General features: G+C 44.9%; 3 protein-coding genes, 1 long non-coding RNA gene, 1 other non-coding gene and 2 pseudogenes across 6 annotated transcripts; 1 reads left to right on the top strand and 6 right to left on the bottom strand.

The window, feature by feature from the left end:
* Positions 1–21461: 21461 nt before the first annotated feature.
* LOC121582165 (divergent protein kinase domain 1B) lies at positions 21462–38827 on the top strand. The gene is made up of 7 exons (XM_041897788.2): positions 21462–22171; positions 22819–22953; positions 26525–26632; positions 26875–27051; positions 36291–36517; positions 36706–36847; positions 37342–38827. The coding sequence occupies exons 1-7, from the start codon at positions 22103–22105 to the stop codon at positions 37783–37785; spliced, it is 1302 nt and encodes a 433-aa protein (XP_041753722.1). The 5' UTR covers positions 21462–22102; the 3' UTR covers positions 37786–38827.
* A 3000-nt stretch (positions 38828–41827) lies between these two features.
* On the bottom strand, positions 41828–51289 carry LOC121583218. Its single transcript, XR_006003461.2, has 3 exons — positions 51154–51289; positions 44345–44416; positions 41828–42177 (listed from the first exon to the last, which is right to left on the bottom strand). It is a non-coding gene; the product is annotated as an uncharacterized LOC121583218 (long non-coding RNA).
* LOC121583729 lies at positions 44155–44286 on the bottom strand. The gene has a single exon (XR_006003587.1). It is a non-coding gene; the product is annotated as a small nucleolar RNA SNORA17 (small nucleolar RNA).
* A 1587-nt stretch (positions 51290–52876) lies between the features above and the next one.
* On the bottom strand, positions 52877–52972 carry LOC121583730 (annotated as a pseudogene).
* Positions 52973–69191: 16219 nt separating this feature from the next.
* LOC121583219 (28S ribosomal protein S2, mitochondrial-like) lies at positions 69192–71075 on the bottom strand. The gene is made up of 4 exons (XM_041899411.1): positions 70997–71075; positions 70566–70679; positions 70303–70432; positions 69192–70032 (listed from the first exon to the last, which is right to left on the bottom strand). The coding sequence occupies exons 1-4, from the start codon at positions 71019–71021 to the stop codon at positions 69480–69482; spliced, it is 822 nt and encodes a 273-aa protein (XP_041755345.1). The 5' UTR covers positions 71022–71075; the 3' UTR covers positions 69192–69479.
* On the bottom strand, positions 69203–69367 carry LOC121583699 (annotated as a pseudogene).
* An 86-nt stretch (positions 71076–71161) lies between the features above and the next one.
* Positions 71162–81834, bottom strand: LOC121582166 (protein phosphatase 1 regulatory subunit 26). 2 transcript variants are annotated; one of them, XM_041897790.2, is made up of 5 exons: positions 81619–81833; positions 76206–80097; positions 72712–72832; positions 71908–71963; positions 71162–71757 (listed from the first exon to the last, which is right to left on the bottom strand). In XM_041897790.2, the coding sequence occupies exons 2-5, from the start codon at positions 80021–80023 to the stop codon at positions 71733–71735; spliced, it is 4020 nt and encodes a 1339-aa protein (XP_041753724.2). In that variant the 5' UTR covers positions 80024–80097; positions 81619–81833; the 3' UTR covers positions 71162–71732. The 2 variants fall into 2 exon arrangements, with proteins under 2 accessions (XP_041753724.2, XP_041753723.2); XM_041897789.2 differs by having other exon boundaries at positions 71162–71963; positions 81619–81834.
* Between the last annotated feature and the right edge of the window lie 30895 nt (positions 81835–112729).

Here is a 112729-nt window from a genome sequence, read left to right as displayed (position 1 = left end):
TGAACGAAGTCAAGCGCAGGACACCGAGCTACTGGCAGACGTACTTTACTAGCACAGTAAAGGAACATACAAAACAAACCTCCTAACAGGGAGGAACAAAACGCGCATACAAACAGCAACTGCCGACCTCAGGGAAAACAATCACACACAACAAACAATGAGAGACAGGGGTACTTAAAGGGAATACAATGTAACATAATGGGAAACAGGTGTAAACAATAAAGACCAAACAAGACAAACACTGAAACATCGATCGGTAGTAGCTAGTACTCCGGGGACGACGAACGCCGAAGCCTGCCCGAGCAAGGAGGAGGAGCAGCCTCGGCTGAATCCATTACAGTACCCCCCCCCCCTTGACGCGCGGCCCCAGCCGTGCGCTGACCCCGGCCTCGGGGACGGCCAGGAGGACGCGGAGCAGGGCGAGTCGGATGACTCCGGTGGAAATCCCTCAACATGGAGGGATCTAGGATGTCCCTCCTAGGGACCCAGCACCGTTCCTCCGGACCGTAGCCCTCCCACCACGAGATACTGCAGGCCCCCCATCCGACGCCTCGAATCCAAGATGGACCGGACTGAGTACGCCGGAGCCCCCTCGATGTCCAGTGGGGGTGGAGGAGCCTCTCATACCTCACTCTCCTGGAGTGGACCAGCTACTACCGGCCTGAGGAGAGACACATGGAACGAGGGGTTAATGCGGTAATTAATGGGCAGTTGTGACCTATAACATACCTCGTTCAATCTCCTCAGGACTTTAAATGGCCCCACAAACCGCCGACCCAGCTTCCGGCAGGGCAGGCGGAGGGGCAGGTTTCGGGTCGAGAGCCAGACCCGATCTCCCGGTGCATACACCGGAGCCTCACTGCGGTGGCGGTCGGCGCTCGCCTTTTGCCACCTGATAGCCCGTTGCAGATGGACATGCGCAGTGTTCCAGGTTTCTTCCGAGCGCCGAAACCACTCGTCCACCGCAGGGGCTTCGATCTGGCTCTGATGCCAAGGTGCCAGGACCGGCTGATACCCTAGCACACACTGAAAAGGCGTAAGGTTAGTGGAGGAGTGGCGGAGTGAGTTTTGGGCTATCTCTGCCCAGGGGATATATCCCGACCACTCCCCCTGCCGGTCCTGGCAATAGGACCTCAGAAACCTACCCACATCCTGGTTCACTCTCTCCACCTGCCCATTACTCTCGGGGTGAAAACCTGATGTAAGGCTAATCGAGACCCCCAGACGTTCCATAAACGCCCTCCAGACTCTAGAGGTGAACTGGGGACCCCGATCAGACACTATATCCTCAGGTACCCCGTAGTGCCGGAAGACGTGTGTAAACAGGGCGTCAGCAGTTTGTAGGGCTGTAGGGAGACCTGGCATAGGACTGAGACGGCAGGCCTTCGAAAACCGATCCACAACGACCAAGATCGTCGTGTTCCCCTGGGAGGGGGGAAGGTCCGTGACAAAATCCACCGATAGGTGAGACCACGGCCGTTGTGGAACGGGTAGGGGTTGTAACTTCCCTCTGGGCAGGTGTCTAGGCGCCTTACACTGGGCACACACCGAGCAGGAGGAAACATAAACCCTCACGTCCTTAGCTAAAGTGGGCCACCAGTACTTCCCACTAAGGCAGTGCACTGTCCGACCAATACCGGGATGACCAGAGGAGGGTGACATGTGAGCCCAATATATTAATCGATCACGAACCTCGAGTGGCACGTACTTCCGACCCTCTGGACACTGTGGGGAAGTAGGATCGGTACGTAACGCCCGCTCAATGTCCGCATCAACCTACCACACCACCGGTGCCACCAGACAAGACTCCGGAAGTATGGGAGTGGGCTCAATGGACCTCTCCTCTGTGTCATATAGTCGGGACAGGGCGTCTGCCTTAGCGTTTTGTGACCCTGGTCTATAGGTGAGCTTAAATACAAATCGGGTAAAAAACATAGCCTGGCGAGGGTTCAGCCTCCTCGATGCCCGGATGTACTCCAGGTTACGATGGTCAGTCAGAATGAGAAAAGGGTGTTTAGGCCCCTCAAGCCAATGCCTCCACACCTTCAGGGCTTGAACCACAGCTAACAGCTCCCTGTCCTCCATGTCATAATTGCGCTCCGCCGGACTGAGCTTCTTAGAATAGAAAGCACAGGGGCAGAGTTTTGGTGGCGTACCCGAGCGCTGAGACAGTACAGCACCGATCCCAGCCTCGGACGCATCCACTTCCACTTGGAACGCCAAAGAGGGATCCGGATGTGCCAGCACTGGAGCCGAGGTAAACAGGTCCTTCAGATGTCTAAAAGCCCTGTCCGCCTCAGCCGACCACTGCAGACGCACCGGACCCCCCTTTAGCAGGGAGGTAATGGGAGCTGCTACCTGTCCAAAGCCCCGGATAAACCTCCGGTATTAATTGGCAAAACCCAAGAACCGCTGCACTTCCTTCACTGTGGTGGGAGTCTGCCAATTACGCACGGCGGAAACGCGGTCAATCTCCATCTCCACCCCTGACGCAGACAACCGATGTCCCAGGAAGGAGATGGACTCCTGGAAGAACAGACATTTCTCCGCCTTCGCATACAGGTCATGCTCCAACAGTCTACCAAGCACCCGACATACCAGGGACACATGCTCGGCTCGTGTAGCGGAGTATATTAGAATGTCATCAATATACACCACTACACCCTGTCCATGCAAGTCCCGGAAAATCTTGTCCACAAACGATTGGAAGACTGAAGGAGCATTCATTAAACCGTATGGCATGACGAGGTACTCATAGTGATCCGAGGTGGTACTGAATGCTGTCTTCCACTCATCTCCCTCCCTAATGCGCACCAGGTTGTAGGCGCTCCTGAGATCCAATTTTGTGAAAAATCGCGCCCCGTGTAATGACTCCGTCATACTAGCAATCAGAGGGAGAGGATAGCTGTATTTGATTGTGATCTGATTGAGACCACAGTAATCAATACACGGGCGTAAACCCCCATCCTTCTTCTTCACAAAAAATTAACTTGATGACGCAGGGGAAGTGGACGGCCGTATGTATCCCTGTCTCAGAGATTCGGTGACATATGTCTCCATAGCCGCCGTCTCCTCCTGAGACAGAGGATACACATGACTACGAGGAAGCGCAGCGCCTACTTGGAGGTGAGGTGGTAATTGAGTCACCTTCTTTTTACAGAAGGCGAGTGCCAAATCGGCATATTCAGGTGGAATGTGCATGGTGGGAACTTGGTTCGGGCTTTCCACTGTCGTTGCCCCTACGGAAACACCTACACACTGCCCGAAACACTGATCAGACCATCCCTTGAGAGCCCTCTGTTGCCATGAAATGTTGGGGTCATGAGATGTTAACCAGGGAAGCCCCAACACCACGGGAAACGCAGGAGAATCAATCAAATACAAACAAATTATCTCCTCATGGCCCTCCTGCGTTTTCATCCTGAGAGGCGCTGTGACTTCCCTAATCAATCCTGACCCCAAAGGGCGGCTATCTAGGGCATGGATGGGGAAGGGCACATCAACGGGTACAATAGGAATCCCTAACTTATAGGTGAACTGGCGATCGATAAAATTCCCAGCTGCGCCTGAATCTACTAGCGCCTTATGCTGGGAGTGAGGAGAAACCTCGGGAAACACAACTTTAATACACATATGCGCAAGAGAGAGCTCTGGGTGAGTTGGGTGCCTACTCACCTGGAATGACTCATCAGTGCGCTGCCTACTGCCTCGATTCCTAGGAGACCCTCCCCAGCACCGACCAGCAGTGTGTCCTCTGCGGCCACAGTTGGTGCAGGGGACGGCCTCTCTCCTGGTCTCTCTCCTGATCTCCCTAGCACCAGCACCTCCGAGCTCCATAGGGGTCGGCTCGGAAGTGATGGGGGATGGGGTCCGCGTGTGGCCAACAGGGTATCCAGGCGAATTGACATGTCCACCAGTTGGTCGAAGCTGAGGTTGGTGTCCCTGCAGGCCAATTCCCGATGCACGTCCTCCCTCAGGCTACATCTGTAGTGGTCGATGAGGGCCCTCTCATTCCATCCCGCGTTGGCAGCCAGCGTCCGGAAGTCCAGTGCAAACTCCTGTGCGCTCCTCTTCCCCTGTCTGAGGTGGAATAGACGCTCACCCGCCGCTTTACCCTCTGGTGGATGATCGAATACTGCCCTGAAGCGGCGGGTGAACTCCGCATAGTTGACAGTAGTGGCGTCTATTCCCCCCCACTTGGCGTTGGCCACTCCAGCGCCTTGCCGGACAGACAGGAGATGAGGGCGGACACGCTCTCGTATCCCGAGGGCACCGGGTGGATGGTTGCCAGGTAGAGTTCAACCTGGAGCAAGAAACCCTGACACCCGGCAGCTGTGCCATCATAAGCCCTCGGGAGCGAGAGCCGAATCCCACTGAACCCCGGAGGTGAAGCGATGGGCATCGCCGATGGTGGTGGTATCGTCGGAGGAGGTGTAGGCAGACCCCCTCTTTCCCATCGCTCCATAGTGCTCACCACCCTTTCCATGGCGGTGCTGAGAGCCTGGATCATGGCCGCTTGTTGTTCGACGCGTTCTTCCATTGATCCAGCTGGCACCGCCGCTCCTGCTGACTCCATGTGTGGTGTGTGATTCTGTCAAGGTGACGTGTATGCGGTGAACGAAGTCAAGTGCAGGACACCGAGCTACTGGCAGACGTACTTTATTAGCACAGTAAAGGAACATACAAAACAAAACCTCCTAACAGGGAGGAACAAAATGCGCATACAAACAGCAACTGCCGACCTCACGGAAAACAATCACACACAACAAACAATGAGAGACAGGGGTACTTAAAGGGAATACAATGTAACATAATGGGAAACAGGTGTAAACAATAAAGACCAAACAAGACAAAACACTGAAACATCGATCGGTAGTAGCTAGTACTCCAGGGACGATGAACGCCGAAGCCTGCCCGAGCAAGGAGGAGGAGCAGCCTCGGCTGAATCCGTGACACACTGTCTGTGATTTATTTCAAATTCAAGGCACACTTAACCAGCATGGCTACCACAGCATTCTGCAGCGATATGCCATCCCATCTGGTTTGGGCTTAGTGGGACTATCATTTGTTTTTCAACAGGACAATGACCCAACACACCTCCAGGCTGTGTAAGGGCTGTTTTACCAAGAAGGAGAGTGATGGAGTGCTGCATCAGATGACCTGGCCTCCACAATCCCCCAACCTCAACCAAATTGAGATGGTTTGGTATGAGTCGGACCGCAGAGTGAAGGAAAAGCAGCCAACAAGTGCTCAGCATATTTACATTTTAGTCATTTAGCAGACACTCTTATCCAGAGCGACTTACAGTTAGTGAGTGCATACATTATTTTTATTGAATTTTTCATACTGCCCCCCTGGGAATCGAACCCACAACCCTGGCGTTGCAAATGCCATGCTCCACCAACTGAGCTACATCCCTGCCGGCCATTCCCTCCCCTACCCTGGACGACGCTCGGCCAATTGTGCCCTGCCCCATGGGTCTCCCGGTCGCGGCCGGCTACAACAGAGCCTGGATTCAAACCAGGATCTATAGTGGCACAGCTAGCACTGCGATGCAGTGCCTTAGACCACTGCGCCACTTATGTGGGAATGTAAAGTCCTTCAAGATTTGGAAAAGCATTCCAGGCAGAGGTGGGACAAAGTCATTGTTATGCAAGTCACAAGTAAGTCTCAAGTCTTTGCCCTCGAGTCCCGAGTCAAGTCGAGTCAAAGATGAGGCAAGTCCCAAGTCGAGTCAAAAGTCAAAGCCATCAAGTCTCAAGTCGAGTCCAAAGTCCTACATTTTAGTTTCGAGTCATTTCAAGTCCTCTTAGCAAGCCTTTGCAAGTCATTACAAGTCCTCGTAGCAAGTCTTCTCGAGTCATAAGGCGCAAGTCCAAGTCAAGTCACGAGTCATTGATGTTAAAGTCCAAGTCGAGTTGCAAGTCTTTGTACATTTTGTCGAGTCGAGTCTGAAGTCATCAAATTCATGACTCGAGTCTGACTCGAGTCCAAGTCACATGACTCGAGTCCACACCTCTGATTCCAGGTGAAGCTAGTTGAGAGAATGGCAAGAGTGTGCAAAGCTGTCTTCAAGGCAAAGGCTGGCTACTTTGAAGAATCTAAAATCTAAAATATATTTAGATTTTTTTAACACTTTTTTGGTTACTACATGATTCCATGTGTTATTTCATAGTTTTGATGTCTTCACTATTATTCTACAATGTAGAAAATAGTAAAAAAAAAAAAAAGAAAAACCCTTGAATGAGTAGGTGTTCTAAAACTTTTGACCGGTAGTGTACTGTATATGTGATCTAAATTCCTAGTTGGGTCATGGGGTGGGGGCTTTCCGATGAGTTGGATCTGCGGTTGTCGTGACGTTGTCGGGACCGAATGGTCTTATTTAAAAGGACCTTATCACGGTCTCTCACACAGTGCACAACCATGCACTGACTCGCACAACAACCCGTTTAAAATACACAATTTTACCATTCATCCCGTTCCCACAAGTTACGTTTGTTATATTTCCTATCAGTGACAAAGCAAGTAAACGTACAGAACTAGAACCACTGGAGTGAGTGAGTGGTGTTTTATTGTGCTTCTGTGTGTTTGACGTACAGGAGCCCTCGGACTGACCAGCCATCCTTCACGGTGGTGACTCAGGTGTTTGGTCCTGTCAGAAAGAATAATGACTCGGCGATGGTTTGAAAATGATCAGATTACACCCCCCCCAACTCCAATGAATTATAAATAGACCATAAAAGCATCTCCAATGAATTATAAATAGACCATTAAAGCATACCTCCAGGGGCTTATGGAACGACACATATTGAGCGACACATATTGTCAAAGATATAAACTAGTGCTACTAACTTGGTGCTAGTAGTTGTGGCTTTTAGACAGTCTTAGTGACTTAAGAACAATAGTCTGCTCATGCTATTACAGCTGCTAGGGGTGGATGGGGTGCGGTGAGGGTAGACAGCCCTATAGATTCACTGAGCACGATCTTCACAGACACACAGGAGATGTCAGTCTCTGTCTCTCTCTCTCTCTCTCACTCAATTTATTCATCTCATTTGATTATTTCAATAAAAGAAGAGGAATGTTCGAGAAAGAAAAGGAAAAGAGAGACAGAGAAAGATAGATAAAAAGATGTGTTCACTGTCATCTCTATGCAAGTCCCCTCTGACATGTGTGAGAGACAAAGTGCCACCATTAAACCAGTTTTACAATGTCTGTAGCAAATTGAGTTACAAATCCATGATGCATCTGCAAAAATCAACTATCATTCTGAGGACTAAGATGTCTAGCTTTTTGGCAAAGTGTATTATTTTAAAAACATTTGACATTTTAGCCAGAATTGTGTTCATTTGCACCACAAATTCTCATTACCGAAATGCGTCTGGATAAAATGTGCGGGTAATTTTATAAAATTGTACTTTAGAAAAACCTAACTTATTTGAATAAACACAAAATATGTTGCTGTAGTTTGTCCATGAATCATAAACATTTTATACCATTTATTCACCAATCCTGCATCATCTAGAGGAGTAGTAGAAGTGAAGTTAATTTACTCGCTTACATACCTTCAGAATGAGGTTCTTATTCTCAAACACCTCCTTTACCGCACTTTGCCTTCTCATTACCAAAACGGATAAAAAGCTCAAATTGGAAAATAAGTCTGATTGAATTTTATTATAATTGCATAATTTCATTAAAAATATTTTTACTTTCAGTTTTATGTTTAACTCAGGCCTTTTCATTAGGGGAGAAATGTTAAAAAATATTAGACATTTATTTGTTCATTACTTTTTGGGACTGTTACCGTAATGAGAATGTTGTGGAAATTGTGGTAGAATGCATAATATCTGATAAAAAAACATAATAATAATAATAATAATTATGAAATAGATAAGTACAGATCCTAATCTCAGTGTTTCAAGAGGACATTTAGTGAAAAATGATATTTGAAAAATGTTCGGTCAAATGTTCGCTCAAATGAGAATGACCCATATCCTATTTCACTGCAAGCCATCATAGGATATAAAAGCCCACAGCTGTCTGGCCCTAGTGTTTATTTACAGAGAGTGCATCAGGCTGTGGTGGTGAAGTGTGTGCAGTTAGACAGACCATGGACCATTACGACACATCTCAATTATACATGAAGACAGTGGGCCATGGGCCATTAGGACACATCTCAATTATACATGAAGACAGTGGGTCATTAGGACACATCTCAATTATACATGAAGACAGTGGGCCATGGGTCATTAGGACACATCTCAATTATACATGAAGACAGTGGGCCATGGGTCATTAGGACACATCTCAATTATACATGAAGACAGTGGGTCATTAGGACACATCTCAATTATACATGAAGACAGTGTGCCATGGGTCATTAGGACACATCTCAATTATATATGAAGACAGTGGGTCATTAGGACACATCTCAATTATACATGAAGACAGTGGGCAATGGGTCATTAGGACACATCTCAATTATACATGAAGACAGTGGGTCATTAGGACACATCTCAATTATACATGAAGACAGTGGGTCATTAGGACACATCTCAATTATATATGAAGACAGTGGGCCATTGGCCATTAGGACACATCTCAATTATACATGAAGACAGTGGGCCTTGGGCCATTAGGACACATCTCAATTATACATGAAGACAGTGGGTCATTAGGACACATTTCAATTATACATGAAGACAGTGGGCAATGGGTCATTAGGACACATCTCAATTATATATGAAGACAGTGGGCCATGGGCCATTAGGACACATCTCAATTATACATGAAGACAGTGGGCCATGGGCCATTAGGACACATCTCAATTATACATGAAGACAGTGGGTCATTAGGACACATCTCAATTATACATGAAGACAGTGGGCAATGGGTCATTAGGACACATCTCAATTATACATGAAGACAGCGGGTCATTAGGACACATCTCAATTATACATGAAGACAGTGGGTCATTAGGACACATCTCAATTATACATGAAGACAGTGGGCCATTGGCCATTAGGACACATCTCAATTATACATGAAGACAGTGGGCCATTCGGACACATCTCAATTATACATGAAGACAGTGGGCCATGGGCCATTCGGACACATCTCAATTATACATGAAGACAGTGGGCCATGGGCCATTAGGATAGATCTCAATAATAAATGAAGACAGTGGGCCATGGGCCATTAGGACACATTTCAATTATACATGAAGACAGTCAGAGGAAAAGGGGTATAATAAAGCGATATTAAGAGAGAGCGAGAGAGAGACAGGACCACAAATACAAATTCCACCTAGACACTGTTGCCCTAGAGCACACAAAAAAACGATACATACCTCGGCCTAAACATCAGCGCCAGAGGTAACTTCCACAAAGCTGTGAATGATCTGAGAGACAAGGCAAGAAGGGCCTTCTACTCCATTAAAAGGAACATCAAATTTGACATCCCAATTAGGATCTGCCTAAAAAATACTTGAATCAGTTATAGAACCCATTGCCCTTTATGGTTGTGAGGTCTGGGGTCCGCTCACCAACCAAGAATTCACTAAATGGGACAACACCAAATTGAGACTCTGCATGCAGAATTCTGCAAAAACATCCTCCATGTACAACGTAAAACACCAAATAATGCATGCAGAGCAGAATTAGACCGCTACCCGCTAATTATCAAAATCTAGAAAATAACCATTAAATTCTACAACCACCTAAAAGGAAGTGATTCCCAAACCTTCCATAACAAAATCATCACCTACAGAGAGATGAACCTAGAGAAGAGTCCCCTAAGCAAGCTGGTCCTGGGGACAGCAACGGCAACACAATTAAACCCAACCAAATCATGAGAAAACAAAAAGATAATTACTTGACACATTGGAAAGAATTTAAAAAAACAGAGCAAACTGGAATGCTATTTGGCCCTAAACATTGAGTACACAGTGGGAGAATACCTGACCACTCTGACTGACTCAAAATTAAAGGAAAGCTTTGACTATATACAGACTCAGTGAGCATGGCCTTACTATTGAGAGAGGCTGTCGTAGGCAGACCTGGCTCTCAAGAGAAAACAGGCTACGTGCACACTGCTCACAAAATGAGGTGGAAACTGAGCTGCACTTCCAAACCTCCTGCCAAATGTATGACCATATCAGAGACACATATTTCCCTCAGATAACACAGACCCACAAAGAATTCCAAAACAAATCCAATTTTGATAAATACCACGGTGCCATCACAGCAGCAATATGTGTATCCTGTTGCCACAAGAAAAGGGCAACCAGTGAAGAACAAACATCACTGTAAATACAACCCATATGTGTTTATTTATTTTCCTTTTTGTACTTTAACTATTTGCACAACATTATAACACTGTACATAGCCATAATATGACATTTGAAATGTCTCTATTCGTTTTAAACGTTTGTGAGTGTAATGTTTACTGTTCAGTTTTGTTTATTATCTATCTCACTTGCTTTGGCAATGTAAACATATGTTTCCCATGCCAATAAAGCCCTTTGAATTGAACTGAGAGAGAGAGAGAGACAGAGGGAGAGAGATAGATAGTTGAACCCAAATGACTATGTCTGTGTCTCACTCACTCACTCGCACACACACACATACACACACACACACAAAAACACATATACATTCATGCTGCACACACATCACAACTGCTGCTACGAGACTCTTATTATGATTGCTAAATACTGCACAATTTAAACACATGCCCCCCAATACCCCTTCCCCAAAACGTGTGTAAATATTGGACTTGTGGCTTCCTGTATTATACTTGCTAAAATGTTTATTATATTCTACTGAGCCATTTACTTTATGCTCGTATTCTTATCTTTTACAAATGTTTTATTGTTGTTGCATTATTGAGAAGTAACCTGCAAGTAAGCATTTTGTTGGACGTGTATACCATGTGTGTACTTATGACTAATAAAACTTGAAACTTGGTGTGTGTGTGTGTTAAATGTGAAGGAGCAATGATGTCAGATTTATGTTGGAAGTCTAAAAGCTGTGAAGCCAGCTGAGACCTAGTCTGGCTAACACAACTCCTGGAGTCGTCCTGACTTCAGGGTCTGGAATGGCTCTTTGATGTTGTCGGCACAATGTGTTGATAATGAATAATGTCTCTCTCACTCAAACACCCACATGAACAGCCACACACAGCCCCCCGAGCGCCGCACCGTTCCATTACAACAGTTGGATTTTCAAATCCAAACAACAAGAGGTCTCAACACCGGAGAAATACAAAAATATTTGAGAAAACCAATCAAAGCTGTCACACAATTTCTGAGCGAATATTGTATGAACAAACGGCCTCCTTTCCAGACCAGTGTGGTCACAGCTCTCCCTGGGTTTCCAATAGATTATATAGCCACAAAGTCAAAATTGGCTATATGGTAAAAATTCATGATTTCTGTTGTTGTTGCTTTTTGGTCTTAATTTAAGGTTAGGGTTAGGCTAGGCATAAGGTTAGCAGTGTGGTTAAGGTTAGGGTTATGGTTACGGTTAGGTTTAAAATCAATTTTTAAGAAGACAAATTGTAGAAATAGACAGGGTTTGGCCATAATTATGACTTTGTGGCTATAGAAGCTAGTGACGACCCTCCAGTGGTGTAAAGTACATAAGTAAAAAATACTTTATAAAGTACTACTTAAGTATTTTTAGGTGGTATCTGTACTCTACTATTAATATTTTTGAAAACGTACTTTTACTTCACTACATTCCTAAAGAAAATTATGTACTTTTTATTTCAACTACTTGTTAAATGTTTAATGCTTAGCAGGACAGGAAAATTGTCAAATTCAAGCACTAATTAAGAGAACATCCCTGGTTATCCCTACTGTCTCTGATCTGGCGGACTCACAAAACACAAATGCTTCTTTTGTAAATTATGTCTGAGTGATTAAGTGTGCCCCTGGCTATCCGTAAATTAAAAATATTTTCTTAATATAAGGAATTTGAAACGATTTATACTTTTACTTTTGATACTTAAGTATATTTTAGCAATTATATTTACTTTTTATACTTAAGTACACTGAAAAAAATATATAAAAGCAACATGTAACAATTTCAAAGATTTTACTGACTTACACAGTTCATGAGGAAATCAGTCAATTTAAATAAATTCATTAGGCCCTAATCTATGGATTTCACATGACTGGGAATACAGATATGCATCTGTTGGTCACAGATAACTTTTTTAAAAGGTAGGGGCGTGGCTCAGAAAACCATTCAGTATCTGGTGTGACCACCATTTGCCTCATGCAGCGTGACACATCTCCTTCGCACGGAGTTGATCAGGCTGTTGATTGTGGCCTGTGGAATGTTGTTCCATTCCTATTCAATGGCTGTGCGAAGTTGCTGGATATTGGCGGGAACTGGAACACGCTGTCGTACACGTCGATCCAGAGCATCCCAAACATGCTCAAATAATGGCATGTCTGGTCAGTATGCAGGCCATGGAAGAACTGGGACATTTTCAGCTTCCAAGAATTGTATACAGATCCTTGCGACATGGGGCAGTGCATTTTCATGCTGAAACATGAGGTGATGGAGGCGGATGAATGGCACGACAATGGTCCTCAGGATCTCGTCACGGTATTGCTGTGCATTCAAATTGCCATCGATAAACTGCAATTGTGTTTGTTGTCCTTCGCTTATGCATGCCCATACCATAACCCCACTGACACCATGGAGCACTCTGTTCACAACGTTGACATCAGTAAACCACTCGCCCACACAACGCCATACACGTGGTCTGCGGTTGTGAGGCCGGATGGATGTACTGCCAAATTCTCTAAAACAACGGAGGCAGCTTATGGTAGAGAAAATAACATTACATTCTCTGGCAACAGCTCTGGTGGACATTCCTGCATGCCAATTGCATGCTCCCTCAAACTTGAGACATCTGTGGCATTGTGTTGTGTGACAAAACTGCACATTTTAGAGTGGTCTTTTATTGTCCCCAGCACAAGGTGCACCTGTGTAATGATCATGCTGTTTAATCAGCTTCTTGATATGCCACACCTGTCAGGTGGATAGATTCTCTTGGCAAATTAGAAATGCTCACAGGGATGTAAACAAATTTGTGCACGAACTTTGAGAGAAAAACTTTATGTGTGTATGGAACATTTCTGGTATCTTTCATTTCAGCTCATGAAACATGGGACTAACACTTTACATGTTGCGTTTCTATTTTGTTCAGTGTATATTTCAAACCAAATACTTTTAGACTTTTACCCTCTCCCTGCGCTGTGAGTCACGTGGGTCGCGTCAGCCAGGCTATTTTAAATATTGTATTACTCATACTAGCATTTATTTTGAAAGTTTACACAAATACTAGTATGTTGATAGCTATAGTCTGGCACAGTTGATGCTTCATAATACCCATAAAACCTAGCGGTCAAACATGGAAATGGTTCCAATAATTATTTTACCATACATTTTTCACATAGTGAATGTTACAAACACTTCAAACTAAGTATGTGTTTGATGTAGGCTTGTAATTCTCTCTCTCTCGCACAAGGTGAGTTTTATCAATATATTTTCAATTTACTCCAAAAAAAATTGAAATGTTAATTAGCAACAGGGAAGACCTCAGCAACAAAACAAATTCCTGTAGGAAGCTCCGACACTGTCAGCTACTGTTCACCAGCGCGATCAGAGACCTGTGCCCAATCCATGATGAATCTATGTGCTGTATTGAAATTAATTGAATAAAGTGTTGAACTTCTTCCTTCCCCTTTCTCTATCTTAGCTAGCCACTGATTACACTTTAGCTAGCTAGTTAGCAGAGCAGCAGATCAAACAATTATTGTTGTATTACTTAGCCTAAATAATTTTTTGTACAGTATGTCGACTTTGGTGTCTATTTCAGAATTTATGGCATTTTTCAAGGATGAGCATAAGAGCATTACAAGGGAAGAAGACCACTATAAGACTGGCCATGTGGAGAAGTGCTGCTATAGTGAGGGGCAACTTACCAGATTTAGATGAGTGATAACTACACTATATATAAAAAAGTATGTGGACACCCATTCAAATTAGTGCATTCGGCTATTTCAGCCACACCCGTTGCTGACAGAAGTATAAAATCGAGTACACAGCCATGCAATCGCCAAAGACAAACATTGGCAGTAGAATGGCCTTCCTGCAGAACTCAGTGACTTTCAACGTGGCACCGTCATAGGATGCCACCTTTCCAACAAGTCAGTTAGTCAAATTTCTGCCCTGCTATAAATGCCCTGGTCAACTGTAAGTGCAGTTATTGTGAAATGGAAATGTCTAGGAGCAACAACGGCTCAGCCGCGAAGTGGTAGGCCACACAAGCTCACAAAACAGGACCACATAAAGCGTAAAAATCATCTGTCCTCGGTTGCAACACTCACTACCGAGTTCCAAACTGCCTCTGGAAGCAACGTCAGCACAAGAACTGTTAGTCGGGAGCTTCATGAAATGGGTTTCCATGGCCGAGCAGCTGCACACAAGCCTAAGATCACCATGCGCAATGCCAAGCGTCGGCTGGAGTGATGTAAAGCTCACCGCCATTAGACTCTGGAGCAGTGGAAACGCGTTCTCTGGAGTGATGAATCAAGCTTCACCATATGGCAGTCCGACAGACGAATCTGGGTTTGGCGGACCAGGAGAACGCTACCTGCCCGAATGCATAGTGCCAACTGTAGAGTTTAGTGGAGGAGGAATAATGGTCTGGGGCTGTTTTTCATGGTTCAGGCTAGGCCCCTTAGTTCCACTGAAGGGAAATCTTAATGCTACAGCATACAATGACATTCTAGACGATTCTGTGCTTCAAACTTTGTGGCAACAGTTTGGGGAAGGCCCTTTCCTGTTTCAGCATGACAATGCCTCCGTGCACAAAGCGTGGTCCATACAGAAATGGTTTGTCGAGATCGGTGCGGAAGAACTTGACTAGCCTGCACACAGCCCTGACCACAACCCCATCTAACACTTTTGGGATGAATTGGAATGCCGACTGCGAGCCAGGCCTAATCGCCCAACATCAGTGCCCGACCTCTTGTGGCTGAATGGAAGCAAGTCCCCGCAGAAATTGTTCAACATCTAGTGGAAAGCCTTCCCAGAAGAGTAGAGGCTGTTATAGCAGCAAAGGGGGGACCAACTCCATATTAATGCCCATGGTTTTGGAAGATGTTCAACGAGCAGGTATCCACATACTTTTAGTCATGTAGTGGAAGTTCCAGAATGTTGTCATTGATGAGAATAAATCTAAAAATCTATTGACGTTCAGAATTATTGACTTTGTTTACAGACATCCAGCCTGTATAGTAGTTGCATGACCTGATACAAATCACACAGTCTTGATTTACAGGATCCTTTCCACTGTATGATTGATATATCAAGTGATAAAATTCCAAGTTATCAATTAAAGTTTATGGAAAAACTGCACAGTTGATTAAATATTATTCAGCTGTAATGTCATCAATCAAATCAAACTTATTTTATATAGCACATTTCTTACAACAAATCCTTTTCAAGGTGTTCAAAGTCATGCATTGAAAGGCATGTGGCACTTAACATCCTTCCTCTTGGCAGGTCTCTATAGGTAACCAGGGGATTCTCTACCACAAGTGAATGCCTCTGTGGAGCTCATAAGTGTAGCCATGCAGCCTATTTTGGCGGTTCACAATATCGACTGTACAGATGTGGAATGCGAGTGGAGGAAGCCAGCCGTGCCCAACCAGGTGCAGTCAGTGGAGAACCTGTACCCGGCCGAAGACTACAACCCTCTGTCCCGAGAGCCCACAGAGGACTATCTTCAGTGGCTAAGGGCCAGCAATTATGGAGCAGGGGTTAGGGCCAAGCTCGTTACTCTGTCGCTGCTAAAAAGGGTCCTCGGATCACAGGGGGTGTTGTCTGTAAAGTGGGGCACAGATAACAAAGAGGAGGACATCAAGGCATTCAAAATGGCTACAGGAATGGATGTGCAGGAGTCAGGGCTTTGGTTCACGGGGTCTGGGATCCTGGGTGCCTCACCGGATGGTCTGGTGGGCACCACAGCAGTGGAGGTCAAGTGTCCCTATGGTGCATGGGACCTTACCATTGAAGAAGCAGTGAAGTCTAAGGATTTCTGTATCAAGGAGGGAGGGTCTTACCGCCTCTGTGAAGACCATCCTTACTAACACCAGGTCCAAGATCAGCGCCACATCACTGGAAGGGACACCTACTTCTTGGTTGTGTGGACCACCAAAGCCTCCATCACCATCCCCATCCAGCGTGATGACCTCTGGCAGACTCATATTGCTCCTCCTGTCAGTGCCTGTTTTCAGGGAAGCCAATGGTCCAAAAATATTCCACATAGTTCATCCACACACATTAGGGTCCCAGAATAGGTACAAGTTACATACAAGTTTTGCTCATAGCAGCCAACTAAAGTAATGTAGTTAACTTTATCATAGGCACAGTGGCAATTTATATCTGTGATGTTCAAATGATTTCTTACCCCCTGTGTCTTACTTGCTGAAGGCCCCAGTCATCCCTGCCTGTACCTGAGATTGTTGATAAACAAGTGAACAATGAATAAATATCATACACAAATAATAGGCTCCTAGAATAGATTACATTCATGTTTTGCACAAAGCAGCCAACTAAAATAATGTAATTAACGTAAGTTCAATCACAAAGTCTGGTCTGAGTGCATCTCTTCAGTTTCATTCAGTAGTACAACACAAATCAAAGCAGCCAACTAAAGTAATGTAGTTAGCTTTATCATGGCCACAGTGGGAATGTACATCTGTGATGTTTAAATTATGTCTTACCTCCAGAGTGAGAAGAGAAGACAGGCTAAGTGCACACTGCCCACAAAATGATGTGGAAACTGAGCTGCACTTCCTAACCTCCTGCCAAATGTACGACCATAGAGACACATATTTCCCTCAGATTACACAGACCTACAAAGAATTAGAAAACAAATCAAATTTTGATGAACTCCCATATCTATTGGGTGAAATACCACAGTGTGCAATCACAGCTGCAAGATGTGTGACCTGTTGCCACAAGAAAAGGGCAACCAGTGAAGAACAAACACCATTGTAAACACAACCCATATTTATGTACATTTATTTTTCCCTTTTTTACTTTAACTATTTGCACATCGTTATAACACTGTATATAGACATAATATGACATTTGAAATGTCTTTATTCTTTTGGAACTTTTGTGATTCTAATGTTTACTGTTCAGCAAGTGAAATAAACATTTTTACTGTTCAAAAAATGTTTATTTTTGTTTTGTTTATTATCTATTTCACTTGCTTTTGCAATGTAAACATATGTTTCCCATGCCAATAAAGCCCCTCGAATTGAGAGTACATGACTTCCAGCAGATCTCCTTGCTGAGGCTGATGTTGATCATGCACTACTTCTCGTTGAGTGAGCCTGATGTTCCGCATGTCACGCCTCATGTCTAAAACATTGGGAAAAGGGGACATAAAGTCAAAATGTCGATGCATCTACAAATTCATCATTTTTCACAATATTGTATCATATTTGATGAGTTACTGAACTGTCCGTACACAGGCTCGATGTGCTGTAGTCTCCACAACTGGACGCTCGCGCTCAGATCACACTGGCACAGGATGTCCATGCATTGGATGGTCTGAGGGATGCACTCATGTTGGACTGGTAAACAAAGACACATTTGGTCAGTGGTAGGTCTTTTTCAATGCTGTATCACCATCTTTATCCGTACAGAAAATGCATTGCTTATCATAACACAAACACACCTTGGACAATGTGACAAGTGGTACCTCAACACTCAATCCTCATGCCTCATTGTTGTTCTTCTTTCCCAATCAACAGTCTGGATTTTCCTCTTCTGTCATGGTGGATGAGCTACCTTTTCTGGTAAATACAGGGCCATTTCGCTTTCCCACCAGAAAATGGTGGTTGTAGACCAGAGTGTTGTCACTAGGTTTCTGATCCCCGCATCTGAAAGACAAAAAAAATATTTTATTTTACTAGCTAGCTAAATTGATTTCGAAAACGGTAACATCTACATTAAAATACCATAACCCACTGACTTGATTATAGTAACGATAAAATAGACTGGGCTTTGGTCTGTCTGCACATCTAAAATCCTACTATGTGGATGGGACATTTCTGCTGGGATGGAGGAATTATCTGGAATGCTCAACTAGATGATCAGGACAGTCTAGGGTACTATTTGCCTGAAGAGGTAAAGTATTGCGATGAACTGTACTTCTGATTCTAATTCTCAAGAGGAAAGTTAAAACCCTCAGCCGTGAGGTCACTGAGGAGGACCAACAGTGATAGGGGGATGTGAGGTCACTGAGGAGGACCAACAGTGATAGGGGGATAGTCTGAAAGGGACTGACATGCAGGGATGGAACATAAGGATTTTGGACATTGGCCAGCAGACCACGATTTCTACTAGCAACATTCAGGTCCTAAATCTGTGGCATGCAATGTTTGTAAAGGCAAAATGTCACTGCTGAGTCAGGCTAGTTTGGCACATTTTCTACTAGCCATTTACTGCTGTGTCAGGCTAGTTTGGCACATTGTCTACTAGCCCAATCTGAAAAGTACTAGCCTCGGGCTAGCTTAATTTCCATCCCTGCTGACATGTATAACTGACACAGTTCATTTGATTAGTCATGTACAACAGATGCATTCATGGAACAGAACCGTTCGTGTTTTGTATGGGAAAACATTGAGCCCACAAGTGTGAGGACAGACGCTGGGAGACGAGAAGCAAGTACAGGGAGTGAACATTTAATATAAACAGACATGAAACCAAACAGGGACAGGGTCTGGACAGGGGAAACAAAGACATTAATGCTGACACGGGGATCACAACTGAGGAACAGACAGATATAGGGGAGGTAACTCTCCCGAGTGGCGCAGTGGTCTAAGGCTGTGCCACTAGAGATCCTGGTTCGAATCCAGGCTCTGTCGTAGCCGGCCGCGACTGGGAGACCCATGGGGCGGCGCACAATTGGCCCAGTGTCGTCCAGGGTAGGGGAGGGAATGGCCGGCAGGGATGTAGCTCAGTTGGTAGAGCATGGCATTTGCAACACCAGGGTTGTGGGTTCGATTCGCATGGGGGGCCCGTATAAAAAATAATGTATGCACTCACTAACTGTAAGTCGCTCTGGATAAGAGCGTCTACGAAAATTACTGTAAATGTAATTAAACAGTGATTGAGTCCAATGAACGTAACGATGGCCCATAATAATGGGGGGAGGGTGAGCGGGAGCAGGCGTGACAACAAGTCCTTTGTGAGCTATTGTTGGCTCACTGTTCGTGTACACACTTTTCCACGTGGTGACATGCTAGCTAATCCCACCAGGGCAGGGATATTTAACTTTAGTTGTTAGCTCAGTGTTCGTGTAGTCAGACTTTTCCCCAGACCCCACGGCTGGTGACATGCTAGCTAGTCCACCAGGGCAGGGATATTTAATGTTAGCTAGTTAGCACTAATTGCTAAGGTTAGGCACAATCGCTAGCATTTCACCGCCTGTTGGGAAAGTCTGACTACACCATGGTGAGAGACGGTGCAACGTTAGCTAGCTTACGTTAGCTAATGTAGCCAACTAGCCAACCAAGGTGCCTAACTAGTTTGCGGCAGGATGTGTAGTTCTGTATGATAGCCACATTAGCGACCAATTAGCATTTCATTTTTGGGGGGTAATTACAGGTGAATATATTGATAAAAGTTACCTTGTCCGAGAGAGATTTGTGCGGTTATCAAAACGTCACGCCAGGGTAAGCCTACACGAAACACAGACCTTATGTGAAGAAGTTCTAAAATCCCCTACAGAAGAATGAATGGTGGAAAAACGATTGGAACCATTTCCGGGTTTTACCGCTAGGTTTTATGGGTATTATGACTCATTCTGTGGTACTAAATTGTGTAGGCTATATTTAAATAATAAATGCTAGTGACTCCTTACTCTGCCCACTTCATTCACTGCAATGTAATACACTGTTTATGGGATACTTTTTCTTAGCCAATTATCTACTCCACATTCAAAGTTTATGTTCTCAAAATTGCAGTCAGTGCAAGAAAGCCATGTATAGCCAGGGTAAAAAACTATTATAATATTTCAGTCAGGTAGAATTTTTATATCTCTACAAGCCAATATGTATCCCATGTACAGTCTATTACAGTGTATTGCATTGGGGGCTATGGAGGGGTGGAGGGAAAAGCCAGAAGCAGGCCGTGCGACATAGTCCCCATCTAAAACTAATCATATTTGGTTAGTACAGACCCTACTGAGTATTTCCCACCCCACTTTAGCTGAGAGGTAGAAAATATTTATCTCTACAAGCCTATATCAAATAAAATAAAATAAAAAATTGCCACATGCACCGAACACAACAGGTGTAGACCTTACCATGAAATGCTTACTTACAAGCCCTTAACCAACAATGCAGTTCAAGAAATAGAGTTAAGAAAATATTTACTAAATAAACTACAGTAAAAATGTTAAAGTAACACAATAAAATAACAAGGCTATATACAGGGGGTACCGGTACCGAGTCAATGTGCGGGGGTGGGGAGGAGTCAATGTAAATAGTCCGGGTGGCCATTTGATTAATTGTTCATCAGTCTTATGGCTTGGGGGTAGAAACTGTTAAGGAGCCTTTTGGAACTAGACTTGGCGCTCCAGTACCGCTTGCCGTGCGGTAGCAGAGAGAACAGTCTATGACTTGGGTGGCTGGAGTCTTTGACAATTTTTTGGGCCTTCCTCTGACACCGCCTAGTATACAGGTCCTGGATGTCAGGAAGCTTGGCCCAAGTGATATATCAGTGATGTTTCCAATGTACATTTTTCATTTAAGTCATTTAGCAGACGCTCTTATCCAGAGTGACTTACAGTTAGTGAGTGCATACATTTTTCATATACCATGTATAGTCTATTACAGTGTATTGCATTGGGGGCTATGGAGGGTGCTGCTGGATATGTAGTGCTGCTGGATATGTACTACACAGTCCACCTCCAAAACTACAAATATTTGGTTAGTAGAGACCCTACTGAGTATTTATTGTTGGCACAATAAAAGTGGCCATTGATAAAAATGCAATATCTTTTGAATGAGTTATCCACATTGCAATGTTTTGAAATATGGGCTTGCTGGCAGAATACTGTTAGCTTGAGACCTGCAACTTGCCCTTTTAAAATAGCACTCTCATGAGTCACTGCAAAACTGGCTGTTAAAGGCTACATGGTCAATCTGGAGTCTGCATTGGCCGTGCAGCATTTACGGTGATATGGCCTCTGCAGAAGTCAGGGCTGCACGGAGAAGCGCTGTTGTGAAGGAAGTTGTCAAGGAAGTGAGTTTGTGTTTATACAGGACCTCCCGCCCACACCTACCGTCAACCAATCATGTCAATACGGAGCTATTCAGAGCCCTCCACATTGTTACACAATTTGAGAAGCGCACAGCGATGCGGTACGGAGCTCAATTTGGCCTCTGCGTGCCTCGCGATTGCGTCACACTAGCCGTACAGCGGCTCCGACCACATTTTCAGATCAAGCATAAATTATCTTACTGTTACGAGAGTTCGTTCTTAGAGTCAGAAGGGGTAGCAGAGTAGCGTTTTCAATAAGATTTTTGTTGAATCGGAGGTTTTTTCAGTCGACATTGCTGTCCTAATCGATGGCGCCTAGGCAGCTGAAAACATGTGCTCAGAATGCCATTCTGCATGATGTGATGGGAATATCGCTCCACTTTGTATTTTTCCCCAAGGACGGCTGAAAGATTTGGATAGGCTATGATTTTCTGCTAAACGAATGGCGTTGCTTGTTGTGTAAAATTGGATTATGAAACGATGCCTCTTTCTTGCTGACCTGACTCACTGTCCCTCTGGACTGTTTAGATTTTGTCTTTCATTTTCACAAAAGGTCTTTGCTCCACATGCAAATCTCGAACGACAAATGTGCACAATACGGAATGATATAGGGCTGAACGGGTGACGTCAGTTTAGTGTGCTCAGACTGTAGATTCTGGTCCCATGGATGTGACTCGACGGGAATACTGTAGTGATTTGCCATTCCAGCCCGAGCGCGTCCTACTAACGGAATCATGATGCCCAGAGGTTTACGGAGACTCGTGCACCTGGTGCTGTTTTGCCCTATGTCGAAGGGGCTGCAGGTGGGACCACTACCTGAGATTTGGCTGCGTTTTTTTACCCTATATGCCATCAGATCGTCACAAATAAGAGTATTCTCTCTCTATTTACATGTACATCATTTAGCAGACTCTCTTATCCAGAGTGACTTACAAATTGGTGCATTCAACTTATGATAGCCAGTGGGACAACCACTTTTTTTTTACTTTATACTATTCCAGGTATTCCTTAAAGAGGTAGGGTTTCAAGTGTCTCCGGAAGGTGGTCAGTGACTCCGCTGTCCTGGTGTCGTGGGGGAGCTTGTTCCACCAGTTAAAAATTTTACTTTGTAGATGCCCGTCTCTGATATGTCACTACGGACAACAGTAAATACAGGTTCCAATGGCTCATTGAGTTAGAGCATGCTGCTGGCCAAATCAGGGTTGTGAGTTTTCTTCCCGCAATGGCCATGCTGTCAATGCTGATAGTTCTGTATTTCGCATTGGATAAAAATGTCTTCCACAAGACCATATTATATTATTATAATGATTGCTTAGATTTGTCAGTGTCTTTCTGGCCTAAAACCCCTCTCTTCCTTAGTATGTGTGTCTTGTTTGGGATAAACAAGAAGACACATTTTTGTAGGACTGTGGACTTTGGTCAATGAATAATCTTCTCCTCTCCTGTGTAGAGTCGTCTCCCGGCGTTAAAGGTGAAGTACCTGCTGCTGGCCTGGCTGGGGATCCTGGTGGCCAGCTGGGTCCTCTACATGCAGTACGCCTCCTACTCAGAGCTCTGCCGAGGACATGTCTGCCACATGGTCATCGTAAGTATGAAACAGCATGAACACCCTGACACCTCTCACGAAGGAAGGAGAAAGAGAGAGTGGGAGTAAGGGATCGGAAGAAAATATAAAGGGACTGGGAGGAAGGGGGCAGGTGTGCTTTAGCCCACAACACCTTGATGAAACACTAAGGTCTGACATGGAAATGGACAGATGGAAAGAGTGAATGAGAAAAAGGGGAGTCTGTATTTTATGTGTCAGTGGCTGCTGAGTGCAGGATGGTTCCTCTTATAATACAGTTGCAAATTGGAACCAGGAAAAAGTCATTAACAGAATACCTGATAAGAGTAATTAACACTGGATGAGAAATCAGTTATGTAACATTTACATTTACATTTTAGTCATTTAGCAGACGCTCTTATCCAGAGCGACTTACAGGAGCAATTAGGGTTAAGTGCCTTGCTCAAGGGCACATTTACATCATTTAGCAGACGCTCTTATCCAGAGCGACTACAAATTGGTGCATTCACCCTATAGCCAGTGGGATAACCACTTTACAATTATACTTTTTTTTTTTTTTTTTGGGGGGTAGAAGGATTACTTTATCCTATCCCAGGTGTTCCTTAAAGAGGTGGGGTTTCAAATGTCTCCGGAAGGTGGTGAGTGACTCCGCTGTCCTGGCGTCGTGAGGGAGCTTGTTCCACCATTGGGGTGCCAGAGCAGCGAACAGCTTTGACTGGGCTGAGCGGGAACTATGCTTCCGCAGAGGAAGGGGAGCCAGCAGGCCAGAGGTGGATGAACGCAATGCCCTCGCCTGGGTGTAGGGACTGATCAGAGCCTGAAGGTACGGAGGTGCCGTTCCCCTCACTGCTCCATAGGCAAGCACCATGGTCTTGTAACGGATGCGAGCTTCAACTGGAAGCCAGTGGAGTGTGCGGAGGAGGGGGTGACGTGAGAGAACTTGGGAAGGTTGAACACCAGACGGGCTGCGGCATTCTGGATGAGTTGTAGGGGTTTAATGGCACAGGCAGGGAGCCCAGCCAACAGCGGGTTGCAGTAATCCAGACGGGAGATGACAAGTGCCTGGATTAGGACCTGTGCCGCTTCCTGTGTAAGGCAGGGTCGTACTCTCCGAATGTTGTAGAGCATGAACCTGCAGGATCGGGTCACCGCCTTGATGTTGGCGGAGAACGACAGGGTGTTGTCCAGGGTCACGCCAAGGCTCTTCGCACTCTGGGAGGAGGACACAACGGAGTTGTCAACCGTGATGGCGAGATCATGGAACGGGCAGTCCTTCCCCGGGAGGAAGAGCAGCTCCGTCTTGCCAGGGTTCAGCTTGAGGTGGTGATCCGTCATCCATACTGATATGTTGGCCAGACATGCAGAGATGCGATTCGCCACCTGGTTATCAGAAGGGGGAAAGGAGAAGATTAGTTGTGTATCGTCAGCGTAGCAATGATAGGAGAGGCCATGTGAGGATATGACAGAGCCAAGTGACTTGGTGTATAGGGGAGAAAAGGAGAGGGCCTAGAACTGAGCCCTGGGGGACACCAGTGGTGAGAGCACGTGGTGCGGAGACAGCTTCTCGCCACGCCACTTGGTAGGAGCGACCGGTCAGGTAGGACGCAATCCAGGAGTGAGCCGCGCCGGAGATGCCCAGCTCGGAGAGGGTGGAGAGGAGGATCTGATGGTTCACTGTATCAAAGGCAGCAGACAGGTCTAGAAGGACAAGAGTAGAGGAGAGAGAGTTAGCTTTAGCAGTGCGGAGAGCCTCCGTGACACAGAGAAGAGCAGTCTCAGTTGAATGACCAGTCCTGAAACCTGACTGGTTTGGATCAAGAAGGTCATTCTGAGAGAGATAGCAAGAGAGTTGGCTAAAGACGGCACGCTCAATAGTTTTGGAAAGAAAAGAAAGAAGGGATACTGGTCTGTAGTTGTTGACATCAGTGGGATCGAGTGTTGGTTTTTTGAGAAGGGGTGCAACTCTCGCTCTCTTGAAGACGGAAGGGACATGGCCAGTAACAGAGTGGCTGCATCCAAAATGGCATCTTATTCCCTCAGGCTCTTTCCAAAAGTTGTGCATGAAACAGGGAATAGGATGCCATTTAATGATAGCCAAGCCACAGGGGAAGTGACTCTACTCTAGTTTCATTAAGCATTGTTCCCTGTAGCTCAATTGGTAGAGCATGGCGCTTGTAACGCCAGGGTAGTGGGTTCGATCCTGACTGTAAGTCGCTTTGGATAAAAGTGTCTGCGAAATGGCATATTATAAACAGTGATGACAAATAACCAATCATTCCCAGAACAACCACATCAGCATAGTTTCATTTCCCTCGTCACATACTTTACATTTCAGGTTGAATATAAGCAGCAAGGGTGAGATCCCTGTGAAATATTACATCTAGGGGAGTGTTTGTTTCTCAGCAGTCAGCACACACATATTCAGAAGTAAAGGATCGAGAGAGAGAGAGGTGAAGGGTAAAGATTATTGGCCAGCCTGAGGTGGTCCTGGTTTGGTGTCTTTATCTATGTATGGTGTTATTGTGATAAATAAGGCAGTACTATCGTGCCCTACTCTTCCTTATGCTGTGAGAGGGAGAGACAGGCTGTCTGTCTCAGGTCATACAAGACAGGGAAAACAGTGTCTGGAAAGGGGAAACATGGATAGAGGGAAGGAAAGAGTGAGAGAAAGAGAAGGAGGGACGAAGACGAAGAGTGTGTGTGAGAGAGAGAGAGAGAGAGAGAGAGGGGGCGAGTGTAAAAGAGAGGAGTGAGAGAAGAGTGTTGTCATTGTTGTGTGTGCCCCCCTAGGCTAATATGCACATTACTGCGACATTAAGGACGACTGGGCCTTTAATTGTTCGGCTCGCAACCAAAGTGGGCAAAATAAAGTTATATTACCATAGCAACTGTTATACATTGGAGAAAGAGGTCACAGCCTTTATTTGTCAATGTTGTTTAGCAAGAGTGAAACTGTTAGGGTGGATCTCTTCTTACTGTGGCGCTAGCTACTGGAGCAGTGGAGTTAGCTACAGGCTGACGTGCTGCCTGGATGTTTCCTAAGCAAGATAATCTCACACCCACACACACATGCCAATTTATGCGGTAACTTTACTTCTCCTTTGTGCTTCTGCAAACAGTCTTTTAGAGATATTTTTTTGGGGGTTGGGGTATATCGCTACACAGTGCCAACAATGGTTTCCAGCTCTGGGTGGACTAAATATAACCGATACATGTGTATGAACACATAAGCCATCTCACAGGGGGCAAAAATAAGTTGACATTGTGTGGAAACTGGAAAATCCTCACCATTGACATCTACAGTATTTAAAAAGCTATGGTTTGCGTGCGGGTGGGTATCTCCACCTGGGATTTTGGCCATAGTACATATGAGGGAGAGATGGTCATGGCTAGAAGGGATAAAGCATTTGTCAAATTGTCCCCCAATTTTTTGTGTGCATTTTAGCTAACCCTAACCCATTTCCTAACTTTTACCTAATTCACCTAACCTGCTACGTAAGTTCTCCTAACCTGCTAGATTGTAGGATCCTTGGATCCTCTTCCTGTTGATAATGTGATGATGCATTTCCTGTTTCCTGTCTGTCTGTCTCAGTGTGACCACTACAGGAGAGGCATTATCTCAGGGTCGTCCTGCAAGGCCCTGTGTGAGGAGAGGAGCCTGACCCTGCAGCGATGCAAGTCCACCTCCTCCACACACCAAGTAGGTAACACATACACACACACACCAGTGGAGGCTCATAATAATGGCTGGAATGGAGTTTAATGGATGGAATGGAGTCAAACCCATGAAAACCATGTTTTTGATACCATTCCAATACTCCATTCCAGACATTATTATGAGCTGTTTTCCACTCAGCAGCCTCCATTGTCACACACACATCAGGTAATAGGAATGCACACACACTCTATCTCTATGTAATGTGTATTTACCTGTGGTTCCAGATGTACAGTGGTCTGTGGAAGGACAGGCCTGTGGTGATAAAGTGTGGTCTGGAAGAGCCTCTGAAGGGGGACGGGGCTCCTGACTCTGTACTGAGACAGGAAATGACCCTGTTTGACAAGCCCACCCGCGGGACCTCCATGGATGAGTTCAGAGAGATGTTGCACAGCTTTCTCAAGGTCTGGCTGCCCATTTCACTTCCTCTCTGTCCTCACAGTTAGATTATATCTTTCCACAATATACATGTTGGTTGTTTAGCAACAAAACCTTGGCTTGCGCAACTATGGGGCAAAACAGACGGGGTTGGCTTAGATAGAAGCTATATTTCGTGACCAATGTTTATTGAAAACTTAAATAGATTTGTACAATGAGTACTTGTCTTTCAAATAAATCGTTACAGTTGGTGAGCTAGCTAGCGAATTTGAACCATATTAGCATTGACATGAAATCAGTCAAAACACCTCAAAACAAGACATGGTATCAATAACAAGATGAAACAAGCAATTTACGATTCCCCACATGGCAGTTTGTCATTTTTGCTAGCAATCTGGCCATCCAGAATCACAACAACAGGCTGACATCTGCCCCATGGAAGCGCGCACAAAATGTATGCACTCACTAACTGTAAGTCGCTCTGGATAAGAGAGTCTGCTAAATGACTAAAAATGTAAAAAGAAATGTATGGAACGCCGTTTGTGTCTCTGCGTGTCAAAAAAGATACACGTCAGATAACAATATTTGATGTGTCAAATAAGCTTGTTGACCAATCAGGACCTGAATATGACTGCACGTCACATAACAATTTAACACGTTCAAACAAATTTTACGTAGTTATTACACTATCACTCGTATTTCATATGTCACAACGACTCATCGATACGTATTCTATGACGCTGGTAAAGTTTTGTCTCGCGCACCTGCCCTTCCCAAGCTTTGGACAGTGCTGGTCATAAAAAAAGCTAGCTAACGTTAGCTGATGGATGCAAACAATGTTCTTCCCCAAAAACATAGCAAAACGACATAATCTGTTTCAGTAGCTATAGTTAGCTAGCTAACTATCTAGCTAGGTGTCAATATCTAAAATACCCCTAATTTATAAAACTTTTCTTATTTGATTAATGGTGGTTGGGACCCACCTATGTGAAGCTAGCCACAATAAGGATTAGCCACAATAGTGGAATTTGCAGTTAGCCTTCAAAATAAAAGTATGTCATTGACATTTAAGTCATTTAGCAGACGCTCTTATCCAGAGCGACTTACAGTTAAGTGAGTGCATACATTTTCATACTGACCCCCTGTGGGAATCAAACCCACAACCCTGGCGTTGCAAACGCCATGCTCTACCAACTGAGCTACATCCCTGCCGGCCATGCCCTCCCCTACCCTGGATTGTGCTAATTGTGCGCCGCCCCATGGGTCTCCCGGTCGCGGCCGGCTACGACAGAGTCTGGATTCGAACCAGGATCTCTAGTGGCACAGCTAGCACTGCGATGCAGTGCCTTAGACCACTGCGCCACTCGGGAGACTTACTCACATCGACGGTGATGCGAATGAATACAAATAGTGGAATTATGCCATGGATCATGCTAAACGATGTTGGATTGTTGCAATTAGAGAGAGAGAGAGAGAGAGAGAGACAGAGAAAGAGAGAGAGAGAGAGAGAGAGAGAGAGAGAGAGAGAGAGAGAGAGAGAGAGAGAGAGAGAGAGAGAGAGAGAGAGAGAGAGAGAGAGAGAGAGAGAGAGAGAGAGAGAGAGAGAGAGAGAGAGAGAGAGAGAGAGAGAGAAATAAAGGGAACACTTAAACAACACATCCTAGATCTCAATGAATGAACTAATCTTATTAAATACTTTTTTCTTTACATAGTTTAATGTGCTGACAACAAAATCACACAAAAATTATCAATGGAAATCAAATGTATCAACCCATGGAGGTCTGGATTTGGAGTCACCCTCAAAATTAAAGTGGAAAACCACACTACAGGCTGATCCAACTTTGATGTAATGTCCTTAAAACAAGTCAGAATAAGGCTCAGTAGTGTGTGTGGCCTCCACGTGCCTATGCTCCTGATGAGGTGGCGGATGGTCTCCTGAGGGATCTCCTCCCAGACCTGGACTAAAGCATCCGCCAACTCCTGGACAGTCTGTGGTGCAACGTGGCGTTGGTGGATGGAGCGAGACATGATGTCCCAGATGTGCTCAATTGGATTCAGGTCGGGGGAACGGGCGGTCCATAGCATCAATGCCTTACTCTTGCAGGAACTGCTGACACACTCCGGCCACATGAGGTCTAGCATTGTCTTGCATTAGGAGGAACCCAGGGCCAACCGCACCAGCATATGGTCTCACAAGGGGTCTGAGGATCTCATCTCGGTACCTAATGGCAGTCAGGCTACCTCTGGCGATCACATGGAGGGCTGTGCGGCCCCCCAAAGAAATGCCACCCCACACCATGACTGACCCACCGCCAAACCGGTCATGCTGGAGGATGTTGCAGGCAGCAGAACGTTCTCCACGGCGTCTCCAGACTCTGTCACGTCTGTCACATGTGCTCAGTGTGAACCTGCTTTCATCTGTGAAGAGCACAGGGCGCCAGTGGCGAATTTGCCAATCTTGGTGTTCTCTGGCAAATGCCAAACGTCCTGCACGGTGTTGGGCTGTAAGCACAACCCCCACCTGTGGATGTCGGGCCCTCATACCACCCTCATGGAGTCTGTTTCTGACCGTTTGAGCAGACACATGCACATTTGTGGCCTGCTGGAGGTCATTTTGCAGGGCTCTGGCAGTGCTCCTCCTGCTCCTCCTTGCACAAAGGCGGAGGGAGCGGTCCTGCTGCTGGGTTGTTGCCCTCCTACGGCCTCCTCCACGTCTCCTGATGTACTGGCCTGTCTCCTGGTAGCGCCTCCATGCTCTGGACACTACGCTGACAGACACAGCAAACCTTCTTGCCACAGCTCGCATTGATGTGCCATCCTGGATGAGCTGCACTACCTGAGCCACTTGTGTGGGTTGTAGACTCCGTCTCATGCTACCACTAGAGTGAAAGCACCGCCAGCATTCAAAAGTGACCAAAACATCAGCCAGGAAGCATAGGAACTGAGAAGTGGTTTGTGGTCACCACCTGCAGAACCACTTCTGTATTGGGGGTGTCTTGCTAATTGCCTATAATTTCCACCTGTTGTCTATTCCATTTGCACAACAGCATGTGACATTTATTGTCAATCAGTGTTGCTTCCTAAGTGGACAGTTTGATTTCACAGAAGTGTGATTGACTTGGAGTTACATTGTGTTGTTTAAGTATTCCCTTTATTTTTTTGAGCAGTGTATAACCCAACACGTCATTGTCAGTACAATGGCTCCACTCTCAGCCTAATAGAGATAGGCTGAGAGTGGGGAAGGGAATCATATTAGTGTCGCTCCCTGACAATTATCTAATGGAAGTTGTATGGAAGAAATCTAGCACATTTCAATCATGCCACACAGTCTTGTTTTTATTACAGTGTGTACGACTAACTGAACTGAACTGTTGAATTGTTTTTGTTTGTCTATTTGTGTTCTTTAAATAGCATTCAGTGGCCAGCTTATTAGGTACACCAAGTTTCACCATCCAATGGTTTCACGAAAATGGTTTGCCCCTACAGACCGTAGCTATGTTTCCATTAACTTGTCCAGTGATTTTTTTGTCAAGATGTAGAACATTTGAATAGAAAATAAATGTGACAATTGCCTGCTAGGTTGCGTTTCCATTTAACTATCTTCTGTCGATAAAAACAGCTGGATGTAATGACGTCACACCTAAACAAAACAAAAACCTAGTGTCGAATAAAAATGTAGTGGTTGAAGTGTTACCATTACCAATTTAGGCAAATTGCGCTTTAGTAAATTGGCGACAGTTGTATGCTCTCCCACCTATCTGTTTCATGTCTCAGGTAGCCTGCGAAAGCCAGCATGCAATAATTGACTAATATTTGCAACATTCTAATAATTCTCATGTGCCTAACGTATCGCCACGGATCGGCTGCCAAGGCTAGTCCGTGCCATGGTGAAACGTGCACTCCTGTAGAGTTGAAATAATTGGATGGTGAAACTTGCCAGCCAACCAGAAAAGCAAGGTGAAGCAATTCAGGCATTCTTGAAAGTCAGGACAATCTTTGTCCTGCAAAGAAACATTATTTTTATAGTTGAAAAAAATAGTTTTGCAAGCAGTAGGCATTTAGAATTAATTATGTAGTGGAGCTTATAGTGAAGTGATGACATAACGTGCCCCGCGTACCTTCAAAAGTATTCGGCAAGCATCATTTATTAGAGAAACAGTTTCCATCATCATTTGTCGCTATAAAGAAAGTTAGACAAAATAAAAATCCACCCGTCGAACGGATAAAAATGTTGTCGATCTTTAAAAAAAATCATCCTATATCTGCCGTTTCCATTATTAATTTTTTTGCGTCATTGCTTTTGTCGAATAAACCTGGGTCAATGGAAACTACCTATTGAGTCACGTGGCCGTGGCTTGCTATATAAACCAGGCAGACGGGCATCCATTCAAATTAGTGGATTTGGCTATTTCATCCACACCCGTTGCTGACAGGTGTATAAAATCAAGCATACCGCCATGCAATCTCCATAGACAAACACTGTCAGTAGATTGGCCTTACTGACGAGCTCAGTGACTTTCAACGTGGCACCGTCATAGGATGCCACCTTTCCAACAAGTCAGTTCGTCAAATTTCTGCCCAGCTAGAGCTGCCCCGGTCAACTGTAAGTGCTATTTTTTGTGAAGTGGAAACATCTAGGAGCAACAATGGCTCAACTGCGAAATGGTAGGCCACACAAGCTCACAGAACGGACCCGCCGAGTGCTGAAACGCGTAGCTCGTAAAAATCGCAACACTCACTACCGAGTTCCAAACTGCCTCTGGAAGCAACATCAGCACAATAACTGTTCGTCAGGAGTTTCCATGACCGAGCAGCCGCACACAAGCCTAAGATCGCCCTGCATAATGCCAAGTGTCGGCTGGAGTGGTGTAAAGCTCACCACCATTGGGCTCTGGAGCAGTGGAAACGCATTCTCTGGAGTGATGAATCACGCTTCACCATCTGGCAGTCCGATGGACGAATCTGGGTTTGGCGGAAGCCAGGAGAACGTTACCTGCCCCAATGCATAGTGCCAACAGTAATGTTTGGTGGAGGAGGAAACATTTTCTGGGGCTGTTTTTCATTGGTTCGGGCTAGGCCCCTTAGTTCCAGTGAAGGGAAATCTTAACGCAAAACCATACAATTACATTCTAGACGATTCTGTGCTTCCAACTTTGTGGCAACAGTTTGGGGAAGGCCCTTTCCTGTTTCAGCATGACAATGCCCCCGTGCACAAAGCGAGGCCCATACAGAAATGGTTTGTTGAGATGGGTGTGGAAGAACTTGACTGGCCTGCACAGAGCACTGACCTCAACCCCATCAAACACCTTTGGAATGAATTGGAAAGCCAACTGTGAGCCAGGCCTAATTACCCAACATCAGTGCCCGACCTCACTAATGCTCATGTGGCTGAATGGAAGCAAGTCCCCGTAGCAAATGTTCCAACATCTAGTGGAAAGCCTTTCCAGAAGAGTGGAGGCTGTTATAGCAGCAAAGGGGGGAATATTTAATGGCCATGATTTTGGAATGAGATGTTCGACGAGCAGGTGTCCATATATTTTTGGTCATGTAGTGTATATAGCCATATCTAGAAAAACAAAGTTCCAAAGACTGAACTAAAATTGTGTATAAACTATTATACCAGAGATTTTGCAATGATTCCTATGTCGAAGATGTGAAAAATATTTGTTGGTCTGATGTGTCTAATGAGGAACATCCGTACGCTGCACTTGAAGCATTTATGAAACCGCTTCTTCCGGTTACTGATAGTTTCTTGATGGGTGCATGCCTGACTGTTAGAACTGCCAAATCCCCATGGATAAATGATGAATTTAAAAACTGTATGGCTGAGAGGAATGAGGCAGTGGGAATAGCAGATAAGTCTGAAAACACAGCAGACTGGTAAACATACAGTAAATTGAGAAATCACGTAACTAAACAAAAAGAAGAAGAAACTATACTATGGAACAAAGATAAATTATATAAAGAATGATAGTAAAAATCTCTGGAGTACTGTAAATGAAATTCTAGGCAAAAAAGCGAACTCAGCTCCATCCTTCATTGAGGCAGATGGCTTGTTCATAACAAAACCCTTTGATATTGCCAACCACTTTAATAACTTTTTTGTTGACAAGATTAGCAAACTCAGGCATGACATGCAAACAACACATGCTGAGCCTTAATATTCATGCATAATGGACCATATAATGAAAGACAAGCACTGTCGTTTTGAGTTCCACCAAGGTAAATTGCTGAGGTTGGTAGCAGAATACATTGTGACTCCTGTTTGCCAAATCTTCAATTTAAGCCTAGAAGGTGTGTGCCCTCAGACATGGAGGGAGGCAAAGGTCAATCCGCTACCCAAGAATAGCAGAGCACCCTTTAATGGTTCAAACAGCCGACCTATCAGCCTGTTACAAGTGCTTAGCAAACTGGAAAAAATTGTGTTTTATCAAATACAATGTTATTTTACATTAAACAAATTAACAACAGACTTTTAGCGTGCTTATAGGGAAGGGCACTCAACATACTCGGCACTGACACAAATGACTGATGATTGGCTGAAAGAAATTGATAGTAAGATTGTGGGAGCTGTTTTGTTAGACTTCAGTGCAGCTTTTGACACTCATTGATCATAACCTATTGCTGAAAAAACGTATGTTTTATGGATTTGCATCCTCTGCTTATTATGGATTGAGAGTTACCTATCTAATAGAACACAGAGGGTTTCCTAGCAGCCTGCTAGGGCCATTATTGTTTTTTGTTTTTACAAATGACCTTCCACTGACCTTGAATAAAGCCTGTGTGTCTATGTACGCTGATGACTCAACAGTATACACGTCGGCTGCAACAGTAACATAGAGCTCCAGTCAGTTTTAGAATGGGTAACTAGCAAAAGGCCGGTGCTAAATTTCTCAAACTAAAAAGCATAATCTTTGGGACAAATCACTCGTGCAACGCTAAACCTCATTTAGATCTATTATTGAATAATGTGGCTATTGAGCATGTTGAGGAGACTAACCTGCTGGGTGTAACCCTAGATAGCAAGCTGTCATGGTCAAAACATATAGTCAATGGTTGCTAAAATGGGAAGAGGTCTGTCCATGATAGGGCGTTGCTCTGCCTTCTTCACATCTCTGTCGACCTACAGGCCCTAGTTTTTTCGCACCAGTACTACTGCCCAGTTGTGTGGTCATGTGCGGCAAATAAATATTTGTATATATCTTGTATTGTAATTTGCACTGTACTATGTATGAGACCTATATATTGTGTGTATGTACTGATATGTAGGCTGTGTGACGTTTTACATTTACAGTGCATTCGGAAAGTATTCAGATCCCTTCCATTTTTCCACATTTTGTTACATTAGCCTTATTCTAAAATGGATTTAATTAAAAAATGTCCTGATCAATCTACACACAATACCCCATAATGACAAAGCGAAAACAGGTTTTTAAACATTTTTGCAAATGTATTAAAAATAGAAACACAGATAGCTTATTTACGTAAGTATTCAGACCCTTTGCTATGAGACTCGAAATTGAGCTCAGGTGCAACCTGTTTCCATTGATCATCCTTGAGATGTTTCTACAACTTGATTGGAGTCCACCTGTGGTAAATTCAACTGATTGGACATTATTTGGAAAGGCACACACCTGTCTATATAAGGTCCCACAGTTGACAGTGCATGTCAGAGCAAAAATCAAGCCATGAGCTTGAAGGAATTGTCCGTAGAACTCCGAGACAGGATTGTGTCGAGGCAGAGATCAGGGGTACCAAAAAGATTTGGCAGCATTGAAGGTCCCCAAGAACACAGTGGCCTCCATCATTCTTAAATGGAACAAGTTTGGAACCACCGAGATTCTTCCTAGAGCTGGCCGGCCGGCCAAACTGAGCAATCTGGGGAGAAGGGCCTTGGCCAGGGAGGTGACCAAGAACCCAATGGTCACTCTGACAGAGCTCCAGAGTTCCTCTGTGGAGATGGGAGAACCTTCCAGAAGGACAACCATCTGTGCAGCACCACCAATCAGGCCTTTATGGTAGAGTGGCCAGACGGAAGCCACTCCTCAGTAAAAGGCACGACAGCCCGCTTGGAGTTTGCCGAAAGTCTCCTAAAGGACTCTCAGACCATGAGAAACAAGATTCTCTGGTCTGATGAAATCAAGATTGAACTCTTTGGCCTGAATGCCAAGCATCACTTCTGGAGGAAACCTAGCACCATCCTTACGGTGAAGCATGGTGGTGGCAGCATCATACTGTGGGGATGTTTTGCAGCAGCAGGGACTGAGAGACTAGTCAGTATCGAGGGAAATATAAACGGAGCAAAATACAGAGAGATCCTTGATGAATAACTGCTCTAGAGCGCTCAGGACCTCAGACTGGGGCAAAGGCTCACCTTCCAACACGACAACGACCCTAAGCACACAGCCAAGACAATGCAGGAGTGGCTTCGGGACAAGTCTCTGAATGTCCTTGAGTTGCCCAGCCAGAGCCCGGATTTGAACCCGATCGAACATCTCTGGAGAGATTTGAAAATAGCTGTGCAGCGACGCTCCCCATCCAACCTGACAGAGCTTGAGAGGATCTGCAGAGAAGAATTGGAGAAAATCCCCAAATACAGGTGTGCCAAGCTTGTAGCGTCATACCCAAGAAGACTTGAGGCTGTAATCGCTGCCAAAGGTGCTTCAACAAAGTACTGAGTAAAGGGTCTGAATACTTACAGTATGTAAATGTGATATTTCGGGGGGGGGGTTTAAATATAAATTGTGTGTAGCTTGATGAGAAGAAAAAAAGTTTATTCAATTTTAGAATAAGGCTGTAACGTAACAAAATTTGGAAAACGTCAAGGGGTTTGAATACTTTCCGAATGCACTGTATTTCAGTCCTTGACTAATAATGTTCTGTACTATGTATTATGTAATGTTTCATGTGGACCCCAGGAAGAGTAGCTGATACTTCTGCAGTGGCTAATGGGGATCCTAATAAATACAGAATACCAACGTATCTGTGACCGACAGATGCATATCTGTATTTCCAGTCATGTGAAATCCATAGATTTTTTTTCAATTGTCTGATATCTGTATATGAATTGAAACTCAGTAAAATCTTTGAAATTGTTGCATGTTGCATTTATATTTCAACTTTTCTTCTAGTCTTAGCTTGCTGATATTTACTCCGGTTGCTTAGTGGACAAAAACTGTAACATTAGCTTGCAAAGTTTGAACATCGCGGTCACCTGTACATATCAGTTCCTCACTTCATCATCTTCTCTCTGTCCTCCCTGCAGTCTAACCTGGGAGAGCAGCCTTCTCTCACCACCTTGGTGGGCCGTGTGATCATCCTGGCCGATGTCAACAAGGATGGCAAGGTGTCCCTGGCGGAAGCCAAGTCTGTGTGGGCTCTCCTCCAGATCAACGAGTTCCTTCTGATGGTAGCCCTGCAGGAGAAGGAGCATACCCCTAAACTGCTGGGCTTCTGCGGGGACCTGTACGTGACTGAGCACGTGGGCCACAGGTGAGGACCACTTTGGAAATGAGGGTTTTAATTAAAGAACGACTGTACTGGCTGATATTAATTGGTTTTGTCCTCGTAATTTTCAAGAAAAGCCACTGCAAACAAGACTATACTCTGGGCATAAATGCACATCTTGTTGGTGTATGTATTATTTTTTACCAAGAAATAACATTCCATTCAATCTACAGCTCCCTCTACAGACTGGAGGTGCCCAGCTACCTGCAGGCATTAGTCCCGGAGGCCCTGAGCTCCAGCCTGAACCAGTGGTTGGCCCCGGCGTGGCCCCGGAGGGCCCGCATCACCATCGGCCTGCTGGAGTTCGTAGAGGAGGTAAAGATAAGATTATGGGAAGAGCCATAGAGATAGATGACTCAACTTTGTACATGTGCCATTATAGCGCCTGTGACAGCATGGGCAACGCCATTGAGGCCATCTCCATTTTAAAGTAGTCAATTTTCTTCACGATTGGCTGATCCCTCCTGATGACCTGGTTGAACATGACTCCAACAGGGTCACCAGGAGGGATCAGCCAATGAAGTTGGAAGTCCCACCCAGTTGAGTACTTTAAAATGGTGGAAGCCCTCAATGGCGCTGCCCATGCTAATATGACCTTTTGGCCACTAGAGGCCTCTATCATTCTCTGATTATCCCCATTAGGACATTTTGGTTGCGGCTCTGTGAATACATAACACATATCAAGCATAGACAAAGGACAGACAATTACAGAATAAATACAATCATAGGGAATAGAAAAAGTGTAGTTGATGTCTGATTCATAATGATCTGTACACTAAACATCTGTACCCCATCAACTACAAAAACAGGTGTTCCACGGGGCCTACGGCAGCTTCCTGATGTGTGACGCCAGCCCGCGCCACGTGGGGTACAACTTCAAGTATGACTGCAAGATGGCAGACCTGCGCAGCGTGGCATCCGAGATGGCGGTCCGCGGGTTCCTGCGGGGGCGTCGCTGCGAGACCAACGCTGACTGCACCTTCGGGCGTGACTGCACTGCCACCTGCGATCGGTTGGTGAAGCAGTGTAACACAGAGGTGGTCCAGCCCAACCTGGCCAAGGTGTGTGTGCTGCTACAGGACTATCTGCTGTCCGGGGCACCCCAGGACCTCCGCATAGACCTGGAGAAGCAGCTCCGTACCTGTGTGACGCTCAGCGGCCTGGCCAGCCAAATGGAGGTGCACCACTCGCTGGTCCTCAACAACCTCAAGACCCTGCTATGGAAGACCATCTCCAACACACAGTACTCCTGAGGACCATCTGAGGACCACAGAAGAGATGCTGGGAGCCATAAGTAGGCCTGGCTTGTATTAATTTGGCACCAAATAGAGGAAAATGGATTGAAACGAATGGACAACCCAAAGTTGTCCAGTAAGAAATGCAAATGTTAACTGTTACAAAATAATTTTCTACGGTATGCCCTAATGAATACAACCGTCATTTTTCCTTAGTCCGAACTCAACCAGGAAAAGAACGCCAGGACCTACCCATAAGAGTGAAGCAGGTCCAAACTCTAACCTTTTCATTTACCCTAGAGGTACTTGTACTCACTGAATAGGTAATATGAGGGACTGACTGCCATTGCAGCTAAGGAAAATGTTACCTCTTCCCCTCCTACCCTACTTTTTTGGGGCCGTTACAAGACATGCCAAAAGCTTGAGTAAAACAGACTAGTAAATCACTGACTGAAAGTGAAACTGAATTGCGATCAGATGGATTATGATTTAAAAGTACAGGCAAGTTTATTTTTATGGAAGGATTCTTTATTTTGTGATGCAGGTGTATTCTCAGGGCCTTGCCTGTGTAATGGTAATTTATTAACTGTACAGTATTGTACTTTAAAGAGTAGTTATTCAGTGTATCACTTCTATCAGGGAATGTCAATGTAGAGGTGTAGTGCCATGAAAATATTGGAGTGATGTAACATTATGTGGAAAAATGACTATTTTATCTTTGTGTGAATGATCCATCAGACAAGGTCAAATGAGATGGAAACATGGAGAGCTCACTTTGGCGCTTTTGTGATAGATCGTAACCAATCTGTATTGCTCAGATAAATTAAAAAAAGAACTACAAACGATGGCAATTTTCTAGACTAAAGAAATCGAAGTATCAGTATTTTATGAATTATACAACGGGTGGGTCTAATCCTGAATGCTGATTGGTTAAAACCGCATTCCAGCCGGTGTCTATTCCACAAGATAACACTGGCTAAATTATTACGTTAAAATGCCTATTTACTCTGTTCCATCTGATTCCGCAATCCACTGTCACATCAGCCCAGCCAAGCAATTTATAAACTTCATCCACCATAAAAGGCATCTAGACATTATCTCACATTTCTTTTAGACTAACATTTAGTTAATACCGGAGACTTTTATAAACCTTGCTGTCTGTCTCTCCGACATTTGCAACATTGTTTCAATATTAAAATTCTATCTCCAGCTGTCCCATAGTAATGAACAGGTCAGGAGTCGCGACGAGACAGGCAGGGTTTCTCAGCCAGTCGAAATCATGAATCAGCTGGCATCATTTTTATGGATATATACACAAAGAAATGTCAATTGAAAAAAGGTAAAATGAAACGCAGCTAGTTTGCAGTCTTTCCAGCTTCAGTTTGAAGTGATTGTGTTAGCTAGCTCCTCGGAACAACAGTGTCCTGACAAGAGTGCATATTTTCTATGCCAGGCAAAATCACACCTCATTAGCTCATTGTTATGGATGCATCCTAATAAATGTCACTAGAAAACAGCTTAAACAAATGCAAATGCAGCTGTTATTCTGGCTGCACTGTTTGATGTGATTAAGTTAGCCATAGTAGGCTAGCTAGCAAGCAAGGGATAAGGACGTTACCAGCCAGCATGGCAATGGAACATTTAGAACGAACGACTGGGTCGCATCCATAGATGCAGAACAAAAAGACTGAACGACTGGGGCGCGTCTCTGGCAACCGAACCACCAGCCGGCTTGGGTAGCAACCCTAGATTTGTGTTGGAACTATATCTTGTGGAAGGATGAAATAGTATGAATAAATTCATCAAAATAATATTTTGAATATTACAATCATTATTTGAATATGTTGGTAACCCGTTGTATAAAAGTAATAATGCACTTAAAGCCGGTGTTTGGAGGATATATTGGCACGGTTTTCCGGCCCTCGACTTAGTCTCGGGCCTAACACCCATGCCAATATATCCTCCAAACACCGGGTTCCCGGGCATTATCACTTAAGGGTAACCTTAAAGCTGTCCGTTATCCATTATGTAGTCCGTCCCGCCAGTATTTCGCAATTCACATTCCAACTATCCATGTTCTCACCTCAATTTCCATCCATCTTACCATGGCACCATATATTCATTTTACAGTTGCACTGTGTCGGTAGTTACATTGTAATAGTGACGTCCCATGTTTGGGCATCTGAAGGGAAACGCTCATAAGAAGAAAAAAATCTAATCAACCAGTGAGATCAGCATTAGCTTGAAAGTTGCATCATGATAAAAGTGATACTAAAAACATAAACCATTAGGCATTTTTATTCTTCAAATCCAACAGGGTAAATTGGTTCCAAATACTAGACTAAAGAAATAAAGGGTACAGAGTCCAGAGGTTAACGTGATCAGATATAACACAGTGGGCCATGGTAAAACAGAACTCATCATCCATCTATCTAAATGCCCAGATACAGTGCCTATCATTTTCATTAAGATTCTACCAACTTTGCACAACTCTTTGGCAACATGCTCAGTGTACAAAAGAGTAGGAACACCTTCCTAATATCGCGTTGCACACCATTTTGCCCTCAGAACAGCCTCAATTTGTCGTGGCATGGACTCCACAAGGTCTCAAAAGCGTTCCACAGGGATGCTGGCCCATGTTGACGCCAACACGTCCCACAGTTGTGTCAAATTGGCTGGTAGTGGATCGCTATGACGAATAGATCATTCCATCTCATCCCACAAATGCTCAATTGGATTGAGATCTGGTGACTGGGCAGGCCACTGCAGTAAACTGAATGCAGTCATGTTTGTGGAACCATTCCCGGACATTTACATTTACATTTACGTCATTTAGCAGACGCTCTTATCCAGAGCGACTTACAAATTGGTGCATTCACCCTATAACCAGTGGGATAACCACTTTACAATATTTTTTTTTTTTAAGAGGGGGGGGGGGGGGTAGAAGGATTACTTTATCCGGACAATCCTAGCCTTGTGGCATTATCCTGCTGGAAAAAAATAATTCACAGATGGATACACTGCTGCCATGAAGGGTCCTCTGTAGCTTGGTAGAGCATGGCGCTTGTAACGCCAGGGTAGTGGGTTCGATCCCCGGGACCACCCATACGTAAATATGTATGCGCACATGACTGTAAGTCGCTTTGGATAAAAGCGTCTGCTAAATGGCATATTTAAGGGTTGCACCCGATTGGCAATGATGTTTATATATCCTGTGGCATTCAAACATTGCGCCACTTATCAATGGGCCCAATGTGTGCCATAAAAACAGCCCACAACACCAGCCTGCAATGTTGACACGCTGCATGATGGATGCATGTATTCATGTGATTGTCTCCATACCCTAGTCCTCCCATCAGCGTGAAACTGCAGAAACCGGGATTCATCAGACCAGGCAATGTTTTTCCAATTCTCTAGGGTTTGTTCCTTAGCCCACTGCTACCAGTTTATTTTTTTGTGCTGAAAGTGGAACTCCAAGGTCGTCGGCTGCCATACCGCATTCATGTCAAGGTACGACAAGTCGTGCATTCTTATGGGTCTTTGGGCACCAATGTTGTACTGGACTGTCAGTAGACTAACTGTAGCCCGTCTGTTGCGTTGCACAATTCAGGTCAGCCTCCTTTGCCCTCTTTCATCAATGACCCATTTTCAGCCACTGGCCGGATGTCCTTTGGGTGGTGGACCATTCTTGATACACGGGAAACTTGAGCGTGAAAAACCTAGCAGCATTGCAGTTCTTGACAAACCAATGCGCCTGGCAGCTACTACCATACCCCATTCAAAGGCACTTAAATATTGTCTTCTTGCACCCTCTGAATGGCACACAAACACAATCCATGTTTCTAAAGCCCTAAAAATACAATCCAAAATAAAATTGTATTGGTCACATTCACGTTTAGCACGTCTCCTCACCGTTATTTACACAGATTGAAGTGGATTTAACATGAGACATCAAGGGCTCAGCTTTCACCTGGTCAGGCCATGTCATGGAAAGAGCAGATGTTCTTAATGTTTTGTACACAGTGCATGTTGCCATAAGAGTTGTGCAAAGTTGGTAGAATCTTATTCCAAATGATTCACAACTAATGGCTGCCAAAGGTGCTTCCAAGTATTAACTCGGGGTGGAGACTTATCCAAATTATGATATTTCAGAGTTTTATTTTTGTAAAATTTTCCATAAACTTTCACTTTGAAAATGTGGATTAGGTTGTGTAGATCTGTAGGAATAAAATGAAATGTAATCCCTTTATATTTAACTTTAAGGCAGCAAAACAAAACAGGGCCCTATGCTATAGAAGATCCCACCGTAAACAGGCAAGGGTGTGGCCTGCTCAAACCTTTTTCTACTATCACCTTGAATCTTCAACTTTGAAACTGGACACATCTTGGCTTCTTCATCACATCTGTCATCTGTCAAAGAATCAGGGAATGTGTGAGAAAATGACTGCCAAAAGAACCCTGTCAATCCTCCAACATTTCCAAGAAAAGTAAACCTCAGATCAAAGTGAATCAAAACTCTTAAGTCTTGGACAAATGGCAATTACCGGTCAGTAAACAAATTAGCGTTGGCACAACAGAAGACACAAAACTGGTGAGGGATCTTAAAGGAAAATTCTACCCAAAAACTTTTGGTATTTGTTTCTTTAGTCCATTGTTGACATAGTCCCAAAATGTTTTACTTACAGTGGGGAGAACAAGTATTTGATACACTGCCGATTTTGCAGGTTTTCCTACTTACAAAGCATGTAGAGGTCTGTAATTTTTATCATAGGTACACTTCAACTGTGAGAGACGGAATCTAAAACAAAAATCCAGAAAATCACATTGTATGATTTTTAAGTAATTAATTTGCATTTTATTGCATGACATAAGTATTTGATCACCTACCAACCAGTAAGAATTCCGGCTCTCACAGACCTGTTAGTTTTTCTTTAAGAAGCCCTCCTGTTCTCCACTCATTACCTGTATTAACTGCACCTGTTTGAACTCGTTACCTGTATAAAAGACACCTGTCCACACACTCAATCAAACAGACTCCAACCTCTCCACAATGGCCAAGACCAGAGAGCTGTGTAAGGACATCAGGGATAAAATTGTAGACCTGCACAAGGCTGGGATGGGCTACAGGACAATAGGCAAGCAGCTTGGTGAGAAGGCAACAACTGTCGGCGCAATTATTAGAAAATGGAAGAAGTTCAAGATGACGGTCAATCATCCTCGGTCTGAGGCTCCATGCAAGATCTCACCTCGTGAGGGCATCAATGATCATGAGGAAGGTGAGGGATCAGCCCAGAACTACACGGCAGGACCTGGTCAATGACCTGAAGAGAGCTGGGACCACAGTCTCAAAGAAAACCATTAGTAACACACTACGCCGTCATGGATTAAAATCCTGCTGCGCACACAAGGTCCCCCTGCTCAAGCCAGCGCATGTCCAGGCCCGTCTGAAGTTTGCCAATGACCATCTGGATGATCCAGAGGAGGAATGGGAGAAGGTCACGTGGTCTGATGAGACAAAAATAGAGCTTTTTGGTCTAAACTCCACTCGCCGTGTTTGGAGGAAGAAGAAGGATGAGTACAACCCCAAGAACACCATCCCAACCGTGAAGCATGGAGGTGGAAACATCATTCTTTGAGGATGCTTTTCTGCAAAGGGGACAGGACGACTGCACCGTATTGAGGGGAGGATGGATGGGGCCATGTATCGCGAGATCTTGGCCAACAACCTCCTTCCCTCAGTAAGAGCATTGAAGATGGGTCATGGCTGGGTCTTCCAGCATGACAACGACCCGAAACACATAGCCAGGGCAACTAAGGAGTGACTCCGTAAGAAGCATCTCTAGGTCCTGGAGTGGCCTAGCCAGTCTCCAGAATTGAACCCAATAGAAAATCTTTGGAGGCTGAAAGTCCGTATTGCCCAGCAACAGCCCCGAAACCTGAAGGATCTGGAGAAGGTCTGTATGGAGGAGTGGGCCAAAATCCCTGCTGCAGTGTGTGCAAACCTGGTCAAGACCTACAGGAAACATATGATCTCTGTAATTGCAAACAAAGGTTTCTGTACCAAATATTAAGTTCTGCTTTTCTGATGTATCAAATACGTATGTCATGCAATAAAATACAAATGAATTACTTAAAAATCATACAATGTGATTTTCTGGATTTTCTCTCACAGTTGAAGTGTACCTATGATAAAAATTACAGAACTCTACATGCTTTGTAAGTAGGAAAACCTGCAAAATCGGCAGTGTATCAAATACTTGTTCTCCCCACTGTGTGTCAACAATGGACTAGGGACACATTTTCCTTTAAATAGCTCACTCCTGTTCAAACACTTCCTGTACCATAATAACATTTGTCCAAGGGTCTAAATGTGTCCCTAGGTGGCCAAATGTCAGAGCTATGATCATTTCAAGTACCCACCGTTCTGGGTCCTCGGCATAGACCTAACCCTTTCACTCTCCGCCCCTCATGACACAGGCTCAACACGTACAGTCGGACTGCAACGCCTCGAGGGGCAGATTGGTAGGAGATCAATATACACTTAGCCAGTACGTTACCCAGTGAGGAGAGGAATTACCATGGCTTGTGGCTCTGTCATCCCCCGCTACGACCACAGTCAGCACTGCTGCACCTCCAGACTTCTCTCCATCTGATATTAACATCCAAAAGACTGTATAGGTTAGGTTTGAAGAGCCACAAGGAAACAGATTAAGTAAAAGTCAAAAAGTAGCCAGAGTACATAAAGTAGTTAGTCAAGTACCTCTAGTTCTAGAGCATTCAATTTACACCAAGATCCACCATTCTTGATTAGACTGGATGGCTGACAACGTCACAAATGAAGCACGCATCGATGTGGCCGGAAGCGTTGCGTTGTCATGATTCTGAAAGGTCAGCTAGCAACATTGACAAGAAGCTGCCATGTGTGGAATCGTAGGTGACACGTTTCAGCTAGTTCTCTTGTTGAGACCATGTCTTGTTTTGAGGCATTTTCACAGATTTCATGTCAATGCTGATATGGCTCAAAATCTATCTGGCCCGGTTCCGTACCCACTCAATAGGGCAGTATAGCCATCATGTGTCAGTTTGTCTGCCCGCTCATTGCACAACCGTGGCATTGGCACCACAGTTACATCTGAAGGGCGGGGGGACCAGAGACGCTATTAGTTTTAGACCAGTTTCAGAAGAAACAGTTAGAACCCATGAACTGTTATTACTGTTTTTGTCATGTATCTGTAAATAGCCTGTAAATACCCTGTTTTTTTGTATTTTTCGTACATATTTCCCTATCAGACTTTTCATCCTTCTACAAAATATACTTTCCTGCAACCCGCCTCACTCAATGTGGAACGGATTCTATTATTGACTTACCTTTTATATAGAATCTCCAGTTGAAACTAGCTAGCCAGCTAACTAGCTACTTGCTATTAGCCACAGTAAGCGGTATTTCACCCAGAACATTGGATTTTTTTTCTGCGGGATTAATTTAATCACTGGATATTAATCACTGGATATTCGGCCAGTCTGCACAGCGCGTTATCGACCCAGAACATATCAGTTTTTCTGCCGGAATCACTGAATCACTGGACCTTTAACTCCGGATTCATCGCTACCAGCTAGCTTCAACTAAATGGACGCTGTGGTCTGGCTAATCATCCTGAGCTAGGCCCATCTCCCGGCTATCTACCTCTCTGTCAACCGGACGGGACCACCTAGTGTTGACACGGAGCCCCGCCGATCCTACACGACCGGTCTGCCGACGAAATCGTCTGATGTGGTTACGACGACGTCGACCACGAAGATTCCATCTGCTAGCCCCGGCCCGCTTAGCACACGCTAGCCGTGGCCTCTTACCTGCTAGTGCTTTAGCAGCCTCCGAACTATCCTATTGCTGTTCACCGGACCTTATGATAACTCAGCTATACAGCTGATGTCTGCTGGACTGTTCCTTTTTACGGTACTACATCCTGTTTATGTTTAGCCTCAGCCCAAACATGGTTAGCTTATTGTTGTTTCGGTTATTTCTAATTGTACTATTTCACTGTAGATCCCCCCAGCCCAGCTAAACCTGCCTTAGATAGCTCCTTTGTCCCACCCCCCATACACGCAGAGACCGACTCAATTGGTGCCTCTAGTGATACTATCTCTTTCATTGTTACCCAACGCTTAGGTTTACCCCCACTTTACTCATATCCTTCCATATCCTTGTCTGTACATAATGCCCTGAATCTTTTCTACAACACCCGGAAATCTGCCCCCTTTATTCTATGTACCCAACGCACTAGAAGACCAGTTCTTAAAGCCTTTAGCCGTATCCTTATTCTAGTCCTCCTCTGTTCCTCTGGTGATGTAGAGGCTAACCCAGGCCCTGCAGCCCTCAGTATCACTCCTACTCCCCAGGCGCTATCATTTGCTGACTTCTGTAATCGCAAAAGTCTTGGTTTCTTGCACGTAAACATCAGAAGTCTACTTCCTAAGTTTGAGTTATTCACTGCGTTAGCACACTCCGCCAACCCTGATGTTCTAGCAGTGTCTGAATCCTGGCTCAGGAAGGCCACCAAAAATTCTGAAATTTCCATCCCCAACTATAACATTTTCCGTCTAGATAGAACTGCCAAAGGGGGTGGAGTTGCAATCTACTGTAGAGATAGCCTGCAGAGCTCTATCATACTATCCAGGTCTGTGCCCAAACAGTTTGAGCTTCTACTTCTAAAAATCCACCTTTCCAGAAATAAGTCTCTCACTGTTGCCGCTTGCTACAGACCCCCCTCAGCCCCCAGATGTGCCCTGGACACCATATGTGAATTGATTGCCCCCCATTTATCCTCAGAGTTCGTACTGCTTGGTAACCTAAATTGGGATATGCTTAATACCCCGGCCATCCTACAATCCAAACTAGATGCCCTCAGCCTCACGCAAATTATCAACGAACCTACCAGGTACAACCCTAAATCCGTAAACATGGGTACCCTCATATATATCATCATGACTAACATACCCTCTAAATACACCTCAGCTGTCTTCAACCAGGATCTCAGCGATCACTGCCTTATTGCCTGCGTCCGTAACGGGTCCGCGGTCAAACGACCACCCCTCATCACTGTCAAACGCTCCCTAAAACACTTTAGCGAGCAGGCCTTCCTAATTGACCTGGCCCAGGTATCCTGGATGGATATAGATCTCATTCCGTCAGTAGAGGATACCTGGTTGTTCCTTAAAAGTAATTTCCTCTCAATCTTAAATAAACATGCTCCATTCAAAAATACAGAACTAAGAACCGATATAGCCCCTGGTTCTCCTCAGACTTGACTGCCCTTGACCAGCACAAAAACATCCTGTGGCGTACTGCATTAGCATCAAATAGCCCCCGCGATATGCAACTTTTCAGGGAAGTTAGGAACCATTATACACAAGCAGTCAGGAAAGCAAAGGCAAACTTTTTCAAACAGAAATTTGCATCCTGTAGCACTAACTCCAAAAAGTTTTGGGACACTGTAAAGTCCATGGAGAATAAGAGCACTTCCTCCCAGTTGCCCACTGCACTGAGGCTAGGAAACACTATCACCACAGATAAATCTACAATAATCGAGAATTTCAACAAGCATTTTGCTACAGCTGGCCATGCTTTCCATCTGGCTACCACTACCCCGGCCACCAACTCTGCACCCTCCGCTGAAACTTGCCCATGCCCCCCCCCCCGCTTCTCCTTCACACAAATTCAGACAGCTGACGTTTTGAAAGAGCTGCAAAATCTGGACCCCTACAAATCAGCTGGGCTAGACAATCTGGACCCTTTCTTTCTAAAACTAGCCGCGAAATTGTCGCAACCCCTATTACTAGTCTGTTCAACCTCTCTTTCATAACGTCTGAGATCCCCAGAGATTGGAAAGCTGCCGCGGTCATCCCCCTCTTCAAAGGGGGTGACACTCTAGATCCAAACTGCTACAGACCTATATCCATCCTGCCCTGCCTTTCGAAAGTATTTGAAAGCCAAGTTAACAAACAGATCACCGAACATTTCGAATACCACCGTACCTTCTCCGCTATGCAATCCGGTTTCCGAGCTGGTCATGGGTGCACTTCAGCCACGCTCAAGGTCCTAAACGATATTATAACTGCGATTGATAATAGACAGTACTGTGCAGCCGTCTTCATCGACCTGGCCAAGGCTTTCGACTCTGTCAACCACCGCATTCTTATTGGCAGACTAAATAGCCTTGGTTTCTCAAATGACTGCCTCGCCTGGTTCACCAACTACTTCTCAGATAGAGTTCAGTGTGTCAAATCGGAGGGCCTGTTGTCTGGACCTATGGCAGTCTCTATGGGGGTGCCACAGGGTTCAATTCTTGGGCCAACACTTTTCTCTGTGTATATCAATGATGTCGCTCTTGCTGCTGGTGACTCTCAGATCCACCTCTACGCAGACGACACCATTTTGTATACATCTGGCCCTTCATTGGACACTGTGTTAACAAACCTCCAAACGAGCTTCAATGCCATACAACACTCCTTCAGTAGCCTCCAACTGCTCTTAAACACTAGTAAAACTAAATGCATGCTTTTCAATCGAACGCTGCTGGCACCCGCCCACCCGACTAGAATCACCACTCTTGACGGGTCTGACCTAGAGTATGTGGACAACTACAAATACCTAGGTGTCTGGTTAGACTGTAAACTCTCCTTCCAGACTCACATAAAGAATCTCCAATCCAAGTTAAATCTAGAATCGGCTTCCTATTTCGCAACAAAGCCTCCTTCACTCATGCTGCCAAACATGCCCTCGTAAAACTGACTATCCTACCGATCCTTGACTTCGGCGATGTCATTTACAAAATAGCCTCCAACACTCTACTCAGCAAATTGGATGTAGTCTATCACAGTGCCATCCGTTTTGTCTCCAAAGCCCCATACGCTACCCACCACTGTGACCTGTACGCTCTTGTTGGCTGGTCCTCACTACATGTTCGTCGTCAAACCCACTGGCTCCAGGCCATCTATAAATCACTGCTAGGCAAATCCCCGCCTTATCTTAGCTCATTGGTCACCATAGCAGCACCCACCCGTAGTCTGCGCTCCAGCAGGTATATCTCACTGGTCATTCCCAAAGCCAACACCTCCTTTGGCCGCCATTCCTTCCAGTTCTCTGCTGCCAATGACTGGAACGAATTGCAAAAATCTCTGAAGCTGGAGACTCTTATCTCCCTCACTAACTTTAAGCATCAGTTGTCAGAGCACCTTACCGATCACTGCACCTGTACACAGCCCATCTGAAATTAGCCCACCCAACTACCTCATCCCTATATTGTTATTTATTTTGCTCTTTTGCACCCCAGTATCTCTATTTGCACATAATCTCTTGCACATCTAGCATTCCAGTGTTAATACTATTGTAATTATTTTGCACTATAGCCTATTTATTGCCTTACCTCCATAACTTGCTACATTTGCACACACTGTATATACACTGCTCAAAAAAATAAAGGGAACACTTAAACAACACAATGTAACTCCAAGTCAATCACACTTCTGTGAAATCAAACTGTCCACTTAGGAAGCAACACTGATTGACAATACATTTCACATGCTGTTGTGCAAATGGAATAGACAACAGGTGGAAATTATAGGCAATTAGCAAGACACCCCCAATAAAGGACTGGTTTTGCAGTTGGTGACCACAGACCACTTCTCAGTTCCTATGCTTCCTGGCTGATGTTTTGGTCACTTTTGAATGCTGGCGGTGCTTTCATGAGACGGAGTCTACAACCCACACAAGTGGCTCAGATAGTGCAGCTCATCCAGGATGGCACATCAATGCGAGCTGTGGCAAGAAGGTTTGCTGTGTCTGTCAGCGTAGTGTCCAGAGCATGGAGGCGCTACCAGGAGACAGGCCAGTACATCAGGAGATGTGGAGGAGGCCGTAGGAGGGCAACAACCCAGCAGCAGGACTGCTACCTCCGCCTTTGTGCAAGGAGGAGCAGGAGGAGCACTGCCAGAGCCCTGCAAAATGACCTCTAGCAGGCCACAAATGTGCATGTGTCTGCTCAAACGGTCAGAAACAGACTCCATGAGGGTGGTATGAGGGCCCAACGTCCACAGGTGGGGGTTGTGCTTACAGCCCAACACCGTGCAGGACGTTTGGCATTTGCCAGAGAACACCAAGATTGGCAAATTCGCCATTGGCGCACGGTGCTCTTCACAGATGAAAGCAGGTTCACACTGAGCACATGTGACAGACGTGACAGAGTCTGGAGACGCCGTGGAGAACGTTCTGCTGCCTGCAACATCCTCCAGCATGACCTGTTTGGCGGTGGGTCAGTCATGGTGTGGGGTGGCATTTCTTTGGGGGGCCGCACAGCCCTCCATGTGTTCGTCAGAGGTAGCCTGGCTGCCATTAGGTACCGAGATGAGATCCTCAGACCCCTTGTGAGACCATATGCTGGTGCGGTTGGCCCTGGGTTCCTCCTAATGCAAGACAATGCTAGACCTCATGTGGCTGGAGTGTGTCAGCAGTTCCTGCAAGAGGAAGGCATTGATGCTATGGACTGGCCCGCCCGTTCCCCCGACCTGAATCCAATTGAGCACATCTGGGACATCATGTCTCGCTCCATCCACCAACGCCACGTTGCACCACAGACTGTCCAGGAGTTGGCGGATGCTTTAGTCCAGGTCTGGGAGGAGATCCCTCAGGAGACCATCCGCCACCTCATCAGGAGCATGCCCAGGCGTTGTAGGGAGGTCATACAGGCACGTGGAGGCCACACACACTACTGAGCCTCATTTTGACTTGTTTTAAGGACATTACATCAAAGTTGGATCAGCCTGTAGTGTGGTTTTCCCCTTTAATTTTGAGGGTGACTCCAAATCCAGACCTCCATGGGTTGATACATTTGATTTTCATTGATAATTTCTGTGTGATTTTGTTGTCAGCACATTCAACTACGTAAAGAAAAAAGTATTTAATAAGATTATTTCATTCATTCAGATCTAGGATGTGTTATTTTAGTGTTCCCTTAATTTTTTTGAGCAGTGTATATTTTCTGTTGTATTTTTGACTTTATGTTTTTTACCCCATATGTAACTCTGTGTTGTTTTTATCGCACTGCTTTGCTTTATCTTGGCCAGGTCGCAGTTGTATATGAGAACTTGTTCTCAACTGGCTTACCTGGTTAAATAAAGGTGAAATAAAATAAATAAATAAATAAAAATAAACAGGCCGCAGACAAAGCATTCAAAACACAGCCTTGTGAGCATGCATTTGTAAGTGGCTGTGCAGGTCTCAGATAATGTGGTAGATGTTATCCATCACAAGTTCAGCGTGGTGCATGATTTCTCATCACAGACCTATATATTTCATGCAGACTTAATTAAAAAAGGCCACCCGTTGCTTACCATTAGGTGTGCACGCCATTCTTTCAGGGAGGAACGGCAGGCCTCACTGCTATTTTCATGTTTCATCAGCTTGGCCAGTGGGACACCAATCGATCATGATGGTATCCAATGTTCCTCATTGGACGCTTCCCAGCTGAGGGACTAGAGAAAATAGCATATTTGAGATATGACTGACATGAATACCAGTCATTATTTACACTCAACATTTCATACACACTGAACAAAAATATAAAAACGCGACGCGCAACAATTTCAAAGATTTTACTGAGTTAGTTTATAAAGAATCAGTCAATTTAAATAATTTAGGGCCTAATCTATAGATATCACATGACTTGGAATACAGATTAATCTGTTGGTCACAGATACAGTAAAAAAAAAAAAAGGAAAAAAGGGGGCGTGGATCAGAAAAACAGTCAGTAACTGGTGTGACCACCATTTGCCTGATGCAGCGTGACATCTCCTTCGCATGGAGTTGATCAGGCTGTTGATTGTGGCCTGTGCAATGTTCTCCCACTCTTCAATTGTTTTGTGAAGTTGATGGGTATTGGCGGGAACTGGAACACACAGTCGTACACGTTGATCCAGAGCATCCCAAACATGCTCAATGGGTGACATGTCTGGTGAGTATGCAGGCCATGGAAGACCTGGGACATGTTCAGCTTCCAGGAATTGTTTACAGATCCTTATCATGCTGAAACATGAGGTGATGGCGGCAGATGAATGGCACGACAATGGGCCTCAGGATCTCGTTAAGGTATCTCGGTGCATTCAAATTGCCATCGATAAAATGCATTTGAATGTTGTCCATAGCTTATGCCTGCCCATACCGTAACCCCACCGCCACCAAGGGGCACTCTGCTGATGTCAATGTTGTGACCAGCATGCTCGCCCACGATGCCATACACCGTCTGCCATCTGCCCTGTACAGTTGAAACCAGGATTTATCCATTAACAGCACACTTCTCCAGCGTGCCAGTGGCCATCAAAGGTGAACATTTGCCCACCGAAGTCTGTTAAAGCACAGAACTGCAGTCAGGTCAAGACCCTGGTGAGATCGACGAGCACGCAGATGAGCTTCCCTGAGACGGTTTCTGACAGTTTGCACAGAAATTCTTCAGTTGTGCAAACCCAGTTTCATCAGCTGTCCGAGTGGCTGGTCTCAGATGATCCTGCAGGTGAAGAAGCCAGCTGTGGAGGTCCTGAGCTGGCGTGGTTACACGTGGTCTACGGTTGTAAGGCTGGTTGGAGATACTGCCAAATTCTGCAAAACGACATTGGAGGCAGCTTATGGCAGAGAAATGAACATTCAGTTCACTGGCAATCACTCTGGTGGACATTCCTGCAGTCAGCATGCCAATTGCACGCTCACTCAACTTCAGACATCTGTGGCATTGTGTTGTGACGAAACTGCACATTTTTGAGAGGCCTATTGTCCCCAGCACATGGTGCACCTGTAATAATCATGCGGTTTAATCATCTTATTGATGCCACCACACCTGTCAGGTGGATGGATTATCTTGGCAAAGGAGAAATGCTCACTAACAGGGATGTAAACAAATTTGCGCAAATGATAGGAATAAGCTTTTTGTGTGTATGTAACATATCTGGGATCTTTTACTTCAGCTCATGAAACCAACACTTCACATGTTGCGTTTATATTTTTGTTCAGTATACACACATACACTTGCTGATGTCCGAGCAATGATCACTCCAAGTAGCCCCTTTTCTGGGTCATCTGCATAGACCTAACCCTGTCACTCTGCGCCCCTCATGACACAGGCTCAACACGTAGTCAGAATGCAACGCCTCGAGGGGCAGATTGGTAGCAGACCAATATACACAAAACAAAAATTTAAAATCGCAACATGTAAAGTGTTGGTCCCATGTTTAATGAGCTAAAATAAAAGAGCGCTGTAATTTCAGACGCACAAAAATATTATTTATCTCAAATTGTGCACGAATTTGTTTACATCCCTTGAGCATTTCTCCTTTGCCAAGATAATCTATCCACCTGACAGGTGTGGCATATCGAGAAGATTATTAAACAGCATTATCATTAAGGTGCACCTTGTGCTGGGGTCAATAAAAGGCCACTAAAATGTGCAGTTTTGTGAAAACGCCACAGATGTCTCAAGTTGAGGGAGCGTGCAATTGGCATGCTGACTGCAGGAATGTCCACCAGAGCTGTTCCCAGATAATTTCTCTACCATAAATCACCTTTAACTTAATTTTAGAGAATTTGGCAGTACATCCAACCGGCCTCACAACCGCAGACCGTGATGTGTGGGCGAACGGTTTGCTGATGTCAATGTTGTGAACAGAGTGCCCCATGGTGGAGGTGGGGGTTATGGTATGGGCAGGCATATGCTACAGCCAATGAACACAATTGCATTTTATTGATGAATGTACAGAGAAACCGTGACGAGATCCTGAGTCCCATTGTCTCAAGGATCTGTACACAATTCCTGGAAGCTGAACATTTCCCAGTTCTTCCATGACCTTCATACTCACCAGACATGACACCAATTGAGCATGTTTGGGATGGTCTGGATTAACGTGTATGACAGCATGTTCCAATTCCAGCCACTTCACACAGGCATTGAAGAGGAGTGGGACAACATTCCACAGGCCTCAATCAACAGCCTGATCAACTCTATGCAAAGGAATTGTGACGGGCTGCATGAGGCCAGTTGTGGTCACACCAGCTACTGACTGGTTTTCTGATCCACTAATTGTTATTTTGACCAATCAGATAAGCGCTTACGCCAATAATTGGGCAAAAGAGCAGAATTGTGATGTCTGTAAATGCAGCCTGTCTAGTAGTCAAAGTGCACATACACTGAACAAAAATATGAACGCAACATGTAGAAAGTGTTGGTCCGTGTTTCATGAGCTGAAATAAAAATAAAAATCCCAGAAATGTTCCATATGCACAAAAACATACTACGAGTTCACTGTGGCAGTCACTGAGCTACTCGTCATGTTTAACTTCCGCTAGCAGCAACTTCCAGCATCCATGGCTGACTACCACATGCTGCTTGCGCCAACAACATGTTGTAATTAATACTTCTGATAGGTCTATGAAACGCTCCTCATACATTATTGCCAAATGTATACGAAACAGTCTAAGTTGTGACAGTAGAAAGAAACCGCGTATATATGGTGTTTGTAGAGTGAAAATGACAACACTGATGCACCCAACACTTAACATACACATTTTTATCAATTAATACTCTAAAATGAATGTTTGACGGGTCTGCACAGTTCAACAGTATGTTGCAAGCCCTGAAGCTAAAACAAGTAAATACATTTACTCCTCACCATGATCGGATCGGTGTGAGAAGAGAGGACGAAAGAAGGGGGAGGTGACTATTTATAAAGACAACCTACGGAAACTTTGAAGGACAATTTAAGGCAAGCAAGTAGATCTTCACAGAGGTTTCATTCACTGTCCCATACTTTAAAAAAAATATATTTCACCTTTATTTAACCAGGTAAGCCAGTTGAGAACAAGTTCTCATTTACAACTGCGACCTGGCCAAGATAAAGCAAACCATTGCGGAAAAAACAACAACAACACAGAGTTACATATGGAATAAACAAAACGTACAGTCAATAACACAATAGAAAATCTATATACAGTGTGTGCAAATGTAGTAAGTTATGGAGGTAAGGCAATAAATAGGCCATAGTGCAAAATAATTACAATTATGGGCAAGTTGCAGCGGAGGGTGCAGAGCTGGTGGCCGGGGTAGGGGTAGCCAGGTGGAAAGCATGGCCAGCCGTAGCAAAATGCTTGTTGAATTTTTCGATTATTGTAGATTTATCGGTGGTGACAGTGTTTCCTAGCCTCAGTGCAGTGGGCAGCTGGGAGGAGGTGCTCTTATTCTCCATGGACTTTACAGTGTCCCAAAACATCTTGGAGTTAGTGCTACAGGATGCAAATTTCTGTTTGAAAAAGTTAGCCTTTGCTTTCCTAACTGATTGTGTATATTGGTTCCTGACTTCCCTGAAAAGTTGCATATCGCGGGGGCTGTTCGATGCTAATGCCGTACGCCACAGGATGTTTTTGTGCTGGTCAAGGGCAGTCAAGTCTGGGGTGAACCAGGGGCTATATCTGTTCTTAGTTCTGATTTTTTTGAATGGGGCATGCTTATTTAAGATGGAGAGGAAAGCACTTTTAAAGAACAACCAGGCATCCTCTGCTGACGGAATGAGGTCAATATCCATCCAGGATACCCGGGCCAGGTCAATTAGAAAGGCCTGCTCGCTGAAGTGTTTTAGGGAGCGTTTGACAGTGATGAGGGGTGGTCGTTTGACCGCGGACCCATTACGGACGCAGGCAATGAGGCAGTGATCACTGAGATCCTGGTTGAAGACAGTGGAGGTGTATTTATAGGGTAAATTAGTCAGGATAATATCTATGAGGGTGACCATGTTAACGGATTTAGGGTTGTACCTGGTATGTTCCTTGATAATTTGTGTGAGATTGAGGGCATCTAGTTTAGATTGTAGGACGGCCGGGTGTAAGGGATAGGGGGTTGGCTGGGTCCAGACAGAGTCTGACACTTCCCCGATCTACAGAGAGGGGGAGTCATCAGACTCGATCTGGTTCACCTGAGTTCTGAGCACACCTGTCCGTAATTAGGGCAGGATATAAGGTGTGCTCAGAAGTTCAGTCGGTGCGAGGTATTGTTCCTTTGTGACTTGCTAAGCGTTTTGTTCCGAGAGAGAGAGAGAGAGAGAGAGAGAGAGAGAGAGAGAGAGAGAGAGAGAGAGAGAGAGAGAGGAGAGAGAGAGAGAGAGAGAGAGAGAGAGAGAGAGAGAGAGAGAGAGAGAGAGAGAGAGAGAGAGAGAGAGAGAGAGAGAGAGAGAGAGAGAGAGAGAGAGAGAGAGAGAGAGAGAGAGAGAGAGAGTGTTTGTCGTTTTTGATTACCCGTGTATCCGACCTGTGCCTTGTTGATTGACTCCCCGTATTGCTTAACCCTCTGCTTGTCTATCCCAGTGATTACCGTACTCTGACCCTGTGCCTGTGCCCTCGACTACGACCACGCCCGCTCCCTTGGTACCTCTGCCTGTCTATGCCTGGCCCGGTTTTGACCACAGCCCGCCCGACCACGATTAAGCTATTCCCTTGTCTGTACTCTAATAAAGCATCGCTATTCTGCGATTGGATCTTACCACTCTGTCCGAGTATTCATTACAGAATACCTCACCCTTACCATGGATCCAGCGGAATTACAGAGGCGATGGGAGATACAGGAGAAACGGATGGATGAACTCCTGCAGCTACTCAACGCTGGTGCGGCTGAAGGCACCACCCCGAGCACGGTCAGTCCTCGTCATGCACCTCCGATTTCTCTACCAACAAGGTACGACGGGGAACCTGGCAAATGTCAGGGGTTTCTACTCCAGACGTCCCTGTATATGTCGTATAATCGTACTATGTTTCCCGATGACCGTAGCAGGGTGGATTTCATGATTTCTCTGCTAACGGGAAGAGCACTGGATTGGGCTACTGCGCTTTGGGCAGCTGAGGTCCCCGAGTTGAATGCGGAAGTTCAGTTCAAGAGACTGTTCCAAGAGGTGTTCGACCACCCAGTATCTGGGCGTAGTGTGGGAGACCAACTATGCGAACTTCAGCAGGGCCGTCGCACAGTAGCCGACTACGCTTTAGAGTTCCGTACTATAGCAGCCGGTAGCGGATGGAGCGAGACTGCGTTGCTCACCGTTTTCCGAAGAGGGCTGCGCAAGGACGTACAGACTGAGTTGGCTTGTCGAGGAGATATCACTGCGCTACATGAGTTTATCAAAATAGCCATCTCTATTGATAATCTTATAGTGCAACACAAGGTATCCACAGTCCGGGAGCCCTCGATCACTGGTCCTAAGCAATCGACAGAGCGGAGGAGAGAATCTGAGGAGGAACCTATGCAACTGGGACGGTCACCTCTACAAGGTTCGGTGAGACAACAACGTCGGCAAGACGGACTATGCCTGTATTGTGGTCAGTCGGGTCATTTCGTTCGTCTATGTCCGGTACGACCAAACCGTACCCCAGGATATCGCCTCGGAACTGCCAAACCGGTGAGTGAGACTCAAGTTTTGAACATTACATAGAAACAAATGTATGTGCCAGTTACCTTATCTGTCGGAGAGAAAGTGCGCAGGTTGGAAGGACTTATTGATTCCGGAGCGGCTGCCAGCTTTCTGGATATGGGTCTCGCTGAGGAATTGGGAGTTCAACTTATCCCAATTCAACCTCCCCTGCGAGTCAACGCGCTAGACGGTGAGCCCATGGGCACGGGGTTCATTACGCACCGTACTGAGGTAATCAAGTTACAAGTGGGCTCCATACACCATGAGGACATCATTTTGTTCGTCATCTCCGCTCCACGGGAGCCGCTAGTTCTCGGCCACCCCTGGCTCGTCACCCATGATCCGGTCATCTCCTGGAAATCTGGCGATATCACAGCTTGGAGTGAGGTATGTAGGGCAGAGTGCCTCAAGTTACCTTGCAAAACGTCTACTGTGGAGGATGCGCAGGGTGCGGTGTCTACTGTTGTGCCAACAGAAAACCAGGATTACGCGCAGGTGTTCTCCAAGGAGAGGGCTACCGTATTACCACCTCATCGGGCCTGGGACTGTGCGATTGAGCTGCTATCCGGGGCTACACCTCCTCGTGGAAGAATCTACCCGTTGTCACAGCCGGAACGAGAATCGATGAGCAAGTATGTTGATGAGGCGCTACAGCAAGGGGCCATTCGCCCATCTACGTCTCCCGCCGCATCCAGTTTTTTCTTCGTGAAGAAAAAGGATGGCGGACTGCGTCCTTGTATAGACTATCGAGGTTTGAACGATATTACCATAAAAAATCGTTACCCTCTTCCTTTGATCCCAGCAGCCCTCGAGCAGGTGGGGCAGGCCTCTATCTACAGTAAACTGGACCTCAGGAGTGCGTACAATCTGGTGCGCATTAGAGAAGGGGATGAATGGAAGACCGCCTTCATCACACATCGAGGACACTATGAATATTGTGTCATGCCCTATGGACTTACCAACGCGCCTCAGTATTCCAGGCGTTCATGAATGACATTTTCAGGGACATGATTGATCGCTTTGTGATAGTGTACATTGATGACATCCTAATCTATTCTAACTCTCTGAGTGAACATGTGTCCCATGTACGACAGGTTCTGGATCGGCTCCTACACCACTCTCTGTTCGTGAAGGCAGAGAAGAGTGAGTTCCATGTCACCACGATTTCCTTCCTTGGGGCCATACTCACTCCCGACGGGGTTAAACTGGATGCATCCAAGGTACAAGCGGTACAAGATTGGCCTCAACCCCAGACGGTGAAAGAGCTCCAGAGATTCTTGGGGTTTGCCAATTACTATAGACGGTTCGTGCGTAATTTCAGCACCACCGCAGCTCCCCTGTCGGCGATGACCAGCTACAAGGGTCGCGGTCTGAACTGGACGGAGGGGGCAGTGCGTGCGTTTGAAACGTTGAAGCAACGCTTTACCACCGCTCCTATTTTATGTCAGCTGGACCCCTACCTTGCCGTTTATCGTGGAAGTGGACGCCTCGGAGGTTGGAGTGGGAGCCGTGTTATCCCAACGCCAAGGTTAGCCGCCTAAATCACGACCCTGTGCTTTCTTTTCAAAGAAACTGAATTCGGCCGAGCAGAACTACGACGTGGGTAATCGTGAACTACTGGCGGTGAAGTTAGCACTGGAGGAGTGGAGACATTGGTTGGAGGGAGCAGAGCATCCGTTCCAAGTGCTCACTGACCACCGCAACCTGGAGTATCTTCACAGTGCTAAACGACTGAACTCCCGACAGGCAAGGTGGTCTTTATTCTTCAACCGTTTCCGATTCACTGTCTCTTATATCCCCGGGTCCAAGAATGGTAAGGCGGACGCGCTTTCCCGACGGTTCGGAGCGCGGAAAGACCCGTGGAACCAGAACCTATCCTCCCCAGGAGTTGCCGTGCTGGTCCTGTGAGGTGGGCTATCGATGACACTATTCAGGAGAGCCTACAATCGGAACCAGCCCCCTCCAGAAACCCCCGGAGTCAAAGGTGTTTGTACCAGCTCCGCTTCGACCTCAACTGATGGAATGGTGCCACACGTCGCTGGGATCTGGTCATCCCGGAATCACTCGAACTGCACGACTCATCAGCCGAAAAATACTGGTGGGATTCCCTCACAGATGACGTCAGAGACTATGTCTTATCCTGTCCAGTATGTGCTCAGTCCAAGGTACCTCGTGCACTACCGGAGGGTAAGCTGATGCCATTGCCAACTCCTCAACGACCCTGGTCGCACATTGCTATGGACTTTGTTACCGACCTACCAGAATCAGAGGGCCATACTGTAATTCTCGTGGTCATCGATCGTTTCTCCAAGATGTGCCGGTTGGTACCCATGACCCGTTTGCCTAACGCCACTCAGATGGCTGAGACTATGTTTACCCAGGTGTTCCGGCAGTTTGGTGTCCCGGAGGATATTGTTTCCGACCGGGGACCCCAGTTTGTATCCCGGGTATGGAAGGCCTTCTGCGAACGCTTGGGCATCTCGGTTAGCCTAACCTCCGGATATCATCCCCAGGCCAATGGGCAGACAGAACGGCTGAACCAGGAAATTGGGAAATATCTACGGCAACAATGTTCGCGGCAGCCGCAAGAGTTGAGCCGATTCCTTCCTTGGGTAGAGTATGCTCAGAACTCACTCATTCACACCTCCCTACGCCTAACGCCCTTCCAGTGTGTTCTAGGGTATCAACCACCCCTGTTCCCGTGGGATACCGCATCAGGGATGGTACCGGCGGTGGACGCAGTGGTTCCGTCGGAGTGCGCAGGTCTGGGAGACGGCCCATCAACATCTCAGTCAAGCCTCACAACAGCAAAAGACCTACGCCGACCGACGCCGGAGACCTACTCCGACTTATCAACCCGGGCAACGAGTGTGGCTGTCTACCCGAGACCTGCGGTTCCGGACGGAGCTGCAAGAAGCTCCAACCCAGGTACATTGGTCCTTTCAAGGTACAGAGACGTATTAACCCTGTCACCTACCGTCTGTTACTCCCTCGACACTACAGGATAAATCCCTACGTTCCACGTCTCCTGTTGAAACCTGTCCATTATAGCCCGATGTACCCACCAATCGCTCAACAACCTACTACACCACCTTTGGAAGATGAACAGGACACCACCTATACAGTCCACGAGATACTGGAGTCAAGACGGAGACGAGGGGGGCATCGAATATCTCGTGGACTGGGAGGGATATGGACCTGAGGAACGGTCCTGGGTCCCTGCTAAGGACATACTAGACCCCGCTCTCAAGGCCACTTTCCACGCTGAACACCCAGATCATCCCGGACCCCGACCCAGAGGAAGACCACCCGGTAGAGGTAGAAGGCCGTCAGGAGCCGGCCCTGGGGAGGGGGATACTGTAAGGGATCGGGGGTTGGCTGGGTCCAGACAGAGTCTGACACTTCCCCGATCTACAGAGAGGGGGAGTCATCAGACTCGATCTGGTTCACCTGAGTTCTGAGCACACCTGTCCGTAATTAGGGCAGGATATAAGGTGTGCTCAGAAGTTCAGTCGGTGCGAGGTATTGTTCCTTTGTGACTTGCTAAGCGTTTTGTTCCGAGAGAGAGAGAGAGAGAGAGTTTGTTGTTTTTGATTACCCGTGTATCCGACCTGTGCCTTGTTGATTGACTCCCCGTATTGCTTAACCCTCTGCTTGTCTATCCCAGTGATTACCGTACTCTGACCCTGTGCCTGTGCCTTCGACTACGACCACGCCCGCTCCCTTGGTACCTCTGCCTGTCTATGCCTGGCCCGGTTTTGACCACAGCCCGCCCGACCACGATTAAGCTATTCCCTTGTCTGTACTCTAATAAAGCATCGCTATTCTGCGATTGGATCTTACCACTCTGTCCGAGTATTCATTACACCGGGGTGTTAAGCATATCCCAGTTTAGGTCACCAAGCAATACGAACTCTGAGGATAGATGGGGGGCAATCAATTCACATATGGTGTTCAGGGCACAGCTGGGGGCTGAGGGGGGTCTGTAGCAAGCGGCAACAGTGAGAGACTTATTTCTGGAAAGGTGGATTTTTAGAAGTAGAAGCTCAAACTGTTTGGGCACAGACCTGGATAGTATGATACAGGTCCACTATTGATCAAAATGAGCAGCTACGATGAATACATTGATATGTTGATTGTTATACAGTGGGTGAAATATCCCTTCCACTGGTGTAGCCATGATTACGCTCTTTGCTGTGCAATAGCTATACCAAATCAAATTTTATTTGTCATGTGCTTCATAGACAACAGTTTTGGTACACCAGAAGTACATTCATTTCCAATGGAACGCTGCGTTTGCCTTGCAGCATTGAGTTGCAGAGGCAGTTGCAGTGCGTTCTGTGTGGTGCATACGTTGGATTTATCGAACGTATGCTTCAAACTGTATGCTTAAACGGGTTGACAGAAATGGTAGCAGAAAGTGAATGTTGACCTTTTGTTGCACACATATCTAGATGATGCTGCATACTATTTTGCGCAATGACCCAGTCGGTGTGTTCAAACTCCGACTGCATTGCGCAAAATAGTATGCAGGATCATCTACATATGTGTGCAACAAAAGTTCAACATTCACCTTCTGCTACCATTCTGTCAACCCGTTTAGCATACGTTTGATAAATCCAACCTATGCAACACACAGAACGCACTGCAACTGCCTCTGCAATGCAATCCAGAACGCTGCAGCTGTCTGGTGTTCGACCTTCCCAAGTTCTCTCATGTCACCCCGCTCCTCCGCACACTCCACTGGCTTCCAGTTGAGGCTCGCATCTACTACAAGACCATGGTGCTTGCCTACGGAGCTGTGAGGGGAACGGCACCTCCTTACCTTCAGGCTCTGATCAGACCCTACACCCAAACGAGGGCACTACGTTCATCCACCTCTGGCCTGCTAGCTCCCCTACCTCTACGGAAGCACAGTTCCCGCTCAGCCCAGTCAAAGCTATTTGCTGCTCTGGCACCCCAATGGTGGAACAAGCTCCCCCACGATGCCAGGACAGCGGAGTCACTGACCACCTTCCGGAGACACTTGAAACCCTACCTCTTTAAGGAATACCTGGAATAGTATAAAGTAGTCCTTCTACCCCCCCTCCCCACCATTAAAAAAAAACAAAAAATAAAAGTTGTTGTCCCACTGGCTATCATAAGTTGAATGCACCAATTTGTAAGTCGCTCTGGATAAGAGCGTCTGCTAAATTATGTAAATGTAAATGTGGTCGTATGTAGTGTGTGTGTGTGTGTGTGTGTTGGGGTGTCTGTGTAAGTATTTGTGAGTGTGTGGGTAGAGTCCAGTGTGTGTGCATAGAGTCAGTGCAAGAGAGTTAGTGCAAAAATGGGTCAATGCAGGTAGTCCGGGTAGCCATTTGATTAGCTATTTAGCAGTCTTGTTTAGAAGTCTTATGGCATGGGGGTAGAAGCTGTTCAGGGTCCTGTTGGTTCCAGACTTGGTGCATTGGTACCGCTTGCCATACGGTAGCAGAGAGAACAGTCTGTGGCTTGGGTGGCTGGAGTCTTTTAAAAAATGTTGGGCCTTCCTCTGACACCGCCTGGTATAGAGGTCCTGGATGGCAGGGAGTTCGGCCCCAGTGATGTACTAGGCAATGTGCACTACCCTCTGCAGCGCCTTGCGGTCGGATCCCAAGTAGTTGCCATACCAAGCGGTGATGCAGCCAATCAAGATGCTCTCCATGGTGCAGCTGTAGAACATTTTGAGGATCTGAGGGCCCACACTGCCAGGTCTCTGACCTCCTCCCTATAGGCTGTCTCATCGTCGTCGGTGATCAGACCTTCCACCGAACTTAATGATGGTGTTGGAGTCATGCGTGGCCACGCTATCGTGGGTGAAGAGGGAGTACAGGAGGGCACTAAGCACGCACCCCTGAGGGGCCCCCTTGCTGAGGGTCAGCATGGCAGATATTTTTTATGCCTACCCTCACCACCTGGGGGGCGGCCCGTTTGGAAGTCCAGGATCCAGTTGCAGGGGGAGGTGTTCAGTCCCAGGGAGCTTAGCTTAGTGATGATCTTCGAAGGCACTATGGTGTTGAACACTGAGCTATAGTCAATGAACAGCATTCTCACATAGGTGTTCCTTTTGTCCAAGTGAGAAGGGGCAGTGAGTGCAATAGAGATTGTGTCATCTGTGGATCTGTTGGGGCGGTATGCGAATTGGAGTGGGTCCAGGGTCTCTGGGATGATGGTGTTGATGCGAGCCATGGATACGGGGCAATAGTCATTTAGACAGGTTACCTTCTTGGGCACAGGGACTATGGTGGTCTGCTTGAAATATGTAGGTATTACAGACTGGGCCAGGGAGAGGTTGAAGACACTTGCCAGCTGGTCAGCGCATGCTCTGATTACGCGTCCTGGTAATACAGTGAGGGAAACAAGTATTTGATCCCCTGCTGATTTTGTACGTTTGCCCACTGACAAAGAAATGATCAGTCTATAATTTTAATGGTAGGTTTATTTGAACAGTGAGAGACAGAATAACAAATCCAGAAAAACGCATGTCAAAAATGTTATAAATTGATTTGCATTTTAATGAGGGAAATAAGTATTTGACCCCCTCTCAATCAGAAAGATTTCTGGCTCCCAGGTGTCTTTTATACAGATAACGAGCTGAGATTAGGAGAACACTCTTAAAGGGAGTGCTCCTAATCTCAGTTTGTTACCTGTATAAAAGACACCTGTCCACAGAAGCAATCAATCAATCAGATTCCAAACTCTCCACCATGGCCAAGACCAAAGAGCTCTCCAAGGATGTCAGGGACAAGATTGTAGACCTACACAAGGCTGGAATGGGCTACAAGACCATCGCCAAGCAGCTTGGTGAGAAGGTGACAACAGTTGGTGTGATTATTCGCAAATGGAAGAAACACAAAAGAACTGTCAATCTCCCTCTGCCCGGGGCTCCATGCAAGATCTCACCTCGTGGAGTTGCAATGATCATGAGAACGGTGAGGAATCAGCCCAGAACTACACGGGAGGATCTTGTCAATGATCTCAAGGCAGCTGGGACCATAGTCACCAAGAAAACAATTGGTAACACACTACGCCGTTAAGGACTGAAATCCTGCAGCACCCGCAAGGTCCCCCTGCTCAAGAAAGCACATATACAGGGCCGTCTGAAGTTTGCCAATGAACATCTGAATGATTCAGAGGAGAACTGGGTGAAAGTGTTGTGGTCAGATGAGACCAAAATCAAGCTCTTTGGCATCAACTCAACTCGCCGTGTTTCGAGGAGGAGGAATGCTGCCTATGACCCCAAGAACACCATCCCCACCGTCAAACATGGAGGTGGAAACATTATACTTTGGGGGTGTTTTTCTGCTAAGGGGACAGGACAACTTCACCGCATCAAAGGGACGATGGACAGGGCAATGTACCATCAAATATTGGGTGAGAACCTCCTTCCCTCAGCCAGGGCATTGAAAATGGGTCATGGATGGGTATTCCAGCATGACAATGACCCAAAACACACGGCCAAGGCAACAAAGGAGTGGCTCAAGAAGAGGCACATTAAGGTCCTGGAGTGGCCTAGCCAGTCTCCAGACCTTAATCCCATAGAAAATCTGTGGAGGGAGCTGTAGGTTCAAGTTGCCAAACGTCAGCTTCGAAACTTTAATGACTTGGAGAAGATCTGCAAAGAGGAGTGGAACAAAATCCCTCCTGAGATGTGTGCAAACCTGGTGGCCAACTACAAGAAACGTCTGACCTCTGTGATTGCCAACAAGGGTTTTGCCACCAAGTACTAAGTCATGTTTTGCAGAGGGGTCAAATACTTATTTCCCTCATTAAAATGCTAATCAATTTATAAAAATGTTGACATGCGTCTTTCTGGATTTTTTTGTTGCTATTCTGTCTCTCACTGTTAAAATACCATTAAAATTATAGACTGATCATGTCTTTGTCAGTGGGCAAATGTACAAAATCAGCAGGGGATCAAATACTTTTTTCCCTCACTGTACGTCTGGCCCTGGGGCCTTGTGAATGTTAACCTGTTTAAAGGTCTTACATCGGCTACGGAGAGTGTGATCACACAGTCGTTTGGTAGGTTTGTGTCATTGGGCAGCTCGTGGCTGGGTTTCTCTTTGTAATCCGTGATAGTTTGCAAGCCCTGCCACATCCAACGAGCATCAGAGCCGGTGTAGTAGGATTTGATCTTAGTCCTGTATTGACGCTTTGCCTGTTTGATGGTTAGTCGGAGGGCATAGCGGGATTTCTTATAAGAGTCCAGATTCGTGTCCCGCTCCTTGAAAGCAGGGGATCAAATACTTTTTTCCCTCACTGTACGTCTGGCCCTGGGGCCTTGTGAATGTTAACCTGTTTAAAGGTCTTACATCGGCTACGGAGAGTGTGATCACACAGTCGTTTGGTAGGTTTGTGTCATTGGGCAGCTCGTGGCTGGGTTTCCCTTTGTAATCCGTGATAGTTTGCAAGCCCTGCCACAGCCAACGAGCATCAGAGCCGGTGTAGTAGGATTTGATCTTAGTCCTGTATTGACGCTTTGCCTGTTTGATGGTTAGTCGGAGGGCATAGCGGGATTTCTTATAAGAGTCCAGATTCGTGTCCCGCTCCTTGAAAGTGGCAACTCTAGCCTTTAGCTCAGTGCAGATGTTGCCTGTATTCCATGGCTTCTGGTTGGAATATATACGTATGGTCACTGTGGGGACGACTTCGTTGATGTACTTATTAATGAAGCAGGTGACTGATGTGGTAAACGCCTCAATGCCATCGGATGAATCCCAGAGCATATTCCAGTCTGTGCTAGCAAAACAGTCCTGTAGTTTAGCATCCACTTCATCAGACCACATCCGAATTGAGTGTGTCACTGGTACTTCCTGTTTGAGTCTTCTTGTAAGCAGGAATCAGGAGTATAGAGTTATGGTCAGATTTGCCAAATGGGCGGCGAGGGAGAGCTTTGTATGTGTCTCTGTATGTGGAGTAAAGATGATCTAGAGTTTTTTCCCGCTAGTTTCACAGGTGAAATGCTGGTAGAAATGAGGTAAAATTGATTTATTTTCTTGTTGACTTATGGCCCTATATAGCTCGTTGAGTGCGGTCTTAGTGTCAGCATCGGTTTGTGGTGGTAAGTAGAAAGCTACGAAAAAGCTGGTTTGTGCACAAGCTCAAGATTGTGCACCAGCTGTTGTCAACAGACACACACCCCCGCCCTTGAGTTTACGAGAAGCTGCCGTTCTGTCCTGCTGATGCATAGAAAAATCAGCTAGATTCATATGAACCATGTCCTCGATCAGCCACGACTCTGAAAAGTAGCTTGTCTAGTTTGTTCTCCAGTGATTGTACATTCGCCAATAGAACAGAGGGTAGACATGGTTTATTTACTCACCTCTGAAGTTTCATCAGGATGCCCCCATATCTCTGTAGTTTCATCAGGCTGCCCCCATGTCGGCCTCTATATCTCTGTAGTTTCATCAGGCTTTCCCCATGTCGGCCTCTATATCTCTGTAGTTTCATCAGGATGCCCCCATGTCGGCCTCTATATCTCTGTAGTTTCATCAGGCTTTCCCCATGTCGGCCTCTATATCTCTGAAGTTTCATCAGGATGCCCCCATTTATCTGTAGTTTCATCAGGATGCCCCCATGTCGGCCTCTATATCTCTGTAGTTTCATCAGGATGCCCCCATGTCGGCCTCTATATCTCTGTAGTTTCATCAGGCTGCCCCCATGTCGGCCTCTATATCTCTGTATTTACCTCTTCCGAGTGTCGGAGATTAGGGCCTGGTCCCGGGTGAGCAGTATGTCCTGCGCGGCTGAGTCATTGAAGTATAATTCTTAATCCAAATCGAGGTTAGTGATCGCTGTTTTGATGTCCAGAAGCTATTTTCGGTCACATGAAACGATGGCGGAAACATTATGTACCAAAAAGATCAGCGCAAAGAACCCCAACACAAAACAGTATAATTGATCAGGAGCCCGTAAAACAGCCACTATATATGCCAGCGCCATATTGTATTTTATTGGTACAATGATGTTAGATTAATTCAGTCATTCCTTTTATATGACTGGATACACTAAGATTTTAGCCGAGTATTACAATTCAAGGAAAGAGTTGGAATGTAGAAAAATGCACACGAGGAGACCACACATATTTAGTGAAAAGAAAGTTTACTTGGTAAATAGTATGAGTGCATTCATGTCATTAGATACAGAAACAGCTTATTTTTTATTTTACCAGGCAATGTCAAGTTGAGAGTTAGCAATAATCTGGAAACATGTTGATCAAATTTGGATCAGTTTGATGATGGAACAAACATTGGAATTACACATCCTTTGTAAACCTATGTTTCTCCATAGATAAATATAGACAAATAGCAACAACTCTGTACAAATGCACCAAATCTGTTGCTGAAAAAAAGGTGCTTCATAAAGTATCTATAGTATTTTAGCAGTACAGTCCTTGGCAGTGTTTGAATACTTTGATAATGCATCCTTTACCCTCCCTTCCTTGGCATAAATCCCTAATCTGACATGAATATAATATTTATATACACTACCTTTCAAAAGTTTGGGGTCACTTAGATATTTCCTTGTTTTTGAAAGAAAAGCAATTTTTTTATCCATTAAAATAACATCAAATTGATCGGAAATACAGTGTAGACATTGTTAATGTTGTAAATGACTATTGTAGCTGGAAACTGATGATTTTTAATGGAATATCTACATAGGCATACAGAGGCCCATTATCAGCAACCATCAGTCCTGTGTTCCAATGGCACGTTGTGTTTGCTAATCCAAGTTGATCATTTGAAAAGGCTAATTGATCATTAGAAAACCCTTTTGCTATTATGTTAGCACAGCTGAAAACTGTTGTGCTGATTAAAGAAGCAATACAACTGGCCTTCTTGAGACTAGTTGAGTATCTGGAGCATCAGCAATTGTGGGTTCATTTACAGGCTCAAAATGGCCAGAAACAAATAACTTTCTTCAGAAACTCGTCAGTCTATTCTTGTTCTGAGAAATGAAGGCTATTCTATGCGAGAAATTGCCAAGAAACTGAAGATCTCGTACAACGCTGTGTACTACTCCCTTCACAGAACAGTGCAAACTGGCTCTAATCAGAATAGAAAGAGGAGTGGGAGGCCCCGGTGCACAACTGAGCAAGAGGACAAATACATTAAGAGTGTCTAGTTTGAGAAACAGGCGCCTCACAGGTCCTCAACTGGCAGCTTCATTAAATAGTACCCGCAAAACACCAGTCTCAATGTCAACAGTGAAGAGGAGACTCCGGGATGCTGACCTTCTAGGCAGAGTTGCAAAGAAAAAGCCATATCTCAGACTGCCAATCTTAATTTTTTATTTTTATTGGCCAGTCTACGATATGGCTTTTTCTTTGCAACTCTGCCTAGAAAGTCAGCATCCCGGATGAATATACACAATTGCCGATGCTCCAGATACGGCAGGTAGCTTAGTGGTTAAGAGCGTTGTGCCAGTAACCGGAAGGTCGCTGGTTCTAATCCCCGAGCCGACTAGGTGAAAAATCTGTCGATGTGCCCTTGAGCAAGGCACTTAACCCTAATTGCTCCTGTAAGTCGCTCTGGATAAGAGCGTCTGCTAAATGACAACAACAAAAAAAGGCCAGATTTATTGCTTCTTTAATCAGCACAATATAGTTTTCAGCTGTGCTAACATCATTGCAAAAGGGTTTTCTAATGATCAATTAGCCTTTTAAAATGATAAACTTGGATTAGCAAACACAACGTGCCATTGGAACACAGGACTGATGGTTGCTGATAATGGGCCTCTGTACGCCTATGTAGATATTCCATTAACAATCAGCCATTTCCAGCAACAATAGCAATTTACTAAATTAACAATGTCTACACTGTATTTTTGATCAATTTGATGTTATTTTAATGGACAAAAAAATTGCTTTTCTTTCGAAAACAAACTTTTGAAAGATAGTATATTTCTTAATTCCATTCTTTTACTTTGAGATGTGTGTATTGTTGTGAACTGTTAGACACTACTGCACTGTTGAAGCTAGGAACACAAGCACTTCGCTACACCTGACCAATAACATATGTTGGGGCAAACTATGAAGTGGAACACTTGCTTTCAAATACTACACTTGATCTTAGCCAAAAGGCAGAGATTTCCCCTATCCCATCATTTAAGATCAGGGTTTACTTCAAGGAAGAGAGTAAAAATGGAAGAATGCATTTTCAAAGAACTCAAACAGGGGCCCTTCATTAATTCCACCAGGCCTCTCACGAGGAGCCCGGTGTGAGGCCTGCTGGCGATAGACCCTGCAGCAGCGCCATCTGCCTTCTCTTGTCCTTGGCCCTGTTGATGGTCATCTTGAAGAGGCGGCAGTACAGCTCCATGGCGGCCGGTGTGTCATCATTCCCAGGCACCGGGTATGTCACCAGGCTGGGGTTGCAGTTAGAGTCCACCACCCCCACTGTGGGTATATTCATCTTGGCCGCATCGCGGACCCCCACATGCTGCTGGAAGACGTTGTTGAGCGTTGAGAGGAAGACGATGAGGTCAGGCAGCCGGACCCCCGAACCGTACTGGATGGGGGCGTTGGTGAGCAGACCACCTTGCCAGTAGCGTGTGTGGGCATATTCTCCGCAGTCCCCTGCCGTGCTCTCCACCAGGTGGCCGAACTGGCGGCGGCGGGAGACGAAGAGGATGACGCCGCCGCGGTAGGCGATGTGGGCGGTGAAGTTCAGGGCGCTCTTGAGGTGCTCCACTGTCTGGTCCAGGTCGATGATGTCCTGGTCCAGACGACTGCCGAACAGGTAGGGCTCCATCAGCCTAGTAGAGAGGGAGGGAATGAGAGAGAGAATCAAGATCAATGTTTGTGTGACAATGTGCTCCTGTTCATACCTACAGTATGTTGTCTGTCTCTGTATATGAAACCTGCAAGGCATGTTGCCCTATGAAGATAATCCAGCTGGTTTTACTTTATTCTACTTTACTCTGATGCAAGAGGTTAGATAAGGACAATACGAACCACAATGAGAACGTAACCCAATGTGCAACAAATAACTGTCAGATGAACTATGAAAATCAAAGCCATCCAACCTGTGTCTGCAACCTTTCTTGTGTCCAAGGTGCACTCTGGCATCAAATAGATCTTTCAAGGAGAAGAGTTCTGACAAGCGGAAGAAATCTGGCGTTTCAAGAGGCAGGTTCTGGATCTTTCCAGTGACAGCTATAAAAAAAAATGGAGAAGTTAGTTCTTTGTGATTGTAGAGAAGCGTTGTGAATGCGTGTTAAACTAAATATCCATAGCTATAACAACTGTAAGATAGCAAACAGTACGTGTCACTGACAACTCTACCTACCTGTGCTGTCAGTTTGCAAAGGGAGTGTTTTGACTGCTGCAGCAGTCGCATAGAGCAGTCTACTACAGGAGGATCCGGCTGCAACAATCCGGGGCTGGCGGAACCCACACAAACCTACAAGAAACCCACCAGCATAGTCAGTTAGCTAGCAGTCGAACGATAAAGACAGTAGCAAGCTACAACATTCAAAACATTACATTGTAACGTTGACCATCCAACTTCATTTGGATGTGTGATGCTACTGCTAGCCAACGTTAGCCAGTTAGCGTTGGTTGTGTTTAGCATTGGTTGTGTAATTGAATTGTCGGCCAATTAAAAACGAGCATAGGTTGTACAGTCTGGCAAGGTAGCAAAAGAGATGCAAAATCTATTTCCTGTCATAATCATAACGAAAATATATTAATTGATTGTATAATGTAAATAAAATTTACCTTTCGTAAGCACTCCAGCTGCCATGCTTGCTCGTCCCCTCCCACTGAAGGTCAAAGATATATGCGAATGGTAGTTGAAGTCCATTGGATGTGTCTTACGCACTAGATCACATGTCAATAATTTCAATTGAACTACAACTCCCATGAGACTCATGTAGTTGAAAGCTTATTCAAAAACTTTATTGAATTGTAATACCACAGTTACAAACCATACTGTACTCTCTGGTAGCCTACATTATTTATTGTCAAATTCCAGCCAAATACTGTAACATCTGGATTTTTTGGATATGTTGATTTCATAACTGTGTTTTTTCAAAAGTATCAATAACTTATATTTTAACATTAATATGAATGTGATGTAGAAGTCAATCTATAAAATGTATTGAAATTGAAAATATTCTTCAACAACTCTCAATTTGACTATTGAGAACCCATAGCCTAATAAAAAAATAAGTTTATCCAAATATTAAACAAATATAAAAAATTCTAACATTGTTGAACAATAACAACAAAATGCAATTTCAACATAACCAACATAATTCAGAATCAAACAATTCACATACAACAGACAAACCCTCTTGACCAGTTTTCATCCACATGACTGTAAGTCGCTTTGGATAAAAGCATCTGCTAAATGAGTAAAATGTAAATGTAAAAATGCATATACTCATTTAAATGTCTGATAAGAAATCTTGAAAGATATTCTTGTAAAAAAAAACATCTGTGTTTCTGCACTTTACTTCCCAGTTGATTTATTTATCCTGTAAAGCAAAATAATTCATTACACTCAATGAACCCTCCTTGTCTTCTAATTGAATCATGGCAGTGCCTACTCTATTTATCTATGTGTTATCTATGTATTGTGTTATCAAGTAGGTTAAATATGACAAGGTTTGACTGACAAAATGTACCTGGATAGAGGTAGAAATTGGAGCTTTCTCTTCACAGGTTTCTCAATCTTGGTCTTCTGAAAAAGAGCCCCCAAAATAATCCATTGTTAACAAACCAAGCCAACAAACCCCAATTGATCACAAACCTATTCCAGACAGATTGGAATACACTGTAAAGCCCCTTGCACACTGCCCATTACAATGCCTAATAAACTCCAACAAACGCATAGGGGCACACCCAGTGCTTAATTTGTCAATTGGGAGGTGCTGGAACAAAATGTGAGTTGGAGAGGGGGTACCCTGGGGAGCTCTGAGGTACCGGAACACATAAGAAAAAACAACAACATTAATAATAAAGCATTTCATGCATTTCATCGCATTTGCGTAGTGGCATAGAGCAATAGAGTAGAGGCACTTACACATGTGGAACATTTTAGTTCTGTGAGATACAGGCGCGCTACTCACACAGCTATGGCCACGCATTGGTCTCAAACATAGCTTACAATGTTACAAAAACCATAAGCCCGGGCCGGCCCAACCCAAATCAACTCTTAGAATATCAGTCCCAGGCTGAAAACCGAAGAGGCAACTCAAATTAACTTTGATCTCTCTCATTTGCATTTTTACATTGCAAAAAGTGACCATTATTTTTCATACCATGAGAGGTACCGGATCCAGTCAAACAGATCCTGGAACAAAACAGTCCAAAACGGAGAGGTGCCGGCTCAAATTAAGCACTGGGTACACCTATCCAACTCTGTTTTTTGTTGGTGTTTGATTGGCATTGTATGGGCAGTGTGCAACTGTCCCTGTATGTCACTGTACCTTTGGCTGATTTACAGCAAATGCCTTATACATCCATCTGAACCTCTTGCTCCTTTCCTCTGTGTTCAATGCTATGTAAGGGCTGAGGGTGATACCAGGGTCAATAGAGCTGGACAGAGACCTGGGGCAAGGCAGAGCAGGGGAATAACCATCAGTTTATGTAGACAGACTGACTGATCTTTTACTTATTTTTTATTTCACCTTTATTTAACCAGGTAGGCCATTTGAGAACAAGTTCTCATTTACATCTGCAACCTGGCCAAGATAAGGCAAAGCAGTGCGATAAAAACAACAACAACACAGAGTTACACATGGGATAAACAAAAACATACAGTCAATAACACAATAGAAAATATATACAGTGTGTGCAAATGTAGTAAGTTATGGAGGTAAGGCAATAAATAGGTATTCAGACCCTTTGCTATGAGACTCGAAATTGAGCTCAGGTTCATCCTGTTTCCATTGATCATCCTTGAGATGTTTCTACAACTTGATTGTAGTCCACCTGTGGTCAATTCAATTGATTGGACATGATTTGGAAAGGCACACACTTGTCTATATAAGGTCCCACAGTTGACAGTGCATGTCAGAGCAAAAACCAAGCCATGATGTCGAAGGAATTGTCCATAGAGCTCCGAGACAGGATTGTGTCGAGCCACAGATCTGGGGAAGGGTACCAAAACATTTCTGCAGCATTGAAGGTCCCCAAGAACACAGTGGCCTCCTTCATTCTTAAATGGAAGAAGTTTGGAACCACCAAGACTCTTCCTAGAGCTGGCCGCCCGGCCAAACTGAGCTATCGGGGTGAAGGGCCTTGGTCAGGGAGGTGACCAAGAACCCGATAGTTACTCTGATAGAGCTCTCGAGTTCCTCTGTGGAGATGGGAGAACCTTTCAGAAGCACAACCATCTCTGCAGCACTCCACCAATCAGGCCTTTATGGTAGTGGCCAGACGGAAGCCACTCCTCAGTAAAAGGCACGACAGCCTGCTTGGAGATCGCCAAAAGACACCTAAAGGCTCTCAGACCATGAGAAACAAGATTCTCTGGTCTAATGAAACCAAGATTGAACTCTTTGGCCTGAATGCCAAGCGTCACATCTGGAGGAAACCTGGCACCATCCCTACGGTGAAGCATGGTGGTGGCAGAATAATGCTGTGGGGATGTTTTTCACCAGCAGGAACTGGGAGACTAGTCAGGATCGAGGGAAAGATGAACGGAGCAAAGTACAGAGAGAGATCCTTGATGAAAACCTGCTCCAGAGCGCTCAGGACCTCAGACTGGGGGCGAAGTTTCACCTTCCAACAGGACAACGACCCTAAGAAAACATCCAAGACAATGCAGGAGTGGCTTTCGGACAAGTCTCTGAATGTCCTTGAGTGGACAAGCCAGAACCCGGACTTGAACCCGATCTAACATCTCTGGAGAGACCTGAAAATAGCTGTGCAGCAACGCTCCCCATCTAACCTGACAGAGCTTGAGAGGATCTGCAGAGAAGAATGGGAGAAAATCCCCAAATACAGGTGTGCCAAGCTTGTAGTGTCATACCAAAGAAGACTCGAGGCTGTAATCTCTGCAAAAGTTGCTTCAACCAAGTATTGAGTAAAGGGTCTGAATACTTATGTAATTTTTAATAATAATAATAAGCCATTTAGCAGACGCTTTTATCCAAAGCGACTTACAGTCATGCGTGCATACATTTTTTTTTGTGTGTATGTTTTTGCTTTGTCATTATGGGGTATTGGGGGGGGGGAAGATTTAATCAATTTTAGAATAAGGCTGTAACGTAAAATTTGGAAAAAGTAAAGTGGTCTGAATACTTTCCGAAGGCACTGTATTTATGGCCCATCTTTGTTGAGCAATATCAAGGTATGTTTTTAATATTGTTGAAGATACATTTTAAATATTAAACACCATATGATTACCTTTGTTGTTTTCCACAAATACATGCACAAACGCACTCATATTGACCATAAAAATCTTGAATTTAGTGTTAATGATTCACATACAGTATGTATTATAATTGAATTAGATAAGACATGCACCACTATTGATGAAATTCACTCTTTATTACACGGTTGCACTTTAAAGATACAGTCAAAGTTTATTTCTTCTGACGGGGAAAAGGGAGAAAAGTTCAATTTTTGCTAAATATTTATGAAAACTGGCGATGCACTGCATGTTCAGTAAAATTATTTTTTCCTCCTTTTTTCATAAACAAAAATAAATAATTTTCCACATAACAAAATTCAAGAAAACTACTAGAACATAAAACAAAAAACAACCAAATGGCAAGTCAAGAAATACGAAGAGCCTTCATGATTTTGTGTGTGCTGTTGACAGTTTGTTAGAGGGAAATCAACCATTGATATGGGCAATGTGCCTGATTGTAAAGAGGAACATCTCTTCATGATAGGCCGCAAAAATTCAATAAGTATTTGTATATTTTCATCAGACAGAACAAATATACAAAAAACACATGTAAAAACAGCATTTGTGACTGAGGTTAGTTGCTTTTGCTATTTTAAACAACTACTGACAGAACCCTTAAAGAGAACAAACAGAAATATAGGTCTACCTTATGCCAAGGGATAAACTGGCTTGTTATGAGAATATGATATGATACTTTTTTGTTTACATGCGTTTGTGCCATTAAAACAGGGGAAGACTATATTAGAATGTAATGAAAAGATTTTGGCCGATGGACAAATTAGAAGGAGGACAAGGGAAACACACACACACACACACACACACACACACACACACAGGAATATTAGTTGAATACAGTCTGATGTATTTGCATGACAAAAATAAGTCCCTTCAGCCACTCATCCATGGAGCTACAAAACACTTCTACCTCAATGCTCCCTGTCAAATGATGTCTTCAATTGTTTATTTTTGACCCAATATTTTATTGTACTGACTATTCATATACTATATTTGGGTGGTTAGGCCTATATCTTTGGCCTGATAACTTTGAGAGGTCTTCGATTGGGTTTTGATATGTTGTATCTTGAAAAAAATGTCAGTGAGACATTGGTGAAACAAAAATAACCATCTCAGTTCCTGTCAGAAACAACCAGACACACAGCTGTGCATTAGGTGGTCCTACCATTCATGCACTCCGCTTGTTGTTTCAGGGCGGTGGCTGATATTGCTTTTAAGGATTTCAATGATAAGAATGTAAAAAAATAATAATCTAAGAGCACAAATGAAAAAAAGGAAGGTTTTAGTCTGAAATTCTCAATGACATTGCGTTATAGTATTTAAATAGATGTATAAAATGTACAAACATAAAAAGAGGCTTTGTGTATTAACAACAAACAAACAATCCGTTGGAACCTACAAACGAACAAATGTACTTGAATCTACATGATATCCACTAGGAAGGAGGGTACACTCAATAGGCTAACTAAGATGTAAAGATCTAACATAAAAAAAGGTTATGTGATGCTGCTATGTGACCTCACAAACAAGGAAAAGGCCTGCACTTACAAAGTGGGAAAGCCCTGCTTCTTCTCTGGGCTCGTCCTCTCATCTGACTCGCTGACATCGGTCTCATCTACACACTCCTCCTCTCCTCGTCTTCCTATCTGCTCTTCTCCTCTCTCCTCTGTCTTCCTGCTCTGCCTTTCTCTCTCACTCTCTCCTGCTGGCAAGTCTCTCCTCCTTTCCTCCTTTCCCTCGCTCACCTTCACCTCCCTGCTTCTGACCTGTACATGGTTGGTCTTGTTCGTGGACAGTTCGACAAACATTGTCTGGTCCTTGGCCACGTGTACCACGCTGCTCTCCGACAGCCCCGGGGTCAGGGTTGGGGATTGACCCCAGCGGCTGCCTGACCCGGACCCATGACCCTGAAGGAAGTACCCCCCTGATGGTCCCATCTCCGTAGGTCTCCTGGTCAGGCTGGGGAACGGGGAGCTGAAGACAGCAGCCGACGTAGATGTGGTCTCTGAGGATGAGGGGCGGTGGAAAGGAACCAGTGGTGATCTGATGCTGCTCCCAGTCCGTACAGCAGCAGGACGGGTGGAGACAGGTGTATCCGGTGCAGGTGCAGGTGCAATACTCCTCCTATGGGGATAGATACTGGCTGGTACTCCACACTGATACGCTGGAGCGGTGGCTGTCTTCTCACCGAAACTAGGTGAGCTGTACTGGAATGGGTTCCGGTTATGGATCTTCTCTTTTGTCTCAGTGGTGGGGATCGCTTGGCTCTTACGCCACGGCTCCGAGTCAGTCCTGGGCAAGGGGTAGCTGGTGCTGGGTAATGACCTGTAGCTGTGATCCCTTGCCATCTCAGAGTTGGCACTTTGGTGGGTATCAACGCTTCCTGAATCTGAACTAGATCTCCTCCTCTTCTCTGCTCTGGCAGCCCCAGACACAGCACCATCAACAGGCTCCAGAGCTGGAGGATACGAGCTGGGGGTGAGGGCTGAGAGGAGGCATGACCCCCTGGCTGTTTCTAGGGTGGGGTTGGGGTTTCCTGGCACTGGCTGGACAGGGGGTGTGTTTGGAAAGATTCTGCTGTCCGGAACTCCTCTCTGCTCACGACTGCTCTGACGAGGCAGGTCAGAGAATTGAGTAACGTCTATCCTTGGATTTTCAGCCAGCTGATTTTCCGATTTAGTTTTGCCCTTGCCGTTCCCGATCTCCTCTCTATCATCTGTTTTCACTGTGGTAGTAGAAACCTTGGCCTTTTCCGCCAGGAACTTTCTGATCTCCTGTTCGATACTGTCGTCGCTGTCCACTGAACTGCTATCTTCCTTGATCTGAACCACGACTGGGTTATTCTCTCTTGACAAGACTTCTACATCCCTGTTCCCTTGAGATCGGTCCATCTCATCTGCCTGGTTGAGTGGCTCTTTCTTCTCATTGCTCTGTGGATACTGTGACGCATTCTTACTAAATGTGCCTTTTTTTCTGTTGTTGTTCTGACTCTGGGCGGTAGTAGTAGTGACTTTAAAGCTAGTTTTCAAAAGGCTGGTGGTCTTGGGCTCATGCTTTTTTAAGTGTGATGTTTTTCTACACAAAAGCTCCTCATCCTCAAGGCCCTTCCTTGACTTCAACTTTATATCTCTAGTCTTCTTTTTCAACTTCTTCTTAGTCTTGAGCAAGTCTTTTATTGCATTGTCCAGGTCTTCGTCACTGTCCAGTGAGCTACTCTTGTCGCCACCCTGTTCCCTCCTCCTCTCTGAGTCCCTCACTGATTTCAGTGGGGCTTTTTTCAGGGAGGAAATGGATGACCTTGACCCTTGGTCATGCTTGGTCAAATGCTTTGGGACTGCCTCTTCTTTCATTTTGAGATCAGTCTCTCCTTCTTCCTTGGAACCCCTCCTGCTGCCACCTTCTGCTTTGCGTTTTCTTTTCTGCGTCACAGACAGCCTCAGTGTTTTCTTCTGGGCCGGACTCAGTTTGGCGTTTTTCTCTGGTTCTGTTGTTTTGTTGGTTCCATCCGGGCTTGTAGTACCAACTGCTGAGCCGGGCCCAGGCGGCAGTTTGTGCATTTGGGCTTTCTTCTCAAGAAACTTCCGGATTTCCTGTTCGATCCCATCCTCACTGTCAATGGAGCTCTCATCATCACTTTTATTATCATCATCATCATCAGGGCAGTTTGTAGAGATGAGAAGAGAAGTAGTGGTGGTGGACTCCGTGGAGCTGCTGTTGATATTGATAAGGCCTGCTGCTGCTACGTTAGGGTTAAAGGCCTCTGGCATTTTAATGACAGCTTTAGAAATGTCCAGAATGGCCTCAGCACACATCAGCTCAGCTGTGGTGGTGGTGATGGTGTTCACCTTCAGGATGGCTGGGCCTGGGGTGGTGGTGATGGTGTTCACCTTCAGGGTGGCTGGGCCTGGGGTGGTGGTGATGGTGTTCACCTTCAGGGTGGCTGGGCCTGGGGTGGTGGTGATGGTGTTCACCTTCAAGGTGGCTGGGCCTGGGGTGGTGTGCTGCTCTTGCTCCCACTCTCGCAGGGGCTCCACTTTAGTCGACAGGAGGAGGCCGTTCCCTTTGGGGCTGCTAGCTGCTAATCTCTTCTTGATAAGAGAGAGTGAGGAACCAGGAGTTTGAGAGGGTGGAGATGATTTTAAATCGCTAGTCTCAGGTTTCTTATTTTTAGACCGTTTGCGTTTTTTCATGGCCGCTGCCTGAGTGCTTGTGCTCTCTGGACAGTGCAGGGGAGCCGCTACTTTACTCACTTGCTTTTGTTTGGGTTGAGATAGAGAGAGCTTGGGTACACTCTTCTCTTTCTGCTTCTCCAGCTGGTAGTGGCAGATAGCCTCCTCTATTCCGTCGTCACTGCTGCTGGAGTCTGACTCCTCTTTGAGGAGGAGAAGGGGTTTGGAGGACTGTCTGCCTACATGTCTCTCTTTCTTCTTCTCCTGCTGGTAGCGTTGAATAGCCTCCTCGATGCCATCATCACTACTGCTGCTGCTGTCACTGTCAGACAAGTGTTCCTCCACATTCACTGCTTTCAGTACAGGACACTTCCGTTTGTCAGAGAGAGGGTTGGAATTGTAGGGGCCTCTCTTTTGTTCCAAAGAAGACTGTTTTTTTACCACCACTGTGTTGCTTGTTGTGTCCAGTTTCTTAAAGGGATTCTCTTTGCAGGTGGGTATCTTACTTTTTACACGTTTTTTCACGGGTGGTGGTGTGTTGTGTGTCTCTGTTTTGAGACTTCTCGGAACCTGGTTGCTGGCAGTTAAAACCTTATTGCTGTCGGAATGTTGTTTAGTAGGTTCCGGAAAGGTTGGAGGAGCCTCCCTCCGGGGCATCTTGGGTGGCTGTAAAATATTAGTGGCTGGCTCTGGCTCAGCCTTGCGTTTGTGGTCATCCTTTTCCTTCAGGTACTCCTGTATGGCCTCCTCGATGCCTCTATCTACAGAGTCATCGCCGTCAGAACTCTCCGAATCAACATTATAGGAAACTTCTGGCAGTGCCAGCAAGTTATCAGTGTGAGTGAGAGGAAGAGGGCCTCTGAATTTGGGCTTTGGTCCCATAACCACAGGAGGCCCCCTCCGGGCCTTGAAGCCTTGGCCCTGGGAGCCCCGGGCTCCAGCCTCCTGTACTGGTTGTCCTGATAGCACTTGGTTCCCCTTTGTCTCGTCGCCCATGTTGAGTGAGGACTGGGTGCTCCTTAGGCTCTCTATGATCATCTGGACCTTCTCTGAGATGGGTGTTCCGGTGGTGGACAAGTCACTGTCAGACTCATTGAAGCACAGGGGCAGACCGCTAAAGCCTCTGGGCAGAACGCCGCACAATGACCTCCATTCTGTGTGCAATGCCGCGACTGGAGGCAAGTTCATCAAGTACATTCTAGTGTGGTGCTGGGGTGGGGGTCTGGAGCATGGGAACACAGCTGCCTCAGACCACACTCACATCTTTACATCTGAAACAAAGAGGGAAACAATAAGAGAGAGAGTCAAAATACAGCTTTTGTATTCATATCATACTAACATACAGTATTTTTTATTATTATTGTTCAGATTTTAACTGTAGGCTACAGGCACAAAGGATGAGGGGGCACAAAGTATGTGAGGGGGGTGGTCCGGAGGGGAGCTCGCCCCCCTGTCCGTAAATTGAAGAATTTTGCATTATTCAAACACCTGAAACAGCCCCTGTGCCCCCTATGGGCATGACACCTCTGCTACCCATCATATTGGTCTTGTATTTCTGATTATGGACCTAGAAAGGAATAGAAAACCTTTGAAAAGTACATCACTGCTGAAATGGTCCTTTATTGAGTATCATGATTATTACAATGCTTTAAATTTATTTATTTAACCTTTATTTATACAGGGAATCCCAATTGAGTCAGGGTATAGCTACAGCAATGCAGTAAGGGCATTGGCCGAAATTGGCAAAAATACCAAATCTGCCAGAATATGAATGTCTTATCACTCAACCAATTAGGTTATTCTACAGATAGACTACGTCATGCGCGAATGCACTGCATCAAACTAGCAGGTGTAAGGGGCGGTCATGTGTAGCGCGATACTCAAACCCGACATTCTGTATCTCTCCACTTTGTCAACCAAGGAGAGTGATAAACAACGTTGCCGACATCCCAGGCTGCAGTAGCCCGCTGAGAAAGAAGGGAGGGCTGCAAGCCCGGAGAAGACCAAGCCTAGGCTACTGTTTAATGAAATAACATACCACAAAAACTCAGATATTGTGTGGTCACGAATACAACGTGGATAGATGAGTCAATGTAACTTACTGTATAGCCAGTGTAGGAAGGTATAGTCACTATAGACGACAATCCATGTCCAAATGTGATAGCCGTCATCATACATAATAGCCGAGAACGACTTTTAACACTGAATCCAAAAATATTGTTACCATCCATACAAACTGTAAACGTTTAACGTTACCTGTGGTAACAACAGTAACATCCTCTGCAGATGGCTATACCTGATAAATAGGAACGTTTGCTTTCCAACAAAATCGTTCACGTATGTTGAGGGCATTGTCTCCGAACCTCAATGCCCTGGTTGTCGCAACGCCACCCCCGGCAGGCCCGTATCCCTCTAGCGGCTCGGGCTGCACTGATGCCCGGTGCGTATCAGTAGGAGACACCGCAGAGCAACCATGTTCCTCCGCTACCTGGCTACTGCTCCTTCAAACCCTCGCTTTATGTTGTCATCTTCTCAAAAGACACCGGTAATTCGACAATATTTTTCTCACTAATAACGATATTAATAGAAAGGTATAAAACAGGCGGGATAGGGGATCTCACTGAACATATTCCGTGTATTGAGAAATAAGATACTGGCGGGCCTCCACCGTAGAACAGGCATTTGTCTGCGAAGAAAACCTTTGTATTGTGCACCTCAACAACCTCTAAATATTAATTCACACGGAAGTGTAGGCACAAGACATATCAGCACATCAACTTAGTTCAATTTACCTGGTTATAGTTGGATCGCTCGTAGGGCCTACACGTTCATTTAATTTCCCTTGTAATTCTTTAGATTTCAGTATCCACACACAGAACTTACACGCGCAAACAGTGCACGGTCTCGAGCACGCCTTCCTCTCCACCTCCGCTTGCCAGGAAACCCGATATTAAATTGCATTGAATTCTATGTCAGGCAGAAATTAGCGTTTGAATCAGGAAAGTTCTCTCACGACCTCTACATGCCAGAATGTTGAATAAATTATATTTTGACGTACTTTACCAGTTGTCGGTGCTACACCTTGGCCAACTTCTTTAAAGGAACAGTAAAATAACATATAGCCTAGCTCTCAAAGTTCACAACAACTGACTGTCAGTAAGGACCATGTTAGCTTTACGTAACAGCTCCTCCTGATGTTAACCTAGAACCTATTAACCTACAAACCATTTTATATGATTAAGATATTATTGATATGGACAGCCAGGCATATTAGAGATTAGGCCTAATTAAATTAAAGTAGCCTATGATGTTATAAATAATATCCATTACACAAATGTCATTACATATTACGAAATATTGTGGCCTAATGACATTTTGCAATAATTAGACCTTCTTAAATGTGAAAAGCACATCACAAAACCTCGAGTTACAAGTAAATAATCTTAATAGTATGATAAGTTGATGGCACTTTCATTCCAACAAATATGTTTAATACAAAGCTGCAGGTCGAGACATTATACAGTTATACAAATATACATATTGTGCAGCTCAAATTATTAATAGTAGCCTTATAGAAGATAATGGGAAATCCTTGAGGTTTATAAGTTCACTTAAAAACTGACATACAAATGAATTGTCTACTATGTTCCATGCATTTACTGTAGGTTGATGAAAGTGACAGTAGCAAATGAATACTATACAGACAGTAAGCTATACTACATATTCTCTATCTGTAGTTGTTTCAAATACCACAAGATGGTGCTGTATGCAAAAACAAAACATATCTTATTTTCTTCTCTCTCATCTGCTCCCCTCCTAACCTCTCTCCCTCTTCATCTCTCTTCTCTTGCCCTCTTTCCCCACTCATCACCCTCACCCCATCTTCTCACCTTGCTCTTTCCCTCAGGTGCAGTTACACCTCAGGTTCAAAATACTGATACTTATTGTCTCAACTTGGATTGGTGTAGGCATGGGCAAGAGGAAGCTTCCCATTCCAGTCATTTCTTTTCAAATCCATGAAGGGAAGTGAACAAGTGCAAACTTCAGGAGAAAATAGATATTATGGGGATAGAAGGAGAATAGATATTATGGGGATAGAAGGAGTTATGGGGACACAACCCTCTCTCCCTCTATCCCCTTCCTCCCTCCCTCCTTCCCTTCATCTTTATTATGATTCACTCTAACATGCTTCTATCACAGTGATTCTCAGTGGAGTTAGTTAATTTCTCTCTTTCTCTCTAATGAATCACTGTCTGTGTCCCAAATGGCACCCTATTCCCTACAAAATGCACTACTTAGCCCTCTGATCAAGTAGTGCACTTTGTAGGGAATAGGGTGCCATTTGAGACACAGTCACTATCTCACACACAGGCTTAAAATATCTTAAAGCTACAGTCTGGGATATGGGAATCTGTTTAATGGTCTTTTAAATTCTTCAATAATATAAAAAACATGCCTCATGAGTCATGACTCGTGAGCTTAGCACAGCCCTTGGATCTAGAGCACTGTCTATGAATTTGAGAGGGTTTACAAATAACTTTCTAAAATACCAAAATTCAGCATTTTGACATGTCCCTTCGTCAACCTTGTGTCACTTCTAGAAAGATTTAAACTAATTTAATCCCAAAATGTCTCAAAGTTTCACCATCATTGTAAAGCCCTAGTTATTTTGTTGCTTTGACAAAGTCATTTCTGAAAATTACTATTTATTAGTAGTTCATTTACGTCTGTCCCTCATTTTAAGGTCAACCCTGTTATGTGAACTGATCTCTCATTTAATATGGTGAAACTATTCCTTTTAAAATATTTTTTTTCAAAAGAAACATTAACAAACATATAAACGCAACATGCAACAATTTCAAAGATTTGACTGAGTTATAGTTCATATAAGAAAATCAGTCAATTGAAATAAATAAATTAGGCCCTTATCACGAATTCAGCCGAGGCTGCCCCTCCTCCTTGCTCGGGCAGGTTTCGGCGTTCGTCGTCACCGGCTTACTAGCCACTACCGCTCCATTTATCATCACTCCATTTGTCTTGTCTTGTCTTGTCTTGTCAATCACACACACCTGGTACTCATTCCCTCATTAGTCTGTGTATAAGTGTTCCCTTTGCCCCCTTGTCCTTTGTGAGTGATTGTTCGTTGTGAGAGTGAGTAGCTCGGTTGAGCTACTCCTTACTTGTATGCAGCCAAGGTTGATTTTCCATTGTGCTAGTTTCGTTCTGTCGCCATATGCGCTATTGTACACTGAATAAACTCTTGATTTCGGTGTTTTACCTCCTGCGCCTGACTCCGTCATTCACACCTCATCACAGAATCACTCACCCGCTATGGAGTCAGCGGGAGAAGAGCACACACCTGGAATCGTGGCAAGGGTCCAGGAGCATTCCACGATGCTGGCCAGCTTGGGGGAAGCGATGGATCGGGTTCTTCAGGTCGTCGAACGCCTGGAGAGAAGAAGAACCGATCTGTCGAGACCAGCTGGTCAACCGGATCCAGCCACCTACATCACAGCACTTGATAGTCGACCATTAGGGTCCGGGTTGATAAAGGAAGTCACGGTACCAGTCACCATGATCACACAGGAGACGCATTGTGAGCAGGTCACTTTTTCCATCATTGAGTCTCCTGCTTTCCCTGTGGTGTTAGGTATTCCATGGCTAGCACTCCACAACCCCACTTTCTCATGGCCGCAGAGGGTTCTCACGGGGTGGTCGCGAGAGTGTCAGGGTAGGTGTATGGGTGTTTCCGTTGGTGCAACCACGGTGGAAAGTCCAGACGGTGCCTCCACCATGCACATGCCCCCCGAATACCATGATCTGGCACAAGTCTTCTCTAAAAATAAAGCGACTAAATTACCACCTCATCGGGCGGGGGATTGCGCAATAAACCTTTGGGTAGATGCTGTACCTCCCAGGAGTCATGACCTTTTATGCTAAGGCAGAAAAGTGTGCGTTTTTCCAGCAGTCCGTCTCCTTCCTCGGATACCGCATTTCTACCACAGGTGTGGAGATGGAGGGCGACCACATTGCAAACGTGCGTAATTGGCCGACTCCAACCACGGTAAAGGAGGTGCAGCGCTTCCTTGGCTTCGCCAACTATTATCTGAGGTTTATCCGGGGCTTTGGCAAGGTCGCAGCTCCCATTACATCTCTGTTGAAGGGTGGGCCGTCCCAGCTCCGCTGGTCTGCTGAGGCTGACAGGGCCTTCAGTAACCTGAGGGAACTGTTCACCTCAGCCCCGGTACTGGCCCACCCCGATCCATCACTACCGTTCGTAGTGTAGGTGGATGCGTCCAAGGTTGGGATGGGAGCAGTCCTGTCTCAACGCTCGGGCACGCCACCCAAGCTCCGCCCCTGTGCGTTCTTCTCAAAGAAGCTCAGCTCGGCGGAGCAGAACTACGGCGTTGGTGATCGGGAGCTGATGGCTGTTGTCCGAGCTCTGACAGTGTGGAGACATTGGCTCGAGGGGGCGAAACACCCATTCCTTGTCTGGACGGACCACCGTAACCTGGAGTACATCCGGGCAGCGAGGAGGCTGAACCCTTGCCATGCCAGGTGGGCCCTATTCTTCACCCGGTTTGATTTCACACTGTCATACATTCCGGGTACGAAGAACGTGAAGGCAGACGCACTGTCCCGGCTGTATGATACAGAGGAGAGGCCCAGAGACAATACCCCCATACTGCCAGACTCCTGCAATGTGGTGCCGGTAGTATGGGCGATGGACGCGAATATAGCGCAGGCATTACGCACAGATCCATCTCCACCGCAGTGTCCAGCTGGGCTGCAGTACGTGCCTGCGCTTATCCGTGATCGTCTGATCTACTGTGTACACACGTCACACTCCTCTGGTCACCCAGGTATCGGTCGTACAGTGCGCTGCCTGACCGAAAAGTACTGGTGGCCTACCTTGGCTAAGGACGTGAGGGTGTATGTTTCCTCCTGCTCAGTGTGCCCCCAGAGTAAGGCACCTAGGCACCTCCCAGCGGGTAAGTTAAAACCTTTACCAGTTCCACAACGACCATGGTCTCATTTGAGTGTTGATTTTTTAACTGATCTGCCACTCTCTCAAGGGAACACCACCATCCTGGTCGTTGTGGACCGCTTTTCGAAGGCCTGCCGCCTCCTTCCTCTGCCCGGTCTCCCCACGGCTCTGCAAACTGCGGAGGCCCTGTTTACACACGTCTTCCGGCACTACAGGGTACCAGAGGATATAGTGTCTGACCGAGGTCCCCAGTTCACATCAAAAGTCTGGAAGGCGTTCATGGAACGTCTGGGAGTCTCGGTCAGCCTGACCTCCACCCTGAGAGTAATGGGCAGGTGGAACGGGTTAATCAGGATGTGGTTAGGTTCCTGAGGTCCTATTGGCAGGACCGGCCGGGGGAGTGGTCTGCCCCTCCGCCTGCCCTGCCGGAAGCTGAGCCCGCGGTTTGTAGGGCCGTTCAAAGTCCTGAGGAGAATCAACGAGGTCACATATAGGTTATTACTCCCCCCTGATTACCGTATTAACCCCTTGTTTCATGTGTCTCTCCTCAGGCCGGTGGTGGCTGGTCCACTCCAGAAGTCTGAGGTACGGGAGGTCCCTCCACCTCCTTTGTACATCGAGGGGGTGCCGGCGTACTCTGTCCGGTCCATCCTGGATTCGAGGCGCCGGTGGGGGTCCTTCAGTACCTCATGGAGTGGGAAAGGTACGGTCCGGAGGAACGGTGCTGGGTCCCGGTGAGGGATATCCTCGATACCTCTCTGCTGATTGACTTCCATCGTCGCCATCCGACTCGCCCTGCTCCGCGTCCTCCTGGCCGTCCCCGAGGCCGATGTCGGCGCGCTGCTGGAGCTGCGCGTTAAGGGGGGGAGGGTACTGTCATGAATTCAGCCGAGGCTGCCCCTTCTCCTTGCTCGGGCAGGTTTCAGCGTTCGTCGTCACCGGCTTACTAGCCACTACCGCTCCATTTATCATCACTCCATTTTTCTTGTCTTGTCTTGTCTTGTCAATCACACACACCTGGTACTCATTCCCTCATTAGTCTGTGTATAAGTGTTCCCTCTGCCCCCCTGTCCTTTGTGAGTGATTGTTCGTTGTGAGAGTGAGTAGCTCGGTTGATTTTCCCTTGTGCTAGTTTCATTCTGTCGCTATATGCGCTACAATATTGTACACTGAATAAACTCTTGATTTCGGTGTTTTACCTCCTGCGCCTGACTCCATTATTCACACCTCATCACAGCCCTAATCTATGGACTTCACATGACTGGAAATACAGATATACATCTGTTGGTCACAGATACCTTAAAAAAAGGTAGGGGCGTGGATCAGAAAACCAGTCAGTATCTGGTGTGACCACTATTTGCCTCATATAGTGCAAAATATCTCCTTTGCGTAGAGTTAATCAGGCTGTTGATTGTGGCATGTGGAATGTTGTCCCACTCCTCTTCAATGGCTGTGTGAAGTTGCTGGATATTGGCTGGAACTGGAGAGCATCCCAAACATGCTCAATGGGTAATATGTCTGGTGAGTATGCAGGCCATGAACTGGGACATTTTCAGCTTGTGTACAGAACCTTGTGTACAGATCCAGGAATTGTGAACAGATCAATGCCGTGCATTATCATGCTAAAACACGAGGTGATGGCGGTGGATGAATGGCACAACAATGGGCCTCAGGATCTCCTCACGGTATCTCTGTGCATTCAAATTGCCATCAATAAAATGCAATTGTGTTCATTATCGGTAGCTTATGCCTGCCCATACCGTAACCCCACCGCCACCATGGGGCACTCTGTTTACAATGTTGACTTCAGCAAACACAATGCCATACACGCTGTCTGCCATCTGCCCAGTACAGTTGAAATCGGGATTCATCCATGAAGAGCACACTTTTCCATGCTGCCAGTGGCCATCGAAGGTGAGCATTTGCCCACTGAAATCAGTTACGTCGCCGAACTGCAGTCAGGTCAAGACCCTGTGAGGATGACAAGCATGCAGATGAGCCTCCCTGAGACGGTTTCTGACAGTTTGCACAGAAATTATTAGGTTGTGCAAACCCACAGTTTCCGGGAGGAAGGTCTCAGACGATCCCGCAGGTGACGAAGTCAGATGTGGAGGTCCTGGGCTGGCGTGGTTACACGTGGTCTGCAGTTGTGAGGCCGGTTGGACAGCTCTGGTGGACATTCCTGCAGTCAGCATGCCAATTGCACGCTACCTCAAAACTTGAGACATCTGTGGCATTGTGTTCTGTGACAAAACTGCACATTTTAGAGTGGCTTTTATTGTCCCCAGCAAAAGGTGTACCTGTGTAATGATTATACTGTTTAATCAGCTTCTTGATATGCCACACCTGTCAGGTGGATGGCAAAGGATAAATGCTCACTAACAGGATGTAAACAAATTTGTGCACGAAATATGAGAGAAATATGCTTTTTGTGCGTATGAAAAATGTCTGGGATCTTTTATTTAATCTCATGAAACATGGGACCGTTTATATTTTTGTTCAGTGTAATAGTCAAATCCTAGAGCAGAAGCAGGTGAGCTGGTTTTACTATTTTGGGCCAGTTTCTGGTGTTTTGTGGTGGAAAACTGAGCGTGTCAAGCATACATCTTCGACCTCCAAGCCATAAGACTGCTGAACAATTAATCAAATGGCCACCCGGACTATTTACGTTGACACCCCCACACCCCCTTTGTTTTTACACTGCTGCTACTCGCTGTTTATTATCTATACATAGTCACATTACCCCTACCTACAGTTGAAGTCGGAAGTTTACATACACTTAGGTTGGAGTCATTAAAACTTGTTTTTCAACTACTCCACAATTTCTTGTTAACAAACTATAGTTTTGGCAAGTTGGTTAGGACATCTACTTTGTGCATGACACAAGTCATTTTTCCAATAATTGTTTACAGACAGATTATTTCACTTATAATTCACTGTATCACAGTTCCAGTGGGTCAGAAGTTTACATACACTAAGTTGACTGTGCCTTTAAACAGCTTGGAAAATTCCAGAAAATGATGTCATGGCTTTAGAAGCTTCTGATAGGCTAATTGACATCATTTGAGTCAATTGGAGGTGTACCTGTGGATGTATTTCAAGGGCTACCTTCAAACTCAGTGCCTCTTTGCTTGAAATCATGGGAAAATCAAAAGAAATCAGCCAAGTCTGGTTCATCCTTGGGAGCAATTTCCAAACGCCTGAAGGTACCACGATCATCTGTACAAACAATAGTACGCAAGTATAAACACCATCGGACCACGCAGCCGCAGCTGCAAATCAATCCCAGAACAACAGCAAAGGACCTTGTGAAGACGCTGGAGGAAACAGGTACAAAAGTATCTATATCCACAGTAAAACGAGTCCTATGTTGATATAACCTGAAAGGCCGCTCAGCAAGGAAGAAGCCACTGCTCCAAAACCGCCATAAAAAAGCCAGACTACGGTTTGCAATTGCACATGGGGACAAAGATCGTACTTTTTGGAGAAATGTCCTCTGGTTTGATGAAACAAAAATAGAACTGTTTGGCCATAATGACCATCGTTATGTTTGGAGGAAAAAGGCGGTAGCTTGCAAGCCCAAGAACACCATCTCAACCGTGAAGCACGGGGGTGGCAGCATCATGCTGTGGGGGTACTTTGCTGCAGGAGGGACTGGTGCACTTCACAAAATAGATGGCATCATGATGAAGGAAATGTATGTGGATATATTGTAGCAACATCTCAAGACATCAGTTAGGAAGTTAAAGCTTGGTCCCAAATGGGTCTTCCAAATGGACAATGACCCCAAGCATACTTCCAAGTTGTGGCAAAATGGCTTAAGGACAACAAAGTCAAGGTATTGGAGTGGCCATCACAAAGCCCTGACCTCAATCCTATAGAACATTTGTGGGCAGAACTGAAAAAGCGTGTGCTAGCAAGGAGGCCTACAAACCTGACTCAGTTACACCAGCTCTGTCAGGAGGAATGGGCCAAAATTCACCCAACTTATTGTGGGAAGCTTGTGGAAGGCTACCCGAAACGTTTGACCTAAGTTAAACAATTTGAAGGCAATGCTACCAAATACTAATTGAGTGTATGTAAACTTCTGACCCACTGGGAATGTGATGAATGAAATAAAAGCTGAAATAAATCATTCTCACTACTATTATTAATTTCACATTCTTAAAATAAAGTGGTGATCCTAACTGACCTAATACAGGGAACATTTACTAGGATTAAATGTCAGGAATTGTGAAAAACTGAGTTTAAATGTATTTGGCTAAGGTGTATGTAAACTTCCGACTTCAACTGTACATGTACGAATTACCTTGACTAACCTGTACCCCCGCACATTGACTCTGTACCGGTACCCCCTGTATATAACCTTGTTATTGTTATTTTACAGTGGGGGAAAAAAGTATTTAGTCAGCCACCAATTGTGCAAGTTCTCCCACTTAAAAAGATGAGAGAGGCCTGTAATTTTCATCATAGGTACACATCAAGTATGACAGACAAATTGAGAGAAAAAAAATCCAGAAAATCACATTGTAGGATTTTTAATGAATTTATTTGCAAATTATGGTGGAAAATAAGTATTTGGTCACCTACAAACAAGCAAGATTTCTGGCTCTCACAGACCTGTAACTTCTTCTTTAAGAGGCTCCTCTGTCCTCCACTTGTTACCTGTATTAATGGCACCTGTTTGAACTTGTTATCAGTATAAAAGACACCTGTCCACAACCTCAAACAGTCACACTCCAAACTCCACTATGGCCAAGACCAAAGAGCTGTCAAAGGACACCAGAAACAAAATTGTAGACCTGCACCAGGCTGGGAAGACTGAATCTGCAATAGGTAAGCAGCTTGGTTTGAAGAAATCAACTGTGGGAGCAATTATTCGGAAATGGAAGACATACAAGACCACTGATAATCTCCCTCGATCTGGGGCTCCACGCAAGATCTCACCCCGTGGGGTCAAAATGATCACAAGAACGGTGAGCAAAAATCCCAGAACCACACGGGGGGACCTAGTGAATGACCTGCAGAGAGCTGGGACCAAAGTAATAAAGCCTACCATCAGTAACACACTACGCCGCCAGGGACTCAAATCCTGCAGTGCCAGACGTGTCCCCCTGCTTAAGCCAGTACATGTCCAGGCCCGTCTGAAGTTTGATAGAGTGCATTTGGATGATCCAGAAGAGGATTGGGGAGAATGTCATATGGTCAGATGAAACCAAAATAGAACTTTTTGGTAAAAACTCAACTCGTCGTGTTTGGAGGACAAAGAATGCTGAGTTGCATCCAAAGAACACCATACCTACTGTGAAGCATGGGGGTGGAAACATCATGCTTTGGGGCTGTTTTTCTGCAAAGGGACCAGGACGACTGATCCGTGTAAAGGAAAGAATGAATGGGGCCATGTATCGTGAGATTTTGAGTGAAAACCTCCTTCCATCAGCAAGGGCATTGAAGATGAAACGTGGCTGGGTCTTTCAGCATGACAATGATCCCAAACACACCGCCCGGGCAACGAAGGAGTGGCTTCGTAAGAAGCATTTCAAGGTCCTGGAGTGGCCTAGCCAATCTCCAGATCTCAACCCCATAGAAAATCTTTGGAGGGAGTTGAAAGTCTGTGTTGCCCAGCGACAGCCCCAAAACATCACTGCTCTAGAGGAGATCTGCATGGAGGAATGGGCCAAAATACCAGCAACAGTGTGTGAAAACCTTGTGAAGACTTACAGAAAACGTTTGACCTGTGTCATTGCCAACAAAGGGTATATAACAAAGTATTGAGAAACTTTTGTTATTGACCAAATACTTATTTTACACCATAATTTGCAAATAAATTCATTAAAAATCCTACAATGTGATTTTCTGGAAAAGAAATTCTCATTTTGTCTGTCATAGTTGACGTGTACCTATGATGAAAATTACAGGCCTCTCTCATATTTTTAAGTGGGAGAACTTGCACAATTGGTGGCTGACTAAATACTTTTTTCCCCCACTGTATTGTGTCACTTTTTATTTGATTTTTTAAACTCTATTTCTTGAACAGCATTGTTGGTTAATGGCTTGTAGGCATTTCACGGTAAGTTCTACACCTGTTGTATTCGGCGCATGTGACATACATTTGTATTTGTATTTTATTTTATTTGATAACATGTGAACCCTGTTACCCATAGATAGAAAGGCTGGAAATGTTTAAACTTTTTTTTTTTTGGTGTGAAGCTTGCATTCAATTGCCGCTCCCTGTTGCACACAACAAGCTTCCATTCCCCCTGTCAAAAGGGGATTTATGGCTGATTTAAGAACAAATAATTAACTCTGTTACGGTCAACCCTGTTACTTTATTTTTATTTAACCTCTTGAGATGGGAAAATGTGTTTTGTATTAAGTTGACAGAATGTAAAAATTAGGTGAAATCAACAACAACAAAATTACCATGTTACATTTCTCAAAAGGCACTGAATTGGTTGAACGACACCCCTATATAGTGCACTATACTTTTGACCGGGGCCCATAGTGAATAGGGTGACATTTGGGAAGAAGAGCCTTTCACTAGGGAGTTCTTAACGGGATCAGTTTTCAGTCTTTAGGCCCAGTCAGAAGGATGTTTCGAATTCTGTCGAGTGGTTCTCTTGCGTTGCACTGTCAGCACCTGCAGTCATTATAAACTTCTCAATGTCTCTCACTACACCAACCCCCCCCCCCCACTGTATTTTTTCCCCAACTATGTGTGTGAACACCATCCCCATACACTGAGGTTCAGGAGAATGATCCTTAATGTTAGAATCCCCATTTGTTATTGAGGGCTGCATCAATACAATGTGAGGTAGGCCGCCACGTTGGATGTAGCAGTGAGGAGGCAGAGAAGGATATAAAAATAAAATTACTGTTTTTAGCAAAAGTGGAGAATAAATAGGCACCAAAAGTAGGATACTTACAATATTTACAAATTAATAAAAAGGACAAAGAGCAACATAAGTCAAAGCACTGACCTAACCTTAATAAATGATTTGACCCATAATGCATTTCACCATGGGATATTCCATTAGACACGAATGAGCAATTATTATTTTAACTAGGCAAGTCAGTTAAGAACAAATTCTTATTTACAATGACGGCCTACGATTAACATCATAAAGAGCATGAACGACACATATTCAGGCAATAAACATATTACCGATAGAACACACTTCCATCAAGGTGCTAAACAATGCCTTAAAAAGCGACTGCCCCTAAAAACCAACTCATCCCTTTTAAAAAGGCCTATGTGGTATCGATACGAGTCAGAAACATTTATTCTAGTGTCAATATTGACTACAAAGTAGGATCATTTTGCTCATAAAGTCAGTCTCATCTAAAACGGAGTTTGGAACCTCAGTGCGTCACAACAAGTAAATTAAGGTTGGGTTTGGATTACAAATAAGAAACAAATCATGCCTCTTTTTGCCAAGCTCCATATGTAAATCGGCCCTCCGCCCACTTTGCTTCACTTTATTGAATGGATTCTGTTGTTTCATCGCCCCCAACACGTTCAAAGGATCATTACGTTTTGTAGAATTTACCCTTTGGCAAAGTTTTTAAAAATTGCATTGTTTAGAAGGAGTGCAAGGGTGAGGGCAGATTGAGTTATTGCAGACGCGCACTTCACAGAGTACGCGTTTCCTAACGGAAATATGCAAATACATGCTAGAACGTGCCAACAGGATCTTGCTAGCTCATGCTTGGCTCTGCCCAACTCCTTGCTTGTTCTGCCCACTATGATTAATTTGCTCCAATTGGAAACGAAAGGCTGCAGTCTACCTTGGGTTAGTTATACAAATCTTTGGTATAACTTTAGTCAGCTAACTAAGATTGAGGGAAACTCCGTATTTTAGCTAGCTAACATGAGCATTTCTAGCTATTTTTGACAAACTTTGCTTGTAACAGTAATGGCAACATTGCCATCTCTCCAAGGTAAATTTGACTACATCATAATATGGCAAAGTTGTTTCCTACTAATTATTTGCTTAATATTGGATGCAGCTATGGTGATACTAGCTAACTCATGTCTGACTACAACAGTGTACTAACTAGCAGAAACAAACTCAAACCAACCCAGGGCCATAGCAAAACCTGTCACAATTGGTTGAATAGTGTAACAGCGTCACCGGCCTGAATCCAATCCAATCTGGAGCCAGTCAGTTTACATCTGTAAAGCATAACATTTGATTCCAAACGGGATGATGACAATCATTGACCCTGTTTTTCTGTTAGATAAAGTGTACAGTTGGGTGCCAGACTGATCCCCTGGTTATGAATGGATGCCGGGACCTACCAGAAGGAGCAAAGGTGGGTATCATAACTTGTTTAGCGACCTCCAAAAATAATTTCATTCACAGTTCACTTGCTATTTTCACAGCTTGTCAGGCAAGACCTCAGAATAAAAGTGTGTCATGCGACACAGGCAGTAGCGACCCGTCATTCAGGGCAGAGCCCCAACTGTTTTGAGCCCCACATTTTTAGCTAAGAATATGTGTCACATATCAGTTCGCAAACAATGTAAAAAATAAATAAGATCATTGACGTATTAAAACTGCATACATTTTTGCTTTATTGAGTAAGGCAGCTCCAAAATGCAGGTGTTTCAGCCTATCTCAATGCTTTCTGTGGTGGTGGGCAGCCAGCGGAAAATATGGAGCGTAGGTGTTGGTAATGTTCTCTAGTTGCACAGTGATTGGCTCAGTGTTCTGTCACTCATGGGGACACCACGTCACCGACAAGTCTAAGGGTAGAGCAAAAAAATTCAAGCCCCTTGGGTGCTGCCATAGAGTTACATTAGAAGTGCCCATCCAAGAAGGTTCAAGGTCATTGTCCACAGATAAAAGGACGTCAAATCACATTATATCTACCGTAGCTTTGATTGGACTGATCATGTCAACATAATACTTTCAAAATCTTAGCTAGCAGTCATCATCATGAATCAAGTCGACAATCTACTGGCAAATCCTTTTTAATCCTTGTCATATGAAGAGAAATAATGAAGAGAAATTATAGATAAAACGTACCGGTGCTCATCGGCCATTGGACATAAACATTACACAACAAGTTGGAAATCGCAAATTCAACAATGAGTGGTTTGGAAGGACTCAGTGGCTAACTGCAACATTGCAAAGCAATCACAAGCCTGCTATTCAGTGGAGTGGCTGTGTGGTCCCAAGTCTGGGATGAAGGATCTATTTTCCAAGCTTAAAATGATAAACATTCAACATTGGCCATGCTGTCAATGAAGTATGATTTCTGCCGCACTCAAAACAACTGTTAACTCGGAACTGCGAAATCTGACTTCAGTGAGTTCAAGACAACTGGGAACTCGGGAAAAACGAGCTCTGTCTTGTAGAATACGTTTTGAACGGTCATCCAACTCAGAATTGTAAATCCGGAAAACGGGCCTCTTTCTGGAGCTACGACCTGAAGATCACTGACGTCATCAAGATTCGACCATGTTTTTTTCAGAGTTCCCAGTTGTCTTGAAAGGACCATGAATCCAGAGAATGCCAGACCTTGATGTCAAAGTTTGATGACAAAAAGCACCACCTTCCTGTTCAAGTGAGCACAGCACAACAAGGTGAGTCCAAAAATGTATTGTGTGCCGCTGCATAAATGATGTAATATGCCAGGGAGATATGTATACTGTAGCTAAGAAAGTAATACTAAGTGTATGTTGTGTAGTAAGCTGTTAGTAGCCCATGTGCCTCACCCTAATAATTTGGTCTATTTTCCCCTCTTAATTTTGCCTACTGTTCTGACTTGGTGGTGCACATGTAGCCTATAACCTATTTTAGAGAAATGTAATCATCGAATATTGTAAGAGCTTTCATTGTCTGCTTATATGCCCCCTTTATTTATCCCATGGTTCTGACTTGGTGTACAGGGAGAACACTGTTCTGAATTATGTCGCTGTACATTTAAAAAGTGCTGAACAAATAGTTATATTGACTACGTCCATCCTAGCTCGCTCATTAATGTCTTAGTCGAAATTACGGATTGACTCTTATCCGCTTGTCGTCCCCTTATGCCATAGTTTGTACATCTCAATTGTCAGGAGAAACCACATTTGTTTAAGCAAGTCAGCCATATCAGCTATGTATTTTTAAAAGGTAGTAAATGAGGCAGAATGAACTGTTTCGCTGCCAGACAAGGCTCCGCTGATAGCCAGGTGTAGCAGTGGTAAGGTGTTGGGACTGCTGCTGGGACTCTGCAGTTGGGACAGCTTTATGTAGGCCCTAACAGTTTGTGGGAACCGTCTGTCACCGTTATAGTGCAATTAATGTATTGTTTAGTGTTGTGTTGTGTAGTGGCTTTGCTGGCATGCATCCAACATTTTATTTTAGTTTTGCCCCACCAAGATTTACATGCTAAAATTGCCACTGGACACAGGTACCCTTGTGACACCTCCTCCGTTGTTGCCAGAGACTCCCTCAACTCCTATGAAAAGGACACGCCATCATAAGGCCTCTTATAGTGGCCCGAGTTACTGCCCTGAGGACACAGATGGCTTCATCAACAATGACAGGCTATGTGAAATGGGAAAAGCTGTATAAAAAAATACCCGGCCTGATGAACTAGTAGGCTCATTCCTCAGCCAAGCAGATACAACTAGTAGAGTCATTTTGGTTGTGAAGTGAATTAGCAAAATGATTTCTCCTTTCTTTAGAACAAAATGCATTTGACCACTTGGCTGTCTATTACATCACCCTGTCACAGGCCCTCCCAGTCAACACCACCTCATAAGATTACCTGCTGCAGTTGTTCGAGAGATGTCCAGTTTGCAACAGAACATGCAGCTTAGAGAAGACCAGCAAAGGGGCCCTTATCAGCATCATGCAGACATGCCCTCGCTGTGAGTATTCCTGTGAAGGGAACAGTCAGCCACATGTTGGCAAGTATCTGGCCAGCAACCTTCACCTATCGCCGGCAACAGCTCTCACAGGTTCATCATTGGTACAAATACGGTAACCCACTTCATTACTTTGATACATTTGATAACCCAATTGTTAAACATAATTTATGTAAACGGACATTAATTTGTTGCTTATTTTCTACTTCTTAGATGCATATAATGTCCAGGGCATAACCTAGCCTGGTGGAATCAGTCTGACTGCTGTGTTCACCATTCTATTTCACTTCACATTGTATGATATCTGAAGTGAAATAGAAAGGTGAACGCAGTGATTGGGTTGGTTCCACCAGCCTAATCAGAACCACCATTGATAATGTAATCAGTGCTCTGTGTGTGTGTGTGTTTATGTGTGACCGACCAATATCTTTGATGAGGTGCCAGGAGCTGATCTACGCTGCTATGCCCATCAATGGCAAAGACTTCACCTCCAGCCTCACCAACGGTCGTTGATGGGGAGAACAGAATTAGGTAGGTTTAGTCTGACTTGTTCGAACTTCAACATAGTATATGTTTGTGTGTCAAATAACAACTATCCCTAACTGCCATTGGTAATAGAACAGTGACTGTGTGTATGTGTTCACAGATGCATGAGATGCAGAGAGACCTGGCACTCAACACATCCATACTCAACACATCCACAATGAGATGATTACTAATAATACAGTACAGCACAAATGTCCAGCAATAGCAACACCCTTTTCATTCCATGTGTCACTGATGAGCTCTGCCTGAACTCTGCCTATTTCTACAGATGGCCTGGAGATGCTTTTGCCAGACGGCAGCCTCAGTCGTTTGATGGGGATCTGTTCAAACTTCAACATAGTACCTGTTTGTGTTTCAGATATTACCTATCCTAACTGCCATTGGTAATTGAAGAGTGACTATGTGTGTATGTGTTCACAGAAACATGTATGGAGTGAGCACATGGAGACTTGCAAGATGATGTGATGTCCAGAATGACAGACGGGCTTGATACTGATGTCTCTGAATGGAGAGAGACCTGGCACTCTGACAGACGGGCTTGATACTGATGTCTCTGAATGGAGAGAGACCTGGCACTCTGACAGACGGGCTTGATACTGATGTCTCTGAATGGAGAGAGACCTGGCACTCTGACAGACGGGCTTGATACTGATGTCTCTGAATGGAGAGAGACCTGGCACTCTGCATTAACATTTTACTAGACACAGCTTTTACTTGTATTGTCTTTTTTTATTATTGAATTGAATGGTATCAGTCAATATGGGGAGGGAGCAACACAGTGTATTCTGCACCAGGATAAGGTAACTCCTATTGCATACAGGACACCACACAGGAAGGTATGACCACTCTAACATGTTTGCCAAGGTAGCCCCATTACCACCAGACAAAATGCCGATAGGCACAGTACCTGTACCGGCTAGGAATGACAATGAAAAATTAAAGGTGCACATTGTTATATAAGCAGAACACTGCTTCCTTCGTCATCTCACAATACATCTGCTTGTAGTTATTGAACTCAACCTGCACAAGGTTTGTTTGTTGTGATTGAGTGGGGGGAAACAGCTGAGGGCAAGGTTCTGACAGATGGGTGTGTCTTGATGTTGGCAAGGACAGACCCAAGAAACACACACATCAAACCACACCCCCAATCCAACTCACGTTTGGCTTCTGTCATGGCCGCCAGCATTTCTTGAGGAGCAAGCGAAAATAATTAGGCCAAATCACCTGGTGCGGTTCCCCTTTAAGTTACACATTTCAATGTTTTCCAATTATTCTCCCCCTAGCCCTGGGACAATTAACAAGTGTATGAACCACTACATAGTTCAAAAATGCCGTTCTCAAACGCCGCTGCACTTGCGGTCACAATCTCCGACCAGGAAACATGAAAAGCACCTCTACAATTAGGACAAATAAAGTAAGCATTCACATTTCTTTAGCTTAACTTTAGGGTTAATTCTTAAACATGATCCCTTTCCTTATTAATACACTTTGTAGTTCAACAAATGCATAAATGGAACAGTAATTGGTGTGGAGCCGCTAACAAAAGATTGGCGCCAAAATAAAATGAATTGGTGTGTGACCACAAATTTTTATACATGTCTTTTCCCGCAATCAAAATATCTGCAAACATTGCTGCAAAACGTCTTTTTAATAGTTGCCTGTCAGTTACACAGAATAGGACCAGATGCTCAGATGCCACTATTCAAACTAATGTGTTTTGTTTGGCAACTCATATGAATTCATAATTGATAGTTGTCTTGGGCCAGGATAGAAAGGCCTTGCTTGCTTGCGCCTCGAGCAGCATGATGATGATTTGAGTCAAATTAGCATTTTTCCCTGCTCTGGCTGAGGAGATGAGGTTGTAAGGAGTCAGTCGGTACATGCTAATAACTGTGTTTCCAGTGTTTTCTGTTGTAACGTTGTGAATAATCTGGCCCTGTCTCAGAGTTGGCTGTGGTTGGTTGGCGGTGGAGCCAGGAGAGAGACATGTAATGAGAAGCGAGGGAGGAGAGGAAAGAGTGGGTGAGACAACAGACAGAGAGGGGTGGGGATAGAGGGAGGATGGAGAGAGGGAAAGAGAGATATGATGGAGAGAACCTGGGGAGGGAGGGGGAGGACATGCCATAAACTGAGAGAGAGAGAGAGAGAGAGAGAGAGAGAGAGAGAGAGAGAGAGAGAGAGAGAGAGAGAGAGAGAGAGAGAGAGAGAGAGAGAGAGAGTGAGAGAGAATGGAGAGGGGGAGAGAATGGAGAGGGGGAGAGTGAGAGAGTGAGAGATGTGATATAAGAGGAGGAAGGAGTGTGAAGGGCAGGGGAGAGATGGAGTGTGGGAATGAGAGTGGGGCCTTGAGTAGGAGTAGAGCCTTGGCGGAAATGTCAAAGGTTGTAGGGTTGAGATGTCAAGCCAAGATCCTTGTTGTGCTCTAGTTCATCCTTTTCCTTTCAATCTAAACAGAGCAATGGATCAGTATGGATTTCAAAGGTACTATTGCCAATACTGAAAAAGCATGTTCATAACACTGAAAGCAGACTTAGTTAAGTTGCAGTGTTTATAAGAATGCAACACACAAATTGTTCCAACTTCAATTCTTTGTTAGTGTGACACCACAGGAATAATATTTACAATGATAGCATGCCACCAGTATTAATAATTAATGAATAATTAATGAATTAAAAGTATAAGTGACATAATGATTAATGATACAATTCTTGCTGCTGTGGACTTATCATCTTTCGTTGACAAGGACATCCTTGAAGAGGCTTGATGGCCGTTAGTGAGTGAATTAATGAGTTCGCACATCGGGCAAAAAAATTATACATTTATTTCCTCTCTGGTGGACAGATGACTTCGTTGTAGGTCATTTAGAGACAGATGTGAGAAGGGCTGATTTAGCGAAGTTCTGTTTATTTGGTCAAAGTTTGCAGAAAAAATTACCACACACACACTAAGTGACCCTTGGCTGGCTGTGAGGACAGTGTCATGTTAGAGACAAGGGGGCAGTTTCACCCCACAATATGTGTGTGTGTGTGTGTGTTTCACCCCACAGTGTGTGTGTGTGTGTGTGTGTGTGTGTGTGTGTTTCACCCCACAGTGTGTGTGTGTGTGTGTTTCTCCCCACAGTGTGTGTGTGTGTTTCACCCCACAGTGTGTGTGTGTGTGTTTCACCCCACAGTGTGTGTGTTTCACCCCACAGTGTGTGTGTGTGTGTTTCACCCCACAGTGTGTGTGTGTGTGGGTTTCAACCCACAGTGTGTGTGTGTGTGTTTCATCCCACAGTGTGTGTGTGTGTGTTTCACCCCACAGTGTGTGTGTGTGTGTTTCATCCCACAGTGTGTGTGTGTGTGTGTGTGTTTCACCCCACGGCCCTCTCCTTGCTGCTCCTCTTTGGTCCTCTCCCTGCCCCACAATGTGACATTGATCGTAGAAGAAAACACGTTTAATATCTCTCTCAGCAGGTTGGCTGCTGTGGCCAACTGTCCTTGAGGCCTCCGTTTGACTTATTTAAATGGAATATTACAGAGAAAAGGGTAGAGAGAGTGAAAGAGAGAGTGAGAGAGAAAGAGGGATGGAGAGAGAGAGAGAGAGAGAGAGAGAGAGAGAGAGAGAGAGAGAGAGAGAGAGAGAGAGAGCGAGCGAGAGAGAGAGAGAAAGAGAGAGAGAGAAGGGTGGTAGTGTGTATGTGAAAGGGAGAGAGAGGGGGAGAGAGAGATAGCGAGGGAGGGAGGGAGAGAGAGAGAGGGAGGGAGAGAGGGAGAGAGAGAGAGAGTGAAAGAAAGATAGAGAGATGCCCCCTCTAATCTCTGCTCTCCAGAGGGACTATTGAGTTGATGGGGTTTTGTCATAAAAATATGCAATTTGGAGTGTATCCAAGACGTTGTCAATAACTAAAATAACAGGCCCTGTACTCAACTAGTGCTCTCAAAGCACTTTACTACATGATAAGTAACCGTTTCAAGACCCTTTACTACATGATAAGTAACCTTATCAAGAGCCTTTACATGGAAATGTTCCATCTTGATGTGCATCAGTAGTAACACCCACAGTGGCTTGCGAAAGTATTCACCCCCCTTTGCATTTTTCCTATTTTGTTGCCTTACAACCTGGAATTAAAATTGATTTTTTGGGGGGTTTGTATCATTTGATTTACACAACATTCCTACCACTTTGAAGATGCAAAATATTTTTTATTGTTGTTATGATGTCTTTTCATGGTGTTGTGGGAACAAGGTTAAATCTAGTAGATAAGTGATTCTTGGTGCCGCAGAGTCTGAAGGGCCAAGGATTCCAGCATGTCAAGGAAGCTTACTGGTGTTTATCTTAGAATGATTGATAGATGGGATGTACTGACTTGGGGTAAAAGGTAATACCATCAAAGAAGCGAGTGCCAACTGATGGTTACCAGATGTTGTGGAAGCAATATGTAACAGGGACTATAAGAAGAGAGATATTTTCTTTGTCTAGTAGTTCGGATGACAAGAGGCGAAGCACGTGCCTTTTGTTAGATGAACCCGGTACCGAATCTATTAAATATTTGTATGAACTCTCCATCTAAGTGTTAAGTATATTCTTGCATCCTGAATTACTTGATACCCAAGAAACTCATCATAACAATTGTTTAACAAACAAGAAATAAGACAAAAAAACAGAAAACTTGAGCGTGCATAACTATTCACCCCCCCCAAATTCAATACTTTGTACAGCCACCATTTGCAGCAATTACAGCTGCAAGTCTCTTGGGGTATTTCTCTATAAGCTTGGCACATCTAGCCACTGTGATTTTTGCCCATTCTGCTCCAGCTCCTTCAAGTTGGATGGGTTCTGCTGGTGTACAGCAATCTTTAAGTCATACCACATATTCTCAATTGGATTGAGGTCTGGGCTTTGACTAGGCCATTCCAAGAAATGTCCCCTTAAACCTCTCGAGTGTTGCTTTAGCAGTATGCTTAGGGTCATTGTCCTGCTGGAAAGTGAACCTTCGTCCCAGTTTCAAATCTCTGGAAGACTGAAACAGCTTTCCCTCAAGAATTTCCCTGTATTTAGCATCATCCATCATTCCTTCAACTCTGACCAGTTTCCCAGTCCCTACCGATGAAAAACATCCCCACAGCATGATGCTGCCAGCACCATGCTTCACTGTGGGGATGGTGTTCTCGGGGTGATGAGAGGTGTTGGGTTTGCGCCAGACATAGCATTTTCCTTGATGGCCAAAAAGCTCAATTTTAGTCTCATCTGACCAGAGAACCTTCTTCCATATGTTTGGGGAGTCTCCCACATGGCTTTTGCCGAAAACCAAACGTGTTTGCTTATTTTTTTCTTTAAGCAATGGCTTTTGTCTGGCCACTCTTCCATAAAGCCCAGCTCTGTGGAGTGTACAGCTTAAAGTGGTCCTATGGACATATACTCCAATCTCTGCTGTGGAGCTTTGCAGCTCCTTCAGTGTTATCTTTGGTCTCTTTGTTGCCTCTCTGATTAATGCCCTCCTTGCCTGGTCCGTGAGTTTTGGTGGGCGGCCCTCTCTTAGCAGGTTTGTTGTGGTGCCATATTCTTTCAATTTTTTTTATAATGGATTTAATGGTGCTCCGTGGGATGTTCAAAGTTTCTGATATTTTTTTATAACCCAACCCTGACCTATACTTCTCCACAACTTTGTCCCTGACCTGTTTGGAGAGTTCCTTGGTCTTCATGGTGCCACTTGCTTGGTGGTGCCCCTTGCTTAGTGGTGTTGCAGACTCTAGGGCCTTTCAGAACAGGTGTATATATACTGAGATCATGTGACAGATCATGTGACACTTAGATTGCACACAGGTGGACTTTATTTAACTAATTATGTGACTTCTGAAGGTAATTGGTTGCACCAGATCTTATTTAGGAGCTTCATAGCAAAGGAGGTGAATACATACAGTGAGGGAAAAAAGTATTTGATCCCCTGCTGATTTTGTACGTTTGCCCACTGACAAAGAAATTATCAGTCTATAATTTTAATGGTAGGTTTATTTGAACAGTGAGAGACAGAATAACAACAAATAAATCCAGAAAAACGCATGTCTAAAATGTTATAAATTGATTTGCATTTTAATGAGGGTATTTGACCCCTCTGTTAAACATGACTTAGACGTTTCTTGTAGTTGGCCACCAGGTTTGCACACATCTCAGGAGGGATTTTGCTCCACTCCTCTTTGCAGATCTTCTCCAAGTCATTAAGGTTTCGAGGCTGACATTTGGCAACTCGAACCTTCAGCTCCCTCCACAAATCTTCTTTTGGATTAAGGTCTGGAGACTGGCTAGGCCACTCCAGGACCTTAATGTGCTTCTTCTTGAGCGACTCCTTTGTTGCCTTGGCCGTGTGTTTTGGGTCATTATCATGCTGGTATACCCATCCACGACCCATTTTCAATGCCCTGGCTGAGGGAAGGAGGTTCTCACCCAAGATTTGACGGTACATGGCCCCGTCCATCGTCCCTTTGATGCGGTGAAGTTGTCCTCTCCCCTTAGCACAAAAACACCCCCAAAGCATAATGTTTCCACCTCCATGTTTGACGGTGGGGATGGTGTTCTTGGGGTCATAGGCAGCATTCCTCCTCCTCCAAACACGGCGAGTTGAGTTGATGCCAAAGAGCTCGATTTTGGTCTCATCTGACCACAACACTTTCACCCAGTTCTCCTCTGAATCATTCAGATGTTCATTTGCAAACTTCAGACGGGCCTGTATATGTGCTTTCTTGAGCAGGGGGACCTTGCGGGCGCTGCAGGATTTCAGTCCTTCAATTGTTTTCTTGGTGACTATGGTCCCAGCTGCCTTGAGATCATTGACAAGATCCTCCCGTGTAGTTCTGGGATGATTCCTCACCGTTCTCATGATCATTGCAACTCCACGAGGTGAGATCTTGCATGGAGCCCCAGGCTGAGGGAGATTGACAGTTCTTTTGTGTTTCTTCCATTTGTGAATAATCGCACCAACTGTTGTCACCTTCTCACCAAGCTGCTTGGCGATGGTCTTGTAGCCCATTCCAGCCTTGTGTAGGTCTACAATCTTGTCCCTGACATCCTTGGAGAGCTCTTTGGTCTTGGCCATGGTGGAGAGTTTGGAATCTGATTGATTGATTGCTTCTGTGGACAGGTGTCTTTTATACAGGTAACAAACTGAGATTAGGAGCACTCCCTTTAAGAGTGTGCTCCTAATCTCAGCTCGTTACCTGTATAAAAGACACCTGGGAGCCAGAAATCTTTCTGATTGAGAGGGGGTCAAATACTTCTTTCCCTCATTAAAATGCAAATCAATTCATAATATTTTTGACATGTGTTTTTCAGGATTTTTGTTGTTGTTATTCTGTCTCTCACTGTTCAAATAAACCTACCATTAAAATTATAGACTGATCATTTCTTTGTCAGTGGGCAAACGTACAAAATCAGCAGGGGATCAAATACTTTTTTTCCCTCACTGTATGCATGTACCACTTTTCCGTTATTTATTTTTTAGAGTTTTTTTATACAAGTTATTTTTTTCATTTCACTTCACCAATTTGGACTATTTTGTGTATGTCCATTACATGAAATCCAAATCCAAATCCATTGAAATTACAGGTTGTAATGCAACAAAATAGGAAAAAATGCCAAGGGGGATGGATACTTTTGCAAGGCACTGTATGTAGTGACACCAAAACACTAAATAGACACATAAGTTAATATCAGATATTTAATTATTAAGTGCTTACTTAAAAGTACACTTAGTCCTTAGAGCTTTGCATAACAGTTGTCTCTCAGTGCCTATGGAAGTGTTTGTGAGTTTCCAAAGCCCAGAAACAGGGTTCCCAGCGGGGCTTTGTCCCTCATATGTCCGCCACATGTCCCTGGCAACCCCTTTCCCCTGGCAACCGCTCTCCCCAGGGTTCCAGCTGGAACATCATACCTCATTAGCGACAGAGGATGACATCATCGAGGGTCATTTCCCTTTCCCACAGGGTTCTATGTTTCTGTGCCTCTATAGTTTATTTGTGGAACACCTGAAAACCCTGGAGAGTTACACTTGGCCTCTAGGGGATCCTGTCCTCTGCTCACAGCTGAGGTAGACGAGAAATGTCTGTTGTCAAACACGTGGCAGTTGTAAAATAGTACTTATGAAAAAGCATCTGTCAGCTTATATGTTGGAAATTAGTATTAGTAGCCTAGTTATTTTGGGTGACTTATAAGTAGTAGTAGTCTAACTGTAAGTTTTTTTTATGTTGAAGATCCACAAATGTTCCTTCACAAACAACTAACATCTTTGTCAGTTTGATTTTGCGCTGCAATAAATAGTTCTTTGGAGTCAAAGATGCTGTAGCATCCTCTTCCTCTGTCACTCACAATGGCAGCCTGAGGCCTCTGTTCTACAACAGGGGCGGCAGGTAGCCTAGCGGTTAAGAGTGTTGGGCTAGTAACCGAAAGGGCACTGGTTTGAATCCCCGAGTCAACTAGGTGAAACATTTGTTGATGTGCCCTTGAGAAATGCACTTAACCCTAATTGCTCTGGATAAGAGTGTATGCTAAATGTCAAAACAGCACCATCTTACAGGGAAACACTGATGTTTTCTTAACACCAGGCATCCTTCCACCCCCTCTCCTCAGGTTCCCAGTAGGAGTTCCAGGGAAGAACAGAGGCATGGGATGACCCATGATGATAATCTTCCCTGTCTCACTCCACACAAGATACTCTTGGTTGGCCACCATTCTATTAACTAATTATAATCTGGTAGAGGGATATCCAAGCCTTGGCCCTGAAAGCAAAAGAGATTGTGAGGAATCTGCCAATATGACAACCAAATAAAAACAATACTATTTGCCAAAAACAGCTGGTCAAAGGAGAAACATGGGATTTGAAAGCACTAGCACGACTTGCGTTATGACAGCAACATTGTATGACCGGAGAAATTCATGTTCATCACTCAACACCTTACGTCATCAGATGCTGCAAAAAAGACATCTCTGCAAAAATAAATGAATGCTAGCTATAATAGCTATGTTTTTCCAGCGTTTAGATAGCTATGCTTTTCCTCTGTTTACAATGTATCCAATTTCAGTTTGTGTGGTTGATGGTTTAGTTTTGTCACTTTGTAGCAAGTGTAACGTCTGCTTGGTGCAGTGATTTAGAACAGTAATAAGGTGCCTATTGTTGGAACTACTTAAGAGGTGTCCAATATCTTTTCCAACTGCCCATATATCTGAAGTTAATGCACACTCTAGAATGGCCTTCTAGCCAATCAGAATAGAGTATTCAACAATGCTGTGGTATAACAGAGAGGAAGAGTGGAGTTGGAAAAGAAGGGAAGGCTAATTATCTGTCAGCGGAGTGTGTTGCAGCTTGTCAAGCATCAGCAGCTTGCATCCACTCCATTCCTACTTCAGGTGAAGCGCAAGTAAATCTGTTTCAGTCATCGCCACTGTAGTAGGCTACAGTCTGTCGTTTCTCTCAGCCTGTGACAGCCCTTTTCTCTGTGTGTGTAGTGTGTAGTGTGTGTAGTGTGTGTGTGTGTGTGTAGTCTGTGTATGTAGTGTGTGTTTGTAGTGTGTGTAGTGTGTAGTGTGTGTAGTGTGTGTAGTGTGTAGAGTGTAGTGTGTAGTGTGTGTGTGTCCTCAGATCTCACTTGTCTCCTTCATTACATGCATATTTGTCCCATACCTCTCTGTTCAAGAGAGAAAAGCATCCAATATCTGGATGAGCTTTGGGAGGTCAAGGGGTGATAAAAAACTTTCTAAATTACAAAAATCCCCTCCCTCCAGTTCTAAAACTCCCTTGAAAATCTAATCGATCAGGCATTTTCCAACTAGTTTCATAGCTGCACTATAAAACTCTCTTTCTTTCAATCTTTCCACATTTTCCCATCTTGATTGACATCTCAAGGTCAATATTTAATTTCAGAAATCAGTGAGAATATCAACCCTCTGCTGGAGTGGAATTTCACACCCAGCGATTGTCCAATACCTCCTTTATGACAGTGTATAAATGGCAGGATTAACATCGATGGGAGCTTATGGCGGATCCTGCTGTGTTCTTGGCAGCCGGGAAGAAAATGTTTGCCTAGTCAATGTGACTTTTACCCAGAATAACCCCATGGGGTTCAGAGATGGGATCATAGTGAAAGGTTGTCTATAAAATATGCATGCTACGGGAGGGAGGGGCTGAGGTAGAGTGAGTGTGTGTAGGGAGGGGGTCTGAGTGTGTGTGTGTGTTTCTAAACGTGTATGTATTAGTGTGTGTGAGGGGCGAGGGGACCTCAATAACCTCCAAGTTATGCTATGACACTGCTTTAAAAAGGCTTTCAGGGCTGCACTTCCTGAGAGCCTACTGCTTCTGTCATCTATAATTGGCCACTGGAACTAAAATATAACACAATATTCTAGCAGAACCCCAAACAGAACTGACAGGAAGGTTCTTACAGGGAAAAGGAGAGATCCTAATCTGACTTGATTTGAACCACACATCTGTGGTTCTCACTATTTGACAAAGTGGTAACATACACTAAATTAACCATGTATTGCATTACAGTATGTAAGAGCATTGATGCCTTCAAATGTTTCGTAAATGTACGTTTGATATACTACTACATGGTTGAATATACTATAGGCTACATGGTATTGAAAACATGCTAATAAATCAATTTGTTGTATTTTACCTTTAATTTACCAGGTTCGTCTCATTGAGATAAAACTACATTTTTCAAGAAAGACCTGGACCAATGAGCCATGGTTAGGACTGCTAACTAGCGTAATGATTTGTTGAAGAATACTTGCTAGAAAATGCATGCATTTGTGACTATTGGTGTAGTCTAGAGTAGCCTAGGAGTTAGTCTAGTTACAGTATTTAGCACTGTCTTGTAGGTACATCAGATAATGATACTGGGATATGTACCACTGCCTATCACACTGGTTATTTGGTTCAGAGAGTGGAGCAGAGCGTTTGGTGGTCTAAGCAGGTCCAACGGGGGAATGGGGGGACTTAGAGAACATGGTCTGCTTCTGTAATGACACCCTATTTCCTATTTAGTGCACTATTTTCGACCAGAACGCTATGGGCCCTAGTCAAAAAGTAATGCACTATATAGGGAATAGGGGTGCCATTTCAGACACAGACATATATTTCAGAGGAGGGAGGCTTTGCTAGCATGGAGGCTATTTATACAACAACTATTTCACACCATCTGCACTGGGTACAAGTGGGAACTGAAATCTAAAACACCTAGCTATTTCTGCCTTTAACAACCCGACATGCAGGGGAAATGAAAAAGCAAATTTAATAGAAGGAAAGAGTAATGGTTGTAAGAATACTTATGATTGTAAAATTGTATGAGAGAGAGGGAGAGAGAGAGAGAGGGGGGTGGGAGAGGCAGAGAGAGAGAGAGAGAGGCAGATAGAGAGGGAGGCAGAGAGAGAGGGAGAGAGAGAGAGAGAGGGTGGGTTTGTGGGTGGGTGGGGGGAGAGGCAGAGAGAGAGAGAGGGAGAGAGAGAGAGAGGCAGAGAGAGAGGGAGAGAGAGAGAGAGAGAGAGAGAGAGAGAGAGAGAGAGAGAGAGAGAGAGAGAGAGAGAGGGAGAGAGAGAGAGAGAGAGAGAGAGAGAGAGAGAGAGAGAGAGAGAAGGGTGGTGGGAGAGAGAGAGAGAGAGAGAGAGAGAGAGAGAGAGAGAGAGAGAGAGAGAGAGAGGGTGGTGGGAGAGGCAGAGAGAGAGAGAGGCATAGAGAGATAGAGGGAGAGGGGGTGTGGAGAGGCAGAGAGAGAGTGAGAGAGAGAGAGAAAGAAGGGTTGAGGAGAGGCAGAGAGAGAGAGGCAGCGAGAGGGAGAGGGGGGTGGTGGTGGGGGGAGGGGGGGGGAGATAAAGAGGGAGCTAAATAGATAAAGAAAGAGTGGACTAGTGGGCTGCGTGCGGTACATACAGAAAATGTTTTTATGTTGACAAATCCATTTTCATTTTGTATTCTCTATCTGGCCATAAGAAACAAGTTCAACATCTGCAATTGGAGGGATAATTGAATGCCTCTATTATATCCTTTTGACTGCTAAACAAATGTGTCAAGAGAAAACCAGCAGACGGTACCCTATCAGATGGTCCATTATGGAATCAGTAGTAGGACTGTGCCACTGCCAGCAACCCATTTTTCTCAGAAACAGAACCTACAACAAACCCAAAGAGAGAATCAAAACATTTTAAGGTACTGTCACAAACAGAACAAGATTTTGTAATTGCTTGCCAGCAGAGATTCTAGGGGCACACCTATTTCATTATTCCAGACTAAATCATTCTACTAGGGAAGTCTTGTCTGTGGAAGCCATAGCTGTAACCATGCCTTACCATGGTTGCTAAGAGACTACAGGGCCACAGGTAGCTGTAGGATTTACTTTGTATCGGTCTGGAGCCCTCCTGACTTCACCGGGAGATGTAGAGCTAGAAGTCTGATTGTTGTGTTGTAAATACTGATTCCAAAATTGAGCTGCCAGAAAATCAGCTTTCTGTCAAATATGTGCAGCCGCTGGATGCTTATTTGAGGAGGGCTTCAGGGAATTTACCACAATAACATTATTTGATTCAAGAATATGTCATTTATTTCTGTGATTATTTAGATTTTACACCTGAACATTTGAACATTTTGTTAGTGGTTTGAGGAAAAGAAGAGAAGAGAAGAATAGTTTTAGGCTAACAGATGGAGATGTAAAGAGAAGATTGAGTGAGTAAAATAGTGACTAGAAAGAAGAGTTACAGGCTAACAGACAGGCTGGGATATTGTGGGATAAGTTCTGCTGGATATGAGATTTGCCAGCTCTATTGTTTCACAGCAGTTCAGAACTCAGCCAGATGGGGGCAGTAGTGTTCTGTCTCTCAGGTTGCCCCCATTGAGTACTGAATTACCCTTGCATCTCTTCTTCTATCCCTTCTTCTCCACCTTTCTTCTCTTTTTCCCTTTCTTCTATTCTAGTCTCTCTCTTGTTATAATGTTTCCTCATCTGTGAAAAAAGACGATGCAACCTACCTCCAGGCATTGCAAAAAAAAAGTATGACAGTTCATTTTTACCCCATACATAATCCTAAATAATGTATTTCCAAAAGTATAGAAGTACTTCTAGGATTTAATATTAGATCAGTGTAGTTCAAACAATGCAGTAGAACAAGCAAGACAAAGACACTAGTTGTAGCACAACAGTGAATTATGCAACAGTAGCATGTAGTACAATAGCATGTAGTCCAATAGCATGTAATCCAATACCATATTGTCTCCAGACTAGTTGTGTCAACACAATAACATAGTGGTACATGTGTACGTGTTAGCCACACCAGACAACAATAATGAGAAAGACTCAGGCCAGCCAAGGACACGGCTCTGGGGTGACTCTCTGAAATGAGCTTCTGGAGAGGGGGCCTGGCTACCCGGAGAGGGGATGGCGGAGGAGGGAGGAAGGGAGTGGGCAAGGAGGAGTGGAGAGGGGAGTCTGGGTTGACTTTCTGAAATGAGTTTCTGGAGAGGGGGCTCTGGTCTCACCTGAGAGGAGGAGGGGAGGAGGAGGAGAGGAGAGCGAGGGGGGAGAGGGTTGTGGGGGTGCAGAGCTAGAGCGTCACTGAAATGGATTTGTTGCTTCTGGTAAGGGGGCTCACCTAAGAAGGGTTAGGAGGGGAGGAAGGAGGGGAAGAGAGGAGGGGTGCAGAGCGAGAGCATCAGTGAAATAGATTTGTAGTGCTCGCGTAGATTAGCCGACACGCCGGTCCCATCGACCCGACTCCTTCACTCTGCAAAAAGGCCTTTGCTTCGTTCATTAATAACCCTGGATTTGGTGGTACGATTGAAACCTGTGAAACAGACAGTGTACGTGATGTCCGAAAGACAGAGAGGGGAAAAAAACACTCCTCTTCCGTGTCTCTCTCTTCCTCACTCACTCACTCACTCACTCATTCACTCACACTCTCTCTCTCTCTCGCTCCCTCAATTCAATACAATTCAATTTCAATTCAATTTAAGGGCTTCATTGGCATGGGAAACATCTGCTAACATTGCCAAAGCAAGTGAAGTAGATAATAAAAAAAAGTGAAATAAACAATAAAAATGTACTGTGAACATAACACTCACAAAAGTTCCAAAATAATAAAGACATTTCAAATGTCATATTAGGTGCAAATAGTTAAAGTACATAAGGGAAAATAAATAAACATAAATATGGGTTGTATTTACAATGGTGTTTGTTCTTCACTGGTTGCCCTTTTCTTGTGGCAACAGGTCACAAATCTTGCTGCTGTGATGGCACACTGTGATATTTCACCCAATAGATATGGGAGTTTATCAAAATTGGGTTTGTTTTCCAATTCTTTGTGGATCTGTGTAATCTGAGGGAAATATGTGTCTCTAATATGGTCATACATTTGGCAGGAGGTTAGGAAGTGCAGCTCAGTTTCCACCTCATTTTGTGGGCAGTGTGCACGTAGCCTGTCTTCTCTTGAGAGCCAGGTCTGCCTACGGCGGCCTTTCTCAATTGCAAGGCTATGCTCACTGAGTTTGTACATAGTCAAAGCTTTCCTTAAGTTTGGGTCAGTCACAGTGGTCTCTCTGTTTAGGGCCAAATAGCATTCTAGTTTGCTCTGTTTTTTTGTTAATTATTTCCAATGTGTCAAGTAATTCTCTTTTTTTTTCTCATGATTTGGTTAGGTCTAATTGTGTTGCTGTTGTCCTGGGGCTCTGTGGGGTCTGTTTGTGTTTGTGAACAGAGCCCCAGGACCAGCTTCCTTAGGGGACTCTTCTCCAGGTTAATCTCTCTGTAGGTGATGGCTTTGTTATGGAAGGTTTGGGAATCGCTTCCTTTTAGGTGGTTGTAAAATTTAACGGCTCTTTTCTGGATTTTGATCATTAGCGGGTATCAGCCTAATTATGTTCTGCATGCATTATTTGGTGTTTTACGTTGTACACTGAGGATATTTTTTTGCAGAATTCTGCATGCAGAGTCTGAATTTGGTGTTTGTCCCATTTTGTGAATTTTTGGTTGGTGAGCGGACCCCAGACCTCACAACCATAAAGGGCAATGGCTTCTATAACTGATTCAAGTATTTTTTGCCAGATCCTAATTGGTATGTCGAATTTTATGTTCCTTTTGATGGCATAGAAGGCCCTTCTTGCCTTGATCGTTCACAGCTTTGTGGAAGTTACCTGTGGCGCTGATGTTTAGGCTGAGGTATGTATCATTTTTTTGTGTGCTCTAGGGCAACAGTGTCTAGATGGAATTTGTATTTGTGGTCCTGACAACTGGACCTTTTTTGGAACACCATTATTTTTGTCTTACTGAGATTTACTGTCAGGGCCCAGGTCTGACAGAATCTGTGGAGAAGATCTAGGTGCTGCTGTAGGCCCTCCTTGGTTGGGGACAGAAGCACCAGATCATCAGAAAACAGTAGACATTTTACTTCTGATTCGAGTAGGGTGAGGCCGGGTGGTGCAGACTGTTCTAGTGCCCTCGCCAATTCGTTGATATATGTTGAAGAGGGTGGTGTTAGGCCTACTGCTGCT

Source organism: Coregonus clupeaformis, chromosome 15 (assembly GCF_020615455.1).
Source record: "Coregonus clupeaformis isolate EN_2021a chromosome 15, ASM2061545v1, whole genome shotgun sequence".
In the NCBI taxonomy this organism is placed as follows: Eukaryota; Metazoa; Chordata; class Actinopteri; order Salmoniformes; family Salmonidae; genus Coregonus; species Coregonus clupeaformis.
This window is presented reverse-complemented; position numbering and strand designations above follow the sequence as displayed.

Coding starts and splice junctions, on each gene's coding strand:
- LOC121583219 (XM_041899411.1), bottom strand. CDS start 71,021: ATGGCAGCTGGAGTGCTTACGAAAG. Junction 70,680..70,996: donor AGCTGGAGTGCTTACGAAAG/GTAAATTTTATT, acceptor GGTTTCTTGTAG/GTTTGTGTGGGTTCCGCCAG. Junction 70,033..70,302: donor AAGAAAGGTTGCAGACACAG/GTTGGATGGCTT, acceptor CCTCTCTACTAG/GCTGATGGAGCCCTACCTGT.
- LOC121582165 (XM_041897788.2), top strand. CDS start 22,103: ATGATGCCCAGAGGTTTACGGAGACTCGTGCACCTGGTGCTGTTTTGC. Junction 26,633..26,874: donor CCACCTCCTCCACACACCAA/GTAGGTAACACA, acceptor CTGTGGTTCCAG/ATGTACAGTGGTCTGTGGAA. Junction 27,052..36,290: donor TGTTGCACAGCTTTCTCAAG/GTCTGGCTGCCC, acceptor TCCTCCCTGCAG/TCTAACCTGGGAGAGCAGCC.
- LOC121582166 (XM_041897789.2), bottom strand. CDS start 80,023: ATGTACTTGATGAACTTGCCTCCAGTCGCGGCATTGCACACAGAATGG. Junction 72,833..76,205: donor AAGCAGGGCTTTCCCACTTT/GTAAGTGCAGGC, acceptor GCCTTGCCCCAG/GTCTCTGTCCAGCTCTATTG. Junction 71,964..72,711: donor TTGCTGTAAATCAGCCAAAG/GTACAGTGACAT, acceptor GCTCTTTTTCAG/AAGACCAAGATTGAGAAACC.